The sequence below is a fragment of the Nelumbo lutea genome, chromosome 3, assembly GCF_056320005.1.
Source record: "Nelumbo lutea isolate HS-2025 chromosome 3, American lotus-T2T, whole genome shotgun sequence".
Taxonomy (NCBI): domain Eukaryota; kingdom Viridiplantae; phylum Streptophyta; class Magnoliopsida; order Proteales; family Nelumbonaceae; genus Nelumbo; species Nelumbo lutea.
The window spans coordinates 59,468,738-59,612,916 of NC_142686.1; the positions used below are offsets into that span (position 1 = coordinate 59,468,738).

General features: G+C 40.3%; 2 protein-coding genes and 1 long non-coding RNA gene across 15 annotated transcripts; 1 reads left to right on the forward strand and 2 right to left on the reverse strand.

Annotated features, from left to right (window-relative positions):
- The first annotated feature begins 667 nt into the window (after positions 1-667).
- LOC148865199 (PB1 domain-containing protein tyrosine kinase) lies at positions 668-72,610 on the forward strand. 13 transcript variants are annotated; one of them, XM_088980532.1, is made up of 10 exons: positions 668-954; positions 1,053-1,085; positions 1,280-5,053; positions 5,139-5,225; positions 35,855-36,007; positions 36,445-36,608; positions 36,694-36,841; positions 37,240-37,362; positions 37,437-37,524; positions 72,033-72,610. In XM_088980532.1, the coding sequence occupies exons 3-10, from the start codon at positions 1,778-1,780 to the stop codon at positions 72,218-72,220; spliced, it is 4,227 nt and encodes a 1,408-aa protein (XP_088836658.1). In that variant the 5' UTR covers positions 668-954; positions 1,053-1,085; positions 1,280-1,777; the 3' UTR covers positions 72,221-72,610. The 13 variants fall into 13 exon arrangements, 5 of the variants coding, with proteins under 5 accessions (XP_088836658.1, XP_088836656.1, XP_088836660.1 ...); XR_016110601.1 differs by having other exon boundaries at positions 668-1,085; positions 35,855-36,024; XR_016110603.1 differs by having other exon boundaries at positions 668-1,085; positions 35,855-36,024; positions 37,289-37,362.
- A 6,844-nt stretch (positions 72,611-79,454) lies between these two features.
- Positions 79,455-81,135, reverse strand: LOC148865200 (uncharacterized). The gene is made up of 4 exons (XR_016110605.1): positions 80,938-81,135; positions 80,623-80,838; positions 79,957-80,045; positions 79,455-79,860 (listed from the first exon to the last, which is right to left on the reverse strand). It is a non-coding gene; the product is annotated as an uncharacterized LOC148865200 (long non-coding RNA).
- Positions 81,136-123,805: 42,670 nt separating this feature from the next.
- LOC148865201 (9-cis-epoxycarotenoid dioxygenase NCED6, chloroplastic-like) lies at positions 123,806-126,955 on the reverse strand. The gene has a single exon (XM_088975632.1). It carries the CDS (start codon positions 126,796-126,798, stop codon positions 124,939-124,941), a length of 1,860 nt encoding a protein of 619 aa, XP_088831758.1. The 5' UTR covers positions 126,799-126,955; the 3' UTR covers positions 123,806-124,938.
- Positions 126,956-144,179: the final 17,224 nt, after the last annotated feature.

Genomic DNA, 144,179 nt, shown 5'->3' on the forward strand with positions numbered 1-144,179 from the left:
TCACTCGAGCCAAAGTATAGGGTATAGATCGATAATAATAATAATAATAATAATAATAATAATAATAATAATAATAATAATAATAATAATAATAACAATAACAACAATAACGGGGGATATATCTAAAATTCTGCACGTGCACATTTCATACAAATATTTAAGTTATTTAGTCATATTATTACTTTTATTAATTTTCAATTTATATCTTAAGTATAATTTATCTAAAATTTAAATAATTAATATGAAAAAAACTCACACATGCTTAATTACTATTCTATTATAGTGGGATTATGTAATAAATCTTAAGAAACAAAGTGGGTCCCATATAAAGGAGTGGCACACCACCCACCTGAGGATTCTTGCTCATGTGGGTACAAGTTCTACCTAGATTCCAATCTGACGCAAGAAAAGGCGCGTCAATAGAGTATCTTCACTATTCAATGCATCCAACCATAGAGCATCTTTCCCGTAGTCCCGGTTTATCTTTGCACAACATCTTAAGGATATCATAGATTTCAGCTATGTATCGGACGGTTATTGTCTTTCAACGGTCCACCTTTGATCAGACTGGACCTACCAAACTCAGGGTTTGATGCATGTCTAGACGGTAGGGAGGGAGAGAGAGTCGTATCATAATAAAATAATTTTATTTGATAAAATCTTTGTTTTCAGTTGAAGGACTCTCCTGTCTTGATGCCGTTTTATTCTGAGGGATGTCGCTCTCCGACGCCCGGGATTGAAATTGTAGGCGTAAGCAGCGGGTTCCTTTCACCGCCCAAGCACCGATCAATCGAAACCTCTCAAACAATTCAAATAAAACCCGAACTCATGATCCAGTTATCCCTTTTGGGTTCCTCCGAGTCGATCCCAGAAATTGAAACTTCGGGACGAGAAGAAGACAATAGCTGTACAGCTTCAACACAGAGGGAGAGAGGAACCAGAGAGAACAGACAGGTACCCTTTTGAACGATTTCTCTTTTGACATTCTATTTCGACCCTATCTACCGGGCTACATTCTTTGGATTGAAACTCATCTCAGCATTCGATTTTAGGAGATGCCATTGCCAAATTTTCTTGTTAACTCGGTAATTTTTCTGTGATTTCTCGTTTCCATTTCGAGCTGTTATTGTTCAATATTGACATTTAGTCAGGAGCTATTCTTGCTCCTCTTACCAACAAAATTGAAAATTTGCGTGATGATCCAATGTGCTGGTAATATGTGATTACGGGGTTCTGCTTTTCTGTTTATTTTATCCCTTTCTATTTTTGGATAATTCAGGCTGCAGGATCTTGTGGGTGACTCGGATTTTTATTTTGCATGTAATTATCTGGACACAAAGAGGAGAAAACGTTTCTTGTATGGTACTTTGATATTGTTTATAGCTATTAGATTCCTATTATTTTTCGATTCTCTAAGGACACAAGCGAACCGTTTAACGACTTTGGGTTTGGTTGTGAAGATTGGGGAATTATAGATGACCCATTGCAATGATCGTACCATCTAAAACAATTTCAATCCAATACTTTTGCAATTCGGATTGTTATGGGGTTATGTGGTTGGTGAAAATGTAAATCTGAGGCTGAAGTTTTGGGCAATTGATTTATGAAGGGTTTGAATATGAACATTTATGAATAAAACGAGGTTATGATGCAGTTTTTGACACCATGAGCGCCTTCAGATTTGTTTGCAAATTCAAGGGGCAGAAAAGAACCGAGCACTCAACATGTCAGACAATGTTCTTATGCGTTAAGTAGACTGGGGATTTAATCCAAAACCATGAAAACTGATGCACCTGGCCCTTCAGGGCAGAGGATACAGCAAGAATCAGCTTCCGTTGTTTTGGGAGATGGATTCCATCCAGGAAAGCGTGCACATAATGTCTCTGTGCAGACTGGTGAGGAATTTTCTCTAGAGTTCCTTCAGGATCGTGCTGCATCAAGAAGGGTACCCATGATACCTGACATAGATCAGGGTCACTCAAGAAGAGGTGGGTTTAATTGTAATCAGAACAATCAGATGAGGTATGAAGACCTCACTGGCATTCTTGGCTTCAGGAGAATGGATTCTGAATGTGGTGTTGATGTCTCACATTTTTCCATGGGAAAAGACCAAGCTGCAGAGATCGATAAAATTGAGAACAGTGGTAATTTTGATAAAGCTAGAAGATACCATATGGAGGCCAGTGCCAGTGTGAAAGGGTTAAGGTTATCTTCTGATGAAATGGACCGTGAACGAGCTGCTCAGCTACCATCCATTCGACCAATTTCTATTTCCAAGTCTTCTCATTTTTACCAGCCTAATTTGTTAGGAGTTTCAGATGGTTCTAAGCCTGGCAAGATGAAGTTCCTCTGCAGCTTTGGTGGAAGAATCTTGCCCAGGCCAAGTGATGGAAAGCTTAGATATGTTGGTGGAGAGACAAGAATTATCACCATCAGGAAAAATCTTTCTTGGGAGGAGCTTGTGAAGAAGACATCGGCCATTTGCAATCAACCTCATATGATCAAGTATCAGCTCCCTGGGGAGGACCTTGATTCCCTTATATCTGTGTCGTCAGATGAGGATCTTCTGAATATGATAGAGGAATACTATGGATTTGAAGGAGTTGAGGGTTCTCAAAGATTACGGATATTCCTTATTTCTTCAAGTGAATCTGAGGGCCAATGCTCTTGTGAAGCAATGACCTCACAGCAGAGCAATTCTGAATATCAGTATGTTGTTGCTGTTAATGGCATACTGGACCGCAGTCCCCTCAAAAGCTCTAGTGGACAGACTTTAGTGAACCAATCGGGGCATAGCTTGGATACAAATCCAAGTTTTCACCGAGATTCTCCTTCTTTTCATCCTTTGGAGATCAAGGATGGCACCAATTCCTCAAATCTGGTTGGGGTGTTCTCTCATCCTTCTGCTCCATTTTTTATGGCCCATAACCATGACATAGATTCTAAGAACTATCAAATGCAATTGCCTGAGGATCAGTTCTGTCTTAGTAGTAATGAAAACAGCAGTCCCTTTTTCACTGACCAATCTCCACTTGACAATTGTTGCATTGACACCACTGGCTACTATCATCCTCTGCAAGGTCCTATTCAATTAATGAATCATCATCATCCTAATAAGCATGTCATGGATGTTGACCAGACACAGAAACCCCGTGGAGTGCATTTCCACGACCGCAGACCCAGCAGAGATTTTTCTCCGGCATTTGTTCAAAATGTCAGTGACATGGAAGGGCACTCACGTGAAAGGCCCGTGCTCAAGGAAAAGGCATTTCATTCTGAAAAGTTCCTCTCACATCTCGAAGACAAGATAAATATGTTGTCAGGATCTAATGATTCAATAGGTTCTCATCATGGGTTGCCACATGCACGCTCTGATTCACAGCTGCAGGAACATGGTGGGAGGTCTGCTCACGGTTTGCAAGAAGGAGCCACCTCATCATCCCCCTCGGCAGTTGCACACTCATCCTCATGGCTAAATTCAAGTGCCTTGCATGAAAGACCAGAGCAATTCCAAGAGAATGCTGATTTTCCTAATCCTAAGTTCCCAAGTACGTTGCGAGATACACAATCTATTGTCCACCAGAGGAGACTTGATTTGTCAAATTCTTCTCATTACCCAGAATTCTCAGGCAGAATTGAATCTCACCTGGAGGATGATTCAGTTGGTTCTCATCATGGGTTGCCACATGCATGCTCTGATTCACATCTGCAGGAACATGGTGGCAGGTCTGCTCTCTGTTTGCAAGAAGGAGCTACCTCCTCATCTCCCTTTGCAGTCACACACTCATCCTCATGGATAAATTCAAGTGCTTTGCATGACAGACCAGAACAATCCCAAGAGAATGCTGATTTTCTTAATTCTAAGTTGCCAAGTACATTGCGAGATACACAATCTATTGCCCACCAGAGGAGACTTGATTTGTCAAATTCTTCTCATTACCCAGAATTCTCAGGCAGAATTGAATCTCACCTGGAGGACCATGATTTTGATGGGAAATATCAAATGACTAAAGGTCTAAATGATCCCAATTTCATGTTAAGAGAATGTTATGAAGAAAATCCTAGATTTCCATGTGAGATGTTCACCCTGACAAATGAGAAAGATTCTCATCTTCCTCAGGATGCAAAACAGTATGAAAGTAATATAAACACTATACCACATGCTACCGACATGGAACATAGGGATAAACTGCAAAACATTGATCAACACCAAGGTCCTCCTGCATCATTCTTTATTTCTTCCGAACCTTGTTCAGATATTAAGGGAGAGCACCATAAAGTCTACCAACCAGATAGATCTACATCTGATTTCCTTGTCAACAACCATATAGTTTCCAAGGATCAACATTGTACTATGACTAAAGTGGTGAATGATGGTATTGAGGATGTAAAAAGTGTCCTACCTTGCACTTCTTCCATTCCATGGTCCAGGGCTGCTGAAGTTGCAGATTTTGAAAAATCTATTCATCATAATGCCAAACAACATTCCAATGATGATGTTTCTCTAACTGATTTACTTAGTAGTTCATCCAATTGCCCAGTTTCATATGCATCACCTGAGCTAATACCTATTTCATCTCAGAGGGGAATGGGTGACCAACCAGAAATGGTAACAACTTCTGTTTTAACTCCAATTGCAGTAGCAGATGCCACTGATCAGATCTTAAACTCGCAAACAACTGAACCCCAAAATAGTTGGTCTTTATTTCACAATCCAGCAACAGATGGGGTTTTCAGAAGAGAATTGTCTCTCCCTGATGAGGATCCTGTGAATTATATTGAGTATAAGGTTGAAAAGCTGGGCCCTGTTGGACACTCTTATAAAGTGTCAAAGGTTGAAGATGCTAGCCTTTTCCAGTCAGAGCCCCTAGATAATCTTCATGAGAAGATTCAGCTGGAACCAGTGGTTATTGTTGAAGATGTGACTGTTAATATGCCTCCTGCCATTCAATCTCATTCCATGGTAGTCCCAATTGTAAATGAGGGTTTTGAGGATAACCCATCCTCCAGAGCAACGGATGCAGACAGCATGAGTCCAGACTCTGAGTACAATGTAAGCTTCTTCTGCTATATAATTGATACTTATTTTTATGGTTTAACCTATGATACAGTCAAGTCATTGTTCACTTATGGCCTAGGATTCGAAAAGTGATGATAGAGATATGGATGCATCGATCAGTGATGCTGCAATGGCTGAAATAGAAGCAGGCATCTATGGTTTGCAGGTTTGGAACTAATGTCTTATGTGTTTTGCAAGTGACATATGAGTTTTCTCTTTTACTTGTTTGTAGAAGTATATTTTCTGATCAGACATGATAATTTGGAATTAAATATTTTGATGCAGTTAATTATCAATTTAAACTGATTCTTTACTGACTTGTGTGCTCTTTGTTCCTATGCATTGTCAATACAATAGGCCAATCATGCATTAGATAAACAATAATCGTATTCGCAAGAAGCATTTTATGAATCTTTTTTGTGTCTCTTGAATAGAATAATCAATTATGGTTGAACATTTGAAAGTTTTGTGTCTGGTTTCTGCTGTAGACATGATTTCCTGAAAAAGAACTAGATGGTAGCACTGAAAGATCCATAGTTGGTTGTGATATTGTTACTGCCATGCAGCAAATAGAGGAGTAAGGAAGAGAGTGATAGAAATACAAAGAAAAAGTGGAGGAGAATACAATAATCTCTCTACCAGATGGCTGCTATTTTTATAGATTTCTTTTTAGGATACAAATATACAATACAATGCTTGTTCTGTTCTGCCCTTGTAAAGTGGGGAACTTAGGTAATACTCAAATAACAGATGCAGGACAGGGCAGGAGTCCTACAAATTCCAGTGGCCTGAAGTTTCAACTGTTCTACTTCCAGTACCGTTCCTTGTGTTTCCCAAGATATGTCTATTCCATGTGATCTATCTTCATTGGGTTTGAGTCCCTAGAAGTAGTTTCAGGTCTGTTATAGGCTTAAGAAGATTGTTTACACGAAAGCTAGAGAGCTTCTTTTCCTTCCAATCATCTTGAGGAGGACAAAATGAGACATTATGCTAATTATCTTCACAGGCTTTAATGTTTCCATTGCCTTGAAGAAAGGTACCACCGTTTGTATACAACCCATTTTATTTCTTAGTATCTTTGCTATTATTTGTTATCACCTTCCTATAGGTCTTTTTCTTTCATTTATTTCCCCTGTATCAATTCCCAAGATTGTGAAGCTCTATTTTATACCTGAGTAAAAAGATGCTATATAGGAAGAAATGGATGCTTTACTTAAGAACAGTTGAAAAACAACCCACTTGATGTATGGAACTGTTTGAGATTAGATGCAAACCAGAAAATGAACAAACAGGAGAAGAAGAGAAGAGAGAGCTGGCGGCAATGAGTGTTAGAGAGTAAGAAGTTCGAACATAACCTCTCTCTAACACTCTAAACATCTTATTAATAAGTTAATCTTTGACAAATTACAGAGAGGCCCTTGAGTGAGCAGGAAAATACAAAAAACAGAATATTACAGAGTATGGGCCCAGAATAAGGCCCACAACAGAGAGAAACATAACATAACATGAAATGACAGTCTATGGGCCATTCGGCCCATCTTCTCTACACACCCCCTCAAGCTGAGCATAGATGTTAATCATGCCCAGCTTGCCAGTGTCATGTTGAAGCCTTGCCTTGGAAATGCCCTTGGTGAGAAAATCTGCCAGTTGTCCTTCAGAAGTAATGAATGGAAGACACACTTCACCGGAGGAGACTCTTTCACGAATAAAGTGTCTATCAACCTCAATATGTTTGGTTTTATCATGTTGTACCGGGTTGTGAGCAATGTTGATGGCAGCCTGATTATCACAGTACAACATCATGGGTTTGTCATGATCTACCCCAAGTTCTTCCATTAAGGACCTTAACCACAATAATTCCGAGACTCCATGTGCCATGGCTCTATATTCTGCTTCTGCGGAGGATCGAGCCACAACTGTTTGTTTCTTACTCCTCCAAGAGACAACATTACCAGCCACCAGACTGCAATACCCTGAAGTAGATCTTCTATCATCAATATTTCCAGCCCAATCAGCATCAGTATAGGCTTCAAGTTTCAGATGACCATGTTTGGCAAATAGAATTCCTTTTCCTGGAGAGACTTTCAGATAGCACAAAATCCGTTCTGCTGCTGCCATATGGGTATCTCTAGGAGCATGCATGAACTGGCTAATGCAACTGACAGCATACGCGATATCTGGCCTAGTCATGCACAGGTACAAAAGCTTCCCAAGAAGTCTCTGAAAGACCCCTTTGTCTTCCAACAAAGTTCCATCCGAAGCTGAAAGTTTGTGACTCATATCAATAGGAGTTGCAGCTGGTCTTGCACCCAATTTTCCAGTTTCAGACAACAAATCAAGGACATATTTCCTCTGGGAAATAAGAATCCCATCCCTGGATCTAGCAACTTCTATGCCAAGGAAATATCTCAACTCCCCCATATCCTTAATCTCAAATTCTGTACGGAGGAAAGACTTAAGGCCCAGAATGCCAGAGGCATCATCACCAGTCACTATAATGTCATCAACATACACAATGAGATACACTGCTAGAGACCCACTTTTCTTCACAAAAAGAGTATGATCTGACTGTGTCTGAACATAGCCGAATTTAACAAGTGCTGCTCTAAATCTCTCAAACCAGGCTCTAGGAGATTGTTTGAAGCTATAAAGAGATTTCTTCAGTTTACATACCTTTCCTTGCATATCTTTCCCATACATTCCTGGAGGAAGACACATGTAGACCTTCTCATGTAAGTCACATTCAGAAATGCATTCTTTACATCTAACTGATAGAGAGGCCAATCAAAGTGAGCTGCCAGAGATAAAAGAACCCTCACAGATGTCATCTTAGCAACAGGGGCAAAAGTCTCCAGATAGTCAATCCCATATGTCTGTGTGTAGCCCTTTGCAACAAGTCTGGCCTTGTACCTCTCAATAGTCCCATCTGCCCTGTATTTAATGGTAAAAACCCACTTGCATCCAACTGGATCATTCCTTTCAGGCAAATCCACCACCTCCCAAGTACCATTTTCATGTAGAGCATCCATTTCAGCCTGCATGGCATCTCTCCATTCTGGAATCCCAAGAGCTTCTGATACAGACCTAGGAATGGGGTTAGAAGCAACTGAAGAGAGGTAGGCACAATATGAAGGGGAAAGTAGGTCATAAGAAAGGTGTTTGGAAATGCAGTGTGCAGTACACTTACGCTTTCCTTTCCTAACAGCAATGGGGACATCAAGATCTGGGAAGGGGGATTCCAAGGGAGCTGAAGCAATACCTGTTATCTCATCTGTGATTGGGAGGGTATGAGCCTCATCTGTTGTAAGGGAAACCACTTGCTCATTCCTGGATCTCTGCCTTTGATACACTTTGAGATTATGGGTAGGACGAGGAGGTAAAGAAATAGGAGCACTAGGACAAGAGGAATGAAGTGGCTGATCCTCCTTTGATTCATTTTGTGAGGATACAGATTTGTTAAGAGACTGAACTGGGACAGGAAGGGGAAGAGCAAAAACTTGTGACAGACTCTCCCCCTGTTGACAATGTCCTTCCTGAGAGGAACCATAAAAAGGAGAAAGTTCATCAAAGGTAACATCCATAGAGACATGTCTGGTGCCAGTCTTTGGATCAAAACAACAATAACCCTTTTGTGTGGGGGAGTAACCGAGGAAGATGCATTTGTGGGCTTTTGGTTCAAACTTGTGTCTCTGCACACTTGGAATGTGAACATAACAGGTACAACCAAACACACGAAGAGGAATTGGGAAGAGATCCTTATCTGGATGAAGAAGACTGAAGGGGGATTTAAACCCTAAAACCCTGGATGGCATACAGTTTATGAGATAGGTAGCAGTAAGTACAACATCACCCCAAAATCTTGTGGGAACATGTGAGGCAAACAAAAGGCTCCTTGCAACTTCAACAATATGTCTATTTTTTCTCTCAGCAACTCCATTTTGTTCAGGGGTTCTAACACAGGAGCTTTGGTGAATAACCCCCATGTCAGAGAGATACAAGGATAAGCTCTTCTCAAAATACTCTTTTGCATTGTCAGATCTGAAAACCTTAATTCTGGTACCAAATTGAGTCAAAACAAGCTCATGAAATTGTCTCACAAGTCTCGGGACTTCGTCTCAGGATTTCATTAAGTATATCCAAGTGAATCTAGAAAAGTCATCAATGAACAGGATAAAGTATTTGTAGGCCCCCATAGAGGATAAGTGGTAAGGCCCCCACACATCAGAGTGTACAATATGAAAAAGAAAAGATGATCTTTTATTGCTTACAGGGTAATTTTTTCTACAATGCTTTGACAACTGACATGACTCACAATTGAGACTGGACACACTGACTCCCTTAAACAGTTTGGGAAGCAAATGACTTAAAGCAGAAAAAGGTAAATGACCCAACCGACAATGACTCAACATAATTTGACTGACTGACTCTGAAGAAGTAGAACCAAAAGCAGCATTCTTGGGATGATCAAAGCATTGGCCAGGGGTGTCGAGCAAGTATATTCCATTCGCTTCATGGCCACTCCCAATCACCTTCCGAGACTTCAGGTCCTGAAACACACAGTGAGAAGGGAAAAATGTTACACAACAATTCAATGACTTGGTCAAGCTACTTACAGATAACAAGTTGGTATTTAACTTAGGTACATGAAGAGTGGAAGATAAAAGTAAAGAGCCTGTAGGCTTGACAGTTCCCTTGCCAGAAATGGGGGCAAGAGAACCATCAGCTAAGGTGATTTTGTCACGACCAGGAAGCAAATCATATGACACAAACAAAGTGGAAATGTTGGTCATGTGATCAGAAGCACCTGAGTCAATGATCCAAGGGGTCTTGGGATTACCTGAGGTAGATGCATGGTTAGCAGAAGCCCTTATACCTGAGTGAGCAAATGCAGAGGTGGCTGGACTTCCAGAAGGGTTGGATGATGAAGTTACACCTTCAAGCTGGCTGATCATCATTCCAAACTTCTCATAATCAGCTTTCATGGCTTCCAATTGTGCACTTGCAGACTCAAACTCTGTATCTGTACTTGTGGCTGTATGTGCATTTCCTGTCTTTCTACTGTCATTCTTCTTCTGGAATCGGATAGGGACAAGACTGAGATGCAATTTCCAACACTTGTCCTTAGTGTGTTTCGGCTTCTTGTAATATTCACACACCACCTCCTTCTTTCCTGTGCCACTGGGGGCTCCTGTAACCCCTTTGGGTTTGATTCCCATATTTGCAAAATGATCATTGATACTGACCCCTTGAACCTGCACTTGCCTCCTGCTTTCTTCACTGCTGACCAAAGCATATGCTTGAGACAATGAAACATCTTCCTTGGACAAGATGTTTTGCTTTGTAATGTCATATTCAGAATTCAGCCCTGTCAAGAACTCAAAGACCCTATTCCTTTCAACCAATTTCCTATATGTTTCAGCATCCTTGGGGGTATCCCATGTCACGGCCTCTATCAAATAAATCTCTTGCCATATAGATTTTAGGGCTGAGAAGTATGCTGCAAGTGACTTCTCCCCCTGTCTTAGATTCTTCACATCACTTCTCAGTTTGTAAGCTCTGGCAACATTCAACTTCTGGGAGTAAGTTTCTGCAACACTATCCCAGATTTCTTTAGCCGAGTTCATCCACAAGTAATGTTGGCTAATCTGTGGCTGCATTGAGTTCACAAGCCACCCAATCACTGTGTAATTCTCCTGCACCCATTTCTCATAAGAGGGATCCTCCTCCGGGGGAGCTTTCTTGCTCCCAGAGATAAACCCCCACTTTCCTCTACTGCAAATATGAATTTTTACGGATTGTGACCAGGCCAAATAATTGGTTCCATCCAATTTAACTATAGTTACAGCCAACAAGGAATCAGTTGTAGTTCCCAAATTATGTCCATATTCAGTAGTGCTCTTGTTCTCAATTTCTGAGAAGTCCATTATGTAACAACTTCAATTAGGGTTTCGGCAGGCCTTTAAAAATGATCTGATTTCAAAGAACTCAGATTGAGTTGAAACAATAGCAAACACAACAACACACAAACTCAGTTCAGAACTGACAGCCGTGAGAACCAAGTTCGGTGGCAGCACTTTCAAAGAGGAGAAACTCTGATTCAGCCTTCAAGGAACAATCAGTAGGCCTCCAAACAATATGTATTCTTGGTTCCCAACAATAATTTCCCAAGGAGAACAAAGAAAACAGTCCACAGTACCTAAGAGGACTTTTTACAAACACTATGTATGCAACAGTCAACACTTCACTGTTAACAAGCAGAAATCACTTCAAGAACACTTTGTCTAAGTCCAAGAAGCAGCTGAACTAAAGTAGAGGCTTGTACCACTCAATTTAGATCAGTTTTTTTTTGGCAGTTTGGAAGCCCAATAACAGCCGAACCACTTCCAGAATAACCCAGAAATCAGTCCAGCAACAGTGCGCCGAATGGAGGTGTTTTGAATGCTTTAACAGTCCTCCCAAATAACAAAAAATAACTCAGCAAAGAACTGAGAAAAGACTTACAGCAAGAGAGTCTCTGGTTTGAACTATAAACCAGGCTGAACACTTGTTCTCTAAGATAACTTCGAAAGTCCTTTTCTCTGATTTCAAATCAGGCCAAACAACTTGCTCTCTGGTTCTTCCTGGTCACCGAACCCTTCTCCAAGTGTATAGAAACTTGGGCACCCTCCAATGACCTCCAAGAACCAGGCGGATGACTGTAAACTTTCAGCCCTAGAACCTCCTCATGTAGTTGGCTGAACTAGAACCACATGAGGGACACGCCAAGCAATGGCCCGCTCTGATACCAAGTTGAAAAACAGCCCACTTGATGTATGGAACTGTTTGAGATTAGATGCAAACCAGAAAATGAACAAACAGGAGAAGAAGAGAAGAGAGAGCTGGCGGCAATGAGTGTTAGAGAGTAAGAAGTTCGAACATAACCTCTCTCTAACACTCTAAACATCTTATTAATAAGTTAATCTTTGACAAATTACAGAGAGGCCCTTGAGTGAGCAGGCAAATACAAAAAACAGAATATTACAGAGTATGGGCCCAGAATAAGGCCCACAACAGAGAGAAACATAACATAACATGAAATGACAGTCTATGGGCCATTCGGCCCATCTTCTCTACAAGAACCAGACAAAGGAGCTTGAATGCATATGAGTGTTTGTGTTTATTGTGCAATATATAGCAGATGGGTCTTTTGAGAGGTATAAAGCAAGGCTACTGACAAAGGGAAAACAGCTATATGGGGTGGATTATTTGGAGATATTTGCACCAGTTGCATAGATAAATCTTGTCAAGGTTTTGCTTTCTTTGATTGCTTCCTATTCTTGGCCTCTATACTAGTTGGATGTAAAGAATTCCTTTCTAAATGGTGACTTGCATGAGGAGGTATATATTGATCTTTCTTTTGGCTTTTATAAGAATGAAAAGCTTAGGAGAGTTTGTGGGCTTAAGATGTTTTTCTATGGACTTAAGCAATCTATAGCTTAGTTTGATATGTTTTGAGGTTCTTTGGTAAATGTTGGATTTGTCCACACCTAGTTTGATTATACTCGTTAAGAGAAAGGGGCCCTCTCTAATATCTCTTGTATGTGTTGATGATATAGTTGTGAGTCTTGTGATGGAGATGATATAGTAGAGATAGATAGAAAGGTTGAAGTGATTTTTGAGCCATGAATTTGAGATCAAGGGTGTCAAGGAGTTGAGGTACTTATTATCCAAGTAGAAAGAAGAAGAAATGAGAGATAAAAGGAAGGAAGAAGAGAGGAGAAGAGAATAAAGAAAATTTTAGATGCTCAAAAAAATGTTGGTGGCATTGATAGTACATTAAAAGTAAAAGGGCATAAGTGCCCTTGCAACACAGGTAATAGAATTTATAAAACTCCCCCTCAAGTTGGACCATAGATGACAATCATGCCTAGCTTGTTACGTAACTCATTGTGCCACAAAAACTTTAAACCCTTTATAACTACATCTACAAGTTGCTCTTTGGAAATGACATATGAAGTATACACTTCTTTCTCAACCTTTTCTCTAATGAAGTATTTGTCAACTTCAATGTGCTTGGTTCGGTCATGAAGGACTGGGTTAGCAACTATTTTGATGGTGGATTTATTGTCACAGTAAAATGACATGGGACTGTTTACTGCAAACCCCAATTCACCCAACAAGTTTTTTATCCATGGCACATCTGTAATTATGTGTTCCATGGCCCTATATTCTGCTTCAATACTAGATTTGGCTACTACACTTTATTTTTTGCTTTTCCATGTAACTACATTACATTCCGCAAAGGTGTAGTACCCACTAGTGGACTTCCTATGATTGATAGATCCAGCCTCATGTGGCCATATTTTTTGAAAAAGTAGACTCTTGCATGGATTCTTTTTTAGATACTTGAGAGTTTTTTTTTTGCAGCCTCAAGGTGCGAAGCTTTAGGTGCATGCATATACTAGCTAAGTACACTCATGGAATAGGTGATGTCAGGTTGAGTCATTGATAAGTATAAGTGTATAACAACCTTCCCATCTGCCTTTCAAACTACTTCACATCCTAGTCTCACCTCACCTCACCATGACCATCATGCAGTTTGTGATTTGCATCAATGGGTTTATCAGTTGGCTTTGCCCCCAACTTAGTTGTACCTTGGAGAAGATCTAGGTCATACTTCCTTTGGAAAATGAAGATGCCTTTTTGTGAAAGGGCAACCTTAATTCCAAGCCTCCAATGATAACAATGTCATCAACATTAACCATTAGGACACCAATTTTACCTTGATCCCTCTTAACAAACAAGGTGTTATTTGACTGAGACTTCTTGAACCTCATTTGGTAAACCACCGTATGAAACTTGTTACCAGGCTCTAGGTGATTAATTGTTTCAACCCATATAGGGACTTTCTTAGTCAACACAACTTGTGCTCACTACTCTTACTTGAAACCTAGGAGGCTGAATCATATAAACTTCCTATACCAAATCACCATTCAAGAAAGCATTCTTGATATCTAACTAGTGAAGCTTTATAGTCAAAATTAGCAGCCAACAATAGTAGAGCCTAAATAGACTTCATGTTAGCCACTTGTGCAAAAGTCTATGCATAGTCATCTCTATAAAATTGTGTATACCCCATGGCTAGTATTATCCTACTTTGTATCTTAAAACTATTCCATCAACTTTGTACTTCATTGAGAATATCCATTTGCACCTCATTGGCTCCTTACCTTAAGGAACATCAACAAGAAGCATTATTTTTGTGAAGATCCCTGATTTCTTCCTTCGTTGTGTTTGTCCATTCAGGAACATTTAATGCTTTTGTAACATTCTTAGGTATGGAAACACTATCAACGGAAAATAAGAAAGTATGGAAAAATGGTGAAACTCTTTCATAGGATGTAGTGAGCAATGGGATGTTTAGTGGTCATGGAAATACTGTTTTGCATTGTCTTATTGGAACTTGGAAGATCTGGATCTTAACATGAAATTGCGTAAACACCATATGCTGGAAGTCTTACAATTTTTAGAATTTCTTCTTTGGAGTGCATAGGGTAGATCTAGTGTTTTAAAAGTGAAAGGCACACAAAAAGCGACAGGTTCCAAATGTGCCTAAGGCGCAAAGCGTAAGGTGAGGTACATGCCTTTTTAAAAAAGGCACACAAAATAAAAAAAACTTAATAAATAGAAAAAATAGAAAAAACATGTAGAAATTTTAAGAAATCAGGAAAGTTTTCAGAAAAGAAAGTTAATTACTTAATTATTAGCTCAATTGGATAGATACTTAGATTATTCAGACATATTTGAAAGTCCATTCGAAGCTACTCCATAGTCCATCCACTTATGGGGTAGAGCTGGGAGCCCTGTTTTCGTGTAAAAAAAGAATGGAAAACAAGAACAGAAGAAGAAGAGGAAGAGGAAGAAGAAGAAGAAGAAGAAAGTGGGGAAGAAAGAAATACAGAAAAAACTAAAAATCCAAAAAAAAAAAAAAGAATGGGGCGAGCCTTGTTTTATTGTTTTTATATGAAAACATTGTGAGTGTGACAATGGGGTGGAGCCCTATATTAGTGTAAAAGCAATCATGGAAAAAGGTTGGGCGGAGCCCTTGTTTTAGTGTAAAACAGACAAGGAAAGAAGAAGAAGACGGGGGCGGAGCCCCTGTTTTAGTGTAAGCCTCTGTCTTAGTGTAAAACAAGGGGCGGAACCCCTGTTTTCAAGGTAAAAAGTGAAGAAATATTTGGAAAAAAAAAGATTGGGTGGAGCCTTTGTTTTTCTGTGAAGAAGAAGACGAATAAGAAGAAGAAGGGGGCGAAGCCCCTGTTTTATTGTAAAACAGTGCAAGCAGAAAAAGAAAAGGGGGTGCAACCCTTGTTTCAATGTAAAAAGTGGAGAAATATTTGGAAAAAAAAAGCTTGGGCGGAGCCCCTATTTTAGTGTGAAAAAGTGCACGGGAAAATATTTGGAACCCCTATTTTCAATGTAAAAAGTGAAGAAATATTTGGAAAATAAAGATTGGGCGGACCCCTTGTTTTTCTATGAAGAAGAACCTTGTCCTTGTGCCGAACTGCTGAAGGCTTGAAGACGCTGTAGTTGTCGTTCGACACTTTGACTAAGACTAGGAGAGTTTGAGAGTCTAAGACGATTTGGGTGAAAGCCTTGCATGGAAAGTTTTTAGCTCTCTCGATATGGGTCGTGTATTCTCTCTTTCAGAATTTCCATACCATATGCAATATTTTGGTACATAAAAGGAAATAAACAATTTATATACAATTATAATCATGTATAAAACTAATGGGAAACCTAAATAGGCGCTCGCCGGGGCCACCTGGCGCATGGCCTGAGGAGCATGCCTTAGGTGCAGAGGCGAGCACCTTTCTAAAAGTCTAGCCGCGTTGACCCATGTGAGGCGTCTAGTCTGGAATGCACCTCGCCTTGCGCCTCAGGCATGCCTTTTAAATCACCGGGTAGATCCAAGTATATTTGGAATAGTCATCAATAAAACTAATTAAGTACTTATAGCCACCCTCAATAGCCACAGATGTAGGGCTCCAACATTAGAATAAATAATACGAGAAGGAAATTTTGATCTTTTATTACTTGAAGGAAATGATGTTCTACAATGTTTTCTCAGTTGGCATTTTTGACATTGTAAATTAGAAACAAAAGCTTAAACAATTTTAGAAATGTTAGTACTATTCAGTCGAACTGAAAAAAGAGAAAGAAAAGAGAGAAGAAGGGAGAGAAGAAAAAGAAGAAGAAAAAGAAGAAGAAGAAGAAATGAGACGACAAAGAGTCTAACCTAGTCGACCATATATTTAAATTTGACAAATAAGTATACAAAGATAGAAATGCCCCTGCATATGTAGGAGGCATATAACTAATGCATTACTTAGATGGAAAAGGCTAAAATACCTCTCTTTAGTCAACTCTAACACTCTCCCTCAAGCTGGAGAGTATATATCATATAATCCCAGCTTGTTACATATATAACTCACTCTTCTCGAACTTGACCCTTTTGTGAATGAATTTGCCCATTGATCACCTATTCTCACATGCTTAGTGCTTATCTCACCATTGATGACCTTTTTCCCTTACAAAATGGCAATCTACCTCTGTGTTTAGTTCTCTCGTTAAAAAACTGGGGTTGGATGAGATGTGAATTGCAGCCTGGTCTTCATGGGTTTGCTTATTGAGAACTCGATTTCCTACAATAGATTCTTCAACCACACTAGTTCACATGTAGTGTGTGCCATGGCCCTGTATTCTGCTTCTGCACTACTCCTTGCTACAACAGTCTGCTTCTTGCTCTTCCATATCACTAGATTTCCTCCAAGAAAGGTGTAACAACCTGTAGTGGATCGTTTGTCTGATATAGAGCCAGCCCAATCTGCGTCAGTGTATCCAACTATTTCAAGATCATCTCCTGGCTTGTACAATAACCCACGACCTGGAGCCCCCTTCAAATACCGCACAATCCTATGAACTGCATCCCAATGAGGCACCTGAGGGCTCTGCATAAACTGGTTTACCACACTTACAACAAATGAGATATCGGGCCTAGTGATAGTTAGATAATTCAGTTTCCCCACTAGCCTTCTATACCTTCCAAGATTATCAAACAATTCACCTGTGTCACTTCCTAACTTCACATTCAGTTCCATGGGAGTTTTAGTTGGTTTAGCACCTAGTAACTCTGTTTCTTCCAACAGGTCAAGAATGTATTTTTGTTGACAGAGGTTTATGCCTTGCTTTTGATCTAGCAACTTCTATACCTAGGAAATACTTCAACTTCCCAAGATCTTTTTTTTGAAAATGATATTGTAGGAATGTCTTCAATCTATCAATCCCAACTCTATCACTGCCAGTAATGACTATGTCATCCACATACACTACTAGCAAGATCTTCCTGGCCACAAAGTCATAGCTAAATACTGAATGGTCAACTTGACATTGTCTCATTCCAAACTCCTTCACCACTTCATTTAATTTTCCAAACCAAGCATGGGGAGATTGTTTGAGCCCATAGATCACCTTCTTGAGCTTACACACCTTACCATCCTCCCCTTGAGCAACAACCCTGGTGGTTTTCTCCACTCACAAGTTTTTCTCTAATAAAATGCTTGTCCACTTCAATGTGTTTCGTCCTATCATGGAGGACTGGATTAGCAGCAATGTTGGTAGCAACTTTATTATCGCAATAGAGTGACATAGGGTTGTTAACTGTGAAACCCAGTTCACCTAACAGGTTTCTTATCCACATGATTTTAGCAACTTCATGAGACATAGCTCTGTATTCTGCTTCAGCACTGGATCTAGCCACCACACTTCGCTTCTTACTTCTCCATGTGACCAAGTTTCCTCCTACAAAGGTACAATACCCACTGGTAGACTTTTGGTCATCGACTTCCCCTGCCCAATCAACTGAGAAGACAGAGTCTAACCCAGTTGACCATATATTTAAATTTGACAAATAAGTATACAAAGACAGAAGTGTCTCTGCATATGTAGGAGGCATATAACTAACACATTACTTAGATGGAAATGGCTAAAATACCCCTCTTTAGTCGACTCTAACAAGAAACAATAATTTCAAGAATTCAAAGGACGTATGACCAAGACAATCATGCCACAAATAAACTTGACTCTTATTTGACTAAGTCAACAGACCATTTTACTTAGAATTGCAAAACCAGCTTTATTCTCTAGTACATAGAGGTTATCGACCATGCTTCCTCTATCAATCATCTTCTCAGTCCTGCTTATGTAGATCATCATCATCATCATCATCATCATCATCCACGCCTTATCCCAACTATATGGTTCGGCTACAGGAATCTTGTTTTGCCAAATGGGTTGATTTAAAGCCAACCTGCCTATGTAGACGAGTAGTTTATTTGATCCCACTACCTTTGTATGGCCCAAGATGAGAGGAAGGATTGTCTGGAGATGTGTTAGAGCTGCAGTGATATGGACAATTTGGGAAGAGAGAAATGCAAGAATTTTCGCTGAAAAGGAAAGGGATTAGGTAGCAGTATTGGAGTGTGCTTAGGGTTAAAGCCATTGACATCTTTTCCCCTTTCTCCTTTGATGACATATGGATAAATTGCGAAGAAGTGGCAAAAAATTGAACACACAAGGTTAAAGGTCTTTTAGATTGGTGACAACCAGCAGAGGGCTTCATAAAACTGAATTTTGATGTGAGTTGTCAAGGGAACCTAGTACATTTGGTATAGGGGAAGTATTCTGAGATAAGGATGGAATTATTACTGCCTTATACTTGGGACCAGCAGGGATTGGTGATTCCATTAATGCAGAATTCCAAGCTGTACTACAAGGTGTACAAATTGCTAAAGATCTGAGCTTCAATGAGTTAATCACTGAAGGGGATTCTAAAGTTGTGGTGCAATGGTTGAAGAATCCTAGGACAGCTTTGTAGAGGTTTAAAGAGGCTCTCAAGAGATTTAAATGGCTGACTTCTAGTATGGAGATAGAAATTCATTGGGAAAGGAGGACATCAAATGGGATAGCTAATGGCTTAGCTAAGCAAGGGGTGAATAGGAATTAGCTCTTTTGGGCTCAGTTGTAATTTATGTTGAGGTGGAGGCAGCATCTCATGCTTCTTGATGGACAAATCCTAGAAAACACAAGAGTGAAGAAAAAAGGTTACCTTGGTCACCGATCACAGAGTTATCAACAAGGGGACAACTTACAAAGGCAAATTCTGATGCAAGCACACAAGAGTTTTTGACATCTTCCCACAACCATTTGGGTAATATTGTCAATTCGTTTTATGGTACTGATGTGGGTTTCCTGCCTGAAACAGGTACTTCTGCAGCTCAACTTGATGCAGCAGCCATGGTTGGAAGGGACAAGGGGGGCAAAGAACAAGAGGAGGTGGTAAGGGGAAGAGAATCACAGGAAAAGGAGTTAGAGATGATCTAGGATCAGATCTGTATGTTTTTGGAGGAGTATAGGAGAAAAGAGGAAGAGGTAGGGAAGGGTGAGGTTCAAGAAAGTTCAACAAAAACAGGGGATCAAAGTTGGAAAAATACAAAGGATGAATCAATTATGGGAAAGTTGCAAAATGAGGAATTAGAGAGGATTTGGGGACAGATCTGTGCCCTCCTTGAGGAGTATAGGCAAAAAGAGGAATCTTTGGAGGAAAACCAAGAAATTTCGACTTTGAGCAAAATCTGGTTTGACTCTATCGTCAAACAGTTTGACTTTGAGCAAAATCCGGATGAGCCCTGTGTTTACAGGAAGACCAGTGTAAGATTACGTTATTGGTTCTGTATGTAGATGACATTCTACTCATTGGGAATGATGTAGGAATGTTAACTACGGTGAAAGTGTGGCTTTCATAGCAATTCTCCATGAAAGATCTTGGAGAAGCCTCCTACATATTGGGTCTTCGACTCTATAGAGATAGATCGAAGAGGATAATAGGATTATCCCATTCTGTTTACATTGACAAGATTGTCAAAAGATACAGTATGGAGAACTCCAAGAAAGGAAATGTTCCTTTCAGACACGGGGTCATTCTTTCCAAGGGTATGTCTCCCAAAACTCCCGAAGAGATTGAGGGCATGAAAGAGATTCCCTATGCCTCAGCCGTAGGGAGCATCATGTATGCCATGCTGTGCACTCATTTTGACATTTCTCAAGCAGTGAGTGTGGTAAGCAAATACCAATCTAACCTAGGACAGGAACATTGGACTGCTGTGAAAACATACTAAAATGCCTTCAAAGGACAAAAGGAGTTTTGTCTGGTATTCGATGGTAGTTCACTATAGATTGTAGGGTATACTGATACTGACTGCCAGTCAGATCCAGATGGTAGAATGTCTACATCTGGTTACATCTTCACGACGGGGTCCTGAGTAGTAAGAATAACAATCCACAACCCAAGCCGAACACATTGCCGTAAGTGAGACTGCCTAATGAATTAAGGTATTCATTCTGGAATTTGGAATTCAACACATCACCCATTCCATTGTTGTGTGACAACACTGGATCTACGGGAGATGTTAAAAGGTAGCATCAACGGAGAATGTGGCAGACCCATAGACTAAGCCATTGACACAGAAAGCGTTTGAGAAACACGTGGAAAGTCTTGGACTCCGACTTGTACCCGATTGGACCTAAGTGCAAGTGGAGCTGTTAGACAGTTATGCCCTTAGCTCCAATCAGATTGATGTATCTTTTGACATTTATTGTAAATGAATAAAGTACATAATTGATTCATGTCATTATGGTGTGTTTCTGTATAATACCCTTAAACTGGACACTTATGAGACTCGTGTTAGTTTAGAATCTTCACAGCTGTTGGATAGATCTGGGGAGATTTATCTTGCCAAGGCTGACACTAATGTGCCGCCAAGTTGGTTGGGGTGGCTTGTCTCAGCTACCAGGATGAGACCTGAGGTATATGCAGTGTGGGTTTTCTTGAAACCTTGAACCAGACCAAAATTCCAATATTGCCTTGGACCTTGGAGATAGATGGGCAAAACTGGAATGTTACAACTGACCCCTAGACTCGACTGTGGTACTATACAAGGTGTCGGATTGGGTTGTCTTTGATATGCCAATCAGTGAGATCCTTAGAGGGGGTCAAAACCTTGGTATGTTGGGACAGTCTGAGAATTCACCTGAGTGGGTGATTATAGTGACAGGATCAGCTTCTTTTGTCGGACATGGTGAATGATCGGGGAATGAACTCTCTCTAATGGAAAGCGAAACTGTCGGCAGTTGATTTCAACCGTTGAAATTTGTTTCTCGCAAAATATATTTATAGAGATATACATATATATATTATGGTTTCAAAATGTTTGCAAAAAGGTTTTAATTCCTGGGATTCATGTGAATAAAGAGTGCAACACTATTCCTTGCAGCCGAGGGAGAGGTTCTCTCTTGTCGGGCAGTGTTTGATCATTATGGGCTGAGAGGTTAAGTGTAAGACCATTGAGGGTAATGCCTTATGGGCTAATCTTGCATCTGCCCACAGTCCTTAGGTTTTCATAAGGTGGCTGGACCCAATGACCATTTAGTGTAAATGTTGGGCCCATTAAGAGTCCATAGTGATGGACTCAGGGGTTCACTGTCTCCTATAGTGAATTCGGCCAGGCCTTGTAACAAAGGCTTGGCTGAACCCATGTGGCTGATGTGTAGATCAATGTTTGGGTCCCACGCCATACAAATAGAGCCAACTGGGCAACAGGTTAAGAGGTTAAGTGAGAACATAAACTTAATGGGCCTAAAGACCAATTTCGAACTGGGTTAATTAGATTAATTAAATAGGGGCGAATCTGGGTTTGGATCAACAGATAAGGATAAGAGGATAAGTCTTATCCACTTAAAGAGTCCAGATCCAAATAAAGATTTGGATCAGGAAACTCTTAATTTGATTAGGATTAAGCTGATCTTAAATTGCAGATAAGATAAGGGATTATCCTTATCACTTAAAGAGTCCAGATCCAAATAAAGATTTGGATTAGGAAACTCATAATCAGATTAGGAAGTTGTCTCTTTAAGGCTATAAATAAGAGAGTAGGGTGGACACGCAAAAAATATACCAGACAAGACATCAAACTGCAGAGTTCTTCCCTGTTTTGCCGCCCCTACCCAGTTCGATCTCCACTTGTGGGAGTGATCAAGAATTGTTCTTGATATTGCTTCTTGGTAGAAGAATCAATCTGAAGTCGTGCTCACCAGCCCTCTACTCCATTCTTGCTCAAGAATTCGGTTCTTGCTAAAGAGACGTCCTAGTGATCCTGCTTCACAACACATTGTGTCATCTTCAGTGGAAGCGGTTTTTTATTATTTTCTTGGGCGTGAACACCTTTATTGGGAGTTACTGCTACTTTGTATCAGGTATATCCCTCTCATCTCTTTTGGTTTCATATCTGGTCCGGTTTGGTTCAAGATTGATCATTGAAAATGTAGTTTTCTAAAATAGGGAATGTGATTCCTAGATGGGAGAGGGAAATTTTTGAAAATTTGCCCAACCTTCCTATAGGGTTCGGCCATCCATATGATGGATCTCTCAGCCCTTCACTTGGTGAGGATGTCAACTAATTGTCCTTTAGAAGTGATGAAAGGTAGACACACCTCTCCAGAAGTCACTCTTTCTCGAATGAAGTGTCTGTCAACTTCAATATGTTTAGTTCTGTCATGTTGCACTGGATTGTGAGCTTTGTTGATGGCAACCTGATTATCACAGTATAACATCATTGGCTTATCATGCTCAATACCCAGTTCCTCCATCAAGGACCTAAGCCGTAGTAGTTCAAAAGCTCCATGAGCCATGGCTCTATATTCAGCTTCGACTGAAGATCGAGCAACAACTGATTGTTTCTTGCTTCTCCAAGAGACAATATTACCCGCCACCAAGCTACAATACCTAGAGGTAGATCTTCTGTCATCAATATTTTCGGTCCAATCAGCATCTGTGCTGGCTTCAAGTTTCATATGGCCATACTTAGCAAATAGAATTCCCTTTCCAGGGGAACCCTTCAAATAACACAGAATCTGCTCTGTTGCTGCCATGTAAGAATCCCTAGTAGCATGCATGAACTCACTAATGCAACTAATAGCATATGCAATGTCTGGCCGAGTCATGCATAGATAGAGAAGTTTTCCAAGTAGTCTCTGAAAGACTCCCTTATCTTTCAACAATATTCCATCTGAAGAAGGACTCATATCAATAGGAGTAGCAACTGGTCTAGCACCCATCTTCCCTGTTTCAAAGAGCAAATTAAGTACATACTTTCTTTGAGAGATAAGGATCCCATCCTTGGATCTAGCAACTTCTATGCCAAGAAAGTATCCCAATTCCCCCAGATCTTTGATCTCAAACTTTGTATGAAGGAAAGATTTAAGATCATTAATCCCTGATACATCATTACTAGTCACAACAATATCATCAACATACACAATCAGTTAAATGGCCAAGGATCCTCTCCTCTTCACAAAGAGGGTATGATCAGACTGTGTCTGTACATAGCCAAAGCTAACAAGAGCAGCCCTAAACCTTTCAAACCATGCTCTAGGGGACTGTTTAAGTCCATAAAGAGATTTCTTCAGCCTGCAGACCTTCCCTTTTGTTGATAGATGTTGTTGTACACAGGTTTAGTACCGTAGGGGTATTTCTGTAATTTTTCCATTCTTTATGTTGTACGATCAGTATAATATAAATAACAACTGCTTCACTCGCCTGAAGTATTCTTTTGAGGCATTCAGTCCTCTCGCCTCTCCTCTCTTCTTTTCTTCTCTTTCTCTCTTCCTTCTCTCTTCTCTTGTTCAACATGGTATCAGAGCAGGTTCGTCCAGGCCTGAAAACAAATTAGTTGAGGTCATTCTCCAATGCCGAGTAGGTTGCCTCTTCATTTCCTAGAAGTTGTATCCCTGATGTTCGACTTCAAGAAGGAAGGTGCCGGCCTGACTGTTCAGCTTCCTAGTGCAGAAAAGAGTTCTAGTACAAAGTCTTTTCATCTTCCAGCCCAGATGCTGTTTTCCTTGATTGTTCGGCTGTAGAGAGGCTGCCACCTGATGTACGAAGAGGATGTTCTGGTTTGCAGAGAGGCTGGCGTTTAAGAAGGTACTGTCCATCTACTGTTCGGGTGCCCTGGTTTTCAACTGAGGTTGTCTTTTTTTTGTTGTTTTCTTCTTGCACCCTTCGATGGACTGATGGTGCCCTAAAAATCCGAATGTGGTGTTCTCCTCGTGTGTTACTACTATTCGGCTACATTGTTGATGGACTGAAGTTTTTTTTTTTCTCCCATTGACTGTTCTTGTTGTTCGGCTACATTGTCGATCTCAGTGACTGTTCGGCTACCCTGAAGTTGGTGTTAGCCGATTAGGTGTGTGGTGAACTATCACCTTGTATCTTTCTTTCTACTAAGGAGTTGTATGAAAACTATAAAACCGTAGGTCATACAGACCTGGTTATGTACTGCAACTGTAGTGTTAGTATATTTGTTCTTTGGATTCCTACAAAAATTGTAGGTCATATAGATTAGTCCAAGTGCTGCAGCAACAATGTTTGTTCTTGGCTCTCTGTGAAACCATGGGTCAGAAGTACCTAGTTGTATGCTAAAGTAGCAAATGTTTCTTCTTTTGTGGACTGAAGGACATAAGATCCCTTTTCTGTAGCAGCTCTATGAGGCAGTGTGCCTTGGATGTTGTGTGTTCTTAAACCTGAAATCATGAATAGTGAAGATTCAGCCACATCTGGAATCTCCACAATGCTGAATGGAATGAGTGGGGGTGGCGACCTATCCTTCCCTATTGCTGTTGTTCTTCTTGATGGATTAAATTACTTAGAATGGTCAAGAGGGATCAAGTTATATATCACTGCAAGGGGGAAAATAGGCTATATTAATGGAAGAATCAAAGAACCAACCTCTGGGAATGCTGAATATGATAGATGGGATCAGGAGAACAGTATGGTAATGTCTTGGCTCTTGGTCTCCATGCAACCAAAAATAAGATAGAACTTCATGTGGGCTGAAACTACAAATGAGATCTAGGAACAAGCAAAATCCACATATTCAGAACTATGACACTATGCCAAGATCTATCAATTGCAGGTAGCAACATCTACTTGTCGACAGGGGGAGAGAGGTTTATTAGTATATTACTCTGACTTGACCTCTGTCTGGAAGGAATTGGACCATTACCAGAATGTTGATTGGAAGTTTGATGAGGATGCCAAACTGTACAAGAAACTTGTCTCACAGCAAAGAGTGTTTGCTTTCTTGCATGGTCTAAATCCTATGTATGAATCCATCAGAGTACAAATTCTCAGTTCTAAGGATCTTCCATCAATTCGAGAAGTCTATGCTCTTGTTCAATTTGAAGAGAGTAGAAGGAACTTGATGAACAACACTGGTGGGGATACAATTGTGTTGGCAACAAAAGGGGGTGTCTCTACTAGTGTGGGATCTTCTTCCAGGAGAGGGGATCTCCAGAAAAAGACAGAAGATAAGGAAAAATTGTGGTGCACTAATTGTCAGAAACCCCGACACACCAAAGATACCTGTTGGGATCTCCATGGGAAACCAAAATGGGCTCAAGATCTGAATAAGAAGCAAGGCTCAGATGTGAATAAAAGGTTTGGGCAACAAGGTACAAAGAAACACCACATGGCCAACATGGTTACTTGGGAGAATCAGCCCCCCATTCCTACTATGACTCAAACACATCTCTCTGGATCTGACCCAAGGGAGGATATTGTAAACTCCTTCCGTGACCATCTAGAGCTCTTTGGTAGAGCAATTCGTTAGATGGATGCTCCTCCCACAACCTCATTTGCATCCACGTCAGGTAACCCTGCCACAACTTTTCATGTTGCTTCTCACAACCTTGACTCTCCATGGATCATTGATTCTGGAGTGTCAAAACACATGACTGGTATGTCCTCTTACTTTCAAACCTATCACCCTATTTCTGGAAGAGACAAGGTGAGACTAGCTGATGGATCATACACTTCCATAGCTGGTCAAGGAACTCTCTCTCTTCCTCTTGGTCTTACACTTCTTGATGTTCTTCATGTTCCAAAATTTCCCATGAATTTGTTCTCAGTTAGTAGTGTTACTAATTCCTTAAACTGTTTCGTAACCTTTTTCCCTTATTGTGTGATTCAGGATCTGGCCTTGGGGAGGACGATTGGTAGGGGAAGTATGGTTGATGGACTCTACATGCTGGAGAATACGACTGGTCTTCATGTTACGGAGTCTATGAGTCAGTTTAGAAAGAGTAAAGTGTACTTATGGCATTGTCGTCTTGGTCATTTGTCTTTTGAGTCCTTGAAAGTTGTATTCCCAGAACTGTGTAAGTCAATGTCCGTTTCTGATTTATCTTGTCAAACGTGTCAGTTAAGCAAGCATTGTAGAACTCATTTTCTTCAGAAAAATAGTAAATCTGAGTTTCCTTTTCACATTGTTCATTCTGATGCATGGGGCCTTGTTACTTTACCTTCTGAGAGTGGCTACAAGTACTTCATTACCTTCATTGATGATTATTCTAGATATACTTGGGTATATCCAATGCAAACCCGGGAGGAAGTACCAAAAATTATCCAAGACTTTCAGTGGATGGTCTTCACTCAATTTCAGACTGAGATATAAATTTTTCAATCAGACAATGCAAAAGAATTTTTTCATGGTGATCTCACGGAGTTCTTTGCTTTACATGGATCACTTCATCATAGTTCTTGTGCCGGCACACCACAACAAAATGGTGTGGCTGAACGGAAGAACCGACACCTCCTTGAAGTGGCTCGGGGTTTACTACATATGAATGTCCCCAAACGATTTTGGTTTGAGGCTGTCCTTTTTTCTACATACCTTATTAACCGAATGCCCTCTCGTTGGTTAGAGTACAAAGCCCACATCAGTTTCTCTTCCCTAAGGTCCCTCTTCTTTCTATCCCTCCTCGTGTATTTGGTTATCGGTGCTTTGTCCAAAATCTGTCTCCCAACGTGGGAAATTGGATTCTCGTGCTATCCCGTGCATATTTCTTGGTTACTCTTTCACTCAAAAGGGGTATCGTTGCTTTGATTCAGTTTCTCGGAAATTCTATGTCTCCATGGATGTTACTTTCTTTGAAGATGAGCCTTTTTTTCCTGTTTCTCCTCAGGGGGAGTGTAGGCATGATGAGAAACTGGTTCAACTTCCTTCTCTTCCTGATCCTTTGCCATTGGTTCAACCTCCTCCTCTTCCCAATCCTCCATCTTTCTATGTCTTTTCTCGTCGTCGCAAAGGCCAACCAAATTCAATAGCTGTGGAGAATCCAAAAGTTGTACCTCAAGTGCCATCAAACTCCTTGGGGGAAGATCATACCCACTCAGGTAACTTGACTCCCAATGATGTTCCTGACTCCTTTGTTGCTAATGATCTTGATCTTCCTATTGCCCACAGGAAATGTGTTAGGTTGTGCACCACTAAACATCCCATTTCCAACTTTGTTTCCTATGAGAACATTTCACCCTTATTTTGTGCCTTCTTACCTCCATTGACAGTGTCCCTATTCCCAAGAATGTGGCAAAAGCTCTTTTGGTACCAGAATGGACAAATGCCATGAAGGAAGAAATTAATGCCCTTCATAAAAATGGAATGTGGGAACTTGTTGATCTTCCTAAGGGAAAGAATCCAGTTGGATGTAAATGGGTGTTCACGGTCAAGCATGGGGCTGATGGAACCGTGGAGAGGTATAAAGCTTGTTTAATGGCAAAGGGGTTTACTCAAGTATATGGACTTGATTATGTAGAAATTTTTGCCCCTGTTGCCAAGATTAACTCTATTAGAGTTCTTTTCTCTCTTGCTGCTAATCTGAATTGGGATCTACATCAGCTTGACATCAAGAATGCTTTCTTGAATGGTGACCTTGAAGAGGAAGTTTATATGGTTCAACCCCTCGAGCTTCTGGCTCAAGGCAATGAACAAAAAGTGTGCAAGTTAAAGAAGTTTTTATATGGGCTGAAGCAATCACCAAGAGCTTGGTTCAGTAGATTCCTTGCTGCGGTTCAACAAAAGGGAAGGGTTTCCTTGCCACTCAGTTTGAAGTGAAGGATCTAGGACCTGCCAAATACTTCATTGGAATTGAAGTTGCTCGATCAAAAAAAGGTATCTTTATCTCCCAAAGGAAATATGTCCTAGATTTGCTTCAGGACACTGGAAAGATGGGGGTTAAACTGACTCTCCCATTGACCCCAACCATAAGTTAAGTGACAGCCAGGGTGAACCTCTTAAAGATGTGAAACAATTTCAGAGGCTTGTAGGGAGATTGTTATATCTCTCTATGACCCGTCCAGACATTGCATATGCTGTTGGTGTCCTCAGTCAGTTCATGCATGCACCTAGATCCACTTATCTTGAAGCAACAGAGATGATACTACGATATCTTAAGAAGTTTCCTGGTGCTGGCTTGTTATTTCAAAGGCACGGGCATTTGAGAGTTGAAGCTTATAGAAATGCGGATTGGGCTGGATCTCAAAGTGACAGAAAGTCTACTAGTGGTTACTGCACCTTTGTAGGAGGGAACCTCGTTACTTGAAGGAGTAAAAAGCAAACCGTGGTGGCTAGATCCAGTGCTGAAGCTGAATACCGTGCAATGGCCCACGGAGTAGCTGAAGGTATGTGGATAAAGAATCTGTTGAGTGAGTTGGGTTTCCTAGTGGACAAACCCATAACTCTATTCTGTGATAACAAGGTAGCTATAAGTATTGCTGCTAACCCGGTGCTACATGATAAAACAAAACACATCGAAGTTGACAAGCATTTTATCAGAGAGAAAGTCATCACGGGCGAAGTATGTACTCCCTATGTCAGCTCTGAAGACCAACTGGTAGACATCTTTACAAAAGGGCTAAACTATTCCAGACATCATGATCTCTGTGACAAGTTGGGCATGATTGATATCTATGAGCCAACTTGAGGGGGAGTATTGACAGATGTTGTTGTACACAAGTTTAGTACCGTAGGGGTATTTTTGTAATTTTTCCATTCTTTATGTTGTACGACCAGTATAGTATAAATAACAACTGCTTCACTCGCCTGAAGTATTCCTTTGAGGCATTCAGTCCTCTCGCCTCTCTTCTCTTCTCTTCTTCTCTTTCTCTCTTCCTCCTCTCTTCTCTTGTTCAACACCTTTCATATTTGTTTCACACACCCCTAGAGGAAGTGACATATAGACCTCCTCATGTAACTCTCCATTTAGAAATGCATTCTTTACATCCAACTGATAAAGTGGCCAGTCTGAGTGTGTAGCGAGAGATAATAGAACTCTCATAGAAGTCATCTTTGCAATAGGAGCATAGGTCTCCAGATAATCAACCCCATATGTCTGTGCATAACCTTTTGCCACCAGCTTAGCCTTGTACCTTTCAGTGGTGCCATCAACATGATATTTGATAGTAAAAACCCACTTACAACCTATTGGATCCTTTTCTTCAGGAAAATCAACCACTTCCCAAGTGTCATTCTTGTGCAGGGCATCAATTTTTGTTCTCATAGCATCCCTCCATTCTGGAATAGTAAGAGTTTTAGACACAGACCTGGGAATTGAGTTAGAAGCAGCAGAAGAAAGGTAGGCAAAATATGAAGGAGAGAGCAAACTATAAGAACTGTGTTTGGAAATGCAATGTGCAATACATTTCCTTTTTCCTTTCCTAATAGCAATAGGGATATCAAGGTCTGGGAAGGATGACTCCAAAGGGGCTGTATCAATACCTATTGTCTCTTCTGTGACTGGAACTGCAGGAGGCTCATGTGCTGTAGGGGAAACAATCTGCTCACTTCTGGTTCTCTGCCGTTGGTACAACCTAGGATTAAAAAGAGGACGAGGAGGTAAAGGAGGAGGGATAGGAACACTGGAATGAGAATGAAACGATTGATCCTCCCTTGACTCATTTGAAGGAGGAAGAGTCTCAACAGAAGACTCAACTGGGACAGGAAGGGGAAGAGCAAATAATTGTGACAATTTCTCCCCCTTTGGACAATGCCTCTCCTGAGAAGAATCATAAAAGGAAGAGAGCTCATCAAATGTGACATCCATTGATACATACCGAGCGCTAGCCTTCGGATCAAAACAACAATAACCCTTTTGTGTGGGGGAATAACCAAGGAAGATACACTTGTGGGCTTTTGGTTCAAATTTGTCTTTGGACACTTGGGATATGTACATAACAAGTGCAGCCAAAGACACGAAGAGGAATAGGAAAAAGATCCTTGCCTGGATGAAGAAGATTGAAGGGAGACTTAAACCCCAAAACCCTGGATGGCATACGGTTGATTAGGTAGGTTGTAGTGAGAACATCACCCCAAAATTTTGTAGGGACATGTGAGGCAAATAAAATACTTTATGCAACTTCAACAATATACCGATTTTTTCTTTTAACAACTCTATTCTGCTTTGGTGAATAACCTCCAAGTCAGTGAGATAGTAGGTCAGGTTTTTCTCAAAATATTTTTTCGCATTGTTTGATATGAAAATTTTAATTCTGGTATCAAACCAGGTTAGGACAAATTCATGGAATTGCCTCACAAGTCTGGGAACTTCATCACTGGACTTCATAAAAAATATCCAAGTGAACCGAGAAAAGTCATCAATGAACAAGACAAAATATTTGTAGCCACCCATAGAAGGTAAGTGGTAAGGCCCCCACACATCAGAGTGCACAATATGAAATGGAAAAGAAGATCTTTTATTACTCAGAGGCAATTCACACGACTCACATTGAAGGCTGGACAGACTAATTCCCTTAAATAGTTCTGGGAATAAATGACTTAATGCAGAAAAAGAAAGATGACCCAAATGAAAATGACATAACATGATCCGACTGATGGACTCTGTAGATGTAGACCCAAAAGCATCTTTTTCAGGTTGTCCATAGCTTTGTTTAGGAGTGTCTAGCAAATATATTCCATTCGCCTCATGGCCACTCCCAATCACTTTCTGAGACTCCAGATCCTGAAAAACACAGTAGGAAGGAAAGAAGGTTACATAGTCCATGACTTAGTTCAATGACTTAGTTAACAAATAACAAATTAGTATTTAGCTTGGGTACATGAAAAGCAGAGGGAAGTATCAAGGAATCTGTAGCCTTGATGGTTCCCTTGCCGGAGATAGGGGCAAGGGAGCCATCGACTAGGGTGATTTTGTCACGGCCAGGAAGTAAATCATAAGAAACAAACAAAGTGGAAAGGTTGGTTAGATGATCAGAAGCACCAAAATCAATAATCCAAGGGTTCCTATGATTACTTGAAATAGTTGCATGATCGGCAGAAGCCTGTATACCTAAATGAGAAAATGCAGAAGAGTTTGAATTTCCTAGAGGGTTGGAAGAAGAGGCCACACCCTCTAGGTGACTGATCATCCTTCCAAACTTCTCATATTCTTCCTTCATAGCTGCTAACTGCTCACTAGCAGTCATCTCTTCAGTTTGGTATCCGTCACTATTTGGACCAACAACAATATTGTCACTCCCTGCCTTCATATTATCAAACTTCTTTTGAAACCGAAGAGGAAGAAGCTTAGGATGCAATTTCCAACAATTATCTTAGTGTGTTTTGGCTTCTTGCAGCTCACAAATAATTTCTTTCTTCCTTGAGCTGCTTTGAGTCCCTACAACTCCCTTGGGTTTCACTCCCATATTAGCAAAGTGATCATTTAGACAAGCCCCTTGAACCTGGACATGTCTCTTGCTTTTGTTCACTACTTACCAAGGCATAGGCTTGAGACAGTGAAACACTATCCTTGGATAAAATATTTTGTTTTGTGATGTCATACTCTGGATTCAGCCCTGTCAAAAACTCAAACACCCTGTTTCTCTCAACAAGTCTCCTGTAGGTCTCAGCATCATTGGTGGTGTCCTAGGCTATAGCTTCTATCAAATCAACTTCTTGCCATAAAGACTTCAGTATTGAGAAATAAACAGCTAACGGTTTTTCCCCCTGTCTTAAATTCTTCACATCACTTCTCAGCTTGTAAACCCTGGCCACATTTAATTTATGGGAATAGGTTTCAGCAAAACTATCCAAAATTTTCTTTGCTGAATTCATCCACAAATAGTGCTGACTAATCTGCAGTTGCATTGAGTTCACAAGCCATCTAGTAACAATATAATTTTTTTGCATCCATTTTTCATATGATGGATCATCTTCCGAAGGAGCCTTCTTGCTCCCGGAGATAAAACCCCATTTGCCTTTACTGCAGATATGAATTTTTACTGATTGTGACCAAGCCAGATAGTTAGTTCCATCCAGCTTGACTGTGGTTACAGCCAGTAGAGAGTCTACAAAGGCTCCCGAAACTTGTCCGGATTCAGCAACATGCTTGTTTTCAACTTTTGAAGGGTTCATCTTCTTAAATACTTCGAAAATAACTTCTAACAACTTTGAATAACAACAAATGAAAATAGAACAAAAACTGTGTTGTGAGCCAACCTCTATGCAGTCGTACCAGCTACCTGCGTCACACCCAGAAGCTGGGAGAAACAGAGAAATCTCATCCGCTCCTTGTAGACTTCACAGAACACCAACCCACTTAATTTGATCTTCAAGATGAAGGATGAGAAGACTTTCAGTCATTGAGCGCCCAGGTTAAACTCCCTATGGGGCCTGCAACCAGATTTCTCCAAAAAATTAGGGTTTTGGGCAATACACTTGAATCTGTCAGGAGGATGACAAAACCAGTCCCCTTCTCTCTGGAAACCACTAACAATTGGGCTGAAATAGGTTTCTTTAACTATTTATACGATTCAGTTCTCCATATACACTGTGTATGGGAAAAAGAGGTGAAAAAAGAGAAAAGTCGAGTCTGCTTTGATACCAAGAAGAAAAACAGCCTTTTGAAAAGAAAGGACTGTTCAAAAAGTTGCAAAAAATCAGAAGGAAGTATCAGAAATCAGGTTTCAAGAAGAGAGGAGAAGAAGAAGAAGGTGGCGGCAACTAGGGTTCAGAGAGAGTTTTTCGAACATAACCTTCTCTCTTACACCCCTAATTCTATTTCATTAAGTTATACTTTAATAATTTACAGAGAGGCCCCTAGTTGGGCAGAAAATTAAAAAACATAACAGAAGAAAAAATAAAGCCCGGATTAAGGCCCATTATAGCAAAGAACATAAAAAATAAAAAAGGTTAAACAGCCTATGTGCCATTCGGCCCATCTTCTCTACATTGAGCAACGTCTAGAAAATAGGGGTGATGATCCAATTAGTACATGGGTAGAGAGGAAGAGGTGGCCACTAGATTTCTATGATGATCTATATATGGAGTTGACTAATTTTAAGCAAAAGAAGAAGCAATATGTTACAACAAAGAATTTGAAGTTAATGGGAAGAAGGTACAAAGTTGAAAAGAAAGTAGATGATTCCTTGCATGTTGATGCCTATCCTATAACTGGAGTTGAGGATGAAGCTAAATAAGAATAATTTCAAGCTATAGAAGTTGTAGATATTAAAAACCAAGAGGGCACAAACCAAGAAAAAATAGAAATTGCTGGAGTTTCCAATACCCATGATCAGCTTGAAGTTAATGATCAAGAAGATATAGAAGTGGAGCAAGTTAAGAAATTCAAGTGCAAGATACAGATGTGCTAATTGTAGTAGATCCTAGTAAGGAAGTAAGTGACTTTACCTTTCAAATTCAACTAGAACTAATTCAAGAATTACAACCTAGCATAGCACAAGTTCCACCAACATCAACAATGGAAGGAGTCCTAGAGTTTGTTGAAGAACGAAAGATAGAAGAACACATAGAGATGGTGATTCCTATGCTAGAGGTTGAAGGAAAAGTTCCAAAAGTTTCAGTTGAGAGTTTGGATAAGCGAGGGGAAGATTCATCACAATTGCTGGTTGATGAATCAAGTGTTCAAGAAACTAATGTTATTGGTGATTTAACAATGATGGTTATGGAAGGCAGTGTTTCAGAAATACATTTCTTTCAAGATCATTTTCTAGTTTTGTGTGTGGCCTCTACTCTATAGTCCAAGCATGTAGCTATGGGAAGTCCTATTCCTTTTGTAATTGGGGCATATCAACTTTCCATCCTCAAATTCTTCAAAACTTGAGAACGATTTTTTTTGAACTGGGGGAGAATGATGCAGGAGCTGAAGAGGTCAAATGGGAATTTTATGAAATTTCATGTATTTCTGTATCTTTGGACAATAGGGGTATTTTTGTCATTTTCATTTTTCTGTGAGGTCCAATGATAGGGTTTAATTTTTTGTTTATGTTTAAAATTTCAGACTCATTGCATAAGTAGGATTAGAGTTATTGAGTCTTTTTTTAATTGAAATAGGATAGGATAGCTTAGTTTGAGTCCTACTAGGATTATCGAGTTTAACAGTCTGAGGACTATTATGAGTTTAACAGTTTGACTCCTAGGGTTATTATGAGTTTAGAGTCTATAAATATGTATGGACGTTTTACACAAATAGCAATGAAGTTTATGAGTTCTCTTCAGCTTATGCTAACTATGGTGAGTGATTCCCATTCCCTAGAGTGATTCTAGGCACCCTGTGAGTGAATCCAGGTATTTTCTCTCTTCTTTCTCTTCCTATTTTCTATCTTATTCCTTCAATAAGCCATTACAGCCACAAACAGCCATAAAATTCTGATCAAGAAGGCCATTTAACATTCTCTAAGGACTAGAACTGAACTTGGGTCTAAGAAAACTGTCTGCAAGGTTCCAAGAAGATCAACCAACAAATTGCACTCTCTATCCCTAAGGCCTCTTTTGAAACCAAAGTTTCAGTTGATACCTAAAAGGGAAGCCACACCCAAATTAAAAATGGTTTCATTCTAGAAATCAGAAGTGGCATAAAGGTCAGGAAATTGATCTTTCAGTGGTGACTCCCCTATTCAAAGGTCATCCCAGAAGTGGATTCTATCTCCTTTCCCAAGGAGAGGTTGAATTTAAGTGAGGAGCCAATTTAGCATCCCAACCATTAGTTTCTAGACCATGAAATGCTTGCAATTACTTTGTGCCACAACCTGTCTCTTGCATTTTTCTTCTTGTGCATGTCGCACATGTATATACTTGACATTTACCTAGAGTTATAAAGTGGGCCAGGCCACCCTGGCTTGAACCCTTGGGCTATGTAGGGCTGGGCTGACACAACACAACATGAATATATATATATATATATCTCAATTTTATTCTAATTTCCTTGTATTTACTTTCAACTTCATTTTTATATAAACAATTGTATACATCAAAATTTATATGGAATAAATTTTAAGATACATTTTCTTTCAATTCGTTGTCTATCTTGTTAATTGATTTTAATCTTTCATTATTTCTTTCATTTTTTCGTAAAAGAATCATGCTGGACTGACGCGATACGGGCCCAATAGGGCTTGGGCTGATAGGCCATGCCGGGCACCCCTCTTGGGGGGTTCATGCCGAGAAGTGACAGCTTGCTACAGTGTGGATGGCCCCCAAAAGTGGGTTGTGCCAGCCCGGCATGGACCATGTTACATATATCACCTAGTTGTTGGTAGACATTTGTATGGTTTTGAATTTATTAAATTTCTTTTATTTAAATTGTTTTGGAACTGTAAAATGTTTCCTATTTTACTGAGTGGACCAGATTAACCAACTAGACTTGAGAACTGTGGTTCTTTTCTATTTTGTACTTTCTTCCACTCAAAAAAAGACATTCTGAGGTTGTTAGTGAGATAGAGATACTTTTCTTTTTGTCGATTCTCTTATTTCACTTCCTAATTCATGAAAAAATACATGTATTGTTTTTGACAATACTTTGGAAAGTTTTGTTCCTTACATGCAACTGAATATTTCAAGTTCTGACACACAGATCATTAAAAATGCTGATCTTGAAGAACTGCGTGAGTTAGGATCTGGCACATTTGGAACTGTTTATCATGGGAAATGGCGGGGGACGGATGTTGCTATTAAGAGAATTAAGAAAAGCTGTTTCACAGGGAGGTTATCGGAGCAAGAGCAGTTGGTTTGTACCATTCATAAGTAGTGCTACTATTACCAAAATTTCTTTATAAAGCATCAATTTCTTGGATTTGTTGTGCCATTTGTGTATATGAAATAATGCTGATACAGAGTTTCTTTTTCTTTTTTGAAACCTGGAATTTCTTCAGGGTCCTGGGAAGATTCTTTAAAAGATACAGCTTTTATTTTCTTTTCCTTTTTTTCTGGGCATGGGGAGGGGGTGTTCGATACCTTACCCCAGACTTCTGCTTACAGAAGACGATCCTAACACATAAGACAGAATATATCGAAAGAAAATATAACCTAACCTAAATCCAAATGCATATCTGACTTGCTTAATCCCTATATCAGATAGAAACTGTACTACTAGTTCTATTCACATGTATATTTCATTCCAACATTAGATGCGATGTGGATATGATTATTCTTTTGCTCTTTCAGACCAAGGACTTCTGGAGAGAGGCAAAGATCCTATCAAATCTTCATCATCCGAATGTGGTAGCATTTTATGGGGTGGTGCCTGATGGGGCTGAGGGAACATTGGCAACCGTAACTGAATTCATGGTTAATGGATCACTTAGGCATGTTCTGCTAAAGAAGGACAAGTATGTTCATCTCCATTTTCTTTCCTTAATTTTCTGTTCCCTCTATTAACTATATATTTATGTGGCCTTAGAATGTGCTCTGCAGGGCACTTGATCGTCGTAAAAGGCTTATAATTGCAATGGATGCAGCTTTTGGCATGGAATACTTGCACTCAAAAAATATTGTTCATTTTGATCTGAAATGTGAAAATTTGCTTGTCAATATGAGGGATTCCCAACGACCTGTATGCAAGGTAAAATAGTAGCAGAAATAGAACTTATGGAACCTCTTTCTGGCTCTTGTAAGGATCAAGAGTAATGTGTTAACTAATGCATAAGAAATAAGAGATCATGTAGTTTCTTTTTCTATTTGTGATTTGTGAACTTTGTGTTTGTAAACAATAAAATTACTGTATGTAGCGTATGATTTTCTAGTGAAGTTGGCTTGGCCGATTATTACTTGCATTTATCTAGAAAATGATGGGATTTTAGCTTCCTATTTACAATTGATATCTGAAGAGTAACGACTTGTAACTTGCACCATGAGCAATTGAGGATCCTAAATTAGAGATTTCTTTGCCTTTCTGAGTTCATTACATACTTTTTCTCCATTGCTTTCAATTGAATTTTGGTCTGGAACTGAGCTTTTCAGGTTGGGGATTTTGGATTGTCGAGAATTAAGCGCAATACTTTGGTCTCAGGGGGTGTTCGAGGGACCCTTCCATGGATGGCACCAGAACTATTGAATGGTAGCAGCAGTCGGGTTTCTGAGAAGGTTGGTGGCGTATACCATTATCTGCTGTGGCAGTATTTTGAATGAAATTAATAACAAGTTGGATATTTTTACAGGTTGATGTTTTCTCATTTGGTATTGCTATGTGGGAGATTCTAACTGGTGAGGAGCCCTATGCTAATATGCATTGTGGTGCAATTATAGGTGAGTGTTTGATCTTGACATATTGATTGTGAGTTGATTATCTTGAATCGGGAATTCTAATATGTTGTATGCAAGTAGTGTGGACTTGAACAATCTAATTGACTCAAACCATTCTATAGTTTGTGTTTGGGTGGCATTTCAAAACCTCATTTCGATTTGGGGTTGAAAGTGGAAATGTTTTCTAAAGTTTGAATAAGCCTGGATTGAGGCGTTGATTAACCCATGTTCACTTGAGTCTAAACATATTGAATATGTTTGAATGTTTCTGTTATAAAAATATCTGCTTAATTTTGTGACTTGTGTGCTTGGTTCTTTTCTCTTTTTTTTTGGGTATGCAAGTCTTTGATTTACTTGGTTGATTCAGCACCAATATAGTTCAGAAATAATGCAAGAAAAAATGAAAAAAAAAGAAGAAGAAGCTGCAACGATAGAAGAAAGAAGAAAGGAAGAAGAGAGGAGAAGAGGAAGAGGAATGACACACAAATCATGGGGTTCTTGAGAGTCCCCACTATCTTTTATATTGGGGATACAATTAAAGTAGAAATTATTTCAGCTGAGAAACTCCCTTAGTGAAGACATCTGCAAGTTGCTAATCCATCTTCACATAACACAAGGAAGACACACTTCCCCAGACAATACCCTCTCCCTAATAAAATGATTCACCTCAGTATTTTTAGTGTGGTCATGCTGAACTAGATTGTGGGCGCTATTAATGGCTGCATTGTTATTACAATAATGTACTAGAGGACTCTCCTATGAATCCCCAACTCTTCCAAGTAGAGACTAGAGAACATAGCCAAAGGGCCTTTGATAATACATGTGCCATGGACCTATTCTTTTCTTTTGCTCTAGAGCGAGCCTCAACAGGTTGCCTCTTGCTCTTCCAGGAAATGAAACTGTCTCAAATGCACGGAAGCCTAAAGTTACAATAAAGTACTAGGAGATTCTCCCTTGAACCTCTAACTCCTCAAGTAGAGAATGTAGCCAAACCTCTAATCCTTGTGCCATGGACTACAGACTGCTTCTTGCTTTACCAAGAAATTAAATTCTCTCCAAGGCATAAAAGCCTGAAATAGATCCTAGAGAGCCTACATGGTCTGCATCTTTAAACACCTCTATCCTCAACTGATCATGCATAGAGAATAGAATCTCCTTCCTTGGATAACCCTTCAAATAAGGAAGAATCTTATATACAACTGCAAGATGAGTAGTACAAGGAGCTTGCATATACTGGATCAACATACTTGCTGAACATGTAATGTCGGGCTAAGTTATATACAAATATAAGAGCCTACCAACCAGCCTCTGGTACATCCCCCTTTTCATTATGTAACTCTCCCTTGGTGCACTAGTCTTATGATTAGGGTCAATAGGAGTATCAACTGGCTCCACTTCTAATTTTCCTATATCTTTGAGAAGATCTAACACATTTATGCTGATAGATATAGATAACCATGATGAGATCTTGCCACCTCAATCCCTAAGAAATATCTTAGATCTCCGATATCTTTAATCCCAAACATAGTATCCAAAAACTTCTTGAGATTACCAATTTCCTGTTCATCAGTACCAGTAAGAGGAGTTGTCTTGAGAATGTGCCAGATCTCAAAGTTGAGGCCAAGGCTTTCATCCTAGAGGAAGTGAAAACCAGAAGAGGAGTTGTCTTGAAACTCACTGAACACTTGGAGGCGACAATGATGTTGAAAGAGAAAGCTCCATTGTGGTCCAAAGGCTTTCTAGAGGGAGCCATCCACTCACAAAGACAGATTAATTGGAAAGTCTCTTACAGGGAGGAGAATACTACCTATTGGGCATAGATATTGGAGAATAATAGTGGAGCCTACGTGACACTGTTTGAGTTTTTCAACCCAGGAAAGAAGAGAATGGTGTTTGCTTCCTAGAAGGTAAACACTGTGGGGGGGGGAACAGATACCAGAAGAGCTCAAGTCTTTTCTGGCTTTGACAGGCGATCTGAGAAAGGCGATTGAGAGGCCTGGGGGAGCTGTTAGAGATGCAACAAAGAAAATGGAAGAAAAGAAGTCAGAGGATACCACCTCAATGACTTGGTTGATTCAGTTTGGTTCTCTTCGGTTGAGCCCAGATTGGCTATGGAAGTTTAGGAGAGAAGATATGTTATCACTTCGAAGGAGTTTCCAGATTGGAGAAATGTTATGGAGGAAGTGATGAAGAAACGAAGATAAATGTTCTAGTCTTCTTTAACCTTTTGGCAATGTTGTTGGACGTTGGAGTCTTGGAATTAGAAACTTCAAAAGTAGAAACCATTGAAGGAGTAGTGCTGATAAATCATTGGTACCCACTGTCAAATGAGGTGTCAACAACTATTAGAGCTATTTGTCTGAACCTGTGTCGTCTGCCCTTTCATTTGTGGAAGGAAGCCATCTTCCATAGAATCCCCTCAGCTCTGGGAGGGTTTTTATAGGCCTTTAGGCCATGTTTGGTTCGCTGCCACTGGCCTCATTCTTTTAATTCTTGCTTATTCTTAGAAAGAATGGGCAAGAATGAATGAGATGTAGGTGTTTGGATAATGATTTCTTGCTGCAGGACTCATTCTTCCCAGAATGAAATTTCGGTCTTGGAAAAAAACTTAACCTATTTTGTGGCACGAAATTTTTTTGTGCCGCATTACCAATTCCTTTTTCCTTCGAGTTTAAAACTTGAGCCCTCTCACTGAACAGGGAGGGATAGTGGAGACCATAAAGATAAAAGTTGCACATTGGTAAAATCACTCTAGCTCTTTCAAAATTTCTCAAGTATTGATATAGTAAGAGTGTGGAATGAAGTGGCACACACTTCTGAGAAGAAAGAAAGAAAGGTGATGAGTTGGAAGCCCCCAAGTCCAAATAAAATTAAGCTGAACTTTGATGGGAGCTCAATAGGAAACCAGGGGATGGCAGGAATTGGGGGCGTGATCAGAGATTCATCAAGCAAAGTATTGGCTATGTACTCAGGACCTTTAAGGGAAGGTGATTCTTTAAAAGTTGAACTATTAGCTCTGCTACAAGGGTTAAAAATAGCCAAGCAAGCTGATCATAAGAACTTGGAATAGAAGGGGACTCAAAAATAGTGATATCTTGGACCACTTCAAACGGTAATGTGATCATGTTCCTTGGATCCTAAGACATCTGTAAAGAGAGATAGTAAGCATAGCAAGGGAACTTAATGCTTCATTCACATGTTCAGGAGAACTACAAATGAAATGGCTGATTCTCTAGCTAAACAGGGAGGGGATTTTTTGGGCTTTATTGTAACTATTTCTGGTGCAATGTCTGCTTTTAGCTTGCTGTCATCTTGTATTTATTTTTCTTAATTGGATAAAATTCTCATTTTTCTGATAGAAAACATAGATAATAATTTTTAAGTTAATAAATAAAAGCTTAACATTTAAAATTATTTGTATTATCTAAAATCCATTTAGATTCCATTTAAATATAATTTCATTAATTAAAATTTAAGATTAATTTATTAAAATTTAACATTAATGAAATATTAGAGAAATAAATGAAATATAAGTTGACTTGTAGATTAACTTTAAAGTAATTTAATTTTAAAAATAAATAATAAAATTTTATATTTTTCCTTTTACAAAATTAACAATTTTAAATCTTTAATTTTAAAATTAATTGATAAAATTTTAAAAGTTAACTTATAATTATATTTAAGTGGAATTTAATTAAAATATATATATTTAAATTGAAATTTTAAATTAATAAAATTTTATAATTTTAAAATTAATAATACTGATTTTATTTATAAAATTGATCTTAGACAAGTAAATCACTCAATATGGGTTAGACTAGACCATATTGGCACAATTGGGTAAGTCATAAGGCTCGTTTTACTTCAATTGTGCTTAACAAAAGTTATATGCATTGCATGGGTTTCTACAGGAGAACACAAACAGTTAGTGGGTCTATCACCGTCATTAGCACCTAACTTATGATTTGGGTCACTGACATCATGGTCATAGTTTTCAAGGCAGCAAGGCCAATTTAGGTGATAGGGAAGCACTTAATCGCCTAGTCACCTAGGCATCACCTATTGCCTCAAACTATGTTAAGGAAAATAAGGGGGCTGAGCCCCTGTGTTTGTAGTAGCATAAGAAGAAGAAATCTAGAAACAAAGAGAAGGGGTAGAACCTCTATTCTTATCTCAAAAAAAAAAAAAAAGGGAAAGACCTCAAAATGATGGAGGAGCGGAGTCCCTGTTTTTGTCTCAGAAAATAGAAAGAAAGAGAAAACCTTAAAGTGCCGGAGCCCTGTTCTTATCTTGGAAAAAGGAAAGAATAAAAAGCCGTTAAAATGAAGGACTGGAGTCCCTGTTTTTGTTCCCAAAAGTGAAGGAAAAGAAAAAATAAATAAAAGGGTAAATTGCTGAAACCTCCCCTGAAGTTTTTGGTTGTTGCTGAAATCTCCCTTGAAGTTTCTGCTGCAAGTAGATCCCCTTCATTAGAATCCTCTCAAAAGAGGCATGAAAATGTCCAAAATACCCATGTAATTACTTTTGACCAAAATGTTTATTTTCCGAATTTTCTCTTCATATGAATTGCTACCCCAAACCCTTCCAATCTCTTTTCCGAAATTGATTTGTTTTTCAAATTTTCCTTTCATATCAATTATTCAAAGGTAAAGCTGCAACTTTAAATTCTCTTTTTTTATTGTTGTTCATAAAGTTTGTATAATTTATTCTGTAAAAACCAACCTCAGTGGTAACTGCATGGGTATTTTGGACATTTTCATGCCTCTTTTTAGAGGATTCAGCTGTGTTAGAAAGTTCATGGGAGGTGATTGCAATTACCAAATTTCAGGGAAGGTTTTAGCAACAGTCCTAAACTTCAGGGGAGGAGTGGAGTCCCTGTTTTTGTTCCAAAAATGAAGGAAATAACTAGATAAGTAATGACCAGAGAGTGGTTGTTTCCTATCTCAGAAAAAGATGAAAAAATCAGAAGAAGAAGAGTTGAGCCTACGTCTGTCCAGGAAAAGAGGGAAAATGTGACAGTAAGGAGGAGGAAGGCACCTACGATGTTGATCTTCCTTCTTTGATGAAGTCTTCAATTTCAATTGCTCTAATCATTAATCTTTCAGGCTCAGTTTGGGAAGAGTGCAAATACAAATATGTACAGTGCAAAACCTTCTAACCAATATTTCTAAATCTTGTATTTGCACTGTACATATTTGTATTACACTCTTCCCAAACTATGCCTTAAGTTTTCGAACTTTGATTTTGTATTAGTTGAACATTCAAACCCTAAGAAAATATGAAACTAACAAAAAAAAGATTGGTTTACAAAGTAACAAAAATAATGATATGGTGTATCACCGCCTATTTTAATATCACAAATTAAAAAAACTATAAAAAAATAATGTAAAGCTTCTTGTATAATAGGTTGGCAATTGGATGAGGCGAGCACCAAAAAGCGCCTAGTTTCCATGCATAAGCAATGTCTTGTCAACTACAGTCCTAGTTGGTTTCATTTCTAGCTTGCCAGCTTCTTTAAGCAAATCAAGCATGCACTTTCTTTGTGAGATATAAATTCCTTAACCTTGGCACCTCAATTCCAAGGTTTCTATGGTCCTTAGTTGAAGCAAGGGGAGTTATCAACTTCTTGACTCTAGCTGAATCATTTCTTGTAATGACAATATCATCAACAGAAAACTAACATGGCTACAGAACTACCTGCCCTTCTAATGGAGAGAGTCTGATCAGTCTGAGATTGTGTGATTCCAATCTTCAGTACAACCTCTCAATCTGTTAAATCAAGCCTTGGGAGGATGCTTAAGACCATGGAGAGATTTCTTTAGTCAGCAAAGTTTTTCTTTACTACCTGGAATGTCCACCCCTATAGGGAACTCTATGTACACCTCTTATTGAAGATAACCGTTAAAAAATGCTATGTTTGCATCCATCTATGTATTGGATAAAATAATAAGAACAAATGACATAGGCTATGGAGATTTCTTCGAGTATAGGAGGTGTGTTCAGAGATGATAAAGGCAATATCTTGGCATTACATTCAGGTCTATTTGTCTATGGAGATTCCGTAAGTGCAGAGATAACGGTTATACTTAATGGGCTGAGATTAGCCAAGCAACAGAACTATAAAAAGATTGAAGTGGAAGGAGATTCACGACATGCAAGTTGTGAAGCCCGTGTTTGTATTATTTTGCTACAAATCTAACTTACGCCTCTTAACTGATTACTCTAACTTGTATTGGATAGTTTATACCCACTTGCAACCAACTAGGATGCAACTTGGGTCAAGTTGGGTTGGGAATTTGTCAAGTTTTAAATGGGCCCAAACCCTAACCTGAGCCCTATGTGGTTGAAATTCTTTGGGGAGATCAACTAGAAACAAAGTATGATTCTTAATAACTGCTTCCATCTCTTGAGTTGTAACCTCCTTTCAATGTGGTACTTGTTGACATAGAAGGGCTTTTTGGTCTTTGTATTTGGGCTGCTAATGAGGTGCCTAATCAAGGATTATTTTGTAATTTTATCATGTAAATGAAAGAATCAAGATCTTTTCTCTTCCCTAATTCAAGCCTTATGTAGTTGAAATTCTTCTTCAAGTTGGGCAACCTCACTTACAGCCCTATAACCAAATGGTACCTTGTCCTTGGAGAGATATCATCAAGAAAACAAATGAGAGGCTAAAAAGGTGCCACGTGTGCATACCCACACCACGCCACGCCCCGACTCAGTTTGGTGCACATGTGCATGTAAAAAGCACCCCAGACCCAACCCCTTATAGTGCATAATAATCCCACTCTCTTTCCTATCCAATGCGGGATGCTTTTTAGCACACTTGTGGGAGTTGTCAAAAGTTTTGGAGTGAAATGAAAAACTCAAAATGATAAGCATGGATAAGGGAGGTTAGACCCAAGTTATAAACAAGTTTTTGAGTGTCAGAAATAAATAAAAATACCAACTATCTCTTACAAGATTCAAAAACAAATGAGAAAGATAATGAGCTAGGTAATACAATACAATGAAATGACAATGGTTTCTTTTAGATTTTGAACCAACACTTAGAGCAAACAAATTGTGAACCATAGATGTCTGGCGGATGAACCTTTTAACCAAATTATCTTTGTGTGGAATAGTGAGTTTGCTGCTGACATCATGCTCAAAAACATCATAGCTGCAATGGGGTGGCACATTATGGCCATGTGCCTTGGGTTTCATGAGTGCTCTGGAGGACCAGCCTAAGCCCTAATAGGAAGCCACCTCACTTCAACACTCACATAGGTGATTTCATCAAATGTGCACTATAACCAACTCACCACCCAAAACGGACTATGAATATTAAGAGTTAAACTCATCAATTGTCTGTGTAGCATTATCACAAACTTGGGGATGGACAACAATCAGTGTTTTAAAAGCGCAAGGCGCAAAAAATGCACAGGGGTCAATTTGCGCCTGAGGCGCAAGGTGCAAGGCGAGGCGTGCGCCTTTTTGAAGCAACGCGCAAAAATACAAAAAACAAATGCTAAAAAAATAAAAAAAAGTCAAAAAATTCAAAAAAAAATGCCAAAAAATTCAAAAAAAATATTAAACATAATATTAATAAAAACATATAAACTAAATTTTAAAATAAATGTTATAAAATACCTATCATCTAAAATTAAAATACATAAACATAAGATGTAAAGCATATTCAAATGATAATTTAAAAATAAAATCAGACATATAAATCATTTTCAAGCATGTAAAACCTCTAATCTCTTTTTTCACTCAATTGCATTACTTCAAGTAGCTAATGTAATGTAAAACATATTACATTCCTAATTCTACAAGTCACCTTTGTGCCACGCCCCTTGAGGCAAGCCCAAACAAGTCCACTTTAGGTCTTAAATTCTTAGTTTTCACACAAAAAATAATGATTTTATAATTTTAATTGCTTTTTAAGGAGTAGAACCCCCAATTTGGTAATGTTGTTCATTCATTCATCCTAATAAAATGTCTTCTTAAAAAGCATTTAAAACTACAAAGTCGTTATTTTTTGTGCGAAAACTAAGAATTTAAGATCTAACGTGGACTTGTTTGGGCTTGCCTCGAGGGGCGTGACACGGGGGTCCGGGGGCGGAGCCCCCAGCCCAATCACTATGTTCGAAAAAAGCAAAAAGGCGTCAAATTTTCAAAAGGAACACGCCTGGGCTGATGCGCAAGGCGCATCAGGCGCACACCTAGGTGCACTAGGCGTGCGCCTTTTGAAAGGGCTGTGCCTAGGACCTAGGCGATGCACATACCCTAAAATGTGCCTCACCTGTGCACCTATGTGCGCCTAAGGTGTGTCTTTTAACTCACTGACAACAATATTCACAAGATAATGCTTTTCTTCTGCCTAGTATTCTCATTCTTACCCTTTTGAACCTACTAAAGGGATCTCCTATCACATAGGGAGGGTGTTTGTCAGTATTGGCTCTTGTTATAGGCTTTAGTCCCTTCCCTTTCTAGGCATCAGTTATTAACTTTTTCTGTGAGTAGTTTAGTAAGGGGATTGGATAATATTTTTTTTTATCACACAAACTCCATGAAGATTACGTCATTACTAATAAATGTTATTGCATCTCAAACATGATATGCCTACTCTTTCCGTTGTAGGTCTGATTTTTTGCTTGAGCTATTGCAGCTTGGCTATCATAATGCAAAGATATTGAAATCAATGTTCTTGCTCATAGAGGAATATCTACTAAGAGGTTTTTCAACCAGTCAACTTCAGCACCTTCTTTATCTAAGGCTATAACTCAGATTCCATGGTGGAAATGGCTATACATGTCTATTTAGTAGATTTCCAAGAAATTGTCATACAACCAGTTCGTACAAGAGAAGAGAACACAGTTCTGGGGTGTAAAACAGAACCAATCGATGCCACCCCAAGAGATAGCCATTACATATATGAAATATTAGATATTTACAGAAAAGTCCTTACAAGACTAAAGAAGAAAATAAATAAAGAAGGAAAATACAGTATAACAGGGACTACAGAGTATGATACATCAATGGGACTCTTCACACTCCCCCTCAAACTGACGCAAAGGCATATTAGCATCAGTTTTCTTACAAGGAATAAATGTTTGGATCTTGTTATGGCCTTCATGAAGATATCAGCAACTTGCACATCGGCGACAACATGAGGGAGAGAGATAGAACCAACAAGAAACAAGTCTCGGATAAAGTGGCAACCTACCTCAGTGTATGTTGTCTTTTCATGAAAGATCGGGTTAAAATCTATCTTTATAGCACTAGTGTTGTTTGCATTACAGAGGGATAAGAGTATAGTGACCAAGTTCCCTAAATAGAGATTGAAGCCAAACAATTCCACTGCATACAAATGACATTGCCTTGTACTCTGCTTCATTAGATGGCTTGGAGACTGTTGTTTCCTGCATTTCCATGAGATAAGGGATTCACCCATGAAGACACAACACTCAGTAGTGGAATGGCGTGTTTTGGGGCAGCCTGCCCAATTTGCATCAGCATAAGCCCTTAATTGGATAGGGGAGGATGAAAAGAAGAGTATTCCCAGTGATAAAGTTCCTTGAACATAGCATATAATCCGATGTACAGCAGTCAAATGGGGTTGATGGGGAGTAGAGGCAAACTGACTTAGAACTTGAACCGCATGTGAGATATCAGGACGACTCATAGTGACATAGATAAGAGACCCCACAAGTTGTCGATAGAGGGTGGCATCAATAAGTAAGGGACCTTCTGACTTGGACAATTTAACATTTAGCTCTGAGGGAGTATCAACTTGTTTATCATCAGTAAGGCCAGCCAACTGAACAAGATCAGAGGCATACTTGTGTTTGCAAATGAAATATCCTTGGTGACTTCTTTGAACTTCAGTCCTAAGAAATAGGTAAGGGGACCTAGATCCTTCATGTGAAAGGAACTATGAAGGAGAGACTTGAGGTCTTGAATTCCCTCTATATCATCTCCAGTCAACAACATGTCATCCACATACAAGAGAAGTAATCAGAAGCACTCTGGTTATACCCAACTTTATCAACAATGTCCCTAAAAATTTCAAACCATGCTCGAGGAGCTTGCTCCAGCCCATAGAGAGATTTCTTCAACTGACAAACGAGGGAAGGATCACTACATTACCCCAGAGGGGGTTTCATATATACTTTCTCTTTGAGACGCCCATGTAGAAAAGCATTTTTCACATCTAGTTGAGAGATAGTCCAAGAGTGTGCTGTAGAAAGGGCTAATAGAACACAAACTATAGTGATCTTGGCCACGTGAGCAAATGTCTCCTCATAGTCAATGCCATACTCCCATGTACAGCCTTGAGCCGCAATCCAAGCTTTGTATCAATCTAGAGAGCCATCAGATTTCAGCTTGATGGAGTAGACCCATTTGCTCCCAATAATAGAGCCATCAGAAGGAGCTAGGACAAGGTCCAGGTGTCACTCTTGTGCAACGCTTGAACCTCTCGATCCATGGCATCTTTCTAGTGAGGATTGTTAATGGTTTGCTGATAACAACGGGGAATATTTGTAGAAGACAAAATAGCAGAAAAGGAACTATTGTTTGAAGGAAAACCATAGAAATCAGGTGGTCTAGAGATGCGAGAAGAACGACGCAAAGGAACAGGAGCAACAAAGGGATCTAAAACTAGAGTGTCACTTATAGAGTTGTTTAGGAAGGATGAAGAGGCTGGACCGGGAGAAAGGGGGGTCATAGGTGCAAGCACTGGACCATGAACTCGCTTGCAACAGAAGACGATAAGATCTTTCACAGTAGTTGTAGATGGAGCATCTTGTGAGTCAAAGTCATACAAAACAAAAACAAAAGGTGCAAATAACTTGGCTACTCCCGAAAAGAAAGAGATGTGCTCAAGAAAAATCACATTCCGAGAAATATGAATACGGCGTACAGAGGGATCATAACAAAGAAATCCCTTGTGGTTAGGACTGTAACCGAAAAAGACACACATAGCCGATTGAGCTGAAAGATTAGAACGTTTCACGAGTTGAAAGAACAAAGCATAGGCATCCAAAAGCATGAAGAAGGGAAAGATCTGGAGGGCAACCAAATGAAGGAATGCAATTAATTAGATGAACAGAAGTACTAGCAGCCTCCACCCAAAATGATGGAGGCACTTGTGACTCTTGCAGAAGAGTCTACACAACATTGAGAACATGGCCATTTTTCCATTTTGCCACATCATTTTCCTGAGGAGTGCCGGGACAACTCCATTGAACTTGTATGCCATGATGTTTCAAATAAACCAGAAATTCTCCACCACTATATTCTCCCCCTAAGTCGGAACGTAAGATCTGAAACCGAGATCGAACCATAGCAAAGCGAAAGGTAGGAAAGACTTCTGACTTGTGTTTGAGAAAGTATATCCAAGTGTACCTAGTACAATCATCAATGAACAATACAAAGTATTTGTATCCCAAAAGTGAAACAACAGATGAAGTCCAAACATCACTATGTATAATTTCGAAGAATTTTAGCATATTCATTTTTGGAAACTCCTTTACCTTTATTTATTCTTAAATGAAAACTTGAATCACATGGTGTTTATACCAGCTTAAAATCAAATTGGCCAAACTTCTTTTATATGTTTTCTTAATAGTGTGATAGGGGCAATCCAAAACCATCTTTAGTTCTTAACATTTTTACTCTAAGAATAACATCTAATTCTCCTAAATTTTTCATGTCAAAGTTTTTAGACAGAAACTTATTTCTTTCTTTTACGGTATCAATATTAGGGCTTACCACTAGCATGTTGTTTTAGTCCATATAATGACTTAATTAATTTACAAACTTATCTCTCAAGGTCACCATTTAATAAAAAAAAAGTTTTTACATCCATTTGAAATATTGCAAGTTTGTAAATTAAATATGGAGCTATGAGAACTCTAATAGTAGTAATACTAATTTTCGAGACATAAGTATCAAAATAATCTATCCCTTCTTACTGTTTGTATCCATTCTCAATTTCCTTTTGAAAACCCATTTACACTCTATAGGTCTTGTACCTGGACGTAAATCAGCTACCTCCTAAGTATGGTTGGACATAATGGACTCAAGTTCACTATTTATTGCTTCCTCCCGAAAGGCAGCATTGAGAGAACTGATGGCTTTATTATTTGTAGTGGGGCCATTATCTACAAGATAGGTGTAAAAATCATCCCCAAAGTTGTTCTCTTTTCTAACTCTCTTCTCCTTAATTCTATTTCAGTTTCAGCTACTGTTAGTGTCGAGTATGTAGGGGTATTTCTGTCTTTGTGCTTATGTTTAGGTTGCTGATGTGTAAGATTATGTTAGATCTAAGGTCCCTAACTTAATTAGGGGCACATGTGACTTTTCCACAATATATTAGTAATATAAAACAAATCTGGCCGAATGGGAGAGTTGACTTTTCTCTCATTCGAACCAGACCTTTTCATCCCTTTATTCTCTTCTCCTCTTCCCCTCTCTCCCTCTCTCTCTCTCTCTCTCTCTCTTTCTCTCTTCTTTCTTTCCCTTGACTGTTATCATCCTAACAGGAAGGCTGAATCCTAATATGGTATCAGAGCCAAACTGAGCAAATCGGATCTGCCTAGAATTCTGTTCTCTGCACACCCAGTCTAGGGTTTTCTCTTGCTTTCTTCGCCATCAGTGGGAGATAAGGGAAAGGGCTGAAAAGGAGTGATCGCCCTCTTCCCTTGGAGGTTTTTATACCTCCAGTTGTTCTGGTTGTGTCTGGTTGCTGTGGTTTCTAAGAAGCCCTCCCCTAATCGATGAAGAGAAGAGGGCTGATTCGTGTGGTGCAGTGGGTGCCTTTTGTGGTCTGATTCTCGGGTGATTAGGTAACAGGTTCTATGCAATTTTTTTTGGTGTTAATCGAATGTTAAGTCTGTTTCAGACTGTATGGTGGGGTTTCAGATTGTAGTGTGCTAGGGCTTATGCATTTTTCAGTATGATTCGAAGGGGGAGTGGTCCTCAAACAGTGTGGTGAAGTTTCAGGTAGTCGTGAGGTAGGGTTTCGTGGTGTAAAGGGTGCAGTTTATAGCAATAGTAAGTGCTGAAACCAGTGTGTTCAGTGTGTAGTGTGTTCTAGTGTGCAGTGTGCCAAATTCAGAAATACCAGAATTCAGCAATGGGAGACAATAGTGATAGCAAGACTAATGTGATGGTCCTTACTGACTACCTGAATGTTCAAATGCCCTCCATTAAATTGAATGGAGAAAATTATGTGCCTTGGGCTAAACCTGTAGAAGTCTTTCTTAAGGCAAAGAAGAAGGTGAAACACATAAGGGAAGAAAAACCCTCCACCGATTCTCATGAGTATGATGATTGGGAACAAGAAAATGCATAGATTATCACGTGATTATGGAACAATGTGGAACCCAAGATTAGTGTAAATTTCATGTTTCTTGATACTGCCAAAGAAGTGTCGGACCATGCTAAGAAGTTGTATCGGGTTAAGACAATACAACCAGGGTATATCAGTTGTATCAGAAATACTTTAATCTACAACAGGGTAATCAGAGTCTTGAGGAGTACTATGCTAGTATGAGAAACATTCGTAATGAATTGAATGTTTATCACCTCCTCACTTCTGATGTTAAAATTCAGCAACAACAAAGAGAACAACTTGATGTGACTTGATTTTTGGTGGGGCTGAAATCTGAGTATGACCCAGTGCAGGCTCAGATACTAGGAGGGTCAGCTCTCCCTTCCTTAGAAGAGGTGTTTTCTCGACTTAGGAGGATTTTCATAGGATCTACCGAGAACCCTAATGTTTCTAATAGATCAACCTTTGCAGTATCGAGAGGCCGTGGTGTTAGAGGTGGAGCTCAGGGAGCTCAGTTTGGTTGTAGTAGTAGCAGTGGACTGGCATATGGCCGGAGTGGTGGTAGTGGACCTACATATATCTGTGGTGGTGGTCGTATTGGAGGTTGAGATTCAGGGGGAGCCCGTGGCAAGGGTCGTAGTTCGGGTCCGAGAAGGTGTACATACTGTGGTATGGATGGACATACCATTAATTATTGCTATGACTTGCATGGTCCACCCTCAACTTGGCCCAATCATGCCGTGACTAGCGATAGTAGCTTTAAACAAGAGAGTCATTCAACTAATCAGATACCTCCTACATCCATAGATGTTATCGGGAAGGAGATGATGGGTATTCCCCATGATGAGTATGAGAGGTTTATTCAGGCCACATCCCAGCAGAACACGTCCACTCTCGCACACTCAAGTATGGCTTATCTGGCATCCACACCCAATCCTTGGATTATTCATTCTAGAGCCTCCGATCACATGACTGGAACTGCAGGTGTGTTTTCTTCCCTCAGTCATTGCCCAACATCACAATCTATTACCCTTGCTAATGGTTCCATATCCATCAATGGTTCCATATCCATCTTGTACCCTTATCCTTAGTTTTGTAAGTCCCTAAATTTCCTTTCAATCTTATGTCAATTAGTAAGTTGACAAAGTCTCTTAATTGTTCTATTACCTTTTACCCTTCTTCGTGTGTTTTTTAAGATCTCAAGAAGGGTATGAAGATTGGTGGAGGGCATGAAGCTGGTGGATTGTATTATCTTGATGGTAGTGGAAGTACGTCAACAGCTCTCCACTCATCTCTTTCTCCTCTCCAGTGACATTGTTGACTTGGTCACCCTTCACTGAAAGTTTTGAAGTCTTTGGTTCCTTTGTTGAGTCATCTTTCTGTTTTAGATTGTGAGTTGTCTCATTTGGGGAAACATCATCGTGTTCCCTTTAGTCCTCAAGTTGATAACCGTATGTCGAGTCATTTTTCTTTGATTCATTCAAATGTTTGGGGTCCTTATAAAGTAATGTCATACAATGGATATAAATATTGTCATTTTTGTTGATGATTATTCAAGGATGACGTGGCTCTATTTAATGAAAGAAATGAGTGAATTGTTTACCATTTTCCAAAAATTTCATGCTAAGATTCGCAACCAATTTGGTGTTCACATTAAAATTTTTCATTCCGATAATGGCCATGAATATTTTTCTTCATCATTTCAAGAATACCTAGACCAACGTGTTATTATCCATCAGACTTCATGTACCCACACCTCACAACAAAATGGGGTGGCTGAGAGAAAGAACCGTCATCTTTTAGAAATAGCTTGATCCCTCATGCATCACATGAATGTCCCCAAAAATTTTTGGAGTGATGCAGTGCTTACTTCTTGCTTCTTGATTAACCGGATGCCCACGTCTATCCTTGATGGTCATTCTCCATTCACCACATTGTTTCCTACCTTGTCTCCGTTTCCTCTTTCTTCTCAGGTTTTTGGGTGTGTCTGCTTCGTTCATAATCTAGGGTCAGGAAGGGACAAGTTAGATGCACGATTTTTTAAGTGCATCTTCGTTGGCTATTCCTGGACTCAGAAAGGGTATAAGTGTTATCATCCTATCTCTCGACGTTCCTTTGTGTGTGCTAATGTTACCTTCTTTGAGTCTACTCCATTTTTCTTTGGGTCCGATGATGTTTCTTCCTCTTCATCATCTCCTCCCCTTCCTCTTCTAGTTGAGGATTCTATTCCTCTTGTTCCAGTTGTGACCAAGTCCTTGCCTCCGTTGCCACCACCTATTCGTCATGTGTTTACACATCGCCCACATGTACCGGCTCCATCATCGTCAACAGATCCGGCAGTTGTTCCTACACCAGCCCCAACCCTAGTATCTGATCTTGATCTTCCCATTGCCTTGAGGAAAGGTATACGCAGCTGTACCCTTCATCCTATTTCTAATTATGTTTCTTCCACTCATCTTTCTTCTTCCCATCGCCAGTTTATCTCCATGTTATCCTCTGTTATTATCCCTAAGGATGTCCAGGAAGCCCTTGCCTCTCCAGGATGGTGTCGTGCGGCGGAAGAAGAACTCTTAGGTTTAGCTCATAATCATACATGGGAACTCACCACTCTTCCTTCTAGTAAGCAGGTTGTTGGTTGTAAGTGGGTTTATACTATTAAGTACTTACCTGATGGTAGTGTAGAGCGGCTGAAAGTTAGACTGGTTCCCAAAGGGTATTCCCAAACCTATGGTATTGATTATACAGAGGCTTTCTCCCCGGTTGCTAAGATTGGTTCAGTTCGTGTTGTGATTTCTCTTACTGTGATTTATGATTGGCCCCTCTATCAGCTTGATATCAAGAATGCCTTCTTGCATGGTGATCTGCTCGAGGTCTATATGGAGCAACCACCGGGGTCTGTTGATCAGGGGACATTTGTTGTAGAAGGCATTCTGACTGTAGATTGGTGTTCTACACTCAATAATATTTCATTTTTCAAGAGGAAAACTGTCTCAAAGAATTAAACATCTCTTGATTCTATAATATTATTGGTTCAAGTATATTATTTTTGGATTTTAAAACTTGAAACCGGTATGTTGCACTATTTTTGGCATATCCTATAAATACACTATATAGTTTTGAGTTCCAATATCCTCTTTCTAGGTTTAGGCATTCCTACTTTGGTTAGATACCCCTGCAATTTTAAGTATTTTAAATTAGGTGCTCAACCCTTCCAAAATTCATGAGAAGTTTTTTCTAGTTTTCTTATGGGGAATTCTATTTGGAATATAACAAGCTGATAGGATAGCTTCCCTCCATATGACAAGCCTGAACTATAACATTGCATTTACCATTATTATCACAAAATATTTTTAGTTTGTTTGAATCATATTCACCTCCTTTATTTATCCTGAGTATCTTAATTTTCCTTTCTAATTGATTCTCAACTTCAATCTTGTATAATAAGAAATTTTCTTTTTCCTCACCCTTTCTTCTTAATAAATAAAGTTTAGCATATTTTGAAATAATCATCAACAAAGATAATGTAAAATCTTTTTCCTCCTTTTGTCAAAGTGGTCATTGTCTCTGTTTTCTTGGTAAAGAGGCGGTACAATCCTAGAATAGTGAGAGGAGGAGAAGAGAGAAGAGAGAAAAGAAAAAGAGAATGGAGTGGAAAAAAATTAGCTGGCGGTGCCAGCCTTTTTAATATTTATACTAGGGCGACCATTCAAAAAATAAAAAGTGCAATTACAAATGTGCCCTTGTGGCACTAAACTAAAATAAAACTAAGCTATTCAACACCCCCCCTCAAGTTGGGACATAGATGTTAATCATGCCCAACTTGTCACATAAGTCATCGTGCCGCGAGTGATGCAAGCCTTTTGTAAATATATCTACAAGTTGCTCCTCAGAACTAACATATGGGTTGCACACTTCCTCATTAACAATTTTCTCTCTAATAAAGTGTTTGTCAACCTATATGTTTAGTTCTATCATGAAGAACTGGGTTGGTTGCAACATTGATGGCATCTTTGTTATCACAATACAAGGGCATAGGGCTATTAACAGTAAAACCCAATTCGCTCAACAAATTCTTTATCCAAATAGCTTTAACAACCCCATGGGACATTGCTCTATACTCGGCTTCAGCACTAGACCTAGCCACCACACTTTGTTTCTTGCTTCTCCATGTGGCTAGATTTCCTCTCACAAAGGAACAATACCCACTAGTGTACTTTTTGTCCTCAACTGATCTTGCCAACCAACATCTGTATACACTTCAATCTTCAAATGACCATTCTTTAGGAATAATAAACCAGCTCCTGGAAACTTCTTTAGATATCTAAGGATTCTCTGTTGCCTCTAAGTCTGTGGTCTTAGGAGCATGCATGAACTGAGTAAGAACACCCACTGCATAAGCAATGTTTGGCCTGGTTATGTACAAATACAGGAGTCTCCCCACAAGTCTCTGGAATTGTTTTACATCCTTGACAACTTCATCACAACAGTCACCCATTTTGTGATTTGGATCAATGGGAGAGTTAGTTGGCTTAACCCCTAATTTTCCTGAATCTGTAATAGATCTAGGATGTATTTCCTTTGAGAAATGAAGGTCCCCTTTTGTGAGTGGGCCACTTCAATTCCAAGGAAATACTAAAGGGGACCTAGATCCTTTACCTCAAATTAAGTGGCTAAGAAATCCTTTAGCCTCTGAATTTCAACCTTCTAGTCACTTTTGATCACCATGTCATCAACATACACTATCAAAGCTGCAATCTTTCCTTCCCTCTTTTCACAAATAGAGTATGGTCAATCTGACACTATTTGTAGCCAATTTGTTGTATAGCCAGATGAAACTCGCTGAACCAGGCTCTTGGTGATTGTTTTAGACCATACAAAGACTTCTTTATCCTACACACCTTCTATTCTTTGCCTAGGGCATTAAAGCTAGGAGGTTGTACCATGTACACCTCTTCCTCAAGGTCTCCATTCAGGAAGGCGTTTTTAATGTCTAGCTGATGAAGATCCCAATCAAGATTTGCCACAAGGGAGAAAAGAACTCTAATGGAGTTCATCTTGGGTATTGGAGAAAGTCTCTGCATAATCTACACCATATACCTGGGTAAACCCTTTTGCCACCAACCTAGCCTTGTACCTTTCTATTGTGCCATCAGCCTTGTGCTTCACTGTGAACACCCACTTGCACCCTACCAATTCCTTACCCTCAAGAAGAACCACTAACTCCCACGTACCATTTTTATGTAAGGCATTTTCTCTTCATTCATTGTGTCTATCCATTCAGGTACTAAGAGAGCTTCTACCATATTTTTAGGGATAGGGACACTATCAATGGAAGAAATGAAAGCATGAAAAGAGGGTGAGATGTTCTCATAGGAAACAAAATGGGAAATAGGATACTTGGTGGTACAAGGCCTAACTGCCTTCCTTTTTGCAATGGAGATGTCTAGGTCATCAATAGATGAAGTATCAATAACAAGAGGGTTAGAAACATCAATAGGAATGGTAGTACCTGGTTGGATATGATCTATCCTCGGCGAATCTGATGATGTTGGCGGTACAGTTTCAAGTTGCTCCACAACTCTTGAATTTAGTTGGCCCTTGCAACGATGGAACACATGGAAAGGAGGGGGCTCAGGCTGAGGGGGGAGAATTTGAACTGGTTTCTCCTCCACCTTACTCTCCCCCTGAGGAGAAACCGGGGGAAAAAGGGGTACTTTCAAAGAAAGACACATCTATGGAGACAGTACTTCTTGGAAGCGGGGTCAAAGCACCAATAACCTTTTTTGGGAAGAAGGATAACCCAAGAATACACAGGGAATGGTATGAGGATCAAGTTTACCACGAGTAGGAGATAGGTACTGGACGAAACAACAACCAAACACACAGATAGGAATAGAGAAGAGGGGAGCCTTGGGAAATAGAAGCTAATGGGGGGCCTTGTACCCTAACAAGCAAGATGGCATACGGTTGATGAGATAGGCAGCACACAACATATCATCCAACCAAAAATGTTTAGGAACATTCATGTGTATGAGTAATCCACGAGCAACTTCAAGGAGGTGGTGGTTTTTTCTTTCAGCAACACCATTCTATTGAGGGGTTCTAGCACAAGAGTTGCGATGTATGGATCCACACGAAGCAAAAACTCTGTGAGATCACTATGAAAATATTCTTTGACATTGTCTGATTGGAAAATTTGGATTTCCGTTTGAAATTAAGTGAATATCAATAGTTGGAAATCTTTAATGATTTTTGGTACTCCATCTCTAGATTGCATAGGATACACCCATGTATATCGTGAGTAGTCATCAATAAGTGTAATGAAATACTTATAGCCAGACTTGGATGTTAAAGTAACAGGGCCCCAGACATCAGAATAAACAATATGAAATGAAAATTCAGATTTATTATTTCTTGAAGTAAAATGATTTCTACAATGTTTGCTCAACTGACAAGTTTGACATGTGAAATCCGAAATTGACACTGATTTAAATAAATCTGGTAACACAACTTTCAATGACTCAAAAGATAAATGATCCAAATGATTGTGCCATAAATGGACTTGACTCTTACTAGATAGACTCTTAGGCTCAATAGCCGCAAGACTAGTTTTATTCTCTAGCATGTAAAGACCATCTACCATACGACCTCTACCAATCATCTTCCCTGAGGCCAAATCCTGTATCATACAAGAGGAAGGAAAAAGGGTTACTGAGTAGTTTAACGAATTTGTTATACTACTAATAGAGAACAAATTTATGGGCGGTTTAGGAACATGTAGAACATCAGAAAGGGTGAGTCCAAGAGGAAGGGAGATGGTTCCTTGACCAGCTATGTGAAAGAATGGTAGGATCCATCTAATAAACGCCATAAAGGTTGCGGAATGGGTGGACGAATTTCAAAAAATTTCCTACCTTCTCCCAACTAGGAATCATATTCCCTAAGTTTAGAATACAATATTCAAGGATCCCACTTGAACCATAATCAAACCAGATCTGTACCAAAAGATAAATGGGAGGAATATACCTGATCTGGAGAAGCAGTATCTCCCAAAGTTGGTGTTCACGCCCAAAGAATGCTCCAAGATCCGTTCCTGCTGAAGATGACACAACTGTGGATGGAACAGAACTAGCAGGGTGCGTCCTACACACTAGATCCTTCACAAGAATCCTCTGGAAACACTAAACGCTGAATCCTTTTAGTCTTTGTTGCAAGACTAATGTCAAGAACAGATTTCTTGACTTTCTTTTTCTGCAAAGATCTAATCTTGCAAAAACAGATGGCGGCGGCAGGAGGAGAACTCTAAAGGCAAAAAGGCTGAACTGCCTTTTTCTTTTCTGGAGTATGAATGAGATCCTCTCTCAATTCGCAGGAGATATCCTATATCTCTTCAAGGTGGTTCGAAATCTGATATTTCTCTCTCTTGGTTAGGGTTTCTTCTCCTTTCTTCTTGATTAAGAATCCTCCTAATTAGGAGTTATCCCAATCCAAATCAGTATTTGGATAGGGGATAATCTTAATCCTATCTGCAGATAAAGTTAGCTTACTCCTGATCTTATTAGGAGGTTACCAGATTCAAATCTAATTTGAATTTGGTCTCCAAGAGTGGATAAGGCTAAAGGCCCAATCCTTTTACTAACATTAATCTCAGATTCGCCCCAAGGATGGGTGATCATATCAGCCCACCTCGAAATGGGCTTCTGGCCCATTAAGTGTTCAGTGTCTAATTACTTTCCAATCTGCTGCCCAGTTGGGCTTCTTTGTATGGCGTGGGACCCAAGCATTGATCTACACACCAGCCACATGAGTTCGGCCCAACCTTTAATACAAGGCCCATCCGAATTCACTAAAAAACTCAATGAACCCCTTGAGTCCATCATATGGACCCTATGGGCCCAACACTTACATTAAGTGGTCCCTGGGCCAAGCCATCTTATAAAAACCCAGGGACTGTGGGCAGGTGCAAGATTAGCCCATTAGGTATTATCCTCAATGGTCTTACACTTAACCTCTCAGCCCTTAATGATCAAGCACTGCCCGACAAGAGAGGACCTCTCCCTCGGCTGCAAGGAGCAGTGCCGCACTTTCCTCTCACATGGATCCCGGGAATTAAAACCATTTGCAAACAATTCGAAACCGTACATATATATATATAAATATATTAATTTTGCAAAACAAAATTCCAACGATTGAAATCAACTGCCGGCAGTTTGGTTTCCATCAGAGAGTGCATTCCCAATCATTACCCTTTGTCCGACAAAGTGGCTGATTCTGTCACTATGATCACCCACTCAGATGAATTCTCAAACTGCCCCAACATACCCAGGTTTTGATCCTCGCTAAGGATCTCACTGATTGGCATATCAAAGGCAGCCTGATCCAACACCTAGTGAAATGTCATAATCGAGTCTAGGGGTCAGGTGTAACTTTCCAGTTTTGCCCATCTATCTCCAAGGTCTAGGGCAATACTGGAAATCTGGTCCGGTTCAAGGATTCAAGTAATCCCATACTGCATGTGCCTCGGGTCTTACCCTGATGGCTGAGAGAGGCCATCCCAACACTTGGTGGCACACCAGCATCAACCTTGGCAGGATAAATCTCCCCAGACTTATCCAACGGCTGTGAATATTTAAAACTAACATGAGTCTCTATAAATGTCCAGTTTTAGGGTTTTACACAGAATTAAACCAAACAACATGAATCAAACATGCACTTTATTTATTTCCACTAAATAACAAAAGTACATCAAATCAGATTGAAGCTAAGGGCATACAAAAACTGTCTAACACTATGGTGGAGAAAGAACCATCAACAAGTCTCACCTTATCCTGACTAGATAATAGATGACAAGATTGAAAACAATTGGAGTTACCCGTCATATGGTTCGAGGCTCTAGAATCTATTATCCAAAGAGAGTTTGAGGGATGAGAGGACACATGGAAAGTTGTGGTAGAATTACTGTTACCTAATATAGATGCAAAGTCGAGGGGGAAGAAGCAAAATTCATCTGGCGGATTGCCCTCCTGTACAGTTCTAAATGGTCACGGAAAGAATTAATGATATCTTCCCTGGGATCAATCACAGAAGGACTCATAGTAGTGGTAGATGATTGAAGCTCTTGAGAGGCTAAGTTTGCTGCTTAAACTTCCTCTGACCTTGCTGTCCTGGCTTCTTATTTTGGTCTGGCTTTTTACTCAACTCCTGAGCCCACTTTAGCTTCTCATGAAGCTCCCAACATGTCTCCTGAGTATGTCTAGATTTCTAACAATGTGTACACCATAGTTTATCTTTGTCATCAACTTTCTTCAGGAAGTCACTCTTCTTAAAGGAATTACCACCACCCGTAGCAACACTCCCTTTAGCTACTAATGCAATCTGCTCTCCCTCAGGATTATTCATCACATTCCGTCTATTCTCTTTTGACTGTACTAGAGCATATACTTCTTGCACTAATGGCAGATCTTTACTCCCCAATATCTGAACCCTGATAGATTCATATATGGAATTCAGCCCTAAGAGGAAGGCAAAGATTTGTTGCTGGGAAACCAGAAACTTGTATGCTTTGGCATCTGCATCATATTTCCAGTCTATATTCTGATAGTGATCTAGTTCCTTCCAAATAGAAGTTAAGTCTGAATAGTAGACAGAGTGACTCCTCTCCCCCTGCTTACAAGTTGAGGAGGCAACCTGCAACTGATATATTTTCGCATAATGCCATTGTTCTGAATATGTAGATTTAGCCTACTCCTGTATCTCATGAGTTGTTTCAGCCCACATGAAGGTCTTTCTCACCTGTGGCAGCATAGGCAATAACAGCCATGACATCGCCATGCCGTTTTCCTGGTCCCACCTATCATGTTCCACGCCTCCAAACCGGGGTTCTCTGATTCTACCATTGATATACCCCACTTTTCCCCTTGCAGTTATGTCGAGCGTGATTCCCCTTGACCATTCTAGGTAATTAAGGCCATCAAAGGGAATCACAGCCATGGGGAAACTCTTGTCAAAACCGCACTCATCCGACTCTGACTAGAAGTCGCACCACACATACTAAAATCCTCAAAAGACATAGAACTTGATTTCTGTTCAGTCACAATCCAGGTCAAAGAACAAGTTCTCAATTCAATTCAGGCTCACAGTTCAATCAAACAAGGTTGAAGTCTTAGTTTAGCCACAATTTTGGGCACAAAAAAACTTGTTCTTACTTAGAAAAATCAAAACTGACACCATTACTTGTTCTCAGATTTCAACCCTACTAAACCAGTTCAATGAAGGGATGGGAGATCCATCATATGGATGGCCGAACTCTACAGGAGGTTGGGCGAAATTTCAAAAATTTCTCTCTCCCATTCGGGAATCGTATTCCCTAATTTAGAAAACTGCATTTTCAAGGTTCATTCTTGATTCAAAACCGGACAAGAACTAAAACCAAAAGGAAAGTGAGGGGATACACCTGATACGAAGTAACAGTAACTCCCAATGTAGGTGTTCACGCCCAAAGTGAAGACCAAAACATGCCTCCACTGAAGTTGACACAGTGTGTATTGAAACAGGATCAACAGGATAGTTCTTCAGCAAGAACCTGAATTCTTCAGTAAGAATCGAACAATGGCTGGTGAGCACGACTTCAGATTGTTTCTTCTAGCAAAAAAAATATCAAGAACCTTTCTTGATCAGTTCCATAGGTGGAAATCGAATTGGGTAGGGGCAACAAGAACTAGGGAGAATTCTGCAGGTTGCTGAGTGTGTATAAATTGAGGAATTCGCCCCATATTCATAGCCTTCTTTGGATCAGACTCCTAACCCAATTAGGAGAGAGTTTCTTGATCTAAATCTGATATTTGGATTTGGACTCTTAAATGGATAAGACTTATCCTGTCCTTCAACTAATCCTGATCAGGTTACAAATTAGATTTTGCCCCCTTTTAATTAACTGACTTAAGCCCAATTCGAAATGGACTTTAGGCCCATTAAGTCACATAGCTCACTTACCCTTTAATATGCTGGCTAACTTGGCTCTCTTTGTATGGCGTGGGACCCTAACATCGATCTACAAATCAGCCACATGGGTTCAGCCCAGCCTCTGTTACAAGGCCTGGCCAAATTCACTGTAGGACAAAGTAAACCCCTGAGTCCATCACCATGGGCTCTTAATGGGCCCAACATTTCTACTAAATGGTCATTGGGTCCAGCCACCTTATGAAAACCCAAGGACTGTGGGCAGATGCAAGATTAGCCCATCAGGTATTACCCTCAATGGTCTTACACTTAACCTCCCATTCCTTAATGATCATACACTGTCCGACAAGAGAGGACCTCTCCCTCGGCTGCAAGGTACAGTGCTGCACTCTCTACCCACATGGATCCCGGAATTAAAACCCTTTTGCAAACAATTTGAAACCATAATATATATATATATATATATATATATATATATATATGTATATCTCAGTATAAATATATTTTGCAAACACAAATTTCAAACACATTTGAAATCCACTGCCGGCAGTTTAGGTTTCCATCAGAGAGAGTGCATTCCCCGATCATTCACTTTGTCTGACAAAGGGGCTAATCCTATTACTATGATCACCCACTCAAGTGAATTCTCGGACTATCCCAACATACCTAGGTTTTGACTCCCTCTAAGGATCTCACTGATTGGCATATCAAAGATAACTCAATCCGACACCTAGTGCAGTACCATAATCAAGTCTAGGGGTCAGGTGTAACATTCCAGTTTTGCCCATCTATCTCCAAGGTCTAGGGCAATACTGGAATTTGGTCTAGTTCAGGGTTTCAAGAAAACCCACACTACATGTACCTCAGGTCTCACCCTGGCAATTGAGACAAGCCACTCCAACCAACTTGGCAGCACATCAGCGTCAGCTTTGGCAAGATAAATCTCCTCAGATCTATCCAATGGCTGTGAAAATTCTAAACTAACACGAATCTCATAAGTGTCCAGTTTAAGGGTATTACACAGAAACACACCAAATCACATTAATCAATTATGCACCTTTTGTTAATTTACAATAAATGACAATAATTACATCAATTTGATTGGAGCTAAGGGCATATACTGTCTAACAGCTCCCACTTGCACTTAGGTCCAATCGGGTACAAGCCGGAGTCTCAGACTTTTCACGTGTTTCTCAAACACTTTCTGTGTTAGTGGCTTAGTCAATGGGTTTGCCACATTCTCTGCTGATGCTACCTTGTAACATCATTCAGATGTGTAAAACATATAAAAAAACAGGTCTGCCCAGTCCCTCCAGCAATAACTCATCAACTTTCCACACAACAATTTAAGTTTCAATATGAACTGAAGAAGAAAACAAACTGCTGTCACAGCAGTTACAGAACTGCAGACCTGAACAGCCCACCTTTCAGGGCATAAGAAGGATCACTCGATCCACATATATGAGAGAAAGCACTCTCACACCAGCCGCAGTTCATTAGACCCACATAACCCACTCACCTGGGTACAAAAGGATCAGTTCGATCCACAAGGCTGAGGAAGAAAGGAGAAAAAACCACACAGCATTTGGCTTCCCTCCCCTTGATGATTTCTGGGCTCATGACCAAGAGAGAAAAAAAATACACAGCAAGCTCCCTCACACGTCAACCAGAAACCTTTTTCCTTTGATTCAGTCACCAATAGAAAAATACAGTAGTTGGAGGAGGAAACACACAGATCGCCCTGCTCCTAAGATTGGATCTGTCTCTCTGATACCATGTTTTCTTGGTAAAGAGGCAGTACGATCCCAGAATAGTGAGAGGAGAAGAAGGAGAAGCGAGAAAAGAAAATAGAGATTGGAGAGGAAAAAAATAGTTACCGGCGCCAACCTTTTTAATATTTATACTAGGGCGACCATTCAAAAAAAATAAAAAGAAGTACAATTACAAATGTGCCCTTGCGGCACTAAATTGAAATAAAACTAAGTTTTTCAACAGTCTCCTAAATCACTGTGAATTAAATTTAGAGGTTCAGTCTGTCTCTACCATAGGATGAGTTTTCTTTGTGAATTTAGGTTAAACACAAACTTTACACTTTCCAGTTTCATAAAATGTCATGCATGACATTGGGCCTATTTTACTCATTTTCTTAATGTAAGGACCTAATCTACCATGCCAAACATTCACAGGTTCATTCAAGTAAGAAGAAGCAGATCTATTTCCATTCATAATTTCCAGGGCATTCAGTACAAGGAGACTACTATTACAATATAGCCTTTACGAACAAACATACCATTCTTAGTAAGAACCAAAATTATCAGATTCAACAATCAACTTCATCCTAGCCATTTTCAGCAAAGCTCTAGAAATTAGGTTCCAACTTCCAACAAATTTCTGGCACATATAGGACGTCATTCAATGCTAGAACCTATAGTTGAGTTTGAGGACCACCTTTCCCTTTCCTAGGATTGGTGACGCCTTGGAATTGCCCATATAGACTTGCTCTCCCTCCCCCACAATTGAGAAGGAAGTGAATGCTGCTCTGTTGCCACAGATATGCCTGGTGGCATTATTGTCAACTACCCTATCTTTGGAATCTCCTACTAAGATCACCTCTGAAACCATGGCAGTAATAATTTCAGTCTCAACAAGATTTGCTTCCGGATTCTTAGATTTTTCCTGCTTATCATTTCTTTTTCCTGAACCTGAAATTTGCTCCCCAATGGCCAGTTTTACCATAAACAAAACAAGGGTTATCATTTTTTTCTTAAACTGACCACCTTGTTTCTTGAAGTGATTATTTTCCTTCTTGGGTTGATCCTTATTCTGTTTCTGGGATGTCTTGGAATTGATTGTCTCAACCAAATTGGCCTTGGAGGTGACTTCACTGGATTTTTCAATCTTGGTTTTATTCCAGTCATTTTCCTCTATCTTGATGTGAGTAATAAGGTCCTGAAGAGTGAAGTCTCTTTTCTTGTGTTCCATATTATTCTCATAATCCTTCCAGGAAGGGGGGAGTTCTTTTTTTTTTCTTTTTATGAGAGCTGTCTTGGAAAGCCTCGGGTATGGTGGCCATTCCCTCAGTTGAGAGATCATTCAGAAGCGTCTACTAATCATGTATTTGGGAGGATATAGATTTCTCTTTAGTCATCACAAAATCTAAGAAGTTTCTGACAACAAACTTTTCATTGCAAGCATTTTCAGAAATATATTTCTTATTTAGAGTTTTTCATATATGTACTGCATGCTCATAACCACAATAAACATCATTTAGTTTATTTGTCAAGGAATTGAGAATAGCACTCTTGCAAATATCATTAGCAATATCTCAATATTTCACATGATCCAGATCTAGTGGGTTCATACACATGCTCATCAACAAGAGCCCTAGGTTCAGTCAAATATTTGCAATTCTAAGAAGAAAATAAAGTTTTTGTTGCTATCATTTGTAATGGGTTCCATACTTCCATTAAAGGGTTCTAGTTTCGACACATCAGGAATAGTAAATCCATTGAAATCCACTTAAGAATGTTGGAAAATAGGTATTAAAACGTGTAGAGAAGATGGGCCGAATGGCCCATAGGTTGTTTATTCTTCTTGTTATTTTGGGTCCATCTTGTCAATGTTAAGTTATTTTTTTAAGTTCTTTGTAAATTCTGCCCAACTAAGGGCCTCCTTGTAATTACTCAAAAATATCTAATAAAACAGTATTAGAGGGCTGAGATAGAGACTGTTCGAAAACTCTTCTCAGAGCCCTCATTGCCGAAACACACAAGTCTCCTCTCCTCTCTTCAGTTTCAACATGGTATCAGAGCATATCTGAACTTGAATGTCCTAGGGCTGGAGGCTTAGTCACGTACTGCCTGATTCTTGGAGGTCATTGGACAAGCCCAAGACTAGAATCTCTTGGAGAAGGGGTTCGGTGACTAGGAAGAATCAGAGAAGAAGAAAAAAAGGGGAAGGGGAACAGCTCGGTTCTGTTTTTGAAGCTTGACTGTGTTTGGACTGCTGAAGCTCGAACTGTAAGTTGTGCTCAGTTTTCTGGTTCTGTTTTGCATTACCTTCGACTGTGTTTGGATTGTTGAAGTGTTCGAAAATCCTAACTGTTCTGTACTACCTTCAACTCCATTAAATCTGGTTTAACTCAGAAATTTCTGGGCTGTTTTTCTCTTCTTCTTGGACTGTTAAAATCTGCCGAAACATCATTGTAACAAGGCTGTGTATTGTTACTCTTGTTTGGCTGTTTTTAGAAGGCTGTACGAACAGTTTTTGGGGTATTTTCTCTTCTTTGACAGTGGGGTTGTCTCTATTGCCCACACTGTGTTTGTGAAAAGGACTATTCAGCAATACCGATTGGTACTTACTCTTCTTGGCTGAGTGTACAACCTTGAAAAGGTACTTCGGCTAAGTGCACAGTGCCTAAGAGTTTTTGATTTCTTCTTGAAGCCTAAACTCAGTGTGTTGCCTCCTTGTGGTCAGCTGAACTCAGTGTGTTGTCTCCTTATGGTCGGCTGAACTCAGTTATTGCTTGTTCTTATCCAGCATACTTGTAGAAGTCATCTGAAATCATATTTGGAGTGTTTACATGATGTACTCCTCAGAGTTTGAAAACAAAAGTGGTGCTGAATATGGATTGGGTCAGGGGACTCCAAGTGATTCCTTATTGACTGTGACCACAGTTAAGCTAGATGGAACTAATTATCTGGCATGGTCACAATCAGTAAAGATTCATGTTTGTAGTAGAGGAAAGTGGGGGTTCATTTCCGGGAGTAAGAAGGCTCCCCCAGAAGATGATCCATCCTACGAGAAGTGGATGCAAGAAAATTACACTGTCATTGGGTGGCTTGTGAACTCAATGTAGCCATAGATCAGCCAACATTATCTATGGATGAATTCAGTAAAGGAAATATGGGATAGTGTTACTGAAACCTATTCCCAAAAACTAAATGTGGCTAGAGCCTATAAGATGAGAAGTGATGTGAAGAATCTGAGATAGGGGGAGAAACCATTATCTATATACTTCTCAACTTTGAAGTCTTTATGGCAAGAAATAGACTTGATAGAAGTTGTAACCTGGGACACCACCAATGATGTAGAGACCTACAGGAAACTGGTTGAAAGAAACAGGGTATTTGAGTTCTTAACCGGACTTAACCCGGAATATGATATCATAAAACAGAATATTCTTTCCAAGGAGTGTGTATCTTTGTCACAAGTTTATGCATTGGTGAGTAGTGAAGAGAGCAGAAGGGCTGTACAGGTTCAAGGGGCTGATATTAATGATCACTTTGCCAATATGGGGATTAAACCTAAAGGGAATGTTGGAACTTCTAGTGGCATAGGAAAGAAAGAAGTTGTATGTGAGTACTACAAGAGGCCGAAGCACACCAAAGACAAGTGCTGAAAGTTACATCCTAACCTTGTTCCCATTAGATTTCAGAAAAAATATGATAGTAAAAGATCAGGAAGTGCAAATGTAGCTGTCAAGCCTGATAGTGAAGAGATGTCTGCTTCTGCACAGTTGGCAGCCATGAGAGCAGAATATGAAAAGTTTGGGAAGATGATCAGTCAGCTGAGTGATGTGACCTCTGCTACCGACCCTTCAGGAAAATCTACTACTTTAGCATTTGCTCATTCAGGTATAAGGGCTTCTGCTAATCATGCTACTTCTTTAGGTAATCTCAAGATACCTTGGATTATTGACTCAGGTGCTTCTGACCATATGACCAATCTGTCTACCTTGTTTGTTTCATATGACTTACTTCCTGGACGTGATAAAATCACTTTAGCTGATGGTTCACTTGCCCCTATCTCTGGTAAGGGAACCATCAAGGCTACAGATTCCTTGTACCTCCCTTCTGCCTTTCATGTACCTAAACTAAATACAAATTTGTTGTCTGTGAGCAGTTTAACCAAGTCACTAAACTGTTGTGTAACCTTTTTTCCTTCCTACTGTGTTTTTCAGGATCTGGAGTCTCAGAAGGTGATTGGGAGTGGCCATGAGGCGAACGGAATATACCTGCTTGATACTCCGGGACAATGCAATGATCATCTTGGGAATGCTGCTCTTGGATCTGTCTCTTCAGAATCTGTTAGTCAGATTATGTTGTGTCATTGTCGTTTTGGTCATCTGTCTTTTTTGGCTTTGAGTCATCTATTCCCTGAACTGTTTAAGGGAATTAGTCTGTCCAGTCTTCATTGTGAGTCTTGTGAATTGTCAAAGCATTGTAGAAGCAAGTATCCTTTGAGAAATAAAAGATCTTCTGTTCCTTTTAATATTGTGCATTCTGATGTGTGGGGGCCTTACCACTTACCCTCCATGGGTGGCTACAAATATTTTATCCTGTTTATTGATGATTTTTCACGATTCACTTGGATATTCCTGATGAAATCCCGTGATGAAGTCCCAAGACTTGTAAAACAATTCCATGAATTTGTTCTAACCCATTTTGATACCAGGATTAAAATCTTCAGATCAGACAATGCAAAAGAATACTTTGAGAAAAACCTATCCTGCTATCTTTCTGACATGGGGGTTATTCATCAAAGCTCATGTGCTAGGACCCCAGAACAGAATGGGGTTGCTGAGAGGAAAAACAGGCATATTGTTGAGGTTGCAAGAAGTATCTTATTTGCCTCACATGTTTCTAACAGGTTTTGGGGTGATGTTGTACTTACTGCTACCTATCTCAAACTGCATGCCATCCAAGGTTTTGGGTTTTAAGTCTCCCTTCACTCTTCTTCATCCGGACAAAGATCTTTTTCCTATTCCTATTTGTGTCTTTGGCTGCACCTGTTATGTACATATTCCAAGTGTCCAAAGGCATAAATTTGAACCCAAAGCCCAAAAGTGTATCTTCCTTGGTTATTCCCCCAAACAGAAGGGTTATTGCTGTTTTGATTAAAGTCTGGCAATTGGTATGTCTCAATGGTTGTCACCTTTGATGAGTCTTCCCCTTTTATGGTTCCTCTCAGAAGGACATTGTCCACAGGGGGAGAATTTGACACAGGTGTTTGCTCTTCCTTTTCCTGTCCCTGTTGAGTCCCTTGATGTGCCTGCCTCTCTCTCAAATGAATCAAGGTTGGATCAGTCGTTCCATTCTCCTTGTCCTGGTACCCTACCTCCTCGTCCTGTCCTCAATCCCAAGGTGTATCAAAGGCAAAGATCAAAAAATGTGCAGGTTGTTTCTCCTACAACACATGAGCCTCCTACACTTCCAGTCACAGAAGAGACAACAGGTACTGGTTCAACACCTTTGGATTCATCCTTCCCTGACCTTGATATTCCCATTGCTGTTAGAAAAGGAAAACGGAAGTGCACTGCACACTGCATTTCCAAGCACCTTTCTTACAGTTTGCTTTCACTTTCATATTTTGCCTATCTCTCTTCTGTTGCTTCTCATCCTATTCCCAGGTCTGTGTCAGAAGCTCTTAAGATTCCAGAATGGAGGGATGCTATGAAATCTGAAATAGATGCCCTACACAAGAATGACACATGGGAAGTGATGGATTTGCCTGAAGGGAAGGATCCTGTTGGTTGCAAGTGGGTCTTTACTATCAAATACAGAGTTGATGGTACCATTGAAAGATACAAGGCCAGTCTGGTTGCAAAAGGCTATACACAGACATATGTGATTGATTATTTAGAGACTTTTGCACCTGTTTCCAAGATGACATCTGTGAGGGTTCTTCTATCTTTAGCTGCTCACTTTGACTGGCCCCTTTATCAATTGGATGTGAAGAATGCATTTCTGAATGGTGAATTACATGAGGAGGTTTACATGTCTCTTCCTCCAGGGATGTATGGAACTGATATAAAAGGGAAGGTATGCAGGCTGAAGAAATCTCTTTATGGACTAAAACAGTCCCCTAGAGCATGGTTTGAGAGATTTAGCACAACACTTGTTAACTTTGGTTATGTGCAGACACAGTCCGATCATATTCTTTTTGTGAAGAGGAGTGGACCTCTGGCAGTATACCTCATTGTGTATGTAGATGATATTGTAGTGACGGGTAAGATGCCTCAGGAATTCAAGATCGAAAATCTTTTCTCCATACAGAGTTTGAGATTAAAGATTTGGGGGAATTGAGATACTTTCTTGGCATAGAAGTGGCTCGATCCAAGGATGGGATTCTTATCTCCCAAAGGAAGTATGTTCTTGACTTGCTCTCTGAAACTGGAAAGATGGGTGCTAGACCAGCTGCTACTCCTATTGATATGAGTCATAAACTCTCAGCCTCAGAAGGGACATTGTTAGAAGACAAAGGAATCTTTCAGAGACTTCTTGGGAAACTTTTGTATCTATGCATGACTCGGCCAGATATTGCATATGCAGTCAGTTGCATTAGCCAATTCATGCATGCTCATCGAGACACTCATTTGGCAGCTGTAGAGAGAATCCTAAGTTATTTGAAGGGCTCACCAGGAAAGGGTATTCTGTTTGCCAAGCATGGTCATATGAAACTTGAAGCTTACACCGATGCTGACTGGGCCGGGAACATTGATGCGAGAAGATCTACATCTGGGTATTGCAGCTTGGTAGCTGGAAATGTTGTTTCTTACAGAAGCAAGAAACAATCGGTTGTTGCTCGGTCTTCTACTGAAGTAGAATACAGGGCCATGGCACATGGGGTTTCTGAATTATTATGGCTAAAATCTTTGATGGAAGAACTTGGAGTTGAATATGACAAGCCAATGATGTTATACTGTGATAATCAGGTTGCCATCAACATTGCTCACAACCCAGTGCAACATGATAGAACCAAGCATATTGAAGTTGATCGACACTTCATTAGGGAAAGGGTCTCTTCGGGTGAAGTGTGTCTTCCTTTTACCACATCTGAAGGACAGTTGGCAGATTTTCTTACCAAAGGCATTCCCAAGGCAAAACTTCAGCATGATACCAGCAAGCTTGGCATGATTGACATCTATGCTCAGCTTGAGGGGGAGTGTAGAGAAGATGGGCCGAATGGCCCATAGGTTGTTTATTTTTCTTGTTATTTTGGGTCCATCCTGTCAATGTTAAGTTATTTTTTTTAAGTTCTTTGTAAATTCTGCCCAACTAAGGGCCTCCTTGTAATTACTCAAAAATATCTAAAAAACAGTGTTAGAGGGCTGAGATAGAGACTGTTCGAAAACTCTTCTCAGAACCCTCATTGCCGAAACACACAAGTCTCCTCTCCTCTCTTCAGTTTCAACAAAACGAATTATACTATTATGTATAATGTAACCTCTGACTTGTGTAGTGCTGCCAGATAATCAATATGTGGAATCCGTAACCTGTTCAGGAAGAATGAAAATTGAAAGCTAAAACTGGAAGATATGACCGAGGCATGTGCACGGTCCTTGAGTAGATTTTACATCTTACAAAAATGACCTCTGTTACATCAGAGAAGCACCCAGCTTGAAGATGCAAAAGAATGAAAACAAAAACCCTTGGAAGAAATTGTTATATCCAAAAGTCAGGCACACACACACACACACACACACACACACACACACACACACACGCGCGCGCGCGCGTGCGCACGCATGCACACACCATGGTAGTGCATATTTATCCTCTCTTCTTGCACCCCCAAATCCCATAGGCAAGCTCCCACTTTTTAACTTACCCTTTCCTATCCAATGTGGGACAAGTGCTTTTTATCATATTTGTGAGAGTTCTCAGAAGTTTTGGAGAGAAATGAATGCTGTAAAAGAACCCACGCCAACAAGAGGAAGAATAAGTGGACCTATGTAAATATTTCTGTCTAGTTCAAATTTCATATCCTAAACTAGTGATTCATTTCTTCATATTCATTTCCTAATTGTATAACTGGATTGATTTGCCTAAATTGTGGGGGTGTCAAACTGTAACAAGTGAACAAATATATAATAAAGATCTTGCTCAAACTGTAGTCAGATATCTTTGCCATTTTGGAATTTTCATATTGAAAATTCAGTCTCTGTAATGCTTGAACGGACATAGTCCATGCTTAAATTGAATGTGTTCAACAATTTTGGCTCCTCAAAGAGGAATGATTGCATGAAGCAAAACTTCATCTTTATTTTCGTGTTATACTAGGCATTGTCTTTTTCGAGTCTGCCTATAGACATTCTGCAACGAACTTTTGAGTAGCTTGTTTTGTGTTTGAATTTCTATGTTCATTGCCTATTGTGGCATATGTCCATAAGTTGTGACATTGTTAAGAATTCTAACTTCAATATATTATGTTATTATGGATGAAGGGGGGATTGTCAACAATACTCTGAGACCACCTATTCCGGAACGTTGTGATCCTGAGTGGAGAAAGCTAATGGAACATTGCTGGTCACCTGATCCTGCAGACAGACCATCATTCACTGAGATAACAAATAGGCTGCGAGTTATGTCAATGGCACTTCAGACCAAGGGACAGAATCAGCATAACAGATGATGACCAACTTTTCCATGTAATTAGACAAAATATACGTGCAACTGTATCATTGCTCAATGGTAGAGATGGTTGAATAGATTCAGTGCAATCCCTTGCTGTGGGAAAACTAACTTCTGAGGAGAATGAGAGCATGAATAAAATGTATAATATTGCTTCAAACGTTTGGTAACAAATCAATTTGATTTATTCATTTTCCCCTTTAGAAATAGATCAAATCTTATGTGTTATGGGGAAACATTACGGTTTTTTCTTTAGTTAAACTAAAAGAATCTTCTACTGTATCTGCCCACACTAGTAAATATTTTTCCATGTTCTTTCAAACTCTCTTTTTTTTGTAATAAATCATTTTGATTTAATTCAGTTTTCCCATTAGAAACACGGTATTGCATCTCCTACTTGTGCAAAGATATAATATGTACATGTAGGAATCTGGACTAGTTGTCTTTTATATCGGATATATAGGACTTCTCACATCATTATCATGTAACCTTTTTTTTTTTTAATTTACAGATTTGCATTGAAGTGATTGAACATGGTTATCTATCTTGTATTCGTCCATAGTTACCTGTCCTTCCATATTTGTAGTTCCAGTTTTCTTTTTCATAAACAAAAAAGTTAAAAATCTAGTGTACCTAATTGCAAAGATAATGCCTTTCCCATTTCTAGACTATCTAATCCTTGGCTGGAGTAGTTAAAATTTACATTTTGCAGTTTGACCAACACTGAATCCATCTATCCGTACAAAATAAAACAAGAAGTGGTGAAGTTAAAAATCCTCGTTATTATAGCTAGATTCTTAAAGGATTGGTAGCAACCAAAATGGACACTAAGAATCCTGAAATACAAATAAATATCTCATACTTAATAGGCCCCCCTTGGTTTTTTGGATTTTGAGAGGGAAAAATTGGTCAATGGTTTTTTATTCCCATAACCAAGATATCCATGTATTTTTTTTTATATTTATGTGGGGTTCATGGAAAATTTATTTTCCCTGGGAAAGTGACATCCATCTCCAAGTGGGCAACTTTCCCATCTACGGGGAAGTTGCCAACAATTGGATGAGACAAAATTGCCTCTTTTAAAAATGGTGTTTTTATGAATAAAATAGTCATTGTTTTATTTACTTGGAAAATAAAAGAACATGGGTAAATGCACTTACTTAGGTAAGTATTTCCCAAGAAACACTTACTTGAGTAAGTAACTTCACTAAAAGTGAATGGGCCATAGAGTTACCACTTGGATAAAGATAAGACATGAGAGGGTTAGTGGCTTGCAACTAATAAAAATGATGGTGTTTATATAGAAACTAGCCAAGACCCGTGCATTGCACAAGTTTTATTTATAAGAAAAATTGAAGATGGAGTTCTATAACATTTCCAATTAAGTGGTGTCCATCTAAGTTCAATTCATGTATTATTTTTTGGGGTTATGTCTAGTTTATCCAATGACAATTTAAGTTGCATTTTAGTGAGAGTGGCCAATTTCCTATTCTCTAGATAAATTTGAAAAAAACTTTTTATTAATTTTTATTGGTTTATTATTATTTTTGTATTATTTCTAGGTAAAATTATAAAAAAGCATCCGCTTAAAACAATTCTATAAACCACCCTTGTGTTTTGACCCTAACAAAGGCCTCTCCTATAGTTTTGAGAAAAAAAGTGCAAATACTTCCTTTCCCTTGGCTTTTCTATAACAAAGACATTGAAGTCTTATCATTGTTAATGCATTATCATACATAACTTAAAGTTTCAACCTTACCCTTTACTAATTTATTTTTCCAGATAACTTCCAAGGAATAATTCTCCTTACTATTCTACTATTGCATCCTTTTTCAAAACAATAGGGGAGGCTTTGTTAAGGTCAAAACACTGGGGAGCTTCATAGGATTGTTAGAAAATTCAAAAAGGTTTTTATAATTTTTCTTATTTTTAAATAGAATTTAAATTGATTTTAAAACAATTAAACTATATTTAAAATTAATATTGTTTTATTAATTGTTAAAATTATTAAAAATTGAATTTATTTAAGTATATTAAGTTTTTATTAAATTTAAATTCCTTATGAAGTTTGTATAAATTTTTATTTTTAGTGGAACTTAAGTTGGTTTTAAATTAATAAAATTTAATTATAAAACTAATAATTGTTTGATAATTTTCATTAGTTTTATATTAATTTTAAATTGATATTAGTTTTTTATTTATCTTATTTCTTTTATTAATTAAATTCTTTTTGTTACATTAAAAAAATATTTTATCAATAACAATAATTAATAATTATTTTATTTTATTTAAATAACTTACTAAGTTATAGTTATTCCATCCTTGGATTAAATAGCAATAAAAATATTTGTAGGATTTGTTGGAGTTTTCCTAATGTATAACTATATTCATATTTTTCTACTTTGCAATATGCTTTTTTGGATATACAAATTACAAGGATACATTGGAAAGCAAAGTTCAAAGTATTAGAAACACAAAATGTATTAAAAAGGCAATTTCAAAAGACATCAGGATACTCTTTGGAGACACATTAATAAACTATGGAAATTTAGAAATTTAGGTAAATCATAAAATTAGTACAACTTCTTGTGCCAAATTGGTATACTTCTGTGTTATGTCTTTGATCTACATTTTAGGATTATGTTTTAAGACTTATATAATCAGTTAATAGACTAAATGTTCTTCACTAGTGAATAGACTTGGATAGTCTATTTGGATGATTGACATAATTATACTACCTAAGGGATGGAGTAGTCTTTTTCAACTTCTAGGGTTAAACCTAAGGTATGAGTATTAGTGCTTATGAATTGGACCATTTCTATTGTGCTTCCACACTTTTAGATTGGAGTAATTGAATTGTTACATGTAATCCCTAAATTTTGTAATGGTATTTTGTTTGGTATCGGACTTGCTTTTGATATGCCAACTTGTGAGGTCTTTCTAGAGTTAATATCTAGGCATGTTGGAGCAAATTGAAATGTGTTTAGAAAAATGATCATTGTAATAGGATTTACAACTTTGTCGGATAAAGAGTATATTCCTAGACATACTATCTTTGGTGGAAATTGAAAAGTTGCTTGTGGTGGGATTCAAATGTATAGAATTGGTTTTACAAAATAAATATTATATAAATAAGGGTAAATTGCATATAGGTACCCTACACTTTGGAGATAGTATTACTTTCAAATTCCACTTTAGTATTTGAACTTCCAAAAATATACATTTAAGTTCAACTCCATTAAACTAATGTCACAGTGAAGGATATGAAATTATTAGAGTGCCCATACCTACCTTTGGACTTTGGATGCAAAATAGTGGTAATAAAGTAAGTTCACCCTAATCTGTTCATTGGGGTAGTCTCACTTTTCAATGCTTACTTTGCCGCCACTGTTTTGTGTTCGTAGTTCAAAGGTAGAAGAAAGATGCACTATGAGAAAAAGACAGTCAGAACATAGGCATTTCATAATTTTACCCCATCATTGTATCATTAGTTTAATGAAGTAGGACGTAAATGTAATTTCTGGATGCTAGAGTGGCACATTTGAAAGTTCAAGTCTAAAGAGAGGCTACCCCAAGGTACATGGTACCTATTTTCAATTTACCTTACAAATAAATAAGGCCCTATTTGGTTCACGGGAATAGGGATCTAAAATCAGAATTGGAATGGGCTATTCCGATTCCAAATGTTTGGTTGGGCAGAATTGGAATCCCATTTCCCATTCCTGGTGGAATGGCATTAGGGGTGCTCACGGTTTGGTTAACCAAACCGTGGGGTGATTTTCTGGACTGAACCGATGCAACCAGAACCAGTTAACCAGTCGACTAGTTAACCAGTGGACCAGTTAACAGCAGTTCGGTTTTTTGAATTTTTCATGCCCTCAAAATTAAAAAAGAAAAGGGAAAACAGCATAATGCAACAGAGCCTCGAAGGAAAGGAAAAAAGACAAGACTAACCCGTCGAGCAAATGCAGCAGAGCCTCCAGGTTGTGGAAGCAGGAGGGATCGCCAGTGTCGCTAAAGTTGGTTGGCCATCCCTAGACAATCGAAGAATTTGCGTCGCATGAATCGGCAATTTCCATAGTACTTGGAGGAAGGGTCATAGTCGAAGGCATCGTAGCAAGCTTGTGCCATCTCCCCATAGCGAATTGGCCATGGATCTCACACCAGTAGTTTGCTATGTGTTTCTTGGATCGCATCCCTATTGTAACCTCCTCTTCATCCACTTCTTCTTCTTGAAACTTCTCTTGGGTCGCGTCACTATTGGGTTCCTTCTCTCCATTCCCTTTAACATTTTCTATTATGAGTTAGAGAACAGAGAGTGCGGTGAAACAGTTGGTCGGAATGTTAGACGTCAGTGACTCGATCATCGGAGGCTGTCGGTGATTTGGTTGGGAGGGTGGAGCGCCAAAGGCCGTCGGTCCGTTGGGGAAGAAGAGAACTAGGAGTTTGAGAGAGCGAGAGTCCGAGAAAGAGAGCTCAGAGAGAGAGAGGGAAAGAAAGGGGAAAGGGAAAGGCACAGCGGGTGTCAAACACTCAGATTGGTAGTTTGGCAGTGTTCACTTGTTCACTAGTGTTTGCTAGTCTAGCTGCTAGTCTGCCAGCCTTTTGAAGAGAAAAGTTGAAACCTGAAAGTCTCAGTTCGGTAGTCTGACACTCTCAAACTGCCAAACTTTTTTATTTGATTTAAAAAAAATAAAATAGAATATATAATATAATATATGTAATATTATATAAATAGAATATATAATATAGTACAAATCTAACATATTATGCAATACAAGTATGAAATTTTAAAAACCTACCAAGTACAAGCACAAAAAGGGATAATCAAATATCGATCAGCAATGACTATTGGTTCTGATGTAACCATAACCTTTGATAAATCTGAAAATTGAGGAAGAAAAATAGAAAAACACTCATCTACAAATCATAAAGGTTAGACAATTATGAAGAGAAAAATGGGAAATGACATGAAACTTAACTTGAAAAGATTATTACCATTTTCAAGTTTATCAAGCACCTTTAGGTCTTCTTCAACATTAATGACATATTATGATGATCAAATCCAATCTTGAACACATAGAAGTGCTTCTACTATTTTAGGAGTCAAAGAACTCCTAAATGCATCAAGCACTTGTCCTCCGATGCTAAAAGTAGACTCTAAAACAACTATAGAGATAAGAACTACCAACAAATCTTAAGCCATTTGTGAAATGATGGAAAATCTGGAACAAATAACTTTCCACCATTCTAGGATATCAAAGTCATCATTTCCCTCTTTAGTATCTTCATTTAAGTATCTACCCAACTTTAATTTGCCATCTACCCCTCCATTCTTTGACTTGTACTTTTTAAACTGTGACATTGCTAACATCTTCCATGCTTGTGATGGTTGCTCACTAGGGGTGATCATTTCAATCTGGCTCCTGGAAATTCTGGGCTTGGGCCTGGGTTTTGTGTTCAGGCCTGGCCTAGGCCCAGGCCTACATCAGGCCCACAAATTTTAGGGCCAGGTTTGGGCTTAATACTTCAAGCCTAGCCCGACCCGCATTTATTTAAAATTACACATTTTGTGTATAATGTATACATATGTATACATGTTATTTTACATTATATTATATATTTTATATATAAATATTATAACATGACATGTATAATTTATATTATATGTAATATTTTATATTATATAATGTATAAAATAAGTTTATATGCATGTTATGTCATTTAATATATAGATATGTAATGTTTTATATATGAGTGGCATTGGCCTAGAATCAGGCTCAGCCTGGTCCAGGCCCGTATAGACTTGGGCTAGGGCTTATGTTTCAAGCTCGAAACCCTGGGCCGGGCCAGGCCTAGGCCTAAGCTATGGCCCTTATTATAAGTGCAAAGCCCGGCTCGGCCCGACCCATGATCACCATCTTTCTCACTTGAAGCTGAAATTTGGGTTTTATCACTAGTATGCCTACTTTGAGATACAATCATGTTTTTGTATTCATTATACAAATCATACACAACTTCCTTAACTTTTTCACAATCTCTTCACCCTTAACACCTTCATACATATCAGTAGGGACAAACTCCACGTACTCTAATTTCTGAAGAGGGTCTAAAATAGGTGCAATATAAATCAACTTATTCATTTTTTTCAATGTTTCCCCAGTACTTGTCATACTTTCCTTTCATCCTCTATGTCATCACCTTCAATTCTCTGTCTTCACTACCTCCCCACTCTCAAAAAAGGAAATCAACCAAATAAATTTCTTGAAAAAAAATTGTTAGATGTGCAATACAAGGAGCCTGAAACCCACAATGTGAGATCATAAAAGTGATGTAGAAATAGCACTAGCCTCCTAACGCAGGCCCAATCAAAATCAATAGGAACCCCATCCCCCATCTCAAGTTCACTTCTAAAATAAGGATCATGATCCTCAAATTTCTCAAAGGCTCTTTCAAACTTTTGAGCCTCCTCCAACATTAAATAGGTTGAGTTCCATCTAGTACTCACATCTAAACACCACAAACTCTTACTCTGAATTTTTTCAATCTCAACAAACTCCTTAAACTTTTGCAACCTTGTTGGAGACCATCTCACAACGTCGTTGCTCCCCGAACACGATTTAACAAATTCACCCATCTCTTTTAAATCATCATCCACAACCAAATTTATAATATGTGCAATACATCTCATGTGAAGCAATTTCCCATCTAAAATGCTAGTTCCCCGATTAGCAATTTTTTCTCTTTAAAAATGCAACTGCAACATCATTTGAACTAGCATTATCAATTGTAATAGAAAAAACTTTATCAATCCCCCATTCAAGTAGACACTTATCTATTGCCTTACCAATAGCCTCCCCTTTGTGACTAGAAATTGGACAAAAATTAAGAATTTTTTTATTCAATTTCCGATCATTATCAATAAAGTGAGTTGTTAAACACATGTAATTAATCCTTTGCATGGAAGACCATGTGTCAGTTGTAAGAAAAACCATTCGACATGACTTTCTTAAGATATTCTTCAACTTCAACTTTTCATCCAAGTTCAATTGATAGAAATCCTGAGCAATATTCCATCTACGTGGAATATGAAACGTTAGACAAGAAAGTGTCATAAATTTCTTAAAGCCCTCACCATCCACAAACTTGGGAGCTCATCAATAATGATCATATGGGTTAATCCCTTCCTAATAGCCTCTTGATCAAATTTTCAACAACTAAGGCCAAAGGATTCATATTCTCACCATCTCCTTCTTTTGAGTTTGTGTGCAAATTCAATTCTACTTGTTTCGTATCTAAGTTATAAGGGTTCTTCTTGCATATATTCATGTGATTTCTTAGTGAATCAATCTTATTTTTTTTAAGGTTACAACAAAATTCCCTATCACAATAGTTACATCTAGATTTTTGCTCACTATTATTTAAAACAAACTTAGAAAAGTGTTCCCATACTTCTGACTTTGGTTGTATAGCTTTTCACTTTCCTTTACGATTGTACTTAGTATTTATCGAACCCGTTTGGCTTGAAGGTTTGGGATATGAATTTGCATCCTCAATACTAGTTGGTGTATATTCATATTAGAACTAGTTGGTGTATTTATCGAACCTGTTTGGCAATTCCTCTTCTGCTTGATGTGACATCTACAAACAAAAAATATATATTAGAACTAAAAAAGCAATTGAAACTAATTGCATGATATCACACTTAAAAGTCAAAAAGGAAATGAGTTAGCTTACATTATAGGATTGGCTTCAACTGTTGAAGTTGTGTTTAAGAGTAAAAGACACACCAAGTGTCCAAGACCAAGTAATCTAAGTCCAACCCCCTATCAAAACACGAAGAGGTGAAAAAAAAATCATTCTAAAATTCAAAATAAAAAAAAAAATACCAGTCATATATTTATATTCCTCAAAATGGCAAAACATATATTCAAATCCCATCTAATAAGAATAAAAAAAAAATCCTAAATTGATGGGATATCCATTTGACATCTGATGAATGTTAATATGCAAAAAATAATTACCACATGCTTTAGTTACCAATAGCAATGGATTAAATACCCTTTTACCAAAAATAAGCTTAAAAACCTCCATTAAGAAATGTTCAACTAAGAATGAAGCAATGTAAATCTGTAATAAACTTATTATTTCTCCAGAACTGCGTAGTATTAGTAAGGACACCAAATTTTGATGGCAATTGACACATCACCCAGTCACCCACAGAGGTTACCTAAATCTCAGACTCTCAAGCTCACTCAAATTCTCAAACTCAAAGAGAGACAGAGACTCAAACTCTTTGTCGAGACCTTCGGTGAGTCTGAGTTCACTCAGACTCTCGGACCTGAGTAGAGTAAAAAATATTAAGGGAAGAGGAAAAAGAAAATAAAATAAAAGATTAATAACTGAGACTTCACTTGCCGGCGTCTATCTTCACTTGTTGTCGTTTGTGGTGCCGGTTGCCAAAGTTTTCTACTTTAGAGATTCAGAATTTCAGTGTCAAAAAAATTACAGGGAATGGGGGAAGAAGAAAAAGAAAAAAATAAATGATAAATTCCCGTGATTTCACTTTCTGATTGCCTCCGTCCACTTGTTGTCGTCTGTCGATGCCGGAGTTTGCTACTTCAGAGATCCAGAAATTCCAAAAATAAAAAAATACAGGGAATGAGGGAATGACCGAAAAAGAGAAGAAAAAGAAAAAAAATAATAAATATTACATACCTGAGAGGTTAAGACTTCACTTGTTTTCGTTTGTCGGTGCCGGAGTTTGAGTTAAGACTTCACTTGTTTTCGTTTGTCGGTGCCGGAGTTTGAGTTTACTGCTTCAAATAGAGGGAAGACGGTCAGACAGAGTTGGAGAGGAAGACTCCTACCTCCCCTGCACAGTAAGGTTATGTTTGGTTTGAATGAAAAGTTATAGGAAGGAAGGGTAAGACAGGGAACCTTATACAAGGTTTCTAAAGGTTTTTTTACCTTTTACTACTTTTTCTTTCAAATCAAACACAGCCTAAAGTTTCAAGCGGTTTTGAGGTTTTGGGGTTTTGAGGTTTTGGCAGGCCTAAAGAAGGCTCAGTTTGGAAGCAGTACAAATGCAAATATGTATAGTATAAATACATATAAAACAATATAAAATATAAAATTTTGCACTCTACATATTTGCATTTGTATTCCTTCCAAATTCATCCTAAGGAGTTTGGTTATTTTGGCCTAGAGGGTTTTGGGTATAATTATTAATATACCCTTATAATTTTGTTTATTTTGGTTAATTGAACCTCAAAATACCACACCTGAAACTGAAACCCGAAGATTAAACAACTGAAATTAAAAACCGAAGCCGAACCATATACCCAAACAAACCAAATCGAATGCACCAAAACCGAAATTTTGATTCGGTTATTCAGTTTAAAATGAACTATGCTCACCCCTAGCTTCAACAGTTCATCAGTGTTTGATTTCATAACCTTTCTTCTCATTTCTTTCTTCTAATACATAGACGAAATAGGTAAAATAATTAGAAAAATATCATAAAGAGTAATTTTATCATTTTGAAACTATTTAATGCACACTTGATATAAGGTGATGGTATTGACTAATGGTAAACTAACGCTAAGAACCTATTCGACACATAATTTGAAAATTTCAGAATATTACAGAAACACGTTTTTGAAACTTAGTGACTGACTTGACACAACCTCAAAGTTCACTTCAGGGTACTGCTCAGGAATTCCCTTATTAATAGCATCATGTAGATTAATTTATTACCAAGCGTAAATTAATTATAATGTGTTTTAATTACATTTACGTGGTCAATGTGTAATAATTACATTGACATTGATTAATCAATCAATTAACAATGATCAGTTAACTTAATTACAACTAATCAACTATAGAATCAATGTGATTTAATAGGCTTAAAAGATCAATGTGATTAAATGACTGTAAACACTTAACGTTAATCTACATGCAGTACCATTTTAATGAAACTAATTCCTAGAGGTGTAAAGTGGGCCATATTGGGCAACGCCTGTACAAAAGTGCAGGCCATCATGGGCTTTGTCGCCCTCCCCGGTGAAAAATTTGGGGTCGGCTTAGGCCCATGCAGGCCCATGCTGTGCTGTGTTGTGCCACGGGCCGGGTTGGCTTGTGGGCTGAGTCTTGGGCTAAGTCAGGTCGTGTATCGAGCCAAAGCTATTTATTTAAAAAAAAAATTGACAAAAAAACCTAAAATTTTAATTTTATATGAATTTTGTGTATAAAATTGCTTATATATGCAATAATTAAATAAATTAGTATAATAAAATTTAAAAAATATTATTTTATTAATATATTATATATTATATATTATTATATAATTATAATATATATAAATATATATAATATATATAAAATATATATAAGTATATATAATATAAATAAAATATATATTGGTCCTGCCAGGCCGTGCCAGCCCGTGGGCTGCGGGCGGCACGGCCTGATTTACACCTCTACTAATTCGTATAGGTGAGATGACCTGACCCGTTAACCCAAATGTGATCGTCATCTTCACCCGTGACATGGCCCGATGGGAAAATTGATTTTCCTCAAGGGCTTTTTATTAGCAAGACCTGAAAAGAGGAAAAGAAAACGTGAATATTAAAAATAGAAAAATCAAAGTCTCTCAAGAGTAGTCCCGCTTTTATTGTTTTTCCTTGCTAATTTCCTTTCGAATGGTTACTACAATGATAGGATTTTGGGGTAATAGCATATAAGGGCAACTTTTGGGGTTTAATATCAATAAAAGTAATATTTTTAAAAATTTCAAAAATAGGTTAACTTTTTAAAAATAATATCAATAAAGGGCAAAAACACTATTCATCATCTTCTTCTTGTCATTTGTTCACCAGCGCCGCCACCCACCACCACCCACCATCACTGTTCGCTGCCACCCGTTGCCACCTCTGCCTATCTCCGCCGCCGCCTCCGGCAACGTTGTTGAAGGTGGCCGGAGGCAGAGGTCATGGCGGCGGCGCTAATGGTCATTTCTCTGCCCAACGCCGCCGCCGCCACCACCTCTGTCTCCACCCGCCTCTGGCAACATTGCCAAAGGCGGAGGCAGAGGTGGCGGCGGTAACGCTAGGCAAAGGAATGACCACCAGCACTGCTGCCGCCACCTCTGCCTCCGGTCACCTCCGGCAACATTGCCGAAGGTGGATGCGGAGATGGGTGGAGACGGCAGTGGGCAGCAACAGACAGTGGTGGTGGGCGGCAACGGACGATAGCGCTGGTGAACAAATGGCGAAGAAGATGATGAACAGTGTTTTTGCCCTTTATTGATATTATTTTTAAAAAATTAACCTATTTTTGAAACTTTTTTAAAAATATTACTTTTATTGATATTAAACCCCAAAAGTTGCCCTTATATGCTATTATCCCAAGGATTTTTAACAAAGTCTTACCAATTTTGATTGCTAAAATCTCGCCTCTTCTCTAGGAAACTTTTAGCAGTTAATTAGGTAAGGGATGATATTGCCCAATGGGATAGGCTAAAGGCCTGATGACTTGGCTTATTGGAAGGGCTAAGAAAGGTATGGTATATCTTTGGTTCCATTTATGTTTATTGAGTAAACGTTTATTGACGGTGCCACATGTGGTGCCTAATGGCGCCTATGTGTTATAAATGCCCTCATTAATTGCTTTTCTCGGTTTTGCAGTCACACAAGCACAAAACATTTACTGAATAAACATAAACGGAACCAAATGCCCACATAATGAGAGAGAGTGAATGAAGGAAAAGGCTTGATGATCATTTGGGGTAATGAAGAAAGGAGAGGCATGATGACATGGACCACCTTGCTTTATATACCTACTAGTGGGGGCCTGTGCAATGCACGGTATGGGTTACCCCTCCTTGTCCCTCGCTGTCGTAAGTCAAAACACTCTACTCCATCTCTGTGAACATCGGTTAAAATACCCGACAGTTCACTCCATCTCTAATAATTTTCTATAACTAATTAACAAACAACAAATCAAATAACAATAAATTACAATATTTTATGATAATTTCCAAAAATTTATTGAAATTTCTATTGATTAGTAGTAATGCATAGTAAATTAATTGTTTACAATGACAACAAATTAATGTAAATTATTACTTTTTAAGCCTTAATTATTTACTATTAATCAAAGTAAATGTAATTATAGTAAATTAATGTAATTATGGTAAATTAAATTATAGTAAATTAATTTTATTTAATGTAAAACCAGGTATGATTGAAGTCAACCAATTGGTCTAGATCAATGTGGATAGACTTAATAAATTTTTTTAAATTATTTAATATTTATTTATTGAAATAATAATAGTGGATTGTAATTTAAATAATTATGAAACAATTTCTAATAGATTAACTTACTAATTTAATTTTCCTAATTATTTAATAATTATTTATTTAAATAATAATAATGGGTTATTATTTAAATAGTTTTGGAGAATATTTTTTCATAGATTAATTTCTTAATTTTTAATTACTTATTTTAAAAAATAATTATGGATTATTAGTTAAAGAGTTTCTTTAAATTATTCAATAATTTTTAACAATAATTATTGATTTTATACAAATTAGAAAATTACACTAATTATTAATATATTTTATCAATAAATTATTATTGTAAAAATTTAATGAATATTTATTAAATTACAATGATTAATGTAAATTACACTAGACGTTATAATTTTGAACATTTATTAATAACCAAAAATTATTAAATAATGGATTTTTATGAATTTTTGGTTGATTACTAAATTATTTAATATTTGTTAAATAATGGGTTATTTCTGAAATAATTATTTCATAATTTTTGGTAGAATATTTTCCATGAATTGTTAATAATTTTAATAATTAATAGATTATTTAACAATGATGGAAGATGCCATGAATATATAAGAAATATTGAATTCCCCTTATTCCCCTCTCTTTTCTTGAATTTATGTCTGTAGATATAAATATTATTTGATTTGGAAAACTAAATTTTAATAAATTATGGCCCTATTTTTATGGGAAAGTGAAGAGAATAGAGAGGAATTAGAGATAAAAGTGAAGGAGAGGAAAAAATATATATTGAGCTAACTAAGGAGGGAATTTAGATTGTTATAGAAAGTTAGAGACGTGAGTTGTGGGAGGAGAGAGAACCCAATGAGAAGAAAGAGGAATGAAGAGAGAAGGTGCTGTGATGGCAAATTGGGAGTGGTGGGAAGGGGGAGAGGAGAGAGAGTCAGACGACTCTTCAAGTAGGACTGATGTAGGTTCTACAAACCGAGCCGTATCCCCCGACTGCCTTAGTCATCCCGAGGTGGAACTTGAGGATGACTATGAACCTGTAGGCCGAGCCGCTTCGGGCAGTTTGGCGTCTACCTCTCGCCGAGGTCGGATGCTAGATAGGTTTGGTCCCTCAACCATGATGCCCGAGGGGCTCCAACCTATATTCATGTCTTACAATTTGCCTGGGGGGTATACATATTTCATTCCCTCGGGTAGTTTTCCTTGGGAACACGGTCCTGACGAGATCATGATTTTTCGAAAGCAGCTCGCCGCGGGGCTGCGACTGCCTTTCCACCCCCTTTTAGTTTAAGTCATAAACCACTTTGGCGTTACCATTGGCCAGCTTCACCCGAACTCTATTTGGAACCTAGTGGGGACGGTCTCCCTTTTCTGCGAGCAGAATTTCCCTTTAGACTTGGAGATATTCTCCTCCATCTTGATACTTAAGAGACAAGCGGGTTCTCTTCCTGGGGGAAGACGAGCGTATTACCTTTCTCCTCGCCCGGGCTTTAAGCTTCTGCACGATCTTCCTAATAAGGTCCCGGCATGGAAGCGAGACTACTTCGGCGTGCGAAGTGCGCAAGGATGGCCCTTTCAGACCGGGTGGGGTGAGGCCGCTCCTGATTCTGGTGTCACTCTCGACAAAGAGACGGTGAAGGGCCTCCGGCAATGGGCACGGAAAGGTTTAAAGTGTCATGAGTACTTGACGGAGGCCAAGCTTATTGCGGCCGGCCTGAGTTCGGGTAGGTTTCTAGTTTTGCGATTTCTTGCTTGCTTTTTTCCTTCATTTTTTCTGATGTCAAACTCGATTCTACAGTTGTGATGGATGTGGAGAGAACTCGTGGGGGGCGCCTATTCCAGGGCATGAAGAGGAGGAAGCGGGTCGCCAAGCGAACTCGTACCGAGCTGCCCCCGGATGAGGAGCCTCAAGTTCCAGGCCACATGCCGGAGGATCTGCCAAGGGAGCCCGAGGTGACTCCGCCGATGTATGAAACTACCGGGGTGCCTTACGCTGAGACCACTCATACGGGTGCTCCTGCATACTCCAGTGCTCCTGCTCACTCTAGGTCCGCTCATACGCGAGCTAGGCCCTCGGGCTCGGGAGCTCAAGGGGAGTTTAGGAGCGTGTTGACGCCGAACTATGCTCTTCAGAGGAGTAGGGAGGCTACTTTCCCTGAGGAGATCGCGGCGTAGACCGATCTTCCTTTGAATCAGGTCGCCTGCCGCGCCATAACACATGCTATGGTGGTAAGTCAGATTTCGTCTACCTTCACTTTCTATCGCTTTTGCTGCTGTTGCTCACTTGTTTCTTTTGGTAGGTGAATTCTTCAATTCACGCCTTAGCGGCCCAAGTGGAGAGGAGCTCGCGACAGGCGCGAGCTGCTGAGGCTGCCGCCCATGCTACTGAAGAGGATTTCCGTGCCACCGAGGCGAATACCCGAGCCGCTGAGGCAACCGCTTATGCTGCCGAAGAAGCTGCTCGCGTTGCCATGGCTAGGCAGGCGATGTCTCAGCGTGATGCCGAGGCCATGGGGGTAGTCGTCAAACACATGGCGGATTTGAAGTTGGACTTGCAGCATCAAGTCGAATATCTTCAGGAGGACATCAGGGAGAAGACGCAGATTTTTTCCCAACGCATTGAAGACGCCAAGAAGAAGGCTGTTGAAGACTATACCTCTCTGCGTTTTGACGATCTAATGGTGGATTCTTAAAGAAGGGGGTTCAAGCTGAGCTGGTGGATGATCCGGAACACGTACCCCGACCTCGATGTTAGTGCCATATCCACTTCGTGTATAACTCAGGAAATGGCCAATGCTGCCGATGGCGAGCCGGACTCTAAAGGAGAGGCAAGGCCTTCGGGTGTTGTTGAAGTGCCTTCTGATGGCGAAGAAGTAGCTCCGGGCATGTAAATCTTTTTTTTTTTTGAAGTGCCTTCTGATGGCCAATGTACTCCTGTTTCTTGCAACGGAACGGATAAATCTTTTTGCCTGTGCTCCTTTTTCCCGAACTGATTCTTTGTCGAATTGATAATATGCCACTTGTCCGGGTTATTGTACTTCTGCGACCTATTTTGCCGCGAAGGCTTTTGCAGCGAACTGATTTTTTGTCGAGCTGATAATATGCCCGACTTTTCTTTGCTTATTTATGCCGAGGTTCCTCTTGGCTCCGCATCGTGGCCCATAGGACCTTATAGCAAGGTTTTGAGCTCGTATACCCCCCCGAGCGCTCTCTTTACTTTATAGGGCCCTTCCCAGTTTGGTCCAAGTTTGCCCACGCCAGGTTCGGGCACCATAATCTTACGAAGGACCAGGTCGTCGACTCGGAAGCTTTGTCGCTTTACTCTGGCATTGTAGTAGCGAGCTACCTGCTACTGGTAGGCCGCTGTCTGGATGTGCGTGAGGTCCCTAACCTCGTCTAGTAGGTCAAGGTTGGTACGTAACTCATCTCCGTTTGTCCGATCGTCGTATGTTTCTAGTCGCAATGTTGGTACTTCAATTTCCGCCGGGATAACTGCTTCAGTGCTGTAGGTGAGGTTGAAGGGGGTTTCTCCCGTGGCGGTTTTTTCTGTAGTTCGGTGAGCCCACAAGACACTTGATAGCTCTTCGGCCCACCATCCCTTAGCATGATCCAGACGTGCTTTCAGTCCGCGCAAGATGGCTCTGTTCATTACTTCCGTCTGACCATTTGCCTGCGGGTGCGTGACTGATGTGAAGTTTTGCCGAATCCCCATGTTCTGGCACCACTCTTGGAACTTGATATCCTCGAACTGCTTGCCGTTGTTGGAAATTAGTATCCGAGGTAACCCGAAATGACACATTATGTTCTTCCAAAAGAAGTTTTGTATGTTTCGGTCCGTAACAGTTGCCAGAGGTTCGGCTTCTATCCACTTCGTGAAGTAATCTACTGCAACAACTAGGAATTTTCTTCCACTTGTTGCTGGCGGGAATGGCCCCCAGGAGGTCGATGCCCCATTGTGCAAAGGGCCACGGGCTGGCGAGGTATTTGAGGTTGACAGCTTCTGCCTTCATCGTTGGCCAGTAGTATCCTTGTCGAAGTGCTTTTTGGGCGAGTGCTCTAACCCCCAAGTGTCCGCCGCACAGGCCTTCATGAGTGTCGCGGAGTACGAACTCGGCTTCGGCAGGTCGCAGGCAACGCAAGTAGGGGAGCGTGTAGGACCGTCGGTATAACTGTTCGTCTATTATGACGTATTTGGCTGCCTGGCGCTGCACCCTCTTGGCCGCATTGCATTCTGCAGGGAGGGTTCCGTCTATCAAGAAGCTCGCGAGTGGGTCGATCCAGCTCGGCTCTGCTTTGAGGACTGGAGCGGCCTCCTCTGCCCCCCCGAGAATACTAGGCCGAGGTAAATCCTCTATGTACACGGTTCTCATGCTTTTGTGACTTGTGCTGGCTAACCGGGATAGAGCGTCGGCCTCAGTGTTCTCTGACATCGGGATTTGCCTGATGAAGTGTGACTGGAAGTTGAGCAGGACATCTTTTACTTTCACCAAATATGTGATCATGGAGAGCTCGCGTGCTTCAGACTCACCCGTAACTTGGTTGACCACGAGCAGGGAATCGCTGCAGATGACCAAATGCTTTGCCTTTCCCTTTCGCGCTAGGTTCAGCCCGGCTATCAGTGCTTCATACTCTGTCTCGTTGTTGGATGCCGCAAACTCAAAGCGTAGTGCGTATTCTAATTTTGTGCATCCCGGGCCGCATAAGACTATTCCAGCCCCGCTGCCTTGCTGGTTCGAGGAACCATCCACGTGAAGGATCCAAGACGTTTCGCCTGACCATGAGAGATGCCACACTGGTTGCTACTTCACGGGGTTCAGACTCTATTGGCTCGGGAGCTCTGGGTTCGCCCGAACTGGGGACCTCGGGCTCAACCTGTAGGGCTTCATGGCTGAAAGTGCACTCGGCGATAAAATCTACCAAAGCTTGGGCATTAATTGCGGTCCGTGGTTTGTACTGGAGATCGTACTCGCTGAGTTCGATGGCCCACTTCATCAGCCTACCGGAGACCTCGGGCTTCAGCAAGACTTGTCTTAGGGGTTTGTCGGTTAAGACGATGACGGTGTGAGCTTGGAAGTACGGGTGGAGTTTCCGAGCTGATATCACCAGTGCGTAGGCAATTTTTTCTATCTGCGGGTACCTTGTTTCTGCTCCCTGCAGAATTTTACTAACATAATAGACGGGCCGCTGGACCCGATCTACTTGTTTTACTAATACCGAACTGACCACTTCGTCGCTCACCGAGAGGTACAGTTCTAAGACCTCGCCCTCCTCGGGTCTGGCTAAGGTTGGTACGGTGGCGAGGTAAGTCTTTAGCTCGTTCAACGCGAGCTGGAAATCTCGGGTCCATTCGAACCCTTTGCCTTTGACTGCCTTGAAGAAAGGTAGGTAGCGGTCTGCCGACTTCGACATGAAGCGGCTCAGAGCGGCTATGCGGCCGTTTAGCCTTTGAACTTCTTTTACTTTCTGAGATGGTCTCATGTCAAGGATGGCCTTTATTTTGTCTGGGTTGGCCTCAATACCGCGCTGGTTGACAATGTACCCTAGAAAATTACCCGAGGTGACACCGAAGACACACTTGTTTAGGTTTAGTCTCATGTTATATTGACGCAAAATTTGGAAGATAGAATCCAAGTCTTTTATTAATTCTCGCGAAAATTGTGTTTTGACGACCATGTTGTGTACATAACATTCGATTTCCGTGCCAATTAAAGGCCGAAAAAGTTTATTTACAAGTCTTTGAAAGGTCGCACCAGCATTCTTTAGCCCGAAGGGCATGACCTTGTAACAGTACTGGTCGAACTCGGTAATGAAGCTGGTTTTTTCTTGGTCAGACTGGTCGATTTTAATCTGGTTGTAGCCTGAGTAGGCGTCCAGGAAGCTTAGCAGCTTGTGTCTCGAGGTCGCGTCCACCAGGTGGTCAATTTGGGGCAGGGGGAAGCAGTCTTTTGGGCAAGCTCGGTTCAGGTCGGTGTAGTCGACACACATGCGCCACTTGCCGTTGGCTTTTTTCACCAGCACTGGGTTGGCTACCCGATCTGTAGTGTTCGCATCGGATCTGTAGCCGAGGCCGGGACTGCGACTGTTTCCTCAGTCGGCGAAGCTCGTTCCTCGCCCTGCTCCGCAGGTTGCTCTAGTTCGAGATCGTCGGCTGCCTTGGTTTTTCCCTTTAGGGTGGCAACATAGCATTTGTGGGACTCAAGTTGGTTGTCCTGCGCTACCCCCACACCGAAGTCCGTGGGGAACTTCATTGCCAAATAATAGGTGGAGACCACTGCACGCAGAATATGCGTAATTGGTCGCCCTATTATGGCGTTGTATGGGGAGGGGGTCACGACCACCAAGTAATCGTGGTTGAGTCTTACCGCGCATGGCCATGTGTCGACTTCCACAGGTACTGTTATTTTTCCTAAGGGCCTGACTTCCTCTCCACTGAAGCCTACCAGAGGAGTGTGAGCGGGTTTCAAATTGCTTTTCTGCAACTGCAATTGGTCGAACGCCAATTTGAATAGTATGTCCGCCGAACTGCCTAAGTCTACCAATACGCGCCAGACTTCGAAGTCGCTGATCCTTAGCTTTATGACGAGCACGTCGTCGTGGGGGTAGTGAACACCTCGTGCATCGTCTTCTGTAAAAAAGATCAGTTCTTCCTTCTTCGGCCTCTTGGGAGGGTTCTGCTCATCTCGGGCTGCTTCGCGAACTGACGTCCTTGCTGCCGCCAAAGTGCATCCTGCCACCACCGAACCACCCACTATCACGTGGATGGTTCCCCGGACTGGCCTTTCTTCTGGGGTAGGTCGCTGCAAGGCTTCGGCCGGTCTGTTGCTCAGCTCGGGGACATCCTTCCCGTGTTCCCCTTGCCGACCTACTTTATTACTATTGTCATAATGTACAAAATTTCTTAAGTACCCGCAACAGATGAGTCCTTCTATCTCGTCACAGAGATTATTACATTGCTCGATGCTATGATTGTGATCTTTATGAAAACTACAATATAAATTTTTGTTCCTCTCGTTGGGGTTGCTCTTCAGGCGAGGTGGCCACTTTACGTAAGGGGCGTCCTTGATCGTCATTAGGATCTCAGTCCGCCTTGTATTCAATGGCGTGTAATCCGTCCGAACTGCTAAGGAAACTCGGGACGGCTGGCTTGGCTTCGCCTCTCGGCTATGGCCTCTTCTGTCGCCGGGGTTGGAAGGCTCGCCCTCTCTTTTTCTTTTTTCAACCCCGCCTTCGTTTCTCTGGTTGATCTCTTCCTCTGTTCTCATAAACTTGTCCGCGAGCCTGATGAAGTCGGACACGGTTGCTAGCTGGCTGGCCACCATGTGCCATTTGAACTCTTTGTGCGTCACCCCTCTTTTGGCCACGACGAGCTGTTCCGCGGGGTCTAACCGAGGGATCTGCAAACATGCTTCATTGAACCGTTTGATGTAGCTCTGGATGGGTTCTCCCTCTCTTTGGATTACCCCGAAGATACTTTCCTCGGTTCTGGGACACCTTTTGCTGGTAACAAAGTGTGTAGTGAAGATCTGCACGAACTGGGGCCAGCTTCTTATTGACCCGGAAGCTAGGTTCCGGTACCAGGTGCGGACCACCCCTTTGAAAGTGGTGGTGAAGGCCACGCAAATGCACGACTCGCTTGCCCTAGCGAGGTGCATTTACGACTGAAACGCGTCGACGTGGTCGTTGGGGTCAAAGGACCCATCATACTTGTCCAGAGAAGGGAGTTTGAAATCTCTAGGCAAGGGGACTGCCAAAAGTTATGCTGAAAGGGGGGAAGGAACTGAGAGAATGGGGACGGTTTTTACCTCGCCCGAGCTCATTTCTTCATTGCATTTGAGCTTGGGTAGCACGTGGGTAGCAGTTCGGCGACTTCGTCGGTGCCTTCTTTGAGTTGGCCTGGTGCTAGCGCTGCTTGCCTCCGTGTTGCCGAGCTCGATGGGCCCGGATTGCTAGCCTGCTGCTAAGGCGCTGAAGCGGTTCTCCGTGAGTGGGAACTCGGGCTTGGAGTGCTGAGGTGACTTTGTTGGAGAGGTTCTTGACCCACCCGCGGGCTATGGGGTAGGTGTGATCTTTCTTTGCTTTCGACCCGGGGAAGAGGCCTGACTGTTAGGGGGGTTCTGCGGTCGGGAAGCCTCTCCTTGGTGAGGTCGTCCACCTTGAGGGGAGGCCTTGACCGGCTTTGAAATGGGGTGCCAGGGGGGAGTGGCTGGTTCAAGGGTAGCTGAGGGAATTGTTGTTGATAATGGTGTTGGGAGAGGTGGTGCAACACCTGGTGTTGCTGGAGTTGGTGCTGCTGGAATTGCTGCATTTGGGCCTGCATTGCCCGCATGCATTGCATCAGATCATCTATCTGGTTTTGGTGGGCTGCCAGTGGGGCAGCAGTTGATTCCGCGAAGTTCGTTTCGATGGGGAGTGGAAAAGGGATGTTCAGCGAGGGAGTGTTCAGAGGTGCCACCGCATGTGGCACATTCAAACTTGGGATCCCATCCACTGAAAGGGGGATGGTGAACTACCCAATGCACACCGCCGAAACATGAAGTTGCTCTCCGGTAGTGGCTGTTTCGGTTCCACGTCCGGCACTGCTGGAGGAGGCAATTTCGGTGTTGGAGTGGGTGTTGGAGTTTTTGAAAGAAGGGTAGGTAAAAGAGATTTAGAGGGAGGCTTTTAGAAGCGTTCCCACAGACAGCGCCAATTGATGGAGCGCAATCCGGCCGGTCTTATCTGTCAACGAAATCGCCTCTGAGCTGGAGCGTCGGGGAGCCTGAAACGGGAAAGGTGAGAGAACTCCGGGGGGAACCCGGTGTGACAATTCCGAAGCTCAAGTCAGTAATCTCTCAAAGGTAGTGTGTAGACCAGATAGCGCAAAGTTCACACATACCTTGTTCGTTGGGGGCAGGGGGCTCTTATAATCACTTCGCACACTCGCTCCAAGGCCCTTGTCAGGTCGGGTATGATTACCCTTACGTTTGTCAATTCGGCCATCGTCTTTTCTGCTGGGATAGAACCATCACTTCCTAACCGTCTCTCTAACTGGAGATGGCGGTGTCAGGTGGCAGTGGCAGGTGGCCGTTTAGAGTGCGGCCATCAAGCGTCAGATTCCAAGTCAGTAAGGTGTGGCGCCCTCGGGAACGGACTTCCTCAGTGTCAGGCATAGTACGGTTTGTTTGGTTTTGGTGCCCTGAAGGTGATGTGGAGTGGTGAGTGAGGTGAAGTCTTGAGTTCGGAGGTATGTATAGGGCAGGTCAGTTCGGCGAGGGGTATCCCGAGCTGTTACAAGGCAGGGCAGTTCGGCAAGGTGTATCCCGAGCTGTTACAAGGTAGGTCAGTTCAGCGAGGTATGTCCCGAACTATTGCAAGGCAGGCCAGTGGATTACTTTCCGGTTTGGGGCCAATGGTGAGTTTGGGCCCCTAGTAGGGAGTTCGGTCCGCTGGTTTCTCCCCTTGGTGAAAACGCCTTAGGCTTGCTTTTATGCCGAACTATTGCTTTTTCCACGTGTCGCATAACTGTAAAGTCGGGCTAAATCATCCTTCATCAAGTTTGAATCCAAGGCTCCACTTGGAAGGGGTGCAAATATAAATATGTACGTTATAGGAACTGGATTACAAGACCCATTTGCATTCAATTCATTTGGTTACCAACCGTGTAAACAGCCCTGTATTTTTGCATTGCTTCTATCGAGACAAATTTTGGTTGAACGTTGTAAAATGTAAAGCACATGTGTGTAAGAGTTTGTTTACACATATATTAATATTAATTAATACTTTATATAAATTGACCCCAGCCCATGTCCTCCAATGAACCAAAAACACCATAACCCAGCCATGGTACTGCCATGAACTGAAAACATCTTCTCCAATAAACACAAAACGCCATACTCATACCAGTTTCAAACCCAAAACACCATGCCAATGCATCCCAATCCCAACAATCATACATGTCCATGAACCTATCCATTAAATTGATTAGCTGGAAAAAAATAAAAAGAATAAAATAAAGAAAATCAGCCTGATTAGCAACCTATCCATTAAACCACATCGCAGTTTGAATCAAACATTGCAGTCTACAGCTCTGCCTTAGGCTCAGTTTGGAAGGAGTACGAAGACAAATATGTACAGTACAAATCCATATAAAATAGTACAAAATACAAGGTTTTGCCTTCTACATAATTGTATTTGTACTCCTTCCAAATGGAGCATTATAGTCTTGAATCAGATGCAAATTTCTGACACCACTTAATAATAGAAAAAAAGAGAGAAAAAAAAAAGAAACAAACGAATGGGAATCTGCGAAATTATTAGATGTTGGTGTTGGTAAACTCTAGCCACATTAAGAACCTGAGAGTATGTCTCGGAAGCATTATCCCAGATCTCTTTTGAAGTCTTCATCCACAGAAAATTCTGGCTGATTTCAGGTTGCACAGAATTAATTAGCCATGACTTCACCATCAGAAATTCGTCTCCTTTTCAAATGTGAATCTTTACGGCCTGTGACTACTAGAGGTAGTTTCTTCCTTACAACCTGACAATGGTTACTTGAGAGGCAAATAGGTCACCAGATACTGGGCTCACATAGGTGTCACCACCTAGCTTAGAATCCGCTCCAAACATCTCCATTAACTTACCTCAAGTTGTAAATCAATGTAATGTTAAAATTTCTTGGTCCCCTTGGTGAGCAAAAGAAGATACCTCTAAGATTCCACCATTGATGTTATGTTGCCTGGCAAGGACCAACTCAACCAGGTAGTTGGTAGGGGAGAGGAACCAATCCATTTCCCTTCGCCATTTGCTCTTCTTTTCATCAGACAGAGGCTCCAATTTCCACAGCTTCCCAAAGACTGATGCTGCAAGAAGTTTGTCATTTCATCAGCATCAGAATTGATGATTTAGCAATAAGAAACATTCCTTAATTCACTGAAGCTTAAAGTTAAATAAAAAGAACACATGTTTCTCATACCAGCAAGGTTGGTTATAGCATTAGACAGTGCTAATGCAGTTCTGAGGCCCTTGCATCCACCTGTGATATCTTCACCCAGCAACAATTTGGAAAATCTTTCTTTCATGGCCTCTGCATCTGTAAATTTAACCCCATAATATGGTTTCTCTTTGGAATAAAAGCGTTGAGAGTTGTTTGAGACTTCCTCCCATTTATCATGAGAATGATTAATGTGATAGTTCAGTTGGGATTGAGAGGAGAAGGATCCAAAGACATCTTTACTAAAAGAACAACTTGAGGTAACTTCATCCAAGGAATCACTTGCGCAACCATCTGCTCTACTCGTGCCACTCTCATTGTCATAAGAGCTACTATTAAGAATGCAGCTCTCAAGACCATTGTATGTTATTATCCCTGAAAATTTAAAAGAAGAAAGTTTATTAGAACATAATCATCAATAATCTACACGTAAGGTATTTTCTTGGCCAGCCTGGACATGATTAAAGGTTAAGGTAGAAGCTAGAAACTAATGCGTTTCAATATGCCTTGTAATCACCCAATGATGTACCTGCACAAACTCACATATCCAAAGGGTAAAAGCTGCTCTTTGGCCATGTTCAAGAATAGACTTTACATCAAGAAAACTGAAGCAACTTCTCTCATGCCTATAAAATATCACATTTACTAATCATAAGAAAAACGAGATCTCAACATAAAATATTTGTTTTTTCATAACCCAAAGTTGCCAATGATAATAACTGTATCTTTGTTAAACAAAAAATAATATCCTTGTGTAGATGTTATGTAAAGTTTGTTCTGTTCTATCAAGAACCATAACCAAAACACGACACATAAGAACCATAATCAACAATTCGGACATGCTAGGGCATCTATGCATGGGATCGCCCCAAAAAAATACTATGTTCTGCTTTAGATCCTTAGTTAGTTGTATTTCTCCCACTGCTCAATATGCAACCACAAAAAGAGGAAGATTCAGTAGAGCAAGCATTTATAAACCCAATTAGATCAAAGCATGAAAGGGACAAAATGAGAGATAAGAGTGATTTAAATTTGTGTAGATTAGTAAAAGTATCTCCTTTTACTACCAAGTCACTTTACTAAGGCAACTTAGAGATGATGGACTGGACCATTTTGACCCAACGAGGCTTATCTCTAGTAAGAAATATTTTGGCTTTCCTATCATTTCGAGCAAAGTAGCCAAAAACATCATCTAATTCTTCGTGATCAAACCCACCCAAGTCCATGACCTCATTCCAAAGCTCCTTGAGAAATTCTTGCTCACTTTGAACTGTGAGAACATTTGCAATTTTGTTCATTGTTTCATATTCATCGTAACAATTGCACTTATAAACTCACCGTCAGATTTCATCTTATTGCCATGAACCCTCTTCTTTGTACTTGTTGAAGAGGTTGCCTTACGCTGTGTATTGGGCTCTAAATTGGGTCCCATCACTAATAAACACCAGTGTTGATGCACCATCATCAATATCTGCATAATTTTCATCATAACCAGTTCCTTCAATCTCTATTTCATTTGCCAACTCAATACCTACTCTAGCGTCTTCACTGTTTGCTTGGTCAGTTCCCAACATCATTTGCATTTCATCATCTCCATGGCACGACCCTTTACATTAGTTGCAAGTGGATTGGATTGCATCATACAATTCATAATCAATAGATGCTTCACTAACCAAATTTTTATAAATGGAGACTTACATAAATATATTTTACTTATAAATACTCCTTCCAAACTTCAAGATCTATTGAATTTGATTTTTTCTTCATTCCAACCGAAGCCACTTGTACCTGACAACTTCTTAGCCTCTGCGTAAATGGGATTCAAGGTTCTCATCCTACTCTTAATGTGTGGTGTTTTCAGTTCAACTCCAAATCGATCGGTCATTTCCTTGCATGCATATGTGCATGCTGATGTTTTGAACCCCTTATCAATCTTGTTGCCAAAGGCAACTTGATAAGCTAGTAGTTCAATTAATGCTTTATCTATCGCATCACTCCACCGAAGTTGTTAGGTTCTTTCATGCGTAATAGAGGTAGAGTGAGAGGCAGATAGGTTGTCCTTACCCTTATCTCTTTTTCTTCCAATAGATGAAACTTGAGTATCCTTTCTAGAAACCACCCCTAATAAGCATTATATCCCATAAATAAATAGCATACATGTGATTAACAATTACATTAAGAAATAGAACATAGATGAGTCATAAATCCAATTAACATATTGACAAATCCAATTAAAGATGTTTATAATAAACTAACATGTTCAAAAAGCTAATTAAAGAACACATGCATAATAAAGACAATGGTTAAACATCGATGAGGTTCTAGAAGTTATGACATATCATCAAATAAGACCTTGATGCATTCTCCTTCAGTCATGGAACATGTCTGATCCAACTTGATCCCTAAATGATGACCATCTTGATAATCCATTCCTTTGGAGTCTTTGTGTTAGAGATTGTGGAAGGGGGTCATTATCTACTTCTTCAACCTCATCTATCATAACATGTTTATCTGCTTCTCAAATCCCTTCTTGAGTAACTTGGTCGAATGGATCAATTCCCATTATGTGATTATGGAGCACACAACATGCCACAACAATCTTAACTTGTGTAGGAAAGTCAAAGTGTTGGGTGGCATCAAGAATGGCCCATCGCTTTTTTTAAATTTCAAAAGCACGCTCCATTGCATTTCATAGTGAAGAATGTCGATGAGATCCCCCGATCCGAGAACATATGGGCTAATACACTCTCAAATCTAACTAGCTCACCGCTGACCGACCTCAACACAATAGTTTGGATCGACACTTTGGCCCAACCCAGTATCGCACCAACTACCTCCCTCATCCTCCCAATTCAACATGGTCCGTCTTGGATGGATCCCCTAGTACAGTACTTACAATACGGCACACTACTAGAACAACAAGCCAAAGCCAAAAGACTTGCACATAGGGCAGCCAAATATTGCCTCATCTAGGGACAACTCAACCGTCGGTCACATACTCTCCCCTACCTAAGGTGTCTTCCCCCTTTTGAGGATAACTACATCCTAAGAGAGATATATGAATGTATCTGCGGAGATCACCCCAACGCTCGAACTTTGGCTCACAAGGCACTCCGACAAGGTTATTTCTAGCCAACCATGAAGTAAGATGCAACCCAACTCGTCAAAAAGTGTGACTGTTGTCAAAGGCATTCCAACCTCCATCACCAACCAATAGTCCCCTTGAAGCCGAACACTAGCCCATGGCCCTTCACACAGTGGGGAATGAATATCCTCGGCCCCTTCCCTACTGCGGTCGGGCAAAAGAAGTTTCTCTCGGTTGCAGTGGACTACTTCACCAAGTGGGTGGAAGATGAGGACTTGACACGCATTACCACATAGAATGCTCAAAATTACTTTTGGCATGGTATTGTCTGCCAGTTCGGCATACCTTGGGTTCTCATCACCGACAACGAAATACAATTCACTGACCGCAAGTTCGAACAACGACTTGAAGATCGACCACCAGACTACAATCTTCCACCAACCTCAGAGCAATGGACAGACCAAAGTGACCAACCAAACCCTATTGCACGGTCTGAAAACCAGACTTGCCCAAGCCAAGGGAAGGTGGGTCGAGGAGTTGCCCAGCATTCCCTGGGTGTATAGGACCACACCGAAGACAACTACCGGAGAGACACCATTCAGCTTAGCCTATGGGGCTGAAGTTATGATCCCTATAGAAATAGGCTCGCCAACTCTCCAGACTGAGTTCTACGACGAGGAGTAGAACAACGAAGACCTCTGCACAGAGCTCAACTTGGTGAAGGAAGCATAGAACCGAGCATACATCAAGATGGCAGTACAACAACACCGAATGGCTAAGAACTACGACTCCAAAGTCCAAAGGTGGGAGTTCAAAACAGGCGATCTCGTTCTTCGCAAAGTCATAGTACCCACGCTAGGAGAAGGAAAGCTCAGACCGAACTGGGAAGATCCCTACAAAGTCACAAAAGTGCTCGGACCTGGTACCTACAAACTAGAAGGCCTCGACGAAAAGGTTGTACCAAGGAGTTGGAATACCAAGAACCTAAGAATGTACTACCAGTAGTTCAAGATCAATAAAGACAATTTTTTTGCACTTAGTTGTTTAACACGCATTACATGACACACTACATAGCGAACACTGTGCAACACACGTCACCTAGCCAAACTCTCAATGGCTAGAAGGCCTGTGCACTGACTCAACCGACCCTTAAATGGCCAGAGCCTACAAACCATAGCCATGCACTAGCTCGGTAGTGCAAAGCCGATCAAGTAAGATGACTCGGCTGACAATAGCCAGAGCCCAAAGCAGGGAAGAATGCTCTCACCTCCAAAGGCTAGAGGGCGGCCACCAAACTCCACACACCCTACTAATGTACTGTTATAACAGAGCTAGCTAAGGAATGACTAGCCCATGAAGAGCACAAAGCTCCTCAAGACCAAGTGCCACTAAGCATCCCCCAAGTGACAAGAGCTCGGAAGCACTTTAGCCAACGAAATCTGATGACTAAAGACTTCAGCTACCTCAAACCTCGACCAAGACAAGACCAAGGCTTACAACTAAATTTAACAAAAAGGGAGAGAACGAAGTACACAAGCTTGGAACAAAAAGTGTTATTCATTAATTTCATAAATAATTATGTGTAAAAGCCTGCACACTAAGTTGAATACATCGAAAAAAATAAAAAGAGAAACCTAATAAGGCTGGACAAGAACAAAACAGAGTTGGTAGCAATGACAACAGGCGAACACCTCACTCCCCAGTAGGGTGCTCCTCAGCCTCCTCAGGCATGTCAATGGTAGTAGTGTTATCCTCAGTTGGGGTATCAGGATCATAAGGGCCCAAGCCCTACACGACCTTGGTAGTATCGGGAATCGACGCAAGACCTTGTCCTAGCAAAGATAGAACCCCTCCTCCCACGAGCGCGTGGCGAAATCATCCATCTTGTGCTGGTATTCCTCCAAGGCCTTGAATTGAGCAACTACCTCCTCCCTCACTCGGGTTGCCCTTTCCTCAGCCTCTCCCACACCTCCTTCAGCTCGATGACGCACCCTTTCAACTTGCGAACAATGTCAGACCGCTCTTCAATGCCGTGCTTCAGCTCACATTCTTAGCCTCTAGCATGGCCGACTGCACATCCACAGTCTGAAGCTCAGCCAATTGATCCCTCATGCATTCGACCTCGGCCTTCTCTCACTAACCGTAGACGATCGATCATGACAATTGCTGAGCAGACATTCAACAAAAAGAGAAACTAAATGTTAGCACAATAAGATTAACCGACCAAAGCAGAATAACCAGCGCAAGTAAGAAGACTTACCAACGCGGATTAAAGCGTGAGCGCACTCTCTAGGGCGTCGCTTGTAGACTCAACCACCTCTCGCCACATGGTCAGCGTCAATAGGCCACGGAGAAGCTACTCGGCCACACCCTCTATCCCTAGTCCATCCTTGGTTCGGATATTCCACTACGGCATATAAATATCTGGATTGCCGCCCTTTGGTGTGTTGCCTCATGGGGAAGGGGTTGATGGCTTGAGTTCCTTCTTCCGGATTGACTACCATGACCACTTCCCCGGTCTGCCTTACTTTCTTCCGCTGCCAAGGAGTACTCTCTATAGACCTCGGCTGCCTTTTGTCAAGATGGGGCTAGGTCCCCTGAACTCCTCGACTACTCTTATCTTGCATAACCCTCATGTGTCGAGTGATCTCCTCATGGCTTGCCATCTCAGCACCCACACAAGACAAGAAGCAAGTCAATAAAGCTCAGGAAAGAAAAGGGATCGACAAAGTCAAAGCAACAAACAGATCTGCCTCCTCACACATCAGCCCGGCGTGGACCAACATTGAAAAGGATATGTAATGCATTACATCAACCTCCTCAATCATTTCTATCACCGTCCTCTCTTCCTCGGTAAGTTGGGCCAACTTGGGTTGCTTCACCTTCATCCTCAGTATTTGGAGCTCGACCAGAAGAGGAGAGCCCTCGAGACAGTGGATGAAGAAGAAATTTTCCTTCCAGTGCTTCACCGAAGAGGGGGCTCTGACCAGCACCTTAATGCGCTGCCAAGCCAAGAAGTTATAGTAGCCCTGTTGGTAGTGCTTTACTTGAAGAAGTAGGTGACCATCCCCAGGGCAATCTCAAGGCCGTGGATGAAACAATAGGACAACATGCCAATCAAAAACCTAAAGGTGTTCAGCATCAGTTGAACAGGTAGTACCCAGTACCACCTGAACACTTCGACAAGCCCCTCGTGAAAAGGGTACCTCAGCCCGACCATCGAGCTTTTCTCTTACACGTAGAGCTCACTCGACTAAGCATTTGTAGGCCTCTCACCAGTCCTCGGGCACCTAACCTCGTACCCCTCCAGAATGCAGTATAAGGCTCGAATCCAGGCTACAACCCCAGGTGATAGATAGCACGGCATGGTCCCGAATCGGAAACCAAACGCCGCCCTCTAGCAGCTCGGGAAGATGAAACAACGCCACTGACCTACGCATGCGTGTAACCTTAGGAAGGCGAAACGTCACTTCCGTCAGCATGACACAAGCATCGAACTGGCCAGTTTGCCCAAAAACCAGTTTTATTACAAGGCCCTCCACTCAGATGGCGCACTCAACCAACTTTTGACTTGAGTTCCTCAACCGAGAACCGAAGAGCTCTTCCACGTCACACCGTGGCCGAGCACTACACTCCTTGACTTCGGAACTAGGGGAGGGTTGTTTAGGTTATGATTGAGCTGGCCCTGGGTGCCACGTGTCACCTCCATGGCTTCCTTATCACCTCGGCTACATCGGCACTACGTCATGTGGATAAGCGTGACCAAGACAGGAGAATGTCATACGGATGAGGACAACTCCGTTGGGGATTAGGTCTTATCCCGAAGACCTCAGTGGGAAACCTCATCCCGACAACCCTGTAAGCCTCATCCAACTAAGACACGGATCTTTGGCTAAAAAAAGGTACCTCCCGCTCAAGGTAAGGGATCCAACTTTTGACTTTCATGCTGCTACTCTGCTCGGATGCCATTCTCTAACTACTCGGCCCGGCTGCCCACTATTCTCAACTCAACTAACTTGAGCATCGAAATACCTACCCGGGGATAACTCCTTAAGCCTCTGACCACTTTTTTGATTTCAAATCTTGATGTACAGCTTCATCCTTTCACCTCAGAGTACCTATCCGTTTTGCATCTTCCATTGAAAGATCCAACATGGGTAGGTTGAACCAGGTTTAAAGGCTATCTAGAAAAAATCTCAAAAAAGAAGACAACACTTTTAATTGATATTTCCTTGCTCCTAAATTATGACCATAGGATATTATTAGTGGAGGTTTTTTAGACACAAAGCATCATACGACCTGCATGGATTTTTTTAGCTTTAACATTCTGCACTTAATTTATGCAATTGGCCATTGTTTTACATAGGGAGAGAGTTAGGTGAATGCCATAGATTTATTAACTTTTCCTCACATGGGCTTAGATAATCCCATTGGCTTTTATTACCAATAAAAAAACTCATGGCTTTTCTTTGTAGTGATATGGATAATTTGGTCACTTTACATATTTTATGGGGGGTTTTGTCTTGTAAGAGTTTATACAAAGCCAAAGGGGCAGCAACCTGATTTCACAGATCCAGTGGTTCTTTTTGTGGATCTTTCCCTGTATATGTTACCTAAGGCGCATATATTTGTGCATTGGATTTTTTTTTGTTGACCTAGGTTATTGTGCTGCCTAATTTTAGGACAGACTTGGACACTTGGTTAGTAAATGTTGATTTTGTACATTCAATATAAATGTATAAATACCAAAACTTGGTTAGTAAAACTTAAATTAGTGAAGCACAGGTTTAGAATATAGAAAAAATATTTAAAATTCAATTTGGGAATGTATCAGATCGTAATTCCAACTTGAATGAGAAAGATTTGCACTAGGAACAAAAAGATTCCTCAGACAATTGAAATTGATATTAAGGCCTTGTTCGCTTTTTGGTAAGTTATATATTCGATTAATCTAATTGATAAGGCAAATCAGATTAGTTCTTTGAAAACGAAGTCAAATTTGCCTGAAAACGATGGGAAATAATGGATTTGGAGAAGATCTCTCTTCTAGCGGCGTAGACGACCTGAAAACGGGAAAACAATGAGAAAATGAGAGACCAAATACCAAAATGGAACATATTTACTTATAGATCGTGGAGATGACTAGAGTTACCTTTCTCGCTCACAGTTCAAAGTCATTCTCCTCTCCTTCTCACAGTTTGCCGTTCTCCTCTCTCTCTCTCTCTCTCTCTCTCTCTTTCATAGTTTGTCGTTTTCCTCTGTCTCTCATTCTCTTCAAGAGTTTTGGAGAAAAATACTCAAAATCGATGCAAACACAATGCCTATTTACTTCGACCAACGATAGGAGCAAATTTTTCTTTCATTTTTAAGAAGCAATATTTTCTCCTCTTTTCGATACAAACCCAAGCCTATATACAAATTTGCATAAAAAATCGCAGATTTTTTGAAACCTAACCAAATGGATGCAAATCTAAATCGGAGTGCAAATTTACAACGATTCAGCATTTGCACTCTAACCAAATGCAGCCCAAGTGTGAAGTAGAGAGAGGTAGGAAGTTGTTAATCTTCCTTTATTTCCTTGAACTTTGAAATGAAATTAGAGTAGACTTGAAAGTGTTGTGGCTTGCAATTCTCAAGTGCTGATTTTGTGAGAGTAAAAGAGCTTTCAAATATGTGAGAATGAGAAAAAGATTAGGGCTGCCACCTCAAACCAAGTGTTGTGACTTGCAATTCCTATGCATACATCATTATGTAGGTTTTAATGGTTTTACCAAAGGGCACATACTATTACAATATAGGTGTTGGTATGTAAATTTTAATTGACCCAAGATATAGGCCCAAGAAGTGAATTGAGTAGGGCCCAATATAAATTGAGTGGAAAAGGAGTTGTTGGGCTCATACGAAAATTAATAAAAAATGGACCCAAGCAAAGTGATGGGTGGGGTACATTAGGGGGCCTGTTTTCTAGTTAACCTTGACATTAGGCCCCACCCATCATTTTGCTCGGGCCCATTTATTATTATTATTTTTTTCTTAATAGGCCCAACAACTCCTTTTCCACTCAATTTCATATTGGGCCCTACTCAATTTATTTCTTGGGCTTATATCTTGGATCAATGAAAATTTACATACCAACAATAGGCTTATTTAGGCTCAGTACACTTGGATTCATGGGCAATGGGTCATGTTCATATAGACTTAAGCCCTGGGCCTATGGGTAGAGGTTGTTATTCGAATTAAGCCCATTTCTTTGGTTCAAAATGTCACATGAATTCTGCAGCTATATAAAGGGAATGTTTAGATAAAGATGGAGATCAAAGTATGAATGGAATATAAATAGGTATTTATTGGAATATAAAATGAAATTTTGCATGAGAGGATAGAGTAGAAAATAAATGATTGTTGATATTTAGATTCAATTACTTATCATGTAATTTTACCAGATAGGGATATTATTATTTATAGGTTGGCAAGGGTGGGGTTTAATATCCATTCTTTTTAGTTTTAGGCTGCATTTAGCATTTCTTATTTTAAGGACTTATTTCTTTTCTGCTGTTAAAATGCCCTTATGATCAACTGAGTTTTTAACTGTTTTGACTTTGTTACTGCAAATCATCTAATGTTGAAATCCCTTCAATAAATATTAAGGCGCTCCGCTTTGTTCGCAGGAATAGGGGTCTGGAATCAGAATTGGAATAGGTTATTTCGATTCTAACTGTTTTGCTGGCCAGAATCAGAATCTCATTTCTATTGCTATTTGAATGGCATTCCCCCACTTGAGGGAATGGTCATACCCTGTCCCTCTCTTGTGAATTAAATCTCGTTTTTACTGATTCTAATTCTCATTCTCATTCTTGTCTGAACCACAATGTTGATTCCGATTCTGATTCTAACTATAAACCAAACTGACCCTAAAAAAGGAATTACCTACTTTTCATTTCTTAATTTGGTCTAAATAATTTGAAAATTAATCTTTAAAAATATGCAAAAAAAAAAGGAAAAAAATAAATGAAACCAAAAACTGGTAACAGAGGATGCAGACGAGTTTAGAGCAATGGACCACAAAAACAGCCTGCCCCATGCCTCAGCGGATCACTATAATTTAGATACCATCAGTAATTGCATAAATTATATAAATATCTTGATTAATGTTTGTAATATACACCAATCGAACATTTTCTAGACCCTCTACCAAATCAACATTTTATACACTGAAAAAGAATTAGACCCTCTATACACCCTTTTTGTGCAGGTTTAATAACCCTAATATCTCTCACTCCTCGTTCGAAATAACACTGCACATACTATAGCAAAATTTTCATATACAATGAATCAAAAAACAAAAAAAAAAATCATATACAGCTTCGAGAATTTATATTTGGTCTAGGATACCATTTTTTCTATGTCCTGTGTACAGATGGAGGATTAATTTGATGCAACGAATTTGCCTGCGAGATGTGTAAAAAATGAGGTTTTATTTCTGGAAACTAAACGGTCCCTTTATTTGATGGTTGGAGGCATCCAATCATGTTTGCAGTTAGAATCGGAATCAAAATCCTTTGGAAATAAAATTGAAATGGTCTATTCAGCTATTCCTATATTTTTTTATTATATATATATATACATACATATAAATATATATAGTAATATTTTTTATATAATATTTTTATTTTTTATGTATAATAGTAAATAATTTTTATAATTCTTATTTTTTTGTATGTAAAATAAAAAAATATTTTTGTATGTACAATTTTTATTTTTTAGAAAAAAACTTGGCTTGTAGTTGAGCTCAAGCCAAGCGAGCTTTGAACTGAGCTGAGCTTGAATAGCCAAGCATTCAGCTCGGCTCGAATCTACCCCTATTTATTCCTAAAGTCTGTTTGGATCATATAGGAACAAAAATAGGAATTAGAATCATCAGGAATGGAATTTCATTCCCAAGGGAGAGATAGGAAATGGCTATTCCCTGATTAAATGGGAGAATGCCATTCTTGCAGGAATGAGAACGAGATTCCAATTCTGCTCAACCAAACAGTTGGAACCGGAATAGTTCATTCTGATTCTGATTCTAGAACCCTATTCTCCCGAACCCAACAGGGCCTTAATGTAGAAAACCTTTACATATTGTTTACAACATCCATGATTAAATTTGAAAACATAGTCATCCAATTGTCTCCAACAAGTTAAAGCTATTAACCGAATGTTTCTCTTCTAATAACTTTGCAAACCATCCAACTAATTAGGCTCTCATTTAATATAGTTAAAACCTGTTTATTGTTTGTTTTTTTCTTTTTTTAATGCTTGTAAGGGTTGGGTTGAGTTGGCAAAGAAGTTTCTCAACATACATTGTAGCTGTACATTAAAAACTACAATGAAGAACAAGGGAGATGTTTTCGGTGCAGTGAGAAGGTTATTGTATGGATTATTGAGATAAAGACAGGCTACGTCCTACGATTGAATCTCACTTTACATCAATCCTAACTACTGATATTGATGATGAAACTTAAGAAAACAAGATAATAAACAAATAAAGAAATGATAAACAAAGCCAATAAAAGTTATTGACCCAAGAACCCTGCCACGTTTATCTATATAATATCGCAGTCACACATGGAGAATATCTCATCTTCTTATAGTATTATACATGGGGAGATGTTCCCAATGCAAGGAAGTAATATGTTGTGGGTATACATGGGTAGAGTTCTTGTAGGCAAGATATCCATAGTCAATTATGAAGCATCTTTCCCTTTCAAATAGGCATGAAAATTGTGGGGTGGATGGGTAGGTGGGGAGGGCTAAGACTCTCATCACAATCGCTATCACTTCTAGATGAAAACCTTGACATCATGTTAGAGGCCGATCTTGTTTTTAATTGTTATGTTCTTTTCAAACAATATAATTCTTAAGAAGATGCTGATGATCCCTGCACTGTGTCAACACCATTTTGAGCTGAGTTTGGTAGGGTTGCAAATGGTTTCCCCTTGGTTGAATCCGAATTCTCGAATCCGATCCAATTAAGATGAATCAAATTATTATGGATGAATAGGCGATCAGCTCAGGGTCAAAATTTGTAGGTTTAAAATATTGTCGGAATAGGTATTAACTCGGAATTGATGTCAATTCACGAACGGGCATTAATATGGATATCTGCCGTCCTATCATTCGAATCCAATCCAATAAATCCCTGCATAATATGTTCAATTGTGATAAAATATATTTTAAAGTAATTTTATTCATGACATAAAATAATAATTTATTTTAATTAGTTAATCCTGTTCAATACCCAAATCAATCTGATCTGAATCCAATGCATAAGTTCTGGTTCAATTCACACTCTGTCATTATTTGATTTCGATTTGGACCTGAACTTGCTTACGTCAATTTGTGGGAGCATTTATGCACTTCTCAACGAGAAAATAACACAAATTATATTTTGGGTGGTTTTTTGATGGGCACGTCCAAACTAAAAACATAAACAAAAAAGCACTTAGACATTTATGATACATAAGTTTTTGACTTTGATTAAGTGTTGGGCTTATAATTAAATTAATTGGATGTGCCCAAGTCACCAACCTCATTCAAACCCTCAAACTGCATGAAGATTGATAAAAGTCTAAAACCATTTTGTGGTAATTAAAATTTTGGATACTGTAAATATTTATATATCCATCTTAAGAGCGGTTAGTCTCCATTGAAAAGTGATTTCACCAATAGAAATAGATCAATTGCATTTGATTTGCACTCACCCACATAAAAATTGCTTCCCTTCTAATATTCTTGGATTCTTTGTTAGGTAAGTGCTGAAGGAGGCATGAAAGTGGAATGCAGAAAAGATTTTAAATTTAATGGAGATTTTTTTTTTTAGGATTTTTAGATTTAACTCCACCTCAGAATTCTGATGAATTTTACTGTGGGCTTATAATAATTCAAAATTTAAAACAACTCCACCTATAACATCAATACCCACCTATGTATTGACATCAATTTCGAGTTAACACCTACCTCAACTGTATAGTGGAACAAAGATTTATTGGGGTTGACTGAACACTAAAACCCCTTTTTTTTTCTTCCCAATTTGAAGTTTTTTATGCCTTTTTCTTTTAGCTCCCATTTCAGCATTTATCAAACACGACTAAGGGTCAAAAGTTATTTTTAGGGCTGATGGACAATTAATTTGGACTTTTCAAATTTTTCACCAAACATTGCTTATAAGTTATTGGAGGTAGAGCCCACCTTGAGAAGCCAAAAGCCATCATGGAAAAGCCTTTCCGAACGAGACAGTATCTACTGAAAGCAAAAAGCATGTGAACACCTTAAGAACACGTAATCCATTTCCACATTGAGAAGGAAAGCCTTTTTTTAATCAACTACTATCACATGGGAGATATTCTAATTAAATGTATTGATTGATGTCATGCTCTCAGGATGTTCACTATGCTTTGTAGAGAACCATTGGTTCCTATCCTACAATTACAAAGTACAAACAATCTTTCAGAAACGGAGGACTAAACTAAATGTTCATTTGGTCTGTAGTTAGAATCCGAATCAAAATCTTTTGAAATCGAAATTAGAATGGTCTATTTTTATAATTTATTTAATTTAAACAAATATGAAAATAAGAATTAAAATCATCAGGATTTAATTCCCAAAATAGAGATAAGGAATGATCATTCCCTTAAATGAGAGAATGTCATACTTGAAATTGAAATAACCCATTCCCTATTCCTTATTCCTGCAAACCAGCCTAAGATATTGGTGTCTCATGATGTGATGTGACTGAAAGCTCTAGCAAAGGTGCACTTTCTATACTTCTCACCCGACACTCTCCAACCAACTCTTCTTATTCTTCCCTTCAATCATCAACAATTGACGGTGGAGATATTATAATCAAGTACACAGAAAACCTGAGGGACCACCCTATGGACTATACGTATCCTTCTTGATCATGACCTAACAAACATGTTGGCCAAAAAGGTCTACATTTGATTGCCACGTGGCAAATCTACAGCCCCTATTTCTGTTATGCAATGACGCAAAGCCTTCGGTGGGTGTGTCGTGGACCCCATGGGTGTTTTAATGACGTGGATCGGCATTGGCCAGTAACAAATCGTCGGTCATAGTTGTGCTTGTGGGACCCCCGGACACTCAAAAAGTGCGAGCATGGTTTGTACGCAATTGGGCCAGCTCATCTCAAAGAATTGTGGGGCCCCATAGTTAAGTCCCACGTTGTGGTGCAATCATGAAGCTTTGACTATTTTTGGGCCTCTAACTGATGCCAAAAAGGTCAACCAGGAGCAAGAATATGGGCCTGGAACATTAGGAGAGTCAGAGTGTTTAACGTTAACGGTATCTATGGAGTCAACACTCGACCGTCTCTCTTTTTGTTAACTAATACTTATTACTGGTAAACCGATACTTTAAAATGGGCCGAAAGGGATGGCCCGGTATAGAGGGACTAAACAGGTTCAGTCCGTCTGGTCCAGACCCCAAACCCATATAAGCCAAATTGATGTAAGGTAAGGTTGCTGGGTTCAAGATGCCTAGAGCTGTCCACCGTTCGGTTAATCGAATCATAGACAGCTTTTGTAAATCGAACCGGTACTACCGGTTAATTGGTCCATCGGTTTTGGTTTTTAATCGGTTTAGTTTTTTGATTTTTTATGTTTATAATATATTATAAAAATATATGTATAATATTATATTATAAATAATAAATGATATATTATATATTATAAATATATATAATATTTATAAATATAATATATGTACATATTTATATATAATATATAGAAAATATATGATATATTAAAAATATATATAAAATATACATATAAATATATATACTGGTCGATTCGATTAATCACTGGTTTTTTGTAGGTTAACCAAAAACTGTACCGATCCTTTGGTTTTTCAAAAATACCAAACTGAAACCAAATCAATTGATTCGATTAACCATATTTTCCGGTTCAATTTTCTCAATTCGATTTGGTTTTCTTGATTTTTTTGTTTTTTTATAGATACCCCTAAAGATACCCTCTTGAAACATGTTCAGTCCGTCTGGTCCATCCGGTCTAATGATGGGCACTACTTTATTTCTTTCTTTTCCTTTTCGTAACCTAGTAATGGGGCCTTAGAGAAAATAGAAAAAGAAATGCTTGCAAGCTCACAATGACAAATAATCATGGGTAATTTTGGTATTTTGGTTTTATTGACTATAGCTTTTTCTCTAAATATGTTACCTAAGAAATTAATAACCAATCGACTAGTATTTCACTTAAATTCATCACGTGGGATTCCGATTGATTAGTAAGTGTTGGTGCTCGGATTGGCCGAGGTAAACACTGTCAATTCGCCCTTAAGCTGAGGCGTGCAGCCGAGGTGCGAGGTGCCTAAAGTTGAGGTATCGAGGTGGTTGAGGGCAAGTAGATCGATCCTGTAAGTAGGAGAGCATGTCAAAGGCCCCGGGTTGGTACTCAAGGTGGAGACTCCGATGATCAAATTAGTAACAGAAGGTGGAAGGTGGGCGAGGTCTTGGGGATGAGTACCTAGACGAGGCTACTAGAAAGTAGGAGATCTTAGAGAGTGATAAGAGTGCTTGGGAGTTCTTAAGTTCTGGATTTCTTATCTTATGGGGATCACCCCTATTTATGCTTGAGGCCGTCTGGAGGTGAGTAACGTCAGATGGTCTGCATGTATTCTATATCGAGGGGTGCAGTCATCTGAGGGTGCCAGGTGACGCTGCGTGATTGGCTATATGAGGCCAACCAGGCCCAGTCCCTCGCACACCCTGATTGGTCCCGTGCGAGGTGACGAGTTCAACTCTACACATGCCCTGATTGGCTCCTCTCTTGGCTTCGCTGCCTGACACGTGTCGGCCCGCCATTGGCTCTGTCGAATGTGCCTACATCATTTGCCCCCCACTCCAGAGGCCGAGGTGGAGGTCTAGGATGAATGCTTCGGCTTCGGCCGAAAGGAGTGCCAATAATGCCAAGAGGCACCGTTGGGCCTCTTAACGAGGTGAGCTCTGTGGTGGTGTCGTCTCGATCTTGCGCTCGTAGCCAGCCGACGTTGCATCCATTGGCGGCCGAGGGGATGCCTTGCCCCCATGCCCCAGTTCCTTGTCATCATGATGGCGGGGCCTCGGCCTCAGCTGCGAAAACCAAGAGGGGAGGTTGAGGTGGCCAAGCTAATGACTTGATTGCTACGGGAGTAGGTCGAAGCCATGCACTGCACGAGTTCTTGAATCGGCGGGTTGAGATTGTGCCTATGACGGGTTGTGGAGTTGCGCTTGTTTGGGAGACGGAATCCTAGGTGAACTAGGTTGCACACTCGCTTGGCCCTCGCGATCGGACGGGCCAGCGGCTCACGACGAACAGACCCGTTGGTTTGCTCGGCATCATTTCGTCTTCCCGAGGCAAGTGGCGCGTGTTGGTCGGTAGACGGGGCCGTGAGGGCGGTCGTTGCACAGCCGTTGGATCGAGTGCGATCTGGACCGCCCGTTTTCCTTTAAATAGGGGTCTTAGTCCCGATTCTTCTTGCCATTTAGTTCCAGGCACCCGTTTTCCGCCCCCACCCTCGTCTTAGGTAAACACCTCATCTCCATGTCTTGCTCTGATTCTTGTCCCGAGTGCTATGAGCTTCCCGACCTCTCGGGAGCGAGCTCCTATCGGACTCCCATTTCCGCTAGCTCTGGCTGAGGCTCTTCGGAAGCCGAGATCCTTGCCCTGAGGCGTGAGGTTGAAATGCTGAGGGAGAGGACTACCTCTGGGAGTACCAAGGGCAGCCAACGAGGCAGTGGTTCTCCCTGTGAAAGTGCTGCATCCGTGACACCAAGGGAGGCTGAGGGATGCCCCCAAGTGGTGGTGGGGGAAGAGGTTCCTGAGCCCATCCCAAGGATGGTGGCTGAGTACATTGACCGAGGGGTGACAATAGGTCGCCAACCACATTCAGAGTACAACAGTATTTTGGTCGTCGACCAGATGAAGTCCCTGGTGAAGCGATATTGTATTCCCCAGTCCTATAGCCTTAGGGTTCCCGATGTCGGTGACCAGTCGTGGACTCCAAAGAAGGGGGAGATCCATGTGTACCAGCACTTCCTAGAGTTCGGCCTTAGATTTCCTCTCCATCCTTTGATCACCGTGCTACTGAAGTGGTATGGGATCACCATTAGCCAGTTAGCCCCTAATGCCCTTAGGACCATAGTAGCCATGCTGGTAGTGTCTCGGCTTCGGGATGTAGAGCTGAGGACGAAGCTACTCCGTGCCCTCTTCGTGCCAAGGAAGCATTCCACCAAGGCTAGCGTTTACTATCTTCAGCCTCGGAGGGGTAAACCTATAGACAACCCCTCGTCCGTCCACAACTAGAAGAGCAAGTTTTTCTATGTCTCTTATCCCAAGGGCTGGTCGTTCAGGTTAAAATGGGGGGAGGTGTGTACGGTGTCCGAGAGGCTCCCCCCCCCCAACTTGGGGACAAGGAGGCCCCCCCCAACTTGGGGACAAGGAGGCTACTGTGGTAGCCAACCTACTCATGTTGGGGAGGATCCGGAGCTCCCTTTGGTGTTCATGGGGCTCAACTCCTCTCCCCTCGGTAGGAGAAGACCTGCTGCAGCCATTTAACATGCTCGGCTTATTTCTTCTTTTTGGTGCATTGACCTTTTGCTTCTTTTTTCCGCAGAGATACCAATGAACGCTAAGCGAATGTTCTTGGAGAGCGCCTTGGCACTGAAGAAGGGCCAGCTAGGGGGTACATCGGAAGGGCAAATGCCAAGGCAGCCTGCCGAGGCAGTTCTTGCGGCCAAGGTGAGTTTCCTTCAACTTTGACTTGTTATTTGCTGGCTTTCATTTGTTTTGCTGATAATGTGTTTGGTGTAGGTCGTCCATCACTACGTCGGTTTAGGGGAACAAGTCAACATTCTTCTCGATTGCATGGACTGGCTCAAGAAGAAGAATGAACAGCTTCAACTATGGGTGGCCTCCGCTAAGAGCAGTCGGGATGATGCCATCTTGGCACTGAAAGAAGAGAAGCAACTCCGACAGACGCTAGAGAACGATCTGAAGGCCGGGCCATTTCAGCTTGTCCAACTCTAGGAGGCATTGAAGAAGTCTGAGGAGAAGCAGGTTCGTCTCGATGGGACCGGATTGGGGGCTCAGAAGTGGTCAGCAAATGTCGAGGCCCAGGCGTCCAAGGCCGAGGCTGATTGCTGGAATGATGTTCAGGTATGGCGGTAGACTCCGGAGTACCAGAAGTACTTGGCTAATTATGCATCCAAAGCCTACTTGGAGGGCATCAAGGATACCAAGAAGATGCTTCTAAAGATGGTGTCGGACTTCTGGAAGGCTCCCTGACGTACGTCCTCCCGAAGTTACCGCCGAGGTCCCCGTCAATGTTGCTAACCCCATTGAGGACTCCATTGCTCCCCTAGCCAATGGTGACGCGTAGCTGGTCTCCCTTGTTTTTCTTTTTTAGTTCCTTTTTGTAAATGTGCTCGACCTCCCCTTCTGAAGCTGATATTTATTGTACATGCTCAACAAAGTGAATTATTAAATGGAGCCCCATTTTGCATATCTTGTTCCTCAATACATCATTATTTACCGAGGGATCTATACCCCTTCCCTTCAAAAGGTCACAAGTAGGAAAAAGATGGCCCAAGGTGGCTCATTACTTAGACGTTTGTTTTAGGAAGTTATAAGGCTATGGCCGATGCCAAGCTATGCCACCGAGGTGTAGCTCAATTTTGTTTCCACAAGTATTGGCTTAGGAGAGGTCGTGCTGAACCGTCGAGGTAATCAGGGTCGCATTCCTCTTAGGCTTGCTTGAGGTGAACCGCTGAGGTAGATGGGATTGTCTGCCGAGGTAATTGGGGTTACACTCCTCTTTCCTTTGTTGCACTAAGTGATGTGGAGCCGAGGTGGCCGCCAGCTGCCGAAGATGGGGGTGAGGTGTGCAACACCTTAGCCAACCTGGCTCACTACTTCCTGACGAGGTACTTAAATTATTGCGTTTGTTCGTTATAGGCCAAGTGCGTTGGCCGAAGTTTGCAACCAAGGCCCCTGCATATCCTTGCCTTGGTTGCAAAGGTTGGACGGGCATTTGGTTTGTCACGAATTGTATGTCCTAACCACAGTCCAGTGTGAGCGTGTAGGCCTCGGGAGAGGCTGGGCATGCTGGTCGGTCGTGTGGCCGAGGGGACCTAAACATTTAGCATAAGAACTTCAACATTAAAAGACTAAGCTGAGGAAAAATTTTGCATTATTATTCATTGTATAGCCAATAGGTATTACAATCATTAATAGTACATCCGAAGGTTCTCCGCATTCCATGTCCGAGGGACGGGTCTTCCGTTGAGGTGTTCAAGCCAAAAGGTGTTGGGGCCGATGACTTGCTTGATCTTGTAGGGACCTTCCCAATTGGGGCCAAGTTTGCCTACGCTAGGCTCGGGCACCATGACTTTCCTAAGGACGATTTCTCCTTCCCAATAGTGTCTTTCTTTGACTCTTGAATTATAGTAGCGGGCTACCCTTTGCTGGTAGGCCACCACCCTGATTTGTGCCTGTTCTCGAACTTCTTCTAGTAGGTCCAAGTTTGTTATGAGTTCATTATTCTTGGCCTTGTTGTATGCCTCGGTTTGAAGCATTGGCTGGCCGATCTCCACTGGGATGACGGCTTTGGTGCCATAAGTTAGGTTGAATGGGGTCTCTCCTGTGGTTGTTCGAGATGTCATCTAGTACGCCCACAAGACGTTGTGAAGTTCGTCGGCACATAGGCCTTTGTCCTTGTCAAGCCTGGTCTTCAGTCCATCCAGGATAGTTCAGTTTGTGACCTTGGCTAGGCTATTTGCTTGGGGGTAGCTTACCTAGGTGTACTGTTGCTTGATGCCAAGGGAGGCACAGCATTCTCGGAACCTCGCGTCATCGAATTGCTTTCCGTTATTTGTGACTAACATGTGGGGGAGGCCAAAGTGACAAATGATATTTCTCCAAAAGAAGTTTTGGATCACCCAGGATGTGATGGTGGCCAGGGGCTCAACTTAAACCCACTTCGTGAAGTAGCCAATGGCGACGATAAGGTACTTCCTACTTCCTATTGCTTGAGGGAAGGAGCCAAGGAGGTCCATGCCCCAATTGGCAAAAGGCTAGGGCTAGGTTAGCCACGTCCTTTTGAATTGTCGGCTAGAAGTATCCCTGCCTTAGTGATTTTTTGGCTAGGGCTTTGCCCACGAGGTGGTTGTCGCAGATGTCTTCGTGAATTTCTTAGAGCATGTATTCTCCCTCCTCCTGATGGAGGCAACGAAGGTAAGGTAGGGTGAAGGATTTTCGGTATAGTTTTCCCTCTAGCAAGACGTAGTGTGCTGCCTGCCTTCGGACTTGTCTGGCACTGCTCCTATCTTATGGTAGCTGATCCATTGTGACGAAGGTGATGATGGGGTCCACCCAAGATGCCTCAGCCTGAATTGGAAAATTTTGGGCCTCTTCAATGGATGGTCAGGTGGTAAGCTTTTCTATATGGACCGTGCAGCCGAGAGCCGACCCGAGGTGCTTGCCAACTTAGATAGGGCATCGGCTCTCATGTTCTCAGACCATGGTACCTGCTGCAGGGAGAAGTGCTAGAAATGATTGACTAGTTCTTGTACTTTGGCGATGTATTTGGACATGGTTTGCTCTCTGACCTTGTACTCATCGTTCACTTGATTCACCACCAATTGGGAGTCACTGAATGCCTCAATGTGTTATGAGTCGAGGTCTCTTGTGAGCTGCAAATCGGTGACGAGGTTTTCGTATTCAACTTCATTGTTGGATGCTAGGAAGTCAAACCTCAGCGCATACTCCACTTCAGCATTGTCTGGGGTGAGAAGTATGAGGCTGATTCGACTTCCCTTAGAGTTGGATGGTCCATCAACAAAAAGCTTCCAGGTGTAACAAGCTTCCTCGGTTGGCCGAGGTCCTTCTTCATCTTCATCTTCGAGGTCTCAGCGGAGGGCTCGACTAAAGGTGCACTCTATCACAAAGTCCACTAAGGCCTGAGATTTGATTGCTGGCCTCAGTTGGTATTTGATGTCAAAATTGGAGAGCTCGATGGCCCACTTTGTCAAGTGTCCTGAGGTCTCGGGCTTGGTAAGGACAGCTTTGAGAGGCTGATTGGTGAGGACCGTTATGGTGTGGGCCTGAAAATACGGCCTGAGTTTCCTGGCCGAGACCACCAAGGTGAAGGCTATCTTCTCCACTTTGGTGTACCAAGTCTAGGCGTCGTAGAGGACCTTGCTGACATAGTAGATCGGTCTCTATGTTCCATCCTCTTTAATCAGGACCGAGCTGATGGCCTTGTCCTTGACTGACAAATACAGGTATAAGATGTCTCCTGGTAGAGGCCGAATGAGGAGGGGTGGCAATGCGAGGTACTGATTTAGTTCTTCGAATGAGAGATGGCATTCTTTAGTCCACTTAAAGTCTTTTGGCTTCTTGATATTTTGGAAGAACGCTAGGCAGAGATTGACTAACTTCGACATGAAGTGGTTAAGGGCAGCAACTCGGCCGGTTAGTCTCTATGTCTCCTTGACTGACCGAGGTGGTGCCATGTCCAATATGGCCTAAATCTTCTCAAGGTTGGCCTCGATTTCTCGCTAGGTGATGACGAAGCCTAGAAACTTGCCCGAGGTGGTGTCAAATGCACACTTGATAGGGTTGAGCTTCATGTTGTACCTCTACAAGGTGTCGAAGGTCTCGGCCAGTTCTGGGGTGTGCAGCTTGGCCTTCAGGCTCTTTACTACCATGTCATCCACATAGGTTTTGACGTTCCTCCCCATCTGGTCCTTGAACACTTTGTTGACGAGGAGCTGATAGGTAGCTTTGGCATTCTTGAGGCCGAAGGGCATGACTTTGTAACAGTAGGTACCATGCTCGGTAATGAATGAGGTCTCCTCCTCGTCCTCTAGGTGCATCTTGATCTGGTTATATCCGGAGAAGTCATCTATGAAGTTGAGTAGCTCGTACTCTGTGGTAGCGTCGACAAGGTGGTCTATCCTTGGTAAAGGAAAACTCTCTTTTGGGCAGGCTTGGTTGAGGTCTATAAAATCAATACAGATCTGCCACTTCTCATTAGCTTCAGCTAAGCCAATGGGGGGCCTACACGTCTTTGTAAAAAGCTAGTTGATAATCATTGGCTAGCATCTAGAAACACTCGAGAAAGGGGATAGTCCAATGAATAAAAACACTGGTGCCCACCTCTACCCACCTCATTGAACATTTCAAATAACCTTGAGCATAAATCCCAATCTTTTTTTGGGAACACCCAAATATCGTAAACTAGGGCAGTTCTGACCATTTAAGCATGAATCTTCTACCAATTTCCCTGGAGCTAGCACAGAGTAAGGATATCATCATAACCTAATGCTTCACCAATTAATAAAGGAAATGATTGGAAGCTGTCTTTGGTCATTTTTAATTCTTAAGTGACCCTATTATTGTTAGACAGTGTATGCCCTTAGCTCCAATCAGCATGATGTACATTATGACATTTATTGTAAATGAACAAAGTACAAATTTGATTCATGTTATTGTGGTGTTTCTATGTAATACCCTTAAATAGGCCACATATGAGACTCGTGCTAGTTTAGAATCTTCGTAGCCGTTGGATAGATCTAGGGAGATTTATCCTACTAAGGCTGACTCTGATGTGCCACCAAGTTGGTTGGGGTGTGGTTTGTGTCAACTGCTAGAGTGAGACCTAAGGTACATGCAGTGTTGGTTTTTTTGAAACCCTGAATCGGGCCAAATTCTAGTATTGCCCTAGACCTTGGAGACAGATGGGAAAAACTGAAATGTTACACCTGACCCCTAGACTTGATTATGGTACTACACTAGGTGTTGGATTGGGTTAGCTTTGATGTGCCAATCAGTGAGATCCTTAGAGGGGGTCAAAACCTAGGTATGTTGGGGTAGTCCGAGAATTCACCTAAGTGGGTAATCATAGTGACATGATCAACCCATTTGTCAAACAAAGAGAATGATCAGGGAAATGCACTCTCTCGGATGGAAACCTAAGCTGTCGGCAATGGATTTCAAATGTATTTGAAATTTGGTTTTGTAAAATATATTTATATAGAAATATACTTATATATTATGTTTTCACAAATTGTTTGCAAAAGGTTTTAATTCCTAGGATCCATGTGAGTAGAGAGTGTAGCATTGTACCTTGCAGCAGAGGAAGAGGTCCTCTCTTGTCGAGTAGTGCTTGATCATTAAGGACTGAGAGGTTAAGTGTAAGACCATTGAGGGTTATACCTGATGGGCTAATTTTGGATCTGCCCACAGTCCTTGGGCCTTCATAAGATGGCTAGAACCAAGGACCATTTAGTATAAATGTTGGGCCCATTAAGAGCCCATGGTGATGGATTCAAGGGGTTTACTATGTCCAATAGTGAATTCGGCCAAGCCTTGTAGATAAGGCTAGGCTGAATCCATGTGGTTTATATGTATATCAATAAGAGGGTTCCACGCCATACAAAGAGAGCCAAGCTACCCAACATTAAAATGAAGTGAGCCTAAAAGCTTAATGGGCCTAAAGCCCATTTCGAAGCGTGTTAATTGGATTAATTAAATAGGAGTGAATTTGGGTATGTATCAGCATATGAGGATAAGAGGATAACTCTTATCCAATTAAAGAGTCCAGATCTAAATAGAGATTTGGATCAGGAAACTTCTAATTTGATTAGGAGTAAATGATTTTGATCTACACATAAGATAAGGGATTATCCTTATCACTTAAAGAGTTCAGATCCAAATAAAGGTTTGGATCAAGAAACACCTAATCAGATTAGGAGATCATCTCTTTAAGGCTATATAGAAAGAGCAAGCGGACCTGAAAATTATACAACACAAAAAAATATAGTTTGAATGTTTCTGCCTTCAGTTCTTTCTCTCCCTACTCTTGTTGCCCTACCCAGTTCGATCTCCATTCTCTTGGAACTAATTAAGATTAGATCTTGATATTGTTTATTGCTAGAAGAAACAATTCTGAAGTTGTACTCACTACCTCATTCGATTCTTGTTGAAGAATTAGAAGTTTTTGGTGAAGAACTACTTGCTAATCCTGACTCATCTTAAACTGTGTCATCTTCAGTGGAGGGAGGATTTGGCACACTCTTTGGGCGTGAACACCTACGTTGGGAGGAGCATTTTTGCATGGATTCCATATTGGGTATACCTCTCCCTAATTTTGGTTTCAGATTTGGACCGGTTTGGTTAGAAGAATGAACCTTGAAAATGCAATTTTCTAAATTGAGAATACGATTCTCGGATGGGAGTAAAGAAATTTTAAAATTTTGCCTAACCTTTCTCTAGGGTTCGGCCATCCATATAATGGATCTCCCATCCCTTCAGTGGTATCATTGCTAGGTTAAAGTCTTGAACCAAATCAAATCAGATGTGGATCTGCGCAAATGGGCAAAAGGCGTTCTACCCGATTTGCACAATTAGCGTTTTTTTTTGGGAATTAGTTCCTAGATTATGGGCGAATGATCTGGAAAATAAATCTTTATTATTTTTTTTATATTTTTAGAATTGTTCTGTAAATGTTTCTTGAATTCTTGGGTTGCACATGTGATGGAGATAGAATCCTTTTGGTGCCAAGATTGGTGCACCCTGCTATTTCTTTTCTATTCAATTTGGTCTGTAAATAATTTTTTTTTAGCCAAATTGTATAGAAATTCAATGTGATGTAATAATAGAAAAAATTAGGTTTTTCTATTTTATTTTCATCTAATGATTGCTGGAGTGCACAACAAAGAAGAAAAAGATTTCACAGAAAGAAGCTCTACGATCTATGATTTTGCAGATATCGATTCTGCAATTTGTGATTAATTTTTATTTGCAGGTTTACAGGGTGTCCAAGAAAATCATAGTGCATCCCTCTGATTTCATTTTCTTGATAATTTGATTATCTGGATTTAATTTATTTTTCAAATCATTATTCTTGAATTATATCTTGAACTGGACACCAAAACTTGGGCCGAATTGCACCAGATTTGGTCCAAACTGGTTGGACCGAATTCTTGGCTCAATGGGGTTAGTTTTTCTGACCCAAACTTTGGCCAGAGGGTTGATTTCCCACTTCAAGTTTTTAATTTGGCCCACTTTGTAAAACCTAGTTTTAATATGTTAAAACTGCATCAGCCCTGATTCAGCTATATGGGCAGAACTGCTCTTTGCGATTCAGCCCATATACCTAGATAATGTTATTTGATAACATTATGGGATCTATTGGGCTGATACTGATTTAACCTAATTAATGTAGGGTTTTATAGATATTTTAATTGATTGGATCAATTTGTTTCATGCATGTGATGTATGGATGCGTGAGGTACTACGTACATGGGCCATAAGTACTTGGCCCATGTTAATTTGATAGTGGCTCTTTCGTACACCATGGCTGAATGAACATCATTGCCATTATGCCCATAAGATCATTGGATGATCTTCCTGCTTGATGGGCCCTACATCATCTTCCTCCCTAAGAGAAAATGTGCGAAACCCTATCCGTTTAGGGCCCATTTAAAATTGGTTTTGGGAAAGTCAATGGGAGCCACTTTGGTTTAACCTAAATTAGAACTAGGGCATAATTATTCGTTCCCTCCAGAGAGATATAAGTGCATGTGATAGAGAGATTCATATGATGAACTCTCTAAAAGCCTTCCATCATTAGCATGAAGATGAGTCATTCAGTAATGAGGAGATGCGCATAAAATTAGACTATCCATTTGAGGCTGAATCTGTTTGATTGTTTCATAAGATGATAGGGGCGTCATAGACTGATGTGGGAGGGGCCTATGATGGGTGAGCACTTACTGGACAAAACGGTTTAAACTAAAATGGCAATGAACCTTGTCTAACAGATGCCGAGGGGAAAGCTCATAAGATGAGTGGATATGATTCTTCATAGAAAGTGATGGGGTTATATAGCTGAAACAGTTGGCTCCATGCATTGTATGTGATTTTTCGCATTTTCAGAGACATATTTCATAGTCTCCGTCATTGAAATTGGAAGGAAATCTCGGAGATGAACAAATGAAAATGGAACATAGATTAAAAGCCATTTCTATGTAGATAACATGAGCCAAATCAAGTTGTGGACTAATATTTTCTTTGCCTTTTATCAGAAATGGCAAATGGGCAAATCGCCAAACTATTAGACGATAATAAGCTTAAGGGCCTAAATTACACTGACTGGTTTCATAACCATATGCTAGTGCTAATGTTTGAGAAATTGGACAAAGTTGCTAAGAACCCTAGGGCTTCTGAGGCACGTAGGAGGGAATATCAAGAATGGGAGGAGAAAAACTCTCTTGCCCGGTACTACATCATAGCCTCCTTAAACAATTAGATACAATGACAGTTTGATCAGATTGAAGTGTCCAAGGATATCTTAGACAGTGTATGCCCTTAGCTCCAATCAGCATGATGTACATTTAGAAATTTATTGTAAATGAATAAAGTACATATTTGATTCATGTTATTGTGGTGTGTTTCTGTATAATATCCTTGAACTAGACACATATGAAACTCATGTTAGTTTAGAATCTTCACAGTCATTAGAACAAAGGGACTCTGCTCTTTAGGAGTCCATCCTAAACCCGTTTTCCACTGGCTCGCCTTCGCTTGACTTGCTCTCTTGCCAAATCTCAACTGAATCCTTGATTTTGTCGAAGTTACCAGGAGACTTCGTTGAAACCATTGTAGATTTCAAGGCTCTGGCGTCAAAGAGATCTCAAGCTATCCAACTTTGCTTCCGCTCTCTACCGCTAGAACGAGTTGTAGCAACCGGTATCACTCGAAAGCCCATTTATTCTCCCATATTGCTTTTCTCAAACGTTGCTAAAAAAGTAAAATGGATAAAAATACAAAAAATCTTTCCTAAAGATTTTAACAATTATAAAAACCTCTCCTATAATTTAATTTTGCAAAATACCATTTTTGCCCTTATTCTAGCAACTTATTACATTCCCTGTACTATTGAGAAAACACTCGAACCCTAACAGCAGCCACAGTACTCAGAATATTCCGTACATCTTTCGGCGATGATTCTTCACCGAACGACGACCGTACTTCATCTTGTTGGTCGATTTCTTCACTAGAGTTCGTTCCTTTCACCGGACGACATTTGTATCTTTATCCCTTTCGCTTAGCTTGCAGTGGTTGTAGTGTTCACAATATTCTTCACCGAGATTTTTCGATGACTATTCTTCATCGGACGACGACCGTGCTTCATCCTATTGGTCAATTTCTTTCTTCGGACGATAACCGTGCTTCATCCTATTGGTCGATTTCTTCATCGGACAATTACTGTAAGTTTATTTTTCGAGTTATCAGTTAACATTGAACACTTCCTAGTTTATTCACTGGAGTATTTTGTAGGAATTCGATTTATTTAATCTTGAGCTCGATTTCTTTGCTAGGAGTGATAGAAATTGATTTTGTGCTATGTTTTCTAGTAAGAGTTTGATTTTGTGCTACGTTTTATAGTAGGAGTTTGATTTTGTGCTATGTTTCCTTGATTTCTTAAGTTCGCTTTTTGAGATAGGAGTGATAGAAATCGATTTTCTTATTTTCTTGTTTTCTTGTAGGAGCTCAATTTTGTGCTATGTTTCCTTGATTTCTTAAGTTCGATTTTTGAGATAGAGTGATAGAAATCGATTTCTGGCTTCGTCGTTCCTCTCCAATGGGACCGAAATTCCTCTTTCTTCCTAGGTTCGTCATTCCTCTCCTGTGGGACCGAAATCATTCTTCTTGGGTTTGTTGTTCCTCTCCAGTTGCCTCTCTTCCTGCTTCTTTCCTCCTCAATTGATATTCTCAGCTGGCAAAAGCGGGCAAAGGGTTTGTTCCTCATCCATGCTCCTCTTCAGATTTGGCAAAAGATGAAACTAGTGTAACAAGAGAGGAACCTGGATAATAAGAGAGGGCAAAGGGTATTTTAGTAAAAATAAGTATACAATAACTCGTATAGGGGTAAAATAGGTATTTTAGGTTTAACGTTTTCCGTTTTGGTCATTGAGGAAAAAGAATTTTTTTGAAAATAACAGGGAGGTTTTTGCTAAAATTAAATTGGAAAGATTTTTACAATTAACTCCAAGAAGGTTTTTGTATTTTATCCAATTAAAATTAAAAAAAGATGCTAAAAATGGGAGAACCCATATTGATTTTTCCCGGATGCTTAACCCAGAAAGCCGAAGTCAATAAACACTCCCGAGATTATAGAGTAGACGACTGTCGGCGTCCATACAGGTGAACCTAGCGTCGGAGTTAGATAGGGGTGGAAGGTAGTTTTCCGTTTTCCCTTTTCTATCACTGTTGGTGTTGTCACCCGCGTCGCCTGATTTAGAGGATCGGACGGTGGAGGCGTTGAAACCATCATCATCAAGAAAGGAATGAAGGCAAGAAGAGCGGCTGATGTCGGAGGCGAGAGGTCCACTGTCAAGAACTGGATATATCCGGAGGTTTGTATTCACCGGCGTTAATGGAATAATGGATTAACGGACGTTAATAATAAGGGGATTCTAAACAATTATCAAAAAACGCAAGAAGTTGCGATTGACGCCCCATATGTACATTTCACCGTGCATTGGGAATATTTTCCGTATACACGGCTGAGATAGTCTGTGAGGCGCCGATGTCAATTCAGTCCCAAGAGGAGAGGTTGACAGACAATAACGGACAAATGTATGACTGTCTATTTCAGTAAGAGTTTCTCCTTTTTGTTTACTTCCACTTGAACAGAGACCTACATGACCAAAAAATTTGTTTTGACATAATGTCGCTGGATGAATTTTTTTAGTTATTCTTATCATTATTATAGTAGCAGTTTTCTTGCATTAACATGAAAGGGGCCTTCTTACGTACATTTACAAATTCTATATACTTTTGCTTTGATTTTCTTTGATTTCCATCGAAAGATTTCGACTTGCAGAAATGTTGGTTCTGTACAATTCATGTCCCATTTTAAGTTCTTGCCCTTCGTGGTGTTTTGGTGTGTGGAACCTTTTCTTATATAAATAATTGATCAATTCAGGGTCATTTGATAATGGCTGAAGTGGCTGAATTAATTGAATTACTTAATCGTTTGTCTATAATTAAATAAATTAATAATTCACTGAGTGGGTTTGAATGGAGAATGCTATTGGGCTAATGAGTTGATCACTTTCACACTCTACAAGAAAATCAAAACTGAAAACCCCATTCAATTTAGCCACTTCAGCTTTTATCAAACAGTCTATTAGAGAATCAAACTAATGAACCAAACCAAGGATTCAGGGAATCTCTTTCAATTACTGTACACTTTTCAGAGTTTTAAGTTGTATTTCGTCCTCTCTACTGTATCTCGAGGAGAGAGAAATAACTAAAAGTGGAAAAGGATAAAAAGAGAAGAAGATCAAATGGCGTTTGCCATTTGAAACCAAAAGCTTGAGTCTGTAGATCTTCTGAACTAACGAAAGTACCGTGGAGACCATACGGCACCCTTGAAGGAATTTTGACAGAGGCTTCCTGTTTCATGTTGGAAGCATTCACTACCACCAGCTCTGAGGTTTCAGACTTCTCGTCCCGAACGAAACTCATAACATACCCATCGTCTTCATTACCGGCCAAATGGCTTCTTCTACCGGGCACGAAGCACGGCTCTCCGCCGAACCTCTGGTCACCATACATGAACTTCCTTACATGTCCAGTCTCCAAATCAACCTTGGCAAAACCTGAGCATTTCGGCCATGGCTCGGCTATTGCTAGATAGACGTATCGAGTCTTCCGGCCGAGCAGTTGCTTATTGACTTGCCCAGCTTCTAAATTCAACCCCGGCACAATTTCCCGACGACTCGACTCGCCGGTTGTCAGGTTTAGCTGAATTTCCGATAGCACGCTGAGCAGCGCATCATCATGGTCGTTGAAAACAGAGTCTGGAGGAGTCATGCAGGACCCTATAACCTTGATCAGTCTGTCACCATTGCTGGAGTTCTCTTCCCAAGCGTTCCACAAATGGAAGCAGAAACAGTTGGGTACCTCAACCCATTGAATCCTTGACGCATCTGTGTCATATCTCGGTAAAATTCCGAATCGAGAAGTCTTGTTTTGGTCGAAGACTACCGGGGATCCGCCGCGAACCATCTCGGAGAGCTTGAAAACGACCTGATGATCAGGGATGATTACGGAATTCTCCGTTATGGCGAAGTCATGGATCATGGTGGGCTGTTGGAGAGAGATGGCAACGTCAGGTGACTTTCTACCGCGAGTGTCAAATTTGAAGTACTTGAGATAAGGCTTCTTGAACACGTCGTAGCACAGAGCGAAAAGCTCCCCTGTCACTGGGTCCACTTTGGGGTGAGCTATCATCTGTGATCTGAGCTGGCCCGAAAAATCATATCGTCCAACTGTTTCGAGATCACCATTTGCTGTGATCTTGACATGGTAAGGGAGGTCATCCTCAGACATGGCGAGGAGGCGGCCGTTGAAATAGACGAGCCCAGCGTTGGCCACTCCACTGCCTTTGCTCGCGTCGACTATGCCAGCGACCGAGCGAGCGTAGAAGAGAAGTAGTCGAGCAATGCCCGAGTGGCCATGTAGTTCTCCGATTGCTTTCGGAAAGTAAGACCTGCCCAAAGCAGCTTCCTGCACAAGTCTGCTAGTGCGGGTGAAGCGGCCACAGTAGCTGGCGTTATCAGCAGAGTCCAGAGAGACGGCGTGGATCATCCCGTCTCCATCAAATAAGTGGTGTCCCCCAGTTGGAGCAAACATTGGGTTTGCTCCATTACGCAGGTAAACCCCACCACGGAGCTCTTCAGGGATTCGACCCACTACCTTAAGCTCATGGTGAACTGGGGACTCCTTCACTGGGGCGAAATTCCCAGCTATCTGAATGGCTGGGTCGGTTGCTCGCGGCAATGGCTGTTTCTTCTCCAATTCTTCAACTATGGCGCTCTCCACCTTATCCAACAGATTAGCTGCCAGTTTCTGTAGTGGGTTTTTCTCGGGCTTTGGTGGAGCAGCAGGTTGAGGTTCACGCACTGCAGGCATGATCGTCTTCCTCCAGTAAGGTTCAACGAGAATTTTACAAGTAAAAGAAGGGCTGGATTTTTCTGGGGTTTTAAATTTATATTTCTTGATGGGTGTCTGCAACTTCGATTCAATTTCGTATATGAGACTGCTGGGGTTACGAAAGGAAAGAGCAGAGGCTTGCATGGTTGGAAGTTAAGGAGGAGATGAGGAACAAGCGTAAATGTGAGTTTGAAGTTTGAAGAGAAGAAGGGGACTCAGATATTTATATAAAAGAATGGGAAAAGGGAGGGATCAATAGAGTAAACAAAGGAGCTGAGGCTGACTGGTTGAGGCTGAGCTATTGACCGGATATATATTATTGAGATGGGCTCATGGGCAAGCACGTGGGTAGGCCATGTGAGTAAATGGTTTCATGGATCGCTTCCATTACAAGGCAAAATCAAAGGAGAACCTACGACCATATATGCACCTCGATCCCTTTCTCATGGATTATTTCTGTTGCAGATAGAGCACTGAATGGGCAGAGGCAGCTGGGGACCCAGATGTCTCCTCAAATCTTCTTTTGTGTTTTATGTTTCTTCCAAGCATATATATATCCTTTTGTTTCTCGCCCAGCCCATATGGTTGCTTACACTTACACACCCCCATTTGCATTAGAAAGAGATTCAGCTGCTACGTGGCTCTTCTCTGTTCTCATGAATTAAACAACAATGCAAACCCTCTCACTGTAGGCTTCCAGCATTACACTATGTGGCTGTTCTTGGTTCTTGAATCAACGTGCAAAGTTGCAAACCAATTCTCTCTCTCCAACTATACTGCATGCTAGTCTACGCGGCTACAGTTGATTGTATATACTTAATGGCGTAGATCCTTTTTATCAAACTGTGTAAAATAAACTGTTGAACCCCTAGTTTACGTGGCTAATTATTGCATGTCACTGGCCACGTGTCTATAATATAATACCCGGTGACATTTTTACGGCAGGAATTACAAAATATTAGAATTAATATTTTATATTTTAAATCTACTTTTTAAATAAGTAAAGTGAGAAAATTCTAATATTTTTTTGACTAAAATAGTTCATATTATAAATTTAATTTTTTAATATTGTCATTTTATTTTTTTAATTTAAAATTAATTTTTAAATTTAATTTTTTAAGTTTAAATTTTTTAACTCATGGGCCAAATTGAAAATTGACCCAAACCAATATAGCCTGAGTGACTAACCCCCCAACTTGACTAGGTAGATTTGGTTGGCCAAACAGCCTACAACTAAGCTGAACCGACCTATGAAAAATATTTTAATCTCCAATAATTATTAAAAATTTATAGCAGAAATACACAACAAGTTAAATTTAAAATATAAACAACAGTAGTTTAAACTCCAATAATTATTGAAAATTTTTTATTAAATAACAAAAGAAAAATGGATTTATACATAATTATTGAAAATATATTTATCACAAAAAACAATAAATAATTAATGAAATACAATAAATATTAATTTTAGTATAGATAAATATATAATAAATAAAGATTAAGTTTTTAAAATTATAATTAATAAACAATAATTCTTTTGAAATTTATTTTCTAGAATTATTAATTGGTATAAATGAAATTAGTTATTTACAATATTATTTATTTATTGAAAAAATATTATTATTTAAATTTTAAAATATTAGTTACTTGTTGAATTAATAATCCAAAAAATTATAGTACCATTAATACATACTTTTTATTTTAACTATTTAAAATCTAGTTATGTTAAATATTTCATTATTTAAAATATTTATTTATTTAAATAAATATTTAAAATCTTAATCTATTTACTATAATTGAAATTTATTCAATAACTATTTAAAATATATTATTAATTGATTTATAATATTAACTTTAATATTTAGTTTTTTAAGATACTTAGTTATTTAAATATTTAAAAGATATTTCATTTTTAATGTTATATTTCTATTATTTAAATAACATTTAGATTGAATAATCCAGAAAATCATAATTTATATTGTTTGTACATAATTTCGTGATGAATTTTGTAAAAATGTATAATTATTAATAATATGATTATTATTAGATCCATTATAATTATTTTTTGTCTTTCTAATAAATATTTTAAAGTTATTATATAATTTTTTATAATATTTAAACAATTCTTAAATTTTTAAATTCAAGCTTTCTTTAGGTAGATGTAGATAAAAAGTGGGGGAGAAGACAAATAAGAATTAGAGATAATTTTGGAGAGAAACTCTCTACTAAAGTAGAGATAACTTAGTAGAAAGTTGGGGATAATGGGGGGATTGTTTTAAAGTAGAGTTTACGAGAAACTAGTAGAGTTTCTAATTGATAGTTTTTATTTTTTAAAACGACATGGATTAAAAAATAAAAAAGGAGAAAATTTCTAGACTTCCTTGTTTTAATATATACTAGTGGGGACCCGTGTGATGCATGGGATTTATTAAGCGAAAGCTAAATAATAGAAAGTGTCATTTACTAAAATACCCCATATAGTTTCGTGGATTTACTAAAATCTACCATATAGTTAAAATTTTACTAAAACACCACTTATAATTTGCAATGAATTTAATCAATCTTCCATTAGATAATAGTGAAAAGTGACATTGTTAACCTTAATGTACATTTAAATAAATTTAATCAAAAGAAAATAAAAATAAAAATACCATTTTTGCCCTTTATAAGACACGTGTAACCACTCTATTAGCTATATTTGGTTAATTTTGTTTTCTGTACAAAAAAAGTGTTAAGGGTATTTTTGGAATAAAAAATCACGGGCCTAATGGCAAAACAAACACTTCTTAATGAAAGGTTGATTAAGTAAATAAGTTGTAAAATATATGGGATGTTTTAATAAAATGAAAACTATATGGTAGGTTTAAGTAAATATGTAAAATTATAAGATGTGTTCCAATAAATGACCCTAATAGAATCACATAAGAGTATACAATTGTTTTATATTTTCAACTTTTGAAATAATTAATAATTATTCATATTTTATATACTACTTTTAATAAATGTTTATAATAAAAAATAACCATAATTAATTTCAGTTAGGTTTATTCATCAAACTGATGAAATTGACCAACCCAATCAACTCGACTCGAGTTGGTTGGTTTCCTAGTATTTTAGGTCAGCTTTGATTAAAAAATTTTCCAATTCGACCAAGTTGGATTTGGATCAATTTCACTTTGGCCATTTGTAAACCAACCAAAATCGAACGACCTAACCATGGATATAAATTAATATTTTATATTTTAAATATATTTTTTAATATGAAAAAGTAAGAAATTTCCCATATTTCTTAGTCTAAAATGTTTTATATCATAAATATAATTTATAAATTTATTTTTTAATAATTATACTATAACTTTTAAAATTTAATTTAATTTTTAAGTTTAAATCTTTTGAAGTGACTGACCAAACCAAAAAATCGACCCAAACCAATACAACTTGAGTGGATAGGTTTTCACAAAAGGTCAGTTGGTTTCAACTGACCAACTCCCTAACCTGACCAGGTCAATTTGGTTAGCCAAATAGCCTACAATCAAACCGAATCAACTCATGAACACTCATAATTTCAACTAAATTAGTAGTCTCATCTCTGATAAATAACAATAATTTAATCTCCAATAATTATTGAAAATTTATAGCAAAAGTACACATTTATAAAAAATATATTGATAATAAAAAAAATTCAATAAGTACTAAAAATATATTAACTTAGTTCATAAATAGTATAATCTCAAACAGTAGTTTAATCTCTAATAAATATTAATCAATTTATAACAAAAACACAATAAGTACACTAAATTAAATTTAAAAATTTCACTAATAGTAGCTTAATCTCCAATAATTATTGAAAGTTTTCTATTAAATAACAAAACAAAATAAATTTATACATAATCATTGAAAATACATTTATCACAAAACAATAAATAATTACTGAAATACAATAAATATTAATTTTAGTATATATAATTATATTATAATTATAGATTAAGAGTTTAAAATTATTCTTAATAAATATTATTTTTTTTGAAAATTGTTTTCTCGAATTATTACTTGATATATGTTGAACCCGTTGCAGTCACAAGAAAGTTGCAACCTAGTTCACAAATCAGATCTCAACGGCCCATTGTGATCTCGGGTCGACAGGAATCACCTTGGGGGTCGTGGGCCCACCTCGCTATGTCATGTGTAACCCAAGAAACGAGCTACCTCGAGCTTCTATAAAGTCCGGACTGAATGTGATAGACTTTTCTTTTAAGGCAAGAAAATAGCCTGTTGTTTTATTGAAAATTTCACTGCCTTGGTTCTGTGTAATCCAGGTTTAAATACAAGAAGTCACTCAACCAACTCTCCTAAACTCACGCAACCGTATATCCTATACTTTACCCTATTCAACAACAACTGATGGGCAAAACTGGACCAGATTTCCAATATTGCCCTGGACCTTGGAGATTGATGGGCAAAACTGAAAAGTTACACCCGACCCCTAGACTCGATTATGATACTGCACTAGGTGTCGAATCGGGCTGTCTTTGATGTACCAATCAGTGAGATCCTTAGCGGGGGTCAAAACCTGGGTATGTTGGGACAATCCAAGAATTCATCTAAGTGGGTGATCATAGTGATAGGATCAGCCCCTTTGTCGGACAAAGGTAATGATCGGGGATGCACTCTCACTGTTGGAAACCAAAACTGCCGGTAGCCGATTTAAACCGTTGAAATTTGTTTTGCAAAATATATTTTATATGAGATATAAAAGTATATATATTATGGTTTCTAAAATGTTTGCAAAAGGGTTTTAATTCCCGGGATCCATATAAGTGGAGAGTGCAACACTATTCCTTGCAGCCGAGGGAGAGGTCCTCTCTTGTCGGGCAGTGTAAGATCATTATGGGCTGAGCGGTTAAGTGTAAGACCATTGAGGATAATACCTGATGGGCTAATCTTGCATCTGCCCACAGTCCCTGGGTGTTACAAGGTGGCTTGGCCCAGGGACCACTTAGGGTAAGTGTTGGGCCCATAGAGCCCATTTGATGGGTTTCAGGGGGTGCATTGTCTTTAACAGTGTATTTGACCAGGCCTTGTAACAAAGGCTGGGCCGAATCCATGTGGCTGATGTGTAGATCAATGCTTGGGTCCCACGCCATACAAGGAAGCCCAACTGGGCAACAGTTAAGAAGGTTAAGTGAGCACATAAGCTTAATGGGCCTAAAGCCCATTTCGAACTGGGCTATTAAGTTAGTTAATTAAAGGGGCGAATTTTGAGATGGATTAGCAGTTAGGATAGGGTCTTAATCCTATCCACTCAGAGAGTCCAGATCTGAATGTGATTCAGATCTAGAAACCTCCTAATAAGATTAGGATAAAGCTAATATAATCTGCAAATAAGATAAGGGTTTATCCTTATCATTAGAAGAGAAGGCTGATCCAAATATGATTTGGATAAGCACCTCCTAATGGGATTAGGAGCTGATATTTTCAAGTTAACAAAAGAAGGAGGGGGCGGCAGCATTGAACGAGACAAAGAAACACATCAGATCCTCTTTAGTGCTGAAATCAAGAAGAGAGAATTCTGCACCCTGCGAATACTCTCTTGCCGCCTCCCTGCTCTTGCCGCCCTGTTTGCCAGTTCGATCTCCAGCCGTGGGAGAAGTCAAGATTGGATCTTGACATCAATTCTTTGAGAAAGGATTGAAAAGGGAGTTGTGCTCACGTTCCATCTTGTTGTTTCTTGCGAAGGACAGAGTTCTTGGGGAAGAACACTACTGATTCTGCTCCATCCTACACTACGCCATCTTCAGTGGGAGCAGTCTTTGGATCCTTCCTTGGACGTGAACACCTTCGTTGGGAGATATTGCTTCTCCGTATCAGGTATCATTCTCTCCCATTCCTTTTGGTTCAGATCTAATTCAGTTTAAGGTTCAAGATTTATCCTTGAAAATATGATTTTCTAAATAGGGAATGTGATTCCCAGTTGAAGGGAGAGAAAAATTTTTGAAATTCGCCCCTTATTCTGCAATCTTTGGGCGTCCATGTGATGGATCTCTCAACCCTTCAGTGGTATCAGAGCCACAGGTTCAAATCTTGAACCATTCTGTTTCAGATCTGAACCTACGCAATTAGGGAGTAGGCGTTCTACCCAATTTGTGCAGATTTGGTTTTGGGAAATTTGTTCCCAAATCAGATGGGCAAATAATCTGAAATTATTTTTAAATAAATCTGATTATTATTTAGAATTGTTCTTTATAATTTTCTTGATTTATGGGCTGTTTGTACAAGAGGAGATCGAATTCTTGGTTTGCGCAGGGAACCTGCGATTTTGCAGTTCTTGATTTATTTTGGGTCTGTAAATAATTTTTTTTTTCTAGACTCAATGTATAGATATTCGATCTGATGTAATTATTAATAGAAATAGGATTTCTATTTATTTTATTTTGGATCGAAGATGGCGGCGCAGAGAAGGAGATTTCGCAGATAAGGGAAATGCTATCTGCGATTTGCAGTTTGTGAAACTGCATTTCTGTGATCTAACCTCTGTTTTGCAGGAAGGATTGTGCGAACAGCCCTGTTTGACTGATTCTTGTTTTTCCTTTTATCAGTATTTAATTTCGGATTATTTTCTTGAATTAAGGATTTAATTAAAAATCAAACACTAGACCCATTCGAACCAAGATTGGTTCAAAACTGTTTGGACCAATTCTAGGGTTTAATCAAGGCTGAATGTCAGCTCTAATTTCCCACTAATGGGCCTAAGGATTGATATTTAATTAAATGGTTAATTTGGCCCAGCCTGTAAAGGCCCAGTTTTAAATAGTTAAAACTACAAAAGCCCATTTTAAAGGATAAAGCTATATGGGCCGAACTGTGGGCTGAATTGGGTAACCCTAATTCAACCCATATACCTAGATAATATTAATGGATAATATTATGGAATTTTAACGGGCTTCCAACGGGCCTTACAGATAATTAATTGATTGGATCAATTTATCCCTACATGTGATGTATGGATGTGTGATGTGCTGCGTACATGGGCCATAAGTACTTGGCCCATGCTCATTCGACAGTGGCTCTTGCGCACACCATGGCTGAATGCACATCATTGCCATGGTGTCTTTTGGTCATTGGATGACTTCCCTTAGTGGTGGGCCCCACACCTCATCAAGAGGTTGCGCGCGGAACCTTAGCCGATTCAAGGCCCATCGAAATCTGGCTTTATGAAAGTCAGTGGGAGCCACTTTGGTTTGACCTAAATCAAACTAGGGCGTAATTTTGTTTCCTCCAGCTAATATGAGTGCATGTGATAGGGAGATTCATATGATGAACTCTCTAAAGGCCTTCCATCATTAGCATGAGGATGAGTCCTTCAGTAATGAGGAAACGCACCAGAAAATGGGCTATCCATTTGCTGTTGGGCTTGTCTGAGTGTTTCATAAGATGATAGGGGCGTCATAGACCGATGTGGGAGGGGCTTCACCAGAAAATGGGAACTCTCTCACGGTACATTGGCGTTCACGAATATGATGGGTAAGCACTCACTGGACAGAAAGGTTTACCTGAAAACGGCTCTGGACCTTGTCTGACAGAGGCCAAAGGAAAAACTCATATGATGAGTGGATGTGATCCTTCACAGAAAGGTGGTGGGGTTATGCAGCTGAAACAGTTGGCTCCATTTACCCTATGTGATTTCCCACATTTCTAGAGGCAACCTGTAGTTTCCGTCACTGAGAAAGGAGGGAAATCTCAGAGACGAATAAATGGAAATGGATCGTAGATTAAAATCCATATCTATGAAATGAACATGAATCAAATTAGGTTGTGGACTGATGTTTGCTCTTTTATCAGAAAATGGCAAACGGATCTTTTGCAAAACTGCTTGATGACAACAAGTTGAAGGGCCCAAACTATGCTGACTGGTACAGGAACCTTATGCTGGTCCTATCTTCTGAAAAGCTGAACAAAGTGGCAAAGAATCCTGCCCCGGAGCGTCTGGGTGATAGGGCTTCTGAGGCCCGAAGGAGAGACTATCAAGAATGGGAGGAGAAAAACTCCCTTGCCCGGTGTTACATCATTGCCTCCTTAGACAACCCGATACAGAGGTAGTTTGATCAGATCGAACTTGCCAAAGACATATTGGACAGTCTCAGGACAATGTATGGAGAGCAGAATCGTTCTACTCGATAAAAGGTCTTGAAACAGTTCATGACCGCACAAATGTCCAAGGGTCAACAAGTTCACGACCATTGTCTTCGGATGATGGGATACATCAACGAACTGGAGGCTCTTGGATCCGGGCTGGACCTTGCTACCCAGATAGATGCTATCCTTAACTCTTTGCCTCCTTCCTTTAATCCATTCATCATGAACTATAACATGAACAAGCTGAATGTCAGCTTACAAGAGCTCAGCAATATGTTGCAAAGAGTTGAGGAACTGATTAGAAAGGATGACCCTATAGCCATGCTTGTTGAAACTGGCAAGACAGGCAAGAGAATGAGGAAGGCAAAGAAGCCTCAGAAGAAAGCCACTAAGAGCAAGAAGCAGAAGAAAGACAAAGCATCGGATGCCTGTCACTTCTGCAAGAAGACCGGCCACTGGAAAAGGAATTGTCCTGCCTACCTGGAATCCAAGAAAGATAATTTCGAAACTTGTGTTATAGAAACCAATTTGTTGGTAGCTTTTGCATCCTGGTGTATTGACTCTGGGGCTTCGACTCATGCTTGTAACTCACTGCAGGGGTTCAAGGTAAGCAGAAGGCTGAGTGAAGGAGAAGTTACACTCTTCTTGGGGACTACTGCAACTGTTGCAGCCACGGCCATAGGAACCGTGGAATTAATTTTTAGAGAATGAATAATTGTACTGAAAGACTGTCTTTATGTACAAAATTTAAGGAGAAATTTGATTTTTGTCTCAAAACTGTGTGCAGATGGTTATTCTGTCTTTTTTAGTAATACGATTAATGTTAAAAGAAACAACAGATTCATCGCATACGGTGAACTGGAGAACGGTCTCTATGTTCTACATCCTTCTCTAGAAACTAACATAACCGAAACTACATCGGCTGAAATCCCTAAAAGGAGAGCTCGTGATACAGTTAATCCCACGTGTCTGTGGCATTATCGACTTGGCCACATCGGTGTTGACCGAATCACAAGGTTGGTAAAGGATGGTCCTTTGGATTTTCTAACTGTAGAAGATCTTCCCACTTGTGAGCCTTGCCTACAAGGCAAGATGACGAAACGACCATTTAACAATAAGCCTGAAAGATGTACGGGCACACTTGACCTAATACATACTGATGTATGTGGTCCCCTGAGTGTTAGGACATGAAATCAACACGTGTATTTCATCACATTCACAGATGATTTTTCACGATACGGTTACGTGTACCTAATGAGACACAAGTCTGAATCCTTTGAAAAGTTCAAAGAGTTTAGACAAGAGGTCGAGAAACAGTTAGGGAGAGAAATTAAGGCCCTTCGATCAGATCGAGGTGGCGAGTATCTCTCTGACGAATTCAGGGACTACTTAAAGGACAATGGGATAGTATCACAATTAGCTCCTCCTGCTACACCACAACTTAACGGTGTTTCGGAGAGGAGGAATAGGACCTTATTGGATATGGTCCGGTCGCTTCTCATACACTCAGAGTTACCCACATCCTTTTGGGGTTAAGCATTAGAGACTGCGATTTATGTGCTGAATCGGGTTCCATCCAAATCGGTTCCGAATACTCCATATGAACTTTGGACCGGAAAGAAACCAAATGTCAGACACTTGAAGATTTGGGGTTGTCCAGCACACGTTAAGAGAACGAGTGCAGACAAGTTAGAATCCAAGACCAGCCGTTGCCTATTTGTAGGCTACCCAAAAGGCTCTGTAGGTTACCTATTCTATGACCCAAGTGAGCAGAAAGTGTTCTGCAGTCGTAATGCGCAATTCTTGGAAACCGACTAGATCATGGACACCCATCATCAGGAAGTTGTTCTTGATGAGGAGAGCTCAGGAGCAGTGGGAGATGTCCCACAAGTTCCAGGTAGTGACCAACCTAGAAGATCCACTCGGGTATCCAGGCCACCAGTCCGTTATGGTTATGACCAGGATAGTTACCTGGTGGAAACCTTGACTAGTGAGGAGGATCCCGTGACTTACACGGAAGCTATGTTGGACATAGATTCCCAGAAGTGGGTGGAGGCCATGAGAGCAGAGATGGACTCAATGGAGACCAATGGAGTCTGGACTCTAGTAGATCCGCCCTCAGGGGTAAAAGCAATCGGTTGCAAATGGATTTACAAGAGGAAGAAGGGCCCCGATGGTAAGGTTGAGACCTTCAAGGCTTGTCTGGTGGCGAAAGGGTACACTCAGAAAGAGGGCATCGATTATGAGGAAACCTTTTCGCCTGTGGCCATGCTTAAATCCATTAGGATCCTGCTAGCTGTAGCAACATACCATGATTATGAGATTTGGCAAATGGATGTCAAAACTGCATTCCTGAATGGAGATCTTACTGAAGATATCTATATGCAGCAGCCGCAAGGCTTCATTGCTGCAGGTCAGGAAAACATGGTATGTAAACTTAATAGATCCATTTATGGACTTAAGCAAGCTTCTAGAAGTTGGAACATCCGTTTTGACTATGTCGTCAAATCGTTTGACTTCGAGCAGAATCCGGATGAACCCTGTGTCTACAGGAAGTACAGTGGAGATAAGGTTACTTTCTTGGTTCTGTATGTAGATGACATTCTACTCATTGGGAATGATGTAGGTATGTTAACTACGGTGAAAGTATGGTTATCACAGCAATTCTCCATGAAAGATCTTGGAGAAGCCTCCTATATACTGGGTCTTCGACTCTATAGAGATAGATCGAAACGGATAATAGGATTATCCCAATCTACCTACATTAACAAAATAGTCAAAAGATACAGCATGGAAAACTCCAAGAAAGGAAATGTTCCTTTCAGGAACGGAGTCACTCTCTCCAAGAAGATGTCTCCCAAGACGTCTGAGGAGATTGATGGCATGAAAGGCGTTCCCTATGCCTCTGCCGTAGGGAGCATCATGTATGCCATGCTGTGCACTCGTCCTGACATATCTCAGGCAATGAGTGTAGTAAGCAGATTTCAGTCCAACCCAGGGCAGGAGCATTGGACTGCTGTGAAAAACATACTTAAGTACTTTCGAAGGACAAAAGAGTTTTGTCTAGTATTCGACGGTAGCTCACTACAGATCCAAGGGTATACAGATGCCGATTTCCAGTCAGACCCAAATGATAGAAAGTCTACATCTGGATATATTTTCACGATAGGATCGTGTGTTGTTTCCTGAGTGTCAGCAAACAGGGGTCCTAAGTTGCAAATTAATAGTCCACAACCCAAGCCGAGCGCATTGCCGTAAGTGATGCTGCCTTATGAATGAAGGTGTTCATTCATGAATTTGGAATTCAGCACATCACCCATTCCATTGTTGTATGACAACACTGGACCTACGGGAGGATGATAGCAAGAGGTAGCATCAGCGGAGAATGTGGTAGACCCATTGACTAAGCCACTGACACAAAAAGTGTTTGAGAAACACGTGGAAAGCATGGGACTCCGGCTAGTACCTGATTGGACCTAAGTGCAAATGGGAGCTGTTAGACAGTTTTGTATGCCCTTAGCTTCAATCAAAATTGATGTACTTTATGAGTTTATTATAAATGAATAAAAGTACATATTTGATTCATGTTCCCTTGGTATGTTTCTGTGTATTACCCTTAAACTGGACACTTATTGAGACTCGTGTTAGTTTTGAATGTTCACAGCCGTGGGTCGGTCTGGGGAGACCTATCCTGACAAGGCTGACACTGTGGTGCCACCAAGTCGGGTGGGGTGGCTTGTCTCAGCTACCGGGGTGAGACCCTAGGCACATACAGTGTGGGATTAATTGAATCTTTGAACTGGACCAGATTTCCAGTATTGCCCTGGACCTTGGAGATTGATGGGCAAAACTGGAAAGTTACACCCGACCCCTAAACTCGATTATGATACTGCACTAGGTGTCGGATCGGGCTGTCTTTGATGTACTAATCAGTGAGATCCTTAGCGGGGGTCAAAACCTGGGTATGTTGGGACAATCCAAGAATTCATCTGAGTGGGTGATCATAGTGACAGGATCAGCCCCTTTGTCGGACAAAGGTAATGATCGGGGATGCACTATCACTGTTGGAAACCAAGACTGCCGGCAGCCGATTTCAACCGTTGAAATTTGTTTTGCAAAATATATTTTATATGAGATATAAAAGTATATATATTATGGTTTCTAAAATGTTTGCAAAAGGGTTTTAATTCCCGGGATCCATATAAGTGAAGAGTGTAACACTGTTCCTTGCAGCCGAGGGAGAGGTCCTCTCTTGTCGGGCAGTGTAAGATCATTATGGGCTGAGAGGTTAAGTGTAAGACCATTGAGGATAATACCTGATGGGCTAATCTTGCATCTGCCCACAGTCCCTGGGTGTTACAAGGTGGTTTGGCCCAGGGACCACTTAGGGTAAGTGTTGGGCCCATAGAGCCCATTTGATGGGTTTCAGGGGGTGCACTGTCTTTAACAGTGTATTCGACCAGGCCTTGTAACAAAGGCTGGGCCGAACTCATGTGGCTGATGTGTAGATCAATGCTTGGGTCCCACGCCATACAAGGAAGCCCAACTGGGCAGCAGTTAAGAAGGTTAAGTGAGCACATAAGCTTAATGGGCCTAAAGCCCATTTCGAACTGGGCTATTAATTTAGTTAATTAAAGGGGCGAATTCTGAGATGGATTAGCAGTTAGGATAGGGTCTTAATCCTATCCACTCAGAGAGTCCAGATCTGAATGTGATTCAGATCTAGAAACCTCCTAATAAGATTAGGATAAAGCTAATCTAATCTGCAGATAAGATAAGGGTTTATCCTTATCATTAGAAGAGAAGGCTGATCCAAATATGATTTGGATAAGCACCTCCTAATGGGATTAGGACCTGATCTTTTCAAGTTAACAAAAGAAGGAGGGGGGCGGCAGCCTTGAACGAGACGAAGAAACACATCAGATCCTCTTTAGTGCTGAAATCAAGAAGAGAGAATTCTGCACCCTGCGAATACTCTCTTGCCGCCTCCCTGCTCTTGTCGCCCTATTTTCCAGTTCGATCTCCAGCTGTGGGAGAAGTCAAGATTGGATCTTGACATCAATTCTTTGAGAAAGGATTGAAAAGGGAGTTGTGCTCACGTTCCATCCTGATGTTTCTTGCGAAGGACAGAGTTCTTGGGGAAGAACACTATTGATTCTGCTCCATCCTACACTGCGCCATCTTCAGTGGGAGCAGTCTTTGGATCCTTCCTTGGGCGTGAATACCTTCGTTGGGAGATATTGCTTCTCTGTATCAGGTATCATTCTCTCACATTCCTTTTGGTTCAGATCTGGTTCAGTTTAAAGATTCAATTAATCCCACACTGTATGTGCCTAGGGTCTCACCCCGGTAGCTGAGACAAGCCACCCCAACCGACTTGGTGGCACCACAGTGTCAGCCTTGTCAGGATAGGTCTCCCCAGACCGACTCACTGGCTATGAATATTCAAAACTAACACGAGTCTCAATAAGTGTCCAGTTTAAGGGTAATACATAGAAACATACCAAGGGAACATGAATCAAATATGTACTTTTATTCATTTACAATAAACTCATAAAGTACATCAATTTTGATTGAAGCTAAGGGCATACAAAACTGTCTAACAGATTCTTGGCACAGTTCCTTGCTAACCTTCTCCACTTATCATTTCCCCCCCCCCCTTGAAGTGGAACCTTGTCCTCAAGATTCAGATTAATGAACTAACTTTTTAACTGCTGCGTATTCTCCCAAGTTGCCTCTTCCCTTGGAAGATTCTTCCATTGCACGAGCTACCTCGAGCTTCTATAAAGTCCGAACTGAATGTGATAGACTTTTCTTTTAAGGCAAGAAAATAGCCTGTTGTTTTATTGAAAATTTCACTGCCTTGGTTCTGTGTAACATAGGTTTAAATACAAGAAGTCACTCAACCAACTCTCCTAAACTCACGCAACCGTCTATCCTATACTTTACCCTAGTCAACAGCAACTGATGCAACCAAAAGTGAGATATTCCCTCACTCGTTTATTTGACTCCTACTCATTTATTTGACTCATTCTTAAGCCTAACAGCTAGCAGATATGCATGGCCACGCGTCCTGTACTTCATGCAACATAGTCCTGATAACATGGATTCTTGGCACAGTTCCTTGCTAACCTTCTCCACTTATCATTTTCCCCCCCTTGAAGTGGAACCTTGTCCTCAAGGTTCAGATTAATGAACTGACTTTTTAACTGCTGCGTATTCTCCCAAGTTGCCTCTTCCCTTGGAAGATTCTTCCATTGCACCAAGCTTTCTTCCATGAAGCCTAACCCTTTTCGAACCCAGCGTGTATCCAGTATAGCCTCTAGTACCGCTATTACCTCACCTTCATCATTCGTTGGTGGTAAGTCAAATCCAGCAGAGGTGTCCTCTCCCACAAATTTCTTGAGCATTGAGATGTGGAAGACACAATGGATATGGGCACCCTTCGGTAGCTCGAGCTTGTATGCAACGCTCCCAATCTTCTCCTTCACTCGGTACGGGCCGAAATACTTGTTGGCGAGTTTGTGGTGGGCTCTTTTATAAGCAGTGTGCTGACGATATGGTTGGAGCTTAAGCAATACAAAATTGCCTTTTCGATAAACAATCTCCCTTCTCTTTGAGTTCACTATTTGCTTCATGCGATTAATAGTCGCTTGTAGGTGAGATTTTAGTTGTTTGAGGATGTTATCCCTTGTCTCCAATGCTTTGTCTACCTCATGGACAGGTGATGTGCCGGTTGAGTAATGCAGAATTTCCGGTGGAGACCTCCCATATAGTGTTTGGAAGGGAGTCATGTCGATTGAGCTATGGTATGTAGTGTTGTACCAGAATTCGGCCCACGGCAAGTAATTGCTCCATCTCTTCTGTTGCTGGATACAAAGCAGCACAAGTACTGCTCCAAACAGTGGTTGACCACTTCGGATTGTCCATCCATTTGGGGGTGGTAGGATGTACTCATATGCAGCTTGGACCCTAACAACTTGAAAAACTCACGCCAAAAATGGCTAACAAAGATGGGATCTCTATCATTGATAATAGATTTTGGCATCCCGTGGAGTTTAACCACTCCTATAAATCTGTCTGCAACTGTTTTGGCCGTGTGTGGGTGAGATAGAGGCAAGAAATGAGAGAACTTGCTTAGGCGATCTACGACGACCATGATTGTGCTTTTCCCTTGTGAGGGTGGAAGTCCCTCCACGAAGTCCATGGTTATGTCATCCCATACTTGACATGGAATGGGTAGTGGGTGCATGAGTCCAGCTGGGGAGAGGGTCTCTGATTGATTGGTGCATAGATGGCCAATAGAACTGTTGTGCCAATCGCTTGTACGTCCGCAGTACCCCAGAATGGCCTCCATAGGGAGTATCGTGGAATTCATGGAGGAGTTTTGGTATGATTGGAGAATTCGACGGAACAACTACCCTATTCTCATAGTAGATCAGCCCGTTGCGCCAACTGTATGGAATTCCGGGTTTGTTTGTAGCTTGTTGACCGATCCGTACCATATAAGGGTGTTGTTGCGTATCTCTCTTGATCTCGTCCCATAGAGAGGCATGAGAAGTATATAATGTATGGAGGCTGGGACTTTCTAACCTTCTTGACAAAGCATTTGCGGCTGAGTTATCTTTCCCCGGTTTGTACAGGATTTCATAATCATATCCTAGCAGCTTGGAAACCCATTTTTGTTGTTCAGGCATGGTGATGCACTGCTCAAGCAAGTACTTAAGGCTTCGCTTATCTGTTTGGATATAGAATTTGCATCCCAGAAGGTATGGCCACCATGTTTTGATTGCTTGTACGATGGCTAGCATTTCCTTAGCGTAAATGGACCAAGCCTGTTTTGCAACTCCTAAGGCTCGGCTCATATAGGCTATGGGCTTCCCTTATTGGCTTAGGACTGCTCCGATGCCTTCCCCTAATGCATCCGTCTCTATGACAAATGGTTCGTCGAAGTTGGGCATGGCCAAGGTTGGGGTCGATGACATGGCTTGTTTTAAGGCTTCAAATGCCTCTTTGGCCTCCTTGCCCCATGCGAACTGGCCTTTCTTGAGCAGATTGGTGAGAGGCCGGGCTATCATTCCGTAGTTTCTTACGAACTTACGGTAGTAGCCTGTGAGACCTAGGAAGCCACGCAGTTCAGACACATTAGTAGGTTCAGGCCATTCTATCATAGCTCTTACCTTTCCAGGATCCATGTGCACCCCTTGTACAGAGACAATGTGACCCAAGTATTCGATCTCTTGTTGACCAAAGGTGCACTTGCGAAGTTTAACAAAAAATCGATGCTGTCTCAACACTTCGAAAACTTTTCGAACATGCATAAGATGTGTTTCTCACTCTGGACTATAGATGAGAATGTCGTCGAAGAAAACCAGCACAAATTTTCTTAAGAATGGCCAAAAGATTGAGTTCATTAGAGATTGAAAAGTTGATGGGGCATTGCATAATCCGAAAGGCATGACCAAGTATTCGTAATGGCCATTGTGCGTGCGGAAGGCTGTCTTGTGAGTATCCGCAGGGTGGACTCGCACCTGGTGATAACTCGATATTAGATCGAGCTTAGTAAAGTAAGTTGCTCCATATAGTTTGTCTAGCATGTCCTCCATCGTTGGGATTGGGAATCTATCTTTGATAGTAATGGCATTGAGGGCCCGGTAATCTGTGCAGAACCGCCACGTCCCATCTTTTTTCTTTACCAACAAGACGGGTGAAGAAAAGGGGCTGGTGATAGTCTTGATTATTCCCATGTTGAGCATGTCTTGCACTTGTTTCTCTATCTCGGTCTTTTGGAAATGAGCATACCTATAGGGTCGTACATTAACCGGCTCGGTCCCTTCTTTGAGGATGATTCGATGGTATATTTCTCAACAGACAGATCTGTCTCCATACGGTCCTCGGCGGCATCAGCCTCCTCTCCCTCGTCATCGAGTAGGTTGTCGCCACTCTCCACCTTGGAGTCTGGATCCTTGGCGGCTTCAACGGTCATCTCCTTGGGGATCTTGGATGTGGTGATGGCACTGAGGTCGAAGTGGGGAAATTCACGCCAGATCAACCACCTACTGAGCTTAAACCCCAAGCGGTAGCCCGCTGTCCCATCCTCGACCAATCTTTCTCGAAGCTCCGCCAAAGACTTATACTCATCGACCGCCTTGACCTTGGCCTCCTCCATCGCCCGAAGCAAGATTTCAGTCCGCTCCTTCACGTGAGCCTCAAGGTTCTCGATCTCCCTCTTCAGTGCTGCCTCATGCTCCTCGAGCTCCTTCTTCTCCGTCATCAGTAGAGTCAATAGCTCATTCTTAGCTCGCGCGTCATTTTTCAGTTGGTTGATCTCATTGCGAGTTAAGTTGAGTTCGGAGTGGGCATTTCGGGAAGACTCCTCGGATTCGAGAGCA

What these genes read in the sequence shown, in the direction of transcription:
- LOC148865199 (XM_088980530.1), top strand. Translation starts at nt 1,778, where the DNA reads ATGAAAACTGATGCACCTGGCCCTTCAGGGCAGAGGATACAGCAAGAA. An exon ending in GTTCTGCTAAAGAAGGACAA is followed by an intron (nt 36,609 to 36,693) that starts GTATGTTCATCT and finishes TGTGCTCTGCAG; the next exon opens with GGCACTTGATCGTCGTAAAA. An exon ending in GCAGTCGGGTTTCTGAGAAG is followed by an intron (nt 37,363 to 37,436) that starts GTTGGTGGCGTA and finishes ATATTTTTACAG; the next exon opens with GTTGATGTTTTCTCATTTGG.
- LOC148865201 (XM_088975632.1), bottom strand. Translation starts at nt 126,798, where the DNA reads ATGCAAGCCTCTGCTCTTTCCTTTCGTAACCCCAGCAGTCTCATATAC.